This window comes from Ceratotherium simum, chromosome 8, assembly GCF_057802395.1.
Source record: "Ceratotherium simum simum isolate JZ-2026a chromosome 8, ASM5780239v1, whole genome shotgun sequence".
Taxonomy (NCBI): Eukaryota; Metazoa; Chordata; class Mammalia; order Perissodactyla; family Rhinocerotidae; genus Ceratotherium; species Ceratotherium simum.
Genome location: NC_141907.1, coordinates 24,378,849 through 24,523,027, shown reverse-complemented (window position 1 = coordinate 24,523,027; position 144,179 = coordinate 24,378,849).

The following is a 144,179-nucleotide window of genomic DNA, read 5'->3' as shown; positions in this document are numbered from 1 at the left end:
AATGCTTGATGATCATGTGCTGATTGCATTCATTCCCAGCTTTGTGTCCATTCACATCACATTAGCAGCTTAAAATCAGCCTGTGATGTGAGTATTTACACCATAGAAATCAGGAAACGCTAAAATAGGGCTTGACATTTTATTTTTAATTATCTAGACTTCAGAAAGTGACAGCGAAAGTGTTAATAATGCAGGTTCAACTCAAAAGTGTGACATATTTGTAGAAAATACATAGTGAATAGTATCCAAAAAAACTCTCAGAGAATATTCTTCCAGCAATTGAAAAGCATGATGTTGGTTTTTGCTCACATTTATGCCTAATCCTGTTAAAGGAGGAGCCTCAATTCGTAGTTTATAAAGCATATTTTATGAAGAATGATAATCAAAATGCATCACTCCTGTTTTATTTATCATGTTAGTTATCAGTGCTTTTTAAATTCTTTGTATATATTATATAGTTGGTCTATATTTTACTCTGATTTTTAAGAAATTATAGTATCAACTTAAGCATCTATCTATGTTTCCAAAATTTGACTATCCTGTCACTTTTATTTTGGCTTTCTAATTCCATTTCGTGATACGTAAAACATGTTCCAGACAACCTGGCTTAAAACACATAGATAATATTTCTCTAATTTATTTCCTTGTATATGGTTTTTTTTCAAGTAAATATTTAATGGGATATTAAAACTCTCAATAAGTAAAAACTTGTGGCATGCATTTGCCTCTATTTAATAATCAGGTAAGCAGCTAGATAGTTCCTTTTATAATTTAGTAGAATAGGGTTTATTTCCAACTCCTGAGGGGATTTAGAAAAGATGAAGTGCTTATGTTTCACTCTTTGAAAGCCCTTAAATGTGCTATTTTAGGTTTTGCAGGACAGAAGGTGATAATTCTTGGGACTGATTGTCCTTTGAGAAGTGATTTTTCTTTGGTTTTTCTCAAAACTAATATGTGGTTTAAATTGCTATGTATTTCAAGATTAGAAATCCATACCTTAGATCTTTTCATAATTAAAAGTATTCATTCATTCACTAATCATGTTGATCAGGCATCCTGTGCAGGGTTCTGCTCAGTGTTAAGGATATACACCTGACAGAGAGGGCCTCTCTCCAGGTTTGTACACTCCTGTGGAAGCAAATAATTAAATGCAATTGAATGTGACTAAAATTATATTAGGGTGAGTGATAGTTGCAATAGGAACACAGAAAAGGGAGTCTCAGTGTTTACCTGAGAGAGTTACAAGAGAGTTCACAACATATTTGACATTTTCTTCCTCAGTGGTATCCAATAAGCATAGCTAGTGAAATCTCAGGAATCTCATCTGTGAGAACTCAGGGGAAAAACATCAGTGAGGATAAGTAATTTTTCTTAAAGTATGCCGTTTCATGGCTTACTGCTCCCCTCACACCACAGCAGCTCAAAGGATACTCATTGCACAGAGAACTGTTTCCTGGAGGGAGAATGCAGTTGGTAAAAAACAAAACAAACAAACAAAAACTAGACAAAGAATGTCCAGGTCAGTGAGAAAGAAACAGAGTTTTGCCCAGTTCGTGAGTGTAGGTTGGGGAGATTAGTAGAATAATAACAGTGTCCAGTATATCTTAGGAAGCTACATTTAAGAGCTCAATCTATGCTGAAACAAAAACCGCATCTCTCAGATTCCTGGGAATCACGAAGACTCAATGCAGTAAGGAAAGCCTGTTAAGAAAATTGTTTACTTCAGTGGAGTTTCCCTCTTTAAAAAAAAAATCCATCACATATAAGAAACTGAAAGTTGGAGGTTATTTTTTGGACATACATCTTAGAATCTAAAACTCTTCAAATTTTGTAAATTGTTTATATATAACACATAGTCCTTGACAGTAGTGTAAACAATGTAAAGGGTAACGGTAACCAAATTATCTAAGATGGATGTCAGTATGGAGAATCAAGATTCAAATTGAATCTGTATTCCATTTCTCCATAAAGTTTTTACTGAGTAAACGATATAATGAAAGTGATGTTGTGATACGTATGTTCTAATGGGAAGGCTTAATTGTGGACTTGGACAAAATTGGATTGAATTCTAATTCTGCCACTTCTAAGTGTAGGACTCAGCACATGCATTCTCATCTGTAAAAGAGATATAGTAATTACTAATCACAATTGTTTTGAAGATTAAATTAGAATTATATATAAAGTATTAGCACAATGAACTAGTACTACAACATAAAACCTAACTAAACAGAGACTCTTATTTTGTTATCTGTATTATTATCAGGACATCTAATTTATGTTACAACACTCTTGCATTTTGTTTGGGGTGGATTTTTCATTTCCCACCAGATTTAACTTGAGGAAAAAAACAACTGAATATTCAATATAAAGTGTACATATAGTTGATGATTTGATATTCTTTTGAATAGTTAAACCTAAATTAAGACCAAAGCTTATTGTTATTTAACCCCATCCCTTCTTGAATAACTATACTAGTCCTCACAATAACACTTACACGTCCACACAAAACACTAATATTTTGTCTGTAAAAATAGAAATATTCATTAAACATCATAACCACTAGCTTATGCATCATAAGCATTCATTATTTAATAATATTGTATGGAGGCCTTACTCTGTGCCAGACACTATGATGAGCGATTAGGATTGAAAATAATGAAGACACAATCTACGTCTGACTTCTAATTGCTGACATGGGCCCCAGAGACTTTTACAGACGTCATTGCTAGAGTGTTATAAGGGTTATAATAAATTTAAAGTATAGTTCTAATGTAAAACTAGAGCAGATCACTAAAGAGTGTGGGTAGATAGGTAAAAGAATACATCCAAGAATAAAGATACTAGAATGTTATTTTCCGTGACTAGATGGAATTAAGTGTGGAAATCTGAAAGATGTCTTGGTATCCTAACAAGAAAAGGAAGATACATGTACAGCAATCTAAGAACCTGCATTGAAGATATCCCTAAAGTAAAATTTATAGGTTTTGAAATCAGAATAAAAAATATTGTTTCTTTAAAAAAGAAATGCCCCACTTATGTTTCTAACCTCTCTCTGGGTTAAATTTGGTAAACTTTTGCCTATATTCAGCAAAATATTTTATCAGTACTGATTCAATTCACTCACTACTGATTCTATCATTACTAATTCAATATTATTTTGTTTCTTTCATGGGTCTATTTATCCGCTGGTTGTATATACCTCTTTTTTTTTTTCAGAAATTTTCCTTGTTTTATTCTGCTCCTCTCCTCCTATAGCTTTTGTTTTATTACATTCATTTTCACTCAAATGTATAGTTTTATCCTCTGTCAAAGAACAACCTGGCAGATCATTTGATTTTCTTTTCTGTCATATGGCACATTTGAAAATTGGATTGGTAAAAAAACAGGAGTTCTGGAGAAATTCCAAAGGACATAATTGCATTTTTTTTTTATCATTTGTACTCCCTTGAGCAATTCAGTGGAGTGGAATACCCCCACCTTCATCATATCTAAAATTCTTTTTCTTTTTGAATCTTAAAATGATCTCTTGTGTACCTGTGGATTTTTTATTTTTCCAGGTGGAATATGGTTTTACATACTTAGACCTTTTTTTTTGTAATTTGATCTCCTTATGCATGATATAAACCTGGGTTTTCTCAGTAAATCTTTTCCCTATAAACAATACTATAAACATTTTATTTTTCCGTTTTTCTACACAGGTAGATCATAACAAATACTATATTTTTAATAGTTTGGCAAAATTATGAGAAGCTTGGCTCTGTCATTTTTTCCATTAGAGTTCAAAGTCATTAAAACTTTCTCTGCATTCAACAAAATTAGGAACTTGGGTAATTTCAATCTTTCTTTCTTACTTTCTCTCTATTTGTATTGCTGCTGTTAATTTTTATTGTAGGCAGAATATTTCGCCACCATCCCTGAATGTCTGTGTCCCAAATCCTAGAAACTATAAACACATTCCTTACATGGCAAAAGGGGCTTTGTTGATGTGATTGAGGATCTCGACATGAGGAGATTATCTAGATGGGACCAGTGTAATCACAAGGGTCTTGTGTAATGTAGGCAAGGTCAAAGGCAAATGAAATTCCACCTATGGAAGCAGCTCTATCCCCTTACCTACGAGTTCCAGCCTGATTTTCCTGATGGACAAACCTATGGATTTTTAGACTCTCCTAGAAAGCCCCCACTATTGGGAAAGCTAATTACTTGCAATTAATCTCTTAATATATATTTCCTATTGGTTCTATTTCTCTAGTTGAACTCTGACAGCCACAGTTCCTAATGTAATTGCTGTGGAATTACTTGCTAATGGCAAACTCTCTGATGAGATCAGCATGGTCCAGAATCAAGTATTTTGAGTTAAATAAGAAAAATTGCAAGAAAATGGTAAATAAACATGGTTTCTTTCAAGAGTAGGATCTGTTTCTTATTTAAGTGATCAAAGAAAGTAGTAGCCTCTGTTCCAACAGCCTGGGGTGAGTTGAGATGAAAGACAAACTACTCCACTCTCAAGGAAAGGGAGTTGTCTCTTTCTACAGCATAAATTTGAAAATTTGATACTTTGAAAATTTTGTACTTTGGAGTTTTCAAAAGGATAAAGTTAGACGGCATCATGAATACAGCATGTCACTATTATCAATTTTCTCCCCTGAAATACACAGGACTATTTCAATTTTTGCATTCTCAGTCTCAATGCCCTTTATGATGTTCTTGAGAGTACTCTACATACTTTCTTCTGGAATTTGGGGAGATAAAAGTCTTCCCAATTTGCTCTTAAATCCAAATCTTACCTGCTGCCAAATGTACAATCATAGAGCTTAAAGAGGAGGTGTAATTTGTTTTCCTATTTTGAAGTTACCATACGTTTCTTTTATATACACTTTGAAATGTATTCTATTTTCCTTTTATCAAAATATCAAAAGTTATTTTTTAGTTTAGCTTAAAGGTTTACTTTACTTGTAAGTTGAATTAAATGATAATATGTTTTATTGCTGCAACAAATGGGGAATTGGTTTCAGGTGAGTCATGGTCTAGCTGCCCAAATGACTATACCAATTACCTAAACTGCCTATTTGTCTTTTCTATGTCTTTCACAAGATGAATTTTAACTTCAGTCTTCACATGGTGGCTCGAGGGGGATTCAGTGTCTTCCCCCACAATAGCAAAATGACTATAGTAGGTTTCAATTTTGAAAGCTCTCACTGTGTAATCCAGAGATCTCTATGATCTTCTCTGTCACTGGCCTGAATTGGGACAAGTGCCCAACTGTGAATCAAACATTCTTCCCAACAGAATGGGGTGTTCTCTTTGGCTTAAGCCATTCAGGGTAGGCCCATCCCTGGAGCTGTGGAGTGGATTTAATCTCATCCAAAATACATGAATGACTGTGGGGATATATGAAATCCAGAAGGGGGGAAATAAATATGGAAAGCTAACTATCAACTCTGTAGTTCAGGAAATTGTTTTACTGAAATATGCCTGATGGTGGAGTATTCATTTTACCGGAATACATAAGATATATAGACGAAGAAACCAAACATAATAATATATAACTAATGCTTATTAAACTCTAAAAAAGTATTCTGTTTTAAATGCTTATCTATTCACTTAATGTTTACAAATAATATAGCAGGAAAGCAATAACATTATTCCCCTTTTATTAATGAGGAAATTAGGCATTGAAAGGGTATTTTGACCAAGGCCTTTCAACCAAGAAGTGATTGTAGAGAATAAGATCCCAGAGCCTGAAATCTTGAAAGTATGTACCATGTTGTTATTCAGGAAAGACTAAATAGCTTACCTAAATTCAAACAGCAACTATGTGTCAGAGTTGTGATCTGAACCCAGGCTCCCTATATATTAATTTCCATGTCACATTTTAAGTCTTCTTTCTGAAGTAAATTTTGTGTACTTGTGGTTCAATTATAAACACACAACAATTTATTCATTACTGCAGTCGTCTACTCAGTTAATATTAAATGAGATATCTCCTGTGAATAGTGATTAGCTCAAACCTGACAGAATACATTTTGTAACTGTGTGGTTAATGGAAAGACAAATTAACTACTTAACTGATGTTTTTTAAATTACGATAGCTTTTTCTCTTTGGTTGGTATTCTTTAGTATTAATTCTTTATTGGTGTATTTAATATCACAAATATCCCTTAAATCAATGTTTGACAATATGCACCCTATAATAGCTAATAAATTACTATAGTTTTATGAGAATACATTTATCCAAATATCCAGAAAGTATATCACTCTCCCAAATTCAATGTAAATAAATTCCATGATTGCCAAACACCAAGCCATTAGCCTAAAGACCATTTGTCTTTAATTGCTTTCAGGTGTCTTTGAGGCAGAACTATTCTAGAATATATTTTTTGCAAAGTAACTAGAAATCATCTTAGTCAAATAAATTAAACAACTAACACAATCCTAAAATTATGATTCCATATTCTTAAGAAAATATACGCCATAAAGTATTTGCCTTATGCAAGTATGAATGTCAATAAGACTTTGGTCTTACTTTTTACCATTATATTCTCTACTAAGGAATGCTACTTTTGTGACATTAAAAAACATACCAAATGCTAGAAATATATTCTTATGGATTTTAAACAAATCAAAACTATGTAAGTAAAATCTTAGCTGGTTATTCGCATGTGTGTATGTCATCAGGGCCATGTTCAAACCTTAGTAATTTTATATACATACACCTATGAATAAAAGATTAGTATTTGCTTTTATTAAACCCTAGAATGGCATAAACAGATGCTTTTTTCTTTGTTAAGTCTTTAATAACCATAGAAATAGCCCTGGTTCTATCCAAAGTAATACTCAGATATGACTTTAGCAAAAGCTAAAGAACAGGTTTTTCTTTTTTCTCCTCGCCCTTTGGTTTTCATTATTTTGTCTTGTATTTTATTTCTGCTTATGGTCCCAATTAATAGTATAATAGTAGCAACGAATCTCAGACTTTCCTGATGACTGATAGCAATACAAAATCCGTTTACAATTTTATTACGTATTTTTACTAACCAATGAATATGTGGCCTGGTATTTTAAATGTCAGTCCTCCAATTCCGCAGCTACTATCAAACTGGAGCAAAATGAGGTGCAGCTTCATCAGAAGAGTACAGAGCTGCTTGCCACCCTATGATCAGAGCACAAGCCTGTGTAGCTGTAGGAGGTACTGTTTGTGCTCCACCAAGACTTCTTCTTGCAGGCGGCTACACCCTTCTCCACCTACTTTGAGTGTCGGCTACTAATGCGCACAGCTGCACCTTCTGAGAACCACTGTCCACAGACAGGAGCTGCCTAGCCTGCTACAGCACACTAGGAGGGTGATTTAGCAGGAGTGAGCCTGTCACCCACCAGCCCACCCATCCAGGTTCCTAATGCCTTAACAGTGTAAACTTGCCCTTCGGGGTTGCAGCTACTTCCCAGGAAAACAAAAAGAAAAACATTACAGTACATCTGGGCCAAAATCTATCAGGCAGTAAAATATTTTTGCAAACACTTCTTCTCATGCACATAAGAAGCCCCATCCAAAGGAGATGCTGTTTTATCAGATCTCTGTGTACACACTTCTTTATTAAATCTGGATATGGTTTCATGGCCTGAAAATGTATGAATTAAAAATAATTTGGCTATATAAGTTAATATACAACAGCGGGTAACTGCAACTGAAACTCTCCTGTGAAAAAGGAAAATATGGGAGGCACGTAGGAGTCACTGGTTCATATCAATGATTAAATCACACCAGCCAAACATTGTGAGGTCCCTTGTCAAGAATCGTGATGTATCTTAGATGTTACTTGCAATCTAACATATTAGCTTGTCCAGTTTTGTAGATGCTGGTAGAATATACAAGATTTCTAGCTCACAGATGAAAGACAGTTTAGTATTCACAACAATAGCCAGGATATCAGCAATTTCTTATACCAGTTCTCTGAGACCCTGTTCTCACCGGGAAACATGAAGACCCTGAGTATCACCTGTACAAACAATGAATTGTGTTACAGTAGTTGAAACATGAGCTTAGGGAATCTGGATCTTTTGTAATGGGCAGTAAGTGAACCTGTCCTTCACTCTCTTTTTCAAGGCTGTCTGATAGAGAAATGTTTGGTATACATAAAGTTTCCTATACAAACAGCATTAAAAAGGTAGTCTGGAACAAGGGGCAATTACTGTCTGACTCACAAAATGTGCAAAACCGTAACAGACCCATAGAGAACTGTCTGCCAAAATATCTTTACCTAATGATGGGGTAGACATACTAATTACATGCCTATTCTGTTTTCTGCGATAAATTCTCTTGTCAAGCATTCTTTGTGATCTATAACTGCCCTCTGGATGGTTATTCCATAATTATTACTACTTTTAATACATTTTTTATTTTAGAATAGTTTTTGATTTACAAAATATTTGTGAAGATAATACAGAGAGTTCCTATATCCCACGACAAGTTTCCCCTATTTTTAACATCTTATGTTATTATGGTATAATTGTCACAACCAGTGAGTTGATTTCGATACATTGTTCTGAAATCTGAATGAATTATGGAGCTTATTTAATTAGCTTTTACCTAGTGTCCTTTTTCTGTTCCAAGATTCCATCCAAATACCACATTACATTTAGTTGTCATGTCTCATCTTGTCATATCATGTCTCCTGTTTACGATAGTTTCTTAAACTTTTCTTGTTTTTGATGACCTTGACAGTTTTGAGTCGTACTAGTTAAGCATTTTGTAGAACAGTCCTCAACTGGCATTTGTGTGATGTTTTTCTCATGATTAAACTGGGGTTATGGGTTTTAGGAGGAAGATCACTGAGATAAATTACTATTTATCACATCAAAGGTATATATTATCAACCTGACTTGTAACTGTTGATATTAGTCTTAATCTTCTGGCTGAAATAGTGTTTGGCAGTTTTCTCCACCATAAAGTTACTCCTTGTTCTGCCTTGTCATACTGTAGTGTTTGGAAGAAATCACCAGGCACAGCCCGCAGGTACAAAGTGGGAAATTATGCTCCACTTCTTTGAGGGTGGAGTATCTACATACATTTTTTTTTTAATTCTTCTGCATGAGAAATGTTTTTCTTCTATTTAGATATTTATTTAATCATTTATTTATATTAATAGGGGCTCATGGATATTTAATTTGTACTTTGAGTTATAATCCAATCCTTTTTTATTTGTTTTGTTTCTCAAATTATTAGTCCATTGAAACTTAGTCCATTGGGAAATCTTTCAGTTGACTTCTGTGTTCCTTTGATATACTCCCTGTGTTTGTGTGTGTGTGTGTGTGTGTGCGCGTGTGTGTGTGTTTCTGACACTATGAGATGCTCCAGGCTCATCTTGGATCTATTCTGCTCCAAGGAGCCCTAGTTCCTATAAATAGATAGTGGAATGGAATGTTTCTTGCCTGATGCATGAACATTAAAATAATGAAACCTATTTAAATTTTTGTATGTGGTAGCGACTGTAATAGATAGGGTAAGGCTAGTTGTAATTGTTAAAATTCCAAGCCTTAGAGGCTCAATGGCATAACACTTCACTCCTTGTTCAGATTTTCCAGGGGTGCCCTTGCATGTGGTAATTTAGGAAACTGGGCTCCTTCCATCTTTTATCTCTTTCATCTCTAGGACTTCAAGTTCTTTTGCTTTCAATTAGTAGACAGGGAAAAAATATTGGAGAAGGTAAATTTGCTTCTTACTCACTTGTCCTGACAATTGCACATGTTACTTCTGCTTACATGCTGTGAGCTATCAGCAGACATTTAGCTATACCTTATTGCAGTGGGGGTTATAAACTATAGTCCCTCATACAGCAACTAGAAGGATGTGCAACTATGACGTACAACTATCTACTGGGGGGCTTTGGGGGAAAAAAAGGAGGAGGATTAGGCAATGGATGTTAGCTCAGAGCTGGTCTTCCTCAGCAAAAAGCAAAAAGAGGAGGATTAGCATGGATGTTAGCTCAGGGCTGATCTTCTTCACAAAAAAAAAAAAAACAAAACTATAGTCCCTGGCTGGATGCTGCTTCTTAGAAAAACTTTAAGCTATGGAAGGTGAACACAAATATTTTGTGGACAGCAGGTTTTCATTTCCAATTGCCATTTTAATTCAAGTCCCAGTGTGTCTGTTTCCCAGGCCATTACATTTCTCTACCCCTACCCCATACATTAATCTTATAGCCCTTTTGTTAACTCTTTTAATTCCTTCTAGTAAATTTGTCCTCGAAGTCATTCTATACATAGTTTTTAACATAGTTTCCAGATTAATAATCCTAAATCAAAAAAATTTTCATCAAATTTCTTTACTCAGAAACCCTTAACAACTACCTATTATGGCCAATGTTTTAAAACTTGATCTGATTATTCGAATCTCTTCATGAGCTATATATTCCAATCTATTCTCACACTGTTTCTCAATATATGTTAAATGATGCAGCCAATCTGACTTGTTCATCATTCCTGGAACACACCATGTGGTTTCCCTCCTTCATGTTTTAATATCCTCTCCCATCCTTCTCATTGTGCTGAATTTTTACTTGCCTTTAAAACCCGACTTAAATGCCACCTTCCTTCGAGATGATGGAAGTGAATTTTCTTTCTTTGAATTTTGATAGAATCTTTTAGCTTTTGAAGCCACTTTCCAAAATTTTTATTTGTGTTATAGGGTTATTATGAGGACTACACTGTATTGACCTGAATAACAGTTATTAAAATGTATTCATCTTTATATCACTTGCAATAAGTGATAAATTATCTTCCATGAATTTTTTACTCAGTAAACATTTGTTAACTATACACAAATAATTTTAAATTAAAAAAACAACTTACAATGCATATCTGCACAGACAAAATGTTCTTTCATGTTAAATTAAAACCAGTTCCAAAGAGTCTAATGTAAGCATTTGAAATACAACATTAATATTTTCTCTGTTATGCTTTTGAAAATTTTTATATCATCATAATAAAAATTAGTAAAGACAAATTAAGAGTAGGCAATTTAAAATATTTAAATAGCCAATTATAATAAATGTAAACTAATATATTAAATTTTTGGAATTTAAACATGTACATTTTTCACACATTGTATAAAGATATAAAAATATGAATACACGAGGGCATTCAGAAATAGTCATGTATTCAACAAAAATAAATTGGGAAAGCATGCATATTTAACCATGTATTTTTGCTACCCTATTGCAGTGTCCTTTTATACAAGGACTTCACTTTTTTTATTACTATATCAAATATCTTTCGATATAGTAAGACATACAGAAGAAAAATAATTGTCATATTTATTTCTGCAACCTGATATTTTAGAAGTTTAAGTTAGTACTTTCTAATCTGATTAAAATTCAGAAAAACAGCACATATTAGAAAGGTCAACAATTAAATATCTAATCAGTTAAGAGTCTGTAAATCATAAGTTATTTACAAAATGCATTCGCTGAAAATATAATTGGAGAATTAAAATGGGAAAGAGAGCTAAAGTTACTCTACTTAAGGAACTAGACATTATTATCTTCCTCAGGGGTGAGGTAAAATGAAATAAATTTCAAAACAGTAAATTCATTTAACAGACTCCACACCCATCACTTAAACATGATTTCCAAATCACATTAATAATCATGTTATGGGCCGGCCTTGTGGCTTACCGGTTAAGAGCCTGCACTCCGCTGCTGGCGACCTGGGTTCGAATCCTGGGCGCGCACCAACGCACCGCTTCTCCGGCCATGCTGGGGCCGTGTCCTACATGCAGCAGCTAGAATGCTGTGCAACTATGACATACAACTATCTGCTTGTGCTTTGGGGGGAAAAAATAAATAAGTAAAAATTTAACAAAAAAAATCATGTTATGATCACTGTATCTATATTCAAATTAATATGGTTCTTAATATTGAAATAGAAAATAGTCATTTTAAATTCGCATCCTCAATAAACATCTGATGAAAAGAAAAGCATTTTAAGTGGTTTTCATTTATTCAATTAAACCATGATTATATAACCTAAGTCACTGGTCAGCATTGAAAGGAAAGTGTTGACAGCTGGTGCTATAGCTTTTCCTCTAGTTACAGGGGTGTCTGAATATTTGTCTTGGTCAATTCTCCTGTAACATATAATCCAAGACATTGTTGTTTACCTAACACCTGAAAATCTGGCTGAGGCACATATGTGCCAGACCAAGCACCAGGACTTCATGCTCGGGAACATGTTTATTAAGTAAAGAGCAACCGGCATGAATGGGCTTCAGGAGAACAGGGAGAACGGGACTTGTCATGCACTTATGAAGGGCCTACATGTAACACGTGATGGCTTCTCTGAATTGAGGTTTTTCTCATACACTCAGCCTAGTTCTTTATCTCTATGCAGGTGCCAAGAACAGAATTACTCAAACATAAGATACTACACCTAAGATGTTTTGAACACTGTATAGTTTTTATTCTGTATTTTTTGAGCTTTTTTTTTAAAGCTAAGTGACTTTTATTACTTATAGACTGAAGATGCCTATTGAAAGCGATAAGCTTCTCCTTCTAAGCCAAGACCATGGATCACTGATACTACCTATAGCAAAGTGGGCATTGTAGGACTTTATCAATCCCCCAAATTTTCCAAGCATCATATATATACATTATATATATATAATGTATGTATTATATATATATACACACACACTACAGTGGCATTGTATCAGGTTTTAATTGAAGTTTGTTGCCTTTCACTGTTCTTTTTAAGTCTCAGCATTCAAAGTAGAGCAATAGAAGTTGAAACATATAGAGATTTACTTATACATTGTAAATCTGTTAATGCACTGAAAAAAATGATTCACTAATTCTTGTATTCCACTTGGCTTGAAGGTAATTCCAGCAGACATTCTAAAATCTTTGAAAATTGGTATATTGGAATTTGTGATACAGCAAATTGAGTTGAGAAGCCTAGAAGGAAGATGTTTCAAGGCAGAAAATCTATATGGGGTTATTAATTCTGTCTTATTTAATTCCTATAGTTTTGTTGTCAGGAAGTCTCGACTTATTTCTAATAGCTTTGAAATAATAAAGTAAAAGTCTTGAGTCACTGTCAAATACTGCAGTTACCAAATATACCCAACAGCCCAAAGAAGGTGGCTGAATGTTGATATGCTTGGCTTTATCATGAAATTTTGTAAATGGTCACTTGATGATGCAGTAATAAGCTTAGCTAGAGTAATTTCCTTTCATAAATTTGTGATCACTAAATGCATAACATATCCATAAATTTTTGATAAAAGTCTGGAAGTCAACTCAAATCAATTAAAATAATGATCCATAATCATAATTATCTAAAATTTTCAGTTGAGTCATCTAAATTTTTACTACTAAGAATTACCTTTATATCTCCTACATTTTATTTCTGGGGAGACATTTCATACACAAGACAGCAAGCATCCATGATGGATACCTATCTGAAAATGCATTTCCTAAAAGAGTCACTTTTTGATCATCATATCAATTCTCAAACTTGCAACCATTTTATGTAACAAATAAATCCAAAGTTAACTAGTTTTGTATCTACTATATGCCAAGCCCTCTTCTTTGAGGTGATTTTTAAAGTGGCTGGGGCATTCATAGATTCTTATTGCATCTCCGACACAATCCTGTGTCTTAATTCTATGCAGTGCATAACTGGCCCCAACATAACCACATCAATGTAACATAACCGCTTTCCCATTGACCATATCACTATTAAAATGAAATTCTTTCTCTAATTTTTCTCTGAGTATTGCTTGCTTTTTCTGAAAAAAAGGTTTTAGCTCAGTGATTACTGTAATATAAAAATGAAAACACATTGCCTGTATTTTAGTGTAGAAGCAAAATGTCTTAACAGTAGTTGGTGTGTTACTTGATTGAATTAATTTTAATAAAATATTTTAAGACAACTTTCTGTCTGATGCTGTGCTAGGAATCGACGATGTGCAGATAAATACCATACAGAAGAAATCACAGGATACATATCATATAAACTATCGGATGCTTAACCTTACACTGACAATTTTTATTAGCTATATTCTAACTCATTTATTTTAACAAATGTATTTTTTGTGTTGTGTCAGATTGTGGGTTATGAATATAAGTGGTAACAATAGTCGTTTCAGATTTTGTTCTTGTTTTTCTCCATAAATTTCAGCAAGAAAAATTGTCTTCAAAACTGAAGGCTCATGTTAACTATTGTTAAGTTTTCAAAAACATTTTTAAAGCATATGTATTTTTAGCAGAGTAAGACATGAATTATGTTGGTTGGTCTGATTGGATTATCTGTAGCTTGTGCGGTAAAAGCACTAAAAATATGACAGTAACATTTGGTCTGAAACATAGATATTTCCAACAAAGTCAAGGAAAAGAAATATATTGCAGGGATTTATTCTCCAATCAGTGCACAGTAGAATAAGTTTCATAAATCCCCAGATATCAATTGAATGATAGATATAATATCTGAAAGATACAACTAAGGAAAAGGAGTTTGCACAGGTGGAGTGCTGCTTTCTTATTATTTATCTAGTACTATGTAATGGTAGTATATATTGTGTAAGACAGGAAAAACAAAACACAAATATTGGCCTAAAAATTTGATTTGAATGCTCAAAAGAATACGTGGCTCTCTACCCACATTAGTACAGCTAGAACTGGTAAAAACTAAAACATTTGGAAGTTCTTTTGAATCAGGAAGACAAACATGCTGAAGAATATATGATCTGCTAGATTGTGTAATCTTTTAAAGAATACATTTAAATAATTTCTTGTGAAAAACTGTAGTTTTTCATATAAAGGTGTTATTTATTGAGGAAAATTTGTACTGCAAATGCCTAGGCAACTTTGGTCTAATAATTCTTACATGGATTTCACATTATATATCTTATAAGAATGCTGTCTTCTACTTCAATTTTTATTTAGGTTTCTAGGTATAAGTATAAGTTTCTTGGTGTGATTATGAATTTGAAACTCTAAGCTCTTTTGTGTTGTTGTTGTTTTTTTAGTGAGGAAGATGAGTCCTGAGCTAACATCCATTGTCAATCCTCCACTTTTTGCTGAGGAAGATTGGCCTTGGGCTAACATCCGTGCCCATCTTCCTCTGCTTTATATGGGAGGCTGCCACAGCATGGCTTGACAAGCTGTGCGTCGGTCGGTGCCTGGAATCCAAACCTGTGAACCCTTGGCAGCCAAAGTGGAGCATGCGAACTTAACCACTACACCACCGGGCTGGCCCCTTTAAGCTCTTCTAAGGAAAAAGTGTGTTTTATATTTCACTGAATCCTTGGCTATGAAGCCTCTACTGTGTACAGAGAATATATTTAAGAAATGTCTTAATGAATTAATGTTTCACCAAGAAATTCAAAAGCTTTCAATTGATAAGGAGATTAAAAAACAAGCAATGTTTATTGAGTACCAGGCATTGTTTTGAATTTTGTACACATGTTAACTCACCTATCAGATAGCTATTATGAGATTAGAAGAGTTAATTTGAAAAGAAATATTAAAAAAGATAAACAAGTTAGATGGGAAATAGAAAAAATTGTGCAACGTCTCATTAATGAGCAGTCATTTTTCCTAGAACTTATTCTATATTTTTTAAGTAGAATTGTGAGAAAACGATTTATTTTCATAACATGGAATTTTTAGTAATTTTGAGTTACTAAAATGTCACTTAGGTGTGGATATTAGAAGAAAGCGAGGGATTTGGTTACAGATTGAGAACAGAATTCTCACAGGAGAACTTAAAGGACTTTGGCTGTAAAGGAAAGCATACACGCACCCACACACACACATGCAGGCAGGAAGGGGAAATAATGTGATGGAGAGAAAAGTAAACCTAAAATGGAATTGAGAAAAGAAAAACATTTATCCAATGTGAGTAGTAAATTTTAAATATTTTAGTTAACCAGGGACCGTCCATAGACAAAATAGTTATTTATTGTATGTTGAAAGTCTCAAAACCATGGCCCACCACAAAGTCATGGGATGTTGGTGGCAGGAGAACTTAATCTTAAATATTGACTGATCTTTTTTTAGTGTTACTTTACTGATAAATATTAATTACATTTATTTATATATTTCTGTGATAAGAATGCCTTTCTCCATGCCTTATGCTTCTAGAAATAGTGGGATAGAATATAGCACCATAGCCAGCCCTGGTAGTCTAGTGGTTAAGATTCCGCATTCTCACTGCCATGGCCTGGGTTCCTTTCCTGGTCAGGGAACCACACCACCTGTCTGTCAGTTGTCATACTGTGGTGGCTGCGTGATGCTGTGATGGTGAAAGCTATGCCACTGGTATTTCAAATGCTAGTAGGGTCACCTATGGTGGTCAGGTTACAGTTGGGCTTACAGGCTAAGACAGACTAGGAAGAAGGACCTAGCCATCCACTTCTCAGAAAATTGGCCGTAAAAACCCTGAATAGCAGCAGAGCACTGTCTGAAATAGCACCAGAAGGTGAGAGGATGGTGCGAAAAGACCAGGTAGGGTTCTGGTCTTCCATACATAGGGTCACCAGGAGTCAGAATCAACTCGGCAGCACTAACAAAAGTAGAGCACCATAAACTATATTCCAGAAAATTTATCAATTTGAAAATATCTATAAATTTGCTTTGAGGTGTTGGCTATTTGGTTAAAAATATCATTCAGCCTCTTCAAGTTACATAAAACAATGGCAGTCTTTATACTTGTTCATCTCTTTTCCAGTGGAATTGGGTCTATTATTAATCAGAGTAATATGATATAAACACTCTAGGCTCTTATTGAAGAACATACCTCAAGCTGTTGTTTTACTCTCATCAGAACTGCCAACTAAGAAAATTATTATTTATGGAAAAGCATATAAGCACGTGCTATCCTCTCACTTCCTTAAGTAGTTTAGGTTCTATCATTGGACCAAGTCCGACTAATGCAACCCTTAAATATTTTAACCTGAAAGAAGAGGGTCTAAAAGTTATATTGTAGGATTATACAGGCCTCTTCAGGCTTGGATCAGGTCAGGCAGATTCTATTCGTTATAAAGACCCATGGTTCATTGTGGCAAAACAACGGCTAGAAATGTTGGGCCTGAAAGCCAGAATTTAAGGACAAAAACCATTCTTAATGGCAAACAAAATCACCAAGGAGAGCCAAAGATCCCATGAGAGAGACAAATAATATCCAGATGGAGGGATGGGATGAAGTTGGAAGGAGAGAAAGTTCTGATTAGAGTGTCTTATCTCATAGAGACTTGCTCCAAATGGACGTTGAATAATAAAAAATAGGTTTACTGACATCTTATATTTATTTACTTGGTATGTTTTTATTACATTATCATTTGTTTTATATACGTATTTGTCTTATATTTGCCTTGATCTTGGACTTCAAGTTAATGTTCAAAGATCTATAATTACTTAGATATATTTTTATAACTTCAATTGTTTTATTACTAGTTTACAATAAGTAGACTAATGCCTGCCTGTTTATAAATATTTTAAGCTACTAAAAGTATCAAACATATTTTTAGTGAATTAACTTTATAGCATCTGTCACAGATAAGTAAGTAATTAATAATGTTTAAAGTATGTATAGTATAAATTATATTAAAATGAAGGCTTCCTAATTCTGCATTTGTTTTGAAATTGGAATAAGGACTGTTATAATTCAACATATCTAAACGCCGATCTTACAAAGGGGCTGGTCTGCCTGGATTAGAATCACATAAGAAGTGTGTTAAACACTTAGATCCCAAGGATACATACCTAATTATCAGACTTATTACGTTGAAATCAAAGCCTGTGAATCGCTAATTTTAGAGTGGACAGCCACTCTTTTAGGCTACACATTGTTTTTTGTTTTTTGATTTTCTCCCAACATCCACCATGTCTATATGCACCCTGAAGATCTTTCAGCTTCATCTTTTTTTTAAGAAGCAAGAACTAGAGGGCATAATACTCTTGGCCTTTGGGGAGTAGCTAATATATCCTGTAGCAATCACTAAAACTAGTAAAATTGTTGCAGTAGACTTAACAGAAATCTCTAAATAATATTAGATTCCTTTTACATGCATAGTTCCAATCTGTATATTCTTTACTTTGCATTGCAATATATGGATTATTGATTTTAACAGAGTGCAAAATTATGAAGTTGTTAATATCTTAACTTTCACTTATCCGAAGCTCTATTGTTCACTCCGTTATCACTCCAGCAAAATAGTACTTTCACTGAAATAATAAAACATTAATCAACAAATAATTGTATTATATTGAGGAAGATGGGGCATAATAAAAAATATATTTTGTATTTTATTAACTGGCTGTTCCCCAATTATGTTAGATGATAAAATGTGTGCAATAAATTCATCAAAATATTATAAGAATGAATCTAGACACAGAGGACTTAAGTTTGAGTCTGTAGCAATGCTGTAGCGATGTGCTAGCTACATCAACTTTGAAAGCTTCTTATCTCCCAGGCTTTCATTTTCTCATCTGTACAATGCTACAGTTCTTTCCTGAGACCTCTTATCAATTATTTTGGGAATGAAATAGTTCATAAAATATTTTATTGTATACAAATGCTAAGTATCGATATTATTGTAGATAAAATACATACAATAAATATAATAAATATAAATATAAATACATAAATAAATGATACATACAGCATAAGCCTAAGTTCTAATTGCAGAATAGTCAGAAAAAATGAATTCCAATTAGCAAATAAAAGAATCCTACAGATTTAATAAAAAATAGCTGTTAATTATTTGTTAATCATATAAAAGCTTTATATGAGGATAAGCTCTTTTAGAACTGAACAGATTATAAACTAGCATGTATTTTATTTAAAAAATTTAAAATTACTTTCCCATGAGAAAATATATTTTATCTCAGTACATTATTTTTCAAATCAATCCATTATATATCTTCAAAATGGTCATAATATATTGAATTGTAGAAGCAACAGAAAAAAAAAAATCCATATATGTTCCACTGTTGCATATGAGAAGCATGCAATTAGTATCCACTTTCAGTTTGGTAGTTTGTATCTTGTATTTTTTTTTGACTATGGCTAAATTCATCATGGTTTTTTTTGGGGGGTTATTTTCCCTTGCATTACCTACTTCTGGAACTCTATTTAAATATAACTTGCACCTTTTCAATCAATCCTCCATGTTTCCTAATTTTCACTCAGTTTTTTCCAAACTTTTTATTATTTATTTATACAGCAAATAGTCCCTAAGTACCTTATATAGAGTTTGGAGTACAACAAAGAAAGAAATATGGAAATCCCTTTCCTCATGGAATTTAAATGCTACCAGAGGGAGACAGGTAATAAACATAAGAAAATTAAATCACCTATGTAGCAATTCAACCGTAGTATGGAAAAAAATAAGAGAGAATAGAAGATCAGGAGACTGTGAAGCTGTGTCAATGGTTGACATTATAAATAGGGTGGTCACGGAAGACTAGTTAAGAAAGTGTCCGTTAAGTAAGGTCTTGAAAGATCTGAGGAAGTTAGCCATATGGATATCTAAATGTGATAAACAATCAATTTCCTAATGGAGTATCTGGAAGTCACATAAGAAAGGGAACAAACAAAGATGAAGTCAACGTTTTGAGCAGGTCAACTTGAAGGATGGAGATGTCATCCACTGAGATGAAAAAACTGTACATGCAGTAAGTTTGAAAGGAAAGGTGAAAACATTCCAAAGAGGAGAGTCAGTGGAAAGACCCTGAGAGGGTAGCATTCAAAGAATAACAATGAGGGCAGTGTACCTGGAATAGCTCCAGCAATGGGGAGAGTAGTAGACATAAAGTTAGAAGGCTAGAATCTTAGAAGGCCATGTGGGCCATTGTAAAGACTTTGTCTTTTATTTGGCATTAAAAAGGAGTCATTGAAAGATTTTGTGTGGAGGGCTGGTATGGCCTGACATATATTTAAAAAGGAACACTCTGTCTGCTTTGTTGAGAGTAATTATAAGTGGCCAACACTGGAACCATACACAGATTGGGAAGCTATTGCAGTGATCCAAGTAAGAGAAAATGATGGATCTATTTGGATAATGAGAGAGGAAGTAAGAGATGATGTGGTTCAATCCAGAGTTAGAGCAGTTGAGTAAAGAGAAGTAATTGCACACTGGAGATATTTGGAGAGAAAAAAATCAAATTTCCTAATGGAGTATCTGGGGGGGGTCGTATAAGAAAGGAAGCAATCAAAGATGAAATCAAGATTTTGGGAGGCCACCTTGAAGAATGGAGATGCCATTCACTAAAATGGAAAAACTAAAAATGCAGTAAGTTTGAGAGGAAAGACTAGATTAGTTTTGGACATGGTAAGTTTGTTTCTTAGACATTCAAATAGAGATTTGGAGTAGATGTTTAGACATATGAGTCTGGAGTTGCATAAGAGGTCTTGGATGGAGATGTGAATTTAAGAGTTATTGCATACATATGGGTATTATTAAAAGACACCAAGCTACATTATATCAATAAGTGAGTGGGTATAGTTAATGAAGAAAGCAATCCCTCCAAATGAGCCTGAGACACTCCAATATTAACAGACTTACAAAAGTGGAGTAAAAAGCAAAAAAAATTGAGAAGTAACACAACCAGTAAGAATGGAAAATAAACATGGGACTATTATCCTCGAAGCCAAATAAAAAATGTATACCTAAGAAGAGAGAGAGAGAACTTACAACAAACACAACTGATAGGTCAAATAAGACGAAGAAAGATAATAGACCACTATTTTAGCTCTGTGGCCATTATTTGTGAATTGGACAAGAAGGCTTTTGTGAAATAGTTAAGGTTGAAAGCTTGAATAAAATGGGTTTAAGAAAGAAATTGAGAAATAAAACTGAAAGTGGAAAATATAGGCTATTATTTTGAAAAGTGTACCACAAAATGGAACAGGGAATTGCAGAGGAAGCTGGTGGGAGAAAGTAGGGTTTTGCAGTGTGCCGAATTGTAAATGACTGTGATGAAGCTCCCTGCAAACTCAGTAATGAAATTAATTATCAAATTTATAAAAATCATCTGAGGTTTGTTCTTTTGTTTATATTTCGTCACTGCCAACTTCTCCAGTTTTATTCAATTGAGGTTATTTCTAAGTGTACTACATATACTTTATCTGGTCTACTTTCTATATTTGATTAAATTCTCATAGTATCTGGATTTATGGTGGCATTTTTTTGTTATTTCGTAGCCCTGTTGCTAATATAATCTCTTATGCAAGAAAGGAAAAATTCCTCAGTTAACCATGCTATCGGCTTCTCTCAAGTAACCTGCTTTATTCTGTCTCTGAGATTTGATGCCTGTTACTTCATTTTAATCTCAAATTATTGCTCATTATCATGACTAAATTAAGGTATGAACTCAGAAATATGGATCCAATAGTATCTAGTTTATAAATTATTCACCCCTGTCCGGCGAGCAGCCGAGGATATGGTGGAAGATACTTTGTGGCCAGATTTCATCTTTTTTATTCTTTTCATTATGAGATTTTATTTAATTAATATTTAATTGAGGTAACATTGGCTTATAACACTATATAAATTTCAGTTTTACATCATTATACATCGACTTCTGTGTAGACTACATTGTGTTCACCACCAAAAGTCTAGTCACCAGCTAGATTTCTCTAACTAGTTTTTGATAGACATTTCGGCCTCTACAAATACATATATTAAAATATTTAGGGACTGACCCAGTGGCACAAGCTGTTAAGTGCGGGCGCTCCGCTGCGTCGGCCCAGGGTTTGCCCGTTTGGATCCCGGGTGCTCACCGACTCACTGCTTGGCAGGCCATGCTGTGGCGGCATCCCATATAGAAAGTGGAGGAAGATGGGCAAGGATGTTAGCTCAGGGCCAATCTTCCCCATCAAAAAAAAGAGGAGGATTGGCATCAAATGTTAGCTCAGTGCTGATCTTTCTCACACACACATAAAAAATTTAATAAACGTATATTGAATAAATGTATTAATAAGTGTGATAAGTGACTGTGCAAGTGGATACAACTTGAAAGCTTCTATGGCAAGGGAGTTAAAAATGAACTGTTTCAATAAAAACCATCTATTTACAGCATTGTTTTGGTTATTTTAAGCCAGATGTTGCACACTGCCAGGCCAAGATACAGATTGTGGCCATAGCTAAAATTTACTTTGCTTACCACTCTTCAATGAAAAATTAAATTATTAAACAATAGTTTTTAAAAAGGTACAATGTGTGTGAAATCCAGATATCTGACTTCTCTTGAACAGTTAGAATATTTGTCAACATGGAGCCCACATTCCACATGGCCACGTCGTCTTGAGGATCTCCTACCTAGAAGATCCTGAGCCCTTTGCTGCAGTTCCCTTATTCTCTAACTGGTGTTAACTTCTGGTGTCTACACTAAGTGACTTTGTGATAAAAAGTATAGTTTAAGAACAGAGTGAGGAGACATTAACCAACTCCCAATTAGTTATCTTAAAATCACAGATGTTTAAAATGATAGCTGCCAGTGACATTGCATAGGGTTTGTGTCAACTGCCAGGTGAATACACATAATCATGACACTATGACTTAGACTACAAAAAGTTGACTTATGTATTTTCTTTTGTCTATGTGAAGCAGGATTTATTTTAGTAAATTTAGGTTAGTAGTTAGTGAGAAATGAGTAGGAAACAGGATCTGGTCTGATATCAGCTGAGAAAAGTTGAGAAGTGAGCCCAATGAGATGGGAAGTTGTCCAAGGGGATACAAAACAGCATCCACAGTATATGGCAAACCCATTCCTGTTTTAGGTTGCAAGTTGTTCAATGCAAGGGAACCAGAGAGACTCTAGATGAGATAGTAAACGTTCATCATCATGGTCTAAGTCTCTTATCCAGAGTTTGAGGCAACAAACTTGAAACTTTTCCAAGTTTGAAGCCGTGGAAAAGAGGCTTGTAATTTCTCAGTAAATCAAAAACAAATCAGATTCTCATTCCGGCAAAATACACAGGGAATCATGATGAACTTCAATGGAATGAGACTATAGTACAGGATACTGGATTGAATCTCGGATTGGGGAACAAGGAGAGCCAGGGATCAACACAGAAACCTTCCGGGCAGCAGAAGGAACCAGAGTCAATAGCTTGGACAGGGCCTGATAGAACTACTTGGGAAAATGGCTTAATACAGCAATACATAGCAAAAGTCCTTTGAAACTGAAAAATTAAATACTTGCCATATAAAAGTACATATAATTACAATCAAACAAAATGACATGATAAATAAAAACATACACTTTATATATACCCAAAAACATATACTGGGTTCAATTACACAGGATATGCTCATAATAAACTCAGTTATCAGAATTATAGAAAATATTCAAGAATTTTATATGAACATGTTCTGTGCTATAAAACCAAGACAATGTAAATATCAAATCATACAATGCAAAAGAGGCTGCTATGTTTAGTTGCTAAATGCCAGACCATGACTTAGATACTGTCCTTTTCTCATAGTTTTTAGTACTCTAATTAGAGAGCCAGGTGTGCGTCTTTTTGAAACTAGATCTGTATATAGGTTTCCTTATATATTATACTTGTTTTCATTCTAAGCGTATAAAATATCAAGTTAAAATGGCCAAAGCAGTTTTCAGTGGACTGGAACATATTGATTGAAAAATTCTTTAATTTGAAGTGTTTCTGTCAGGTTAATGAATTAGAGTAATAAAATTATATTGAAAATACCTGCTTGTGAAAAGGAGGCTCTACAAAAATCAATGGGGAGGAAAACATGTCAGTGACAAACTGTAAATTCTCCAAATGAAAATTAGTTTGTTTGATATAAGCAATATTTGATTATTAAGGTTCTTTTATTACAAAATATGTTGATGCAGTCTTGCTTATCTATGCATTTATCTTGTTTACATGCTGTTAAGAGGAAAATGTAAATTATTTATGGAAAGAAAAAGCTGTCCAATATCATTTTATAAATTCTCAAAATACCAAAAATTAATACATTTTAGATTAGACGTATTCCAATTTAGGGTAATATAAGATTCAGTGTCTGGTGTCATGGACCTAGCAGAGGTTCAACAATGGCAAAAATAAAATTTATTCAGTTTTCTAATAATTTCAAGTAGCAATGGGATTTGAAGTATGTAAAATGATAGAATAATTTCACATCCCTTGATAGCATAGAAAATGGATTGATTTATTAAAATTTATAATGAAATGAAATTGTATTAGATTTCAAATTCCTGAAAGGTAGAGAACATCTCTTAGTGATTTCTATTTAATTTTTTGTTAAATAGAGTTTAACATAGACTTCTCTGGGTCATAAACTAACTTAGAACCTTAATACTGTTACAGCAATAAAATATAAACTTTAATGGTATACTGGTAAGGTAGCCATGTAATTGTTTCAAGTTGAAATTATAATCCTTACTTAGCACCTTAAAAAAGAGAAAGAGAGAGAAAGTTCTAAAGATCGAGCTTTAGATCTCTCTTAATACATTTCTAAAAATAAGAAATTTATTATTTCTAAGCTTCTGCTCTTGTCAAATAAATGCAGTTGTAACAATATTCTTCCATAGAATAGCATTAAACTAATATTGATAACAGCCTGCAGATGGGTTTATTAGGTTCTGGGTAAGGATTTTTTGTTTGTTTGTTTGTTTGTTTGTTTGTTGTTCAGTCGTCTTTATTTCTCCACATCTACTCCTTTATGTAGTGACTTAATGGTAAAAAAAAAAACAAAACTTTCTGTGAAATTTAACTGTGGAAGCAAATATTCTGATATTCTTTATGTGGTCATCTCCCTATTGATAGTATGTTGACAAAAAGATTGTTTCTATTTTTGTTGCTGTTGTTGTTTTAATCCATCTGTATAAACATTTATTCCCCAAATCCCGGCTCACTATTTCCAAGATTTATATAGGATATTCTTACTAAGAAATCTTTTTGTTCCCAATTTGTTATAGAATTAAGTAGGCCTTTGAGGGGACAAAGATCACAGTCTATGTTCTTGATTGCACCCAAAACTAACAAAAACAATGATTTTGAAGATTTTAATAAATTTTCAGAAATAAAAATTGAGAAATCATGAAGAGATTTGTACTAAAACTTGTAACATATATTAGCAACGTTTAAATATCGAAAAAAATTATTTCTACCTAGTTCATAACTTAATGCATAATAAACACATAGTCACTGTTTGAAAATCTCAGCTATGTGGCAAGGACAATGCTAAGAACTAAGATAGAGCTTATTAAACGTCACCTACTACTGAAGAACCAAGTTGTTCCTACCTGAAGTAGCCATTTGTGAAAAAAACTGAATCCATCTCAGTGTCAGGAGCAATGTTGTGAAGAAATGAACAGATTCTGGAGTCCGATTCATAGGGTTCAAGTTCTGGTCCCACCGCTGACATAGTATAAGATGGTACTTAACTGTTATTAATCTGAGTTACTTCATCTGTTAAATGGTGATAAGAATAACCTCTGTTGTGTAGCATGTTGTAAAGATTCAATAGAATGATGAGATGACAGTTCCTGGCACAGAGTTTACCAATCTATGTTAGCTCTTATTATCTTTTAGAAATGCCTTCATATGTATTACTTTATTCAGAAAGATGCTTCTGTTAAGCCTTGACTATCTGGAGAAATTCTGAATTCTACTTAACTGAAGTTGAAGAATGACTGACTTTTGGTATAGAATACTGGACATAGTAACAGTGTTTGCTGTAATAGCAACAGCAGCAGTAGCAGTATACTATGGATTCTTATAGCGAATTAGGATCCTGATTCTGAACATCAGTGAATATGTTGAAGAGTCGTGATATAAGGCATATGCAATTGAGCAAAATGAAAATTAAGAACTTTTGAAATGTCAAGTTAACTTTAGAACTTGTATGATAAAAGCTATAAAACAATTTGCCTGAACAGCCAAAATGGAAAACTTGATGACATTAAGGGATATTCTTCAATAGGAAGATTAAATGTTGTTAACAATTCCATGCTCCACACATTAATTTATAAATGTAAAACATTGTCAAAGTGATCCCAAAATATATTTGCAAGCAAAAGTCAGCAAAACTAACCCAAAATATGTGGGAAAAGTAGATTAATATTCAACTAGTGTTTTCTATTAGCTATTAAAGTATAGGCATAACTCGGAGATGTTGAGGTTCAGTTCCAGAACCACCGCAATAAAGCAAATACTGCAATAAAGCAAGTCAGACAACTATTTTGGTTTCCTAGTGCATGTAAAAGTTATGTTTACACGATACTGTTGTCTATTAAGTGTGCAATAGTATTATGCCTAAAATATGTACATACCTTAATTAAAAATACTTTATTGCTAAAAAAATGCTAACAATCACCCGAGTCTTCAGCAAGTTGTGATTTTTTGCTGGTGGAGGGTCTTGCCTCCATGTTGGTGGCAGCTGACTGATCAGACTAGTGGTTGCTGAAGGTTGAGGTGGCTGTGGCAATTTCTTAAAATAAGACAACGATGGAGTTTGCCACATTGATTGACTCTTCCTTTCAGGAATGATTTCTGTGTAACATGCCATGCTGTTTGACAGCATTTTACGCACAGTAGAACTTCTTTCAAAATTGGAGTCAATCCTCTCAAACCCTGCCCCTGCCTTATCAACTAAGTTTATGTAATATTCTAAATTGTTTGTTGTCATTTCAACAGTCTTCACAGCATCTTCCTGAGGAATAGTTTCCTTCTCAAGAAACCACTTTCTTTGCTCCTCCATAAGAAGCAACTTCTCATCCGTTAACAGTTTAATCATGAGATTGTAGCAATTCAGTCACATCTTTAGGCTCCACTTCTAATTCCAGTTCTCTTTCTAGTTCCACCACATCTGCAGTTACTTCCTCCACTGAAGTCTTGAACCCCTCAAAGTCATCCATGAGGGTTGGAATCAACTTCTTCCAAAATTCTGTTACTGTTGATATTTTGACCTTTTCCTACAAATGAAAAAATTCTTAAAGGTGTCTAAAATGGTGAATCCTTACCAGAAGGTTTTCAATTTACTTGGCCCAAATCCATCAGAGGAATCACTATCCATGGCAGCTATAGCCTTGCAAAATGCATTTCTTAAATAATAAGAATTGAAAGTCACAATTATTCCTTGAACCATGAGTTGCAGAATGGAAGTTGTGTTAGCAGGCATGAAAACAACATTAATTTCCTTATACATCTGCATTAGAGCTCTGGGTGACCAGGTGCAGTGTCAATGAGTAGTCATATTCAGAATAAAATCTTTTTTTCTGAGCAGTAGTTCTCCACAGTGTACTTAAAATACTCAGTCAACCATGTTGTAAACAGATGTGCTGTCATCCAGGCCTTGTTATTCCGTTTATAGAGCATAGGTAGAGTCGATTTAACCTAATTCTTGGGTTCTAGTATTTTCAGAATGGTAAATGAGCATTGGCTTCAACTTAAAGTCACCCACTGCATTAGACCCTAATGAGAGTTAGCCTGTCCTTTAAAGCTTTGAAGCCAGGCATTGACTTTTCCTATCTAGCTATAGAAGTCTCAGATGGCATCTTCTTCCAATAGAAGGCTGTTTTGCCTACGTTGAAGATCTGTTGTTTAGTGTAGCCACCTTCATTAATTATCTTAGCTAGATCTTCTGGATAACTTGCTGCAGCTTCTACATCAGCACTTGCTGCTTCACCTTGCACTTTGATGTTATGAGGATGCCTTCTTTCCTTAAACCTCATGAACCAACCTCTGCTGCAGAGGTTTTTCTTTTCTTCTGCAGCTTCCTCACCTTCCTTAGCCTTCATAGAATTGAAGAGAGTTAAGGTCTTACTCTGGATTAAGCTTTGGTTTAAGGGAATGTTGTGGCTGGTTTATCTTCTATCCAGACCACTAAAATGTTCTCTATATCAGCAATAAAACTGTTCTGGTTTCTTATGATTAGTGTATCTCCTGGAGTAGCATTTTTTATTTCCTTCAAGAACTTTTCCTTTGCATTCTCAACTTGGCTAACTTTTTGGTGCAAGAGACCTATTTTTCAGCTTATCTTGGTTTTCATCATGCCTTCCTCACTAAGCTTAATCATTTCTAGCTTTTGATTTAAAACGAGAGACATACAACTCTTCCTTTCACTTGAACACTTAGAAGCCATTGTAGCGTTATTAATTGGCCTAATTTCAATATTGGTGTGTCTCAGGGAATAGGAGGTCTGAGAAGAGGGAGAGAAATGGGGAATGGCCTCTCGGTGGAGCAGTCAGAACACACACATTTATTGATTAAATTCCCGGTCTTATATGGCGTAGTTTACGGTGCCCCAAAACAATTACAATAGTAATAGTAATTACAATAGTAATTAAATAGTATTCACAGATTATGGATCACCATAAAAAAAAATAACAACAATGAGAAAGTTTGGAATATTGTGAGAATTATCAAAATGTGACACAGAGACAAGAAGTGAGCAAATGCTGTTGGAAAAATGGCACTGATAGACTTGCTTGACTCAGAGTTGCCATAAACTTTCAATTTGTAAAAAACACAATATCTGAGAAGTGCAATAAAGTGAAACGCAATAAAATGAGGTATGCCTGTAATTGAAATAATATTATTTCAACAAGAAATCATTGTGTTCATATATTAGATGCTTATTCCAAATTACACATTTGGAATATGATCAACAAAGGCCAAACTGATTAACTATTTGAAGAAATAAGAAAATTGATAAAGTCTTTGAAAAAGTATACATTTACATATTTACTTCATACAATTCAATAAAAGAGATTTCAGATACATCAAATTGCTAAATGGAAAAAAAAAAAGGAAGTGAAGGGGCCGCCCAGTGGTGTAGAGGTTAAGCTCACGCACTCCACTTCAGCAGCTGGGGGGGCCTACACACCACTCGTCAAGTGGCAGCATCCCACAAACAAAATAGAGGAAGATGGCACAGATGTTAGCTCAGGGACAATCTTCCTCACCAAAAAGAAAAAAAATGTTAAGGGAAAAACAATTTGAAAAAAAATATATATTATGAGAAAGTCTTTCTAAGAATAAAAAAAAAATGCCACAAAGGGAATTTTTGATAAGTTTGATCATGAATAATTTGAACTTTTGAGCCTCATATAACATTATAAACAAGACTAAAATGCAGACAAACATAAACTGGTGGAATGATTTTTGAAAACACGGTGGATAAGAAGTTGCTGTTATTAAAGTATTAAGTACTTGATTTCTGAAACGGGTTATTTCAAACTTAAAACGGTAAAGGTATGTTATAAAGAATAAATCATAAAATATTACAAAAACATTCTACCTCACTACTAAGAAAATTAGTGAACATCAAAAAATAAGACAGATACCACTTATGGTTTTGATGAGAAAGCAACATAGTACAACTTTCATATGTTCACATACCATTGATCAGGAATTACACTTTAAAACATTGTTTTCTGAGGAAATAATCAGAGTTGAGCACAAATATACATGTAAAATACATACATTCCAAACATTATTGGTATTATAAGTGAGTTTTGGTACAATCTTTTAAACTATGTTTTAATAGAATATTTAATTCTATAGGAATTATTATTCACAATATTATATTAAATGATAATTTAGGAAGAAAGCAAATGATAAATATGTAATATATTCTATATTATAGAATATATTTATTAAGGTATTTATCTCTAGATATCTGGGTGGTAAGATTGTAGGCAAACGTGAAAATTTCTAGTTTTCTAATTATACACTATAATTATACATTTTATAAAATGAATAGTTAGATAAGTATAGACGTAAATCTGAAAGACACAGCCACATTAGCAAATTTCTGATATGAGGTTGTCATACACCTAAAAGTCAAGGACAACAAATGTGTAATTAGCTAGCTGGGTTTCAAGCAATTAAAATATCTTTTTTTTTTCCTACATTCACTGAACTACTTTAGGCAATGAATTGAGACAACAAAGACTTGCAAGGCCTTTCCTTTTGTTGAAAAGACAAACTAAACAAAGACAACTAAAATGATTACAGTATAAGGCTGAAAAATGCATAGAAATAATGAGTTCTGAAAATGAAAGTTTAAAAGGTGCTAGAGCAGTCTGAGGAAAGGTCTAACAAAGGCCTCCTGGAACATTCCTCTGTGCCAAACAGAGGAAGAAAGACAAACACAAGCTAAGTTGAGAGTAAGGGCATTAGGAAAAAAAATGTAGATGCGTATGTTTTTCTCCTTTAGATTAGATTTTCGGTTAATTAGTTCTCATTTTCTATGCTGTGTTTTATTTTACCAAGAAGTCAAAGGAAATTAAAATTCTAATTTTAATGAATGGTGGGCACTGTGCCGGCCATCGGCCTTCCTGAAAAGGAAGGTCTTTCCTGGGAGAGTAGGAGAGAGAGACACAGTTTTATCAAAACATGTCAGAGAGAGAAGAGCGAGAGTCAGAGATATCTATTCAGGGCTTGTGGAATGAGCTGTCCAGGCACGAGGTTACCAGGAAAAGAATTGTACTATTAGGCATGGTTATGGAGGATAGAATATGAAAAAATAACTCTGTATCAGAATCATTAAGAACTACCCATTAATTAAATGGATGGACTAAAATAAATGCAAGGGCAGAGACCACAGTTCTTAAGACATAGAAAATTTAGTGCCCTGCAAATATATAGGGAAATTAAAAAGTAATGCAGATTCCTAAGGTAAATTTTGGTCAGAATTAGTCAAAAGCAATGCAGAACTCTGAAGTAGAATGAACATGTGGGTACTTCAGGCTCAGGAAGAGCTTAATGAAAGGCTGCAAAAACTCTGACAGTATGTTCTCTCTCTCCTGCTTCTGACCATTCAGAAGTGACTTCTGGAAACAACTATTCTCTGGAAGACAACAAGCTCTTGGCTCATTACTGAGCCATGAGAGCAGTGTCACATAGGTCTCAGTGGAAAAAAAAGAAATCCATTAGGAACAAGTCAGAAGACAGTTGTACATAGTCATGCTGTGTAGTTATGGCCCTGTTGTTAAAAACATTCCAAAAATAATTGCATCTTAAAAGTCACCAAGGAATAAATAATTTTGAATGTTTTTCCTGTTAAAAACTAATTTTTTGTACTCTCTAATAATGTTTATTGCTGACATCTGCGGAGACTTACAAAAAAATAAGATGTTTAATGTCGACTTGTCAAATATAATATTCTCTCTGTCCTTTAATAGTTTTTTGAGAACATGCTTGCTTTCATTTAGTTTTTGAAATTATTATTTTTTGTGGCAGTTATTCTAAACAGATGAAAAAAAAGCCAACACAAATCATATTTTGAAGTATTTTCTGGCCCACTAGAGAAAAGAAAATTCTAGTAACATTTTCAGAGCCAATATCTGTTAAAATATAATTAACTGGTAGTGTTTGAAGCACTCTCCACAGACACTCAGTAGCTAAGGGAAGACACGACCCTGGCTGAGGTGCAGTGTTCTGCAGGCCTTGACAGGTGTGAGGCTTCTTTTTATTTATTTGCATTTAAACTTTTTCTTTTGGAATAATTTTAGATTCATAGGAAAGTTGCAAAGAAAATGCAAGTAGTTTCCATAAAACTCTTACCCAGTTTCTCCCATTGTTAACATCTTATATTTCTCTAGTATGTTTGTAAAAACTAAGAGATGGATATCTGTATATTACTATTAATTAAACTCCAGACTTTATTTAGATTTCACCATTTTTTCCATTGGTGATTTTTTTCCTGTTCTTTGATATAACCCAGGTGTTTTAGTCCATTTGGGCTGCTATGACAAAAATACCATAGACTGGGCGGCTTAAACAACAAACATTTATTTTTCACAGTTTTGGATGTTGGGGAGTCCAAGATAAAAGTGCCAGCAGATTCTGTGTCTGGTGAGGGTCTGATACCTGGTTCATAGATGGCTGTCTTCTGGTTGTGTCTTCACATAGCAGAAGGGGGCAAGGGAGCTTTCTTGGGGTGTCTTTTATAAGGGCACTAATCCCATTCATGGGCAGAGCCCTCATGATCTAATCACCTCCCGAAGGGCGCATATCCAAATATCATCATATTGGGGATTATTTAACATATGCATTTTGGTGGGGGGCACAAATATTCAGTCTATAGCACCAGGGTACTATATTTCATTTAGTCCTCTTCTCTCCCCAGGCTCCTCTGGTCTATGACGGTTTCTCACTCTTTCCCTGTTTTTCATGACCTTGACAGTCTTGGGGAGTACTGGCTAGGTATCCTCTAGAATACCCCCCAAACTGATTTGTCTAATCTATATTTTTTCTCATGATTATACTCAGCTTATGGGTTTTGAAAAGAATACCACAGAGTTGAAGTGCCCTTGTTATCACCTCATATCGAGAGGTAGATAATATCTACATGACAACACTGATGATCTTCTTCTTTGTCACTTATTTGGGGTAGTATTTGCCAGGTTTCTCCACTGTAAGGTTATTAATTTTCCCTTTTTCTATTCTACATTTTGAAACCTAGTCATTAAGTCTAGTGCATCCTTAGGTGTATGAGTGTGTAGTGGGAAGATAAACCCCAATTCTTGGAGAGAGTATCTACATGTATAATTTTTTGGAATTTTTCTGTAAGAAAATTTGTCTTTTCTACATTGGTTTATTTGATCACTTATTTATATCAGTATGGACTCATGTAATATTATTTTTCATGTAGGAATATAATCCAATATTAATTTTTTTTTTTGCTCAAATTGTCTAAATTTTGGTCATTGGGAGCTCTTTCAATTTGGCTCCTATGTCCCTTTGACAGACCCTTAATTTTTCTTTTTAGAACATTCTTCATGGTGCTATAAGATGCTCCAGGCTTATTTTGCATTTTCCCTGCCTCAACTCTAAAATTAGCCATTAATCCAAAGTATCCTGGGTTTTTTTTTTTTTTTATTAGAGAATGTCATTCAGAAACCAAGATCTGGGTGCTGTGTATGTTCCCTGCTACTGAAGTATTCTTGTTTCTAGGCCCTCCCAGCAGACAGAACTAGAGAATATATTCATACTAACCTATGTATACACAGACATCTAGAATTGTTTCTATATCTATCTGTGTATATGTGTGTGTGTGTATATATATATATGTATATATATATATATATATTGCATATCAAACTAATCATGAGCTCATGAGTTCATACTGATGTCTCAGGCTCTAATCCAGTATCATAGCATACATTCTATCCTCCATTTCTTGTTTATCTGAATTTCCTTCTCTGACAATGAGAAACCTGCCTCTTACCATCCACTCTCCATATATTTAATTCTTCACCCCCAGTGTACGTGTAAAGCAGATGCAGATTTGCTACCTGTACCTAGGGCTGCATTTTTTTTAGAGAGCCTGCAACTCTATGTATGCTTAGAATTTTTCTGTGACCTCCCATTATTTTTAAGAAAAGTCTGAATTCCTTGACACAGCTTGAAAAATAGCTCTGGCTAATCTACCCACATCTATCTCTGCAGCTTCATCTGCACCTTTTCCTCCTATTTTGTTTTTTAACTCAAGCCACACATGTACTTTTGAGCTCCATGACCACACGATGTCCTTTCCTAACTTGGAACCTCACACTTGGTGTAACTCTCTCTCTCATTCTGTGACAGCAGACATATTTTTTCCTTTTTCCTTTTTATTATGTATTCACAGTGTCTAGGAAAATGCCTGAAATACAATACAGTGGAATAAATATTTGTTAAATTAATGTCTGTGCCTGATAGTCTTCTGCCTTCTCCATACCACTGTTATTTTACCTGGCTAAATCTTACTCATTACAAAATTCAATGCTTAAACTTCACTTCCTAAAAAACTTTGCTTCCTAAACCATCCCTGACCACAGGACATTTCCTTTTCTTAATATACGTTCTTTTGGACACCAGCCTGTGTTTTCCTTCAGATCACCCATGATCATTACAATGTTAACTGTTCATTGTCTTTCTTTCCCAATCAGATGGAAATGAACCTTCCGAACTGTGTTTTCCTCTTTCTTGTCTTGGTCTCCAGTGCCTGCTATACTGTATTACTGTATATACTGCTATACTGCTATACTGTATGTGTATACACATACTATGACCCAGTAGTTATTTGTTGAATGAATGAAAGAACGAATTGAAGAGAGAAAAGATTAGATACAGAATATGTGCAGGCAATGGAGCAGCTACTGAGATTAAGAGAAAATTTCTCTGTGGACTCTTTATCTGGTACCTTCAGCTGAAGTCAAAGGCACCCTGGGGTACTTGAAGGAACAAGGTGTAAATTGTCTGTGAAAATGTCATTAACTCTTTGAGGCAGTGAGAATGCCATTGAAGAAGTAATCTTGAGGTTCCAGAGCACAAATTTTCAAGCAATTCAGTAGAAGATTGCAATAGACCTGGGAAAACTTTTGAAAAGTTATATTTGAACTGATTTTGTAGAGGAAAATAAAACCCCTTATATATTTGAAGTTTGGAAGAATATATAATTTCTGCTTTTATTTTATTCACTCATGTCTCTTACATGTGAATCCTCTGAAAACCAAAACATCTAAACCTGTACAGTATACTGTCTTCATTAATGTGACTTTACTATTCACTCTCTTCATTATCATGACATATTACTCCGGGAGACCCTTGCCTGGAAAATAAATGTGGCAAATAACTTGACCATTTATTTTAGGAGCTACCTGAAAGACCCATCAACTCTTCAGTAGAAAGTATCGAAGGATAGTTAAACTCCAAAACTCTGACCCCCTTGCCTCAAATTCCTCACCTTATTGTATCCACCAATTCTAAACTATTACTTTATGATTCTACAGAATCCTAAACAAGCCCTTTCATTAAAGTGTCATCTTAAAGCAGATTTCAAAATCTCATAAATATCCTGAATTTTCCCTCACTAAAACTTTATGAAGGTGGTGGTTTCCCATACTACAGTAAGCAATAACTGAAGTTGTTTTGGTGATATTTTAGGGGAACTCATATTCAATACGTCTCATATTAATATATTCATGTCCAATTTTTTTAACCAACACATTTAAAAGTATTTAACAACATTTCATTTTTGTGGGCCAAAAATCCCATAGGGCTGGCCCGTGGTGTAGCAGTTAAGTGCACGTGCACCGCTGCTGGTGGCCTGGGTTTGGATCCTGGGTGCACACAGATGCACCACTTGTCAGACCATGCTGTGGCCGCGTCCCACATAAAGTAGAGGAAGATTGGCACGGATGTTAGCTCAGGGCCAGTCTTCCTCAGCAAAAAGAGGAGGATTGGCATGGATGTTAGCTCAGGGCTGATCTTCTTCACAAAACAAACAAACAAACAAAAAACCCCATAAATAGTGAAGATTATTTTTTACCACCTTTCAGCTACCAACTTGTCAATTATTAAATCATTTACTTTTGAAAATAGTTTTAAAAATTTAATAGTAAATATGTGTCATGCTAACTGAATAGTATTTCCATTTGCCTTAAATGGTTAATAAATGCTTTGTCACTTTATTACAATGCCAAAACATGTTTTTAATGTCAACATATTATTACTGAAAATCATTTGAAAATATTGTTTACTGCATTGTTTTCAAAGGAGAATATGTTTTAAATCATATTCATACGGGCTAAGAGGTTTAGCAAAGTGCATTTCATAATTTTGGTTCTGTGACATGGCCATTTAGAATGCTGATTTATGAAATTTTTAATTTTCACTTACTCTGCAGAGTATTTTAATAATAATTCAACATATGAATTAAATTTTTATTTCACAAAATAAAACCAAATGACTCAGTCGATAAATTTCAGCTGTGAAAGAAGTGAATGGAGCAGCAAACTGTGTATTAACTGCCCAATGCACTTGGAACAGCAAAATAAATGCCACTGTCCCTGCCTCCCAGGAACTTGCAATACAAATCATACACCACGATGTCACTGTCAAGCCCAGCATCATGCTCATGCTTTATACTCAGGAAAAGCATAGACCACAGGTCTAGGATCTTGGATTTTATTCCTTTCCTGTCTTGAACATCCTCTGCAGCTTTGATGAAATAAATTTACTTTTCAGCTTCTCTGTGTGAAATGAGAGGGTTGGATTAGATCATTGGTTTTCCAATTGTTTTACACAGAGACATTTAAGGGCACTTTGACCGGAGGGGTCCATCAGGGGGTCCCATAAGAGGAACCTCTCACTCCCCACTGCTTCAAACAGAGCAGCTCTGCTTTTTCCTCTTTTTCATTTTGGACTTCTAAACTAGCTTTCATTTGAACAAACAAATCAGTGCACTAAACAAAAACAAACAGAAAAAAAAATAAGCAAACAACCAAAATACGACATCCTATTTTTCTTAAATACATAGTTTGGGAGGTGGCAAACACAGTAAACTTCAAGTTGTGCAGTTAAAATATTTCTCATTTATAATATAATAGTCATGTAATTTGTTTAGTCCTTACAATATTCCAGGTAGTTAAATGGATAATCTGATTTCATTTTGGCAAGAACACTGAAAGGCAGGTATTATTATCACGCTTTTCACAGAAAAGGAAATTGAATATCAGAGAGATTGATTTCCAATTATCCAATTCCCTAACATTTTTGAGAGCTTACTCATGCCAGGTGCTTTGTCAGGTGTGGTTAGGTTTCATACCTACAATACTTTATTTATCTACGTATACAGTAAAGCTCAGAACTGGAATTGGATTCCAGAGTGGCTGACAGCAAGGCCAATGCTTCATCAAAGCTAATGATGATAATAAAACGGCTGCCACTGAAAATAATCATATAGCTCACCTTGACTTGAGAGACACCCTTACAAAACACTGCATATCAACAATTTTATTTAATTTCATAATGCAATAAAATATACTCTTCAATTATTCCCATTTTAAGAATGAGGAAGCTGAATTTTAAACAAGTTAAGTGGTTTGCCTATGTCTAAGATCAGAGAACCAGTAAAGAGTAGAGCTGAGACTCAATCCTAAAATGTCTGAGACCAGAGCCTTCATTTAACCTATAAACTCTCCTGCTTAATTTATCGCCACACTGCCTCCCAATAATTAAAAGGGAGTTAAAAGTAAGAGAACCTGAAGACTGACACTCCTCAACTCAAAGCTATCGTTATCAAAACAATGAGATATTGGTGAAAACACACACAAATAGATCAACGGAACAGAATAGAGTCCAGAAAGAGAGTCACATAAATATAATCAACTCATCTTGACAAAGAAGGAAAGGCACTACAATGGAGCACAGTAGTCTTTCCAATAAATGGTGCTGGAACCATGGGACATCTACATGCAAAACAATGAATCTAGACACAAACCTTACAGCCTTCACAAAAATTAATTCAAAACGGATCACAGATCTAAATGTAAAATGCAAAACCATAAAACACCTCGAAAATCACATAGGAGAAAATACAGGTTACTTTGGGTTTGGAAATGACTTTTTAGATACAACAGCAAGGCAAGATCCATGAAAGAAAGAATTGATAAGTGGACCTCATTAAAATAAAAAACTTCTGTCAAAGACACAGTTAAAAAATGAAAAGACAACTCATAAACTGTGAGAAAATTTTGCAAAATACATGTCTGATAAAAATTGTTATTTAAAATATATGAAGGACACTTAAAACTCAAGAATAAAAAAAAAAATCTCAGTTAAAAAATGGGCCGAAGACCTTAACAGACACCTCAAAAAAGAAGATATACAGATGACAAATAAGCATATCGAAAGATGCTCCACATCATATGTCATGAGGGAAATGCAAATTAAAACAACAATGAATAATATATTACATATATTTATATAATTTATATAAATGTAGAATATGTGCTTTTGAACTTAGCTAGAAATATTTGTACAATTACTGCTTAAGTATGTTAACTAAATAACTTAGGGATTTTCAGTGTTTCTCATTGAGATATCCACCAATAAAGATTAAATATTCTTTTTGACCACAATGCTCTTTACTGTGAGATACAGAAAAACATTATGAAAATTTAAATAAACAAATTACTGTACAGTTTTAGAATAACAACAACAACAATGAATTACTGCTATGCCCCTATTAGAATAGCCAAAATCCACAACACTAACACCACCAAATGCTGGCAAGAATACGGAGCAGCAGAAACTCTCATTCACTGCTGGAGAGAATGCAAAATGGTACAGTCACTTTGGAAGAAAGTTTGACAATTTCTTACAAAACTAAACATTATCTTACTATAGGATCCAACAATTATGCTTCTTGGTGTTTACTCAAAGGAGTTGAAAATTTATGTCCTCACAAAAACCTGCACGTGGGTGTGTATAGCAGCCTTATTCATAACTGCCAAAACTTGGGAGCAACCAAGATGTCCTTCAGTAGGTGAAAGAGTAAAGAAATTATGATACATCCAGACAGTGGAATATTATCCAGCACCGAAAAGAAATGAGCTATCAAGCTATAAAAAGACATGGAGAAACCTTAAAGACATTTTACTAAGCTAAAGAAGCCAATCTGAAAATGCAACATACTGTGTGATTCCAATTTATGGCACTCTGGAAAAGGCAAAACTATGGAGACAGTAAGAAATCAGTAGTTGCTAGGGGGTAGTGGAAAGGGATGAATAGGTGGAACTCAGGATTTTCCTGGCAGTGAAACTACTTTGTATGATATTAACATGTCATTATACATTTGTCCAAACCCATAGAATGCACAACAACAAGAGTAAACTCGGATATAAACTATGGACTTGGGGTGATCTGGTGCCAACATAGGTTCATTGGTTGTAACAAATGTACCACTCTGGTGAGGAATATTGATATTGGGGGAGTCTATACATTTGTGTGGGGAGAGGGGGTATATGGGAAATCTCTGTAATTTTGCTCAATATTTCTGTGAATCTATAACTGTTCTAAAAAAATAAAATCTACAAATAAAAAAGTGAATATGCAAATCACTCACTAATCATCAGGGAAATGCCAATCAAAACTGGAATGAGATAATCATCTCACACCTATTGGAATGGCTATCACGAAAAAGACAAGAGAAAACAAGTTTTCGGAGGATGCAGAGTAAAGAGAACCCTTGTGCACTGCTGGCAGGAATGTACATTGATTCAGCCACTGTGGAAGAAAGAGCAAGTTTCCTGGAAAATAATTTAAAAAAGAACTATGAAAGGATCCAGCAATTCCACTTCTGGGTATATATCCTAAGGAAACAAAATCACTATGTTGAAGAGATATTTGCACCATGTTCATTGCAGCATTATTCACGATAGCCAAGATATGGAAAAAAACCTGTGTCCATTGACAGATGAATGGATAAAAAATGTAATATATATACAAATAATTATATATCTATAATGAAATATTATTCAGCCTTAAAAAGAAGGAAATCCCGCCATTTGTGACAACACGGATGGACCTTGAGAGCATTATGTTAAGTGAAATAAGTCAGAGAAGAACAAATACTGTATATGATCTCACTTATATGTGGAATCTAAAGCTACCAAACTCATAGAAACAGAGAACAGATTGGTGGTTGCCAGAGGCAGGGGAATGGGGGAGATGGGTGAAGGTGGTCAGAGTTATTTTATAAACTTCCAGTTATAAAATAAGTAAGTTTTGAGGATTATATATATATTTCTTACTAAAATACTTGTGGTGGAAATAAGGGTAGTTGGGAGAAAGGAATTTAAAAAAAACAAAGTAAGGGAGCCAGTGGTAGATACGAGGGCACACCCTAGAAAGACAACCTCCACCTTTAGCCTTTAATTTTGTGTCTCAGGGCCTGTTTCTGCCTTACTCAAAGGAGCAAGAAGCCACTGCCAGGCATTGCTTGCTCTCCATAGCAGGTTCTTACAACCAAGCCAAGTCTGAACAGCTCGTGGCCTGGAGCAATAGTCATAAACTCATTGCACACACAACCTTTCCCCTTCACTAGGTTTGAAAACAATTCCCATTGCCCACAGTCAGAATTCTTGCCTCTTGATTTTCTTACCAATTTTATATACAATGATCTTTACCCTGATAACTACTAATGAGGCTTAAAAATAAAACAAAATCATGACTGCAGCCTAACAAACTATCACTATAGCCTAAACTAAGACTGTTTCCATAAAATCTACAGTAGGAGGGCATAGTTTCCCATGTCAAATACTTATCTGTACTTTAACATTTGGCTACACTGTCTTCTGGAATGTGAATTTTTCTCAATTCCCAGGGTAGAAATACATTCACCTTCTCCTCTTTCTTATCATGTCTATCATACAACTCACTCACTTTTCATGTGTAGCTTGGGTTGTTATTGTATAAACAGTTTTTGCTCATGAAAGTGTGCTTTATAAGATATAATGAGTTTGGAGACCAAAAATGACTAGAATAATTAGTTGAATGAGAAACATTAAAAACCCCAATTGCATTTTGCACAAAAAATACGTTTTGTTCTTGATTGCTTTTCTACATTTATCAAACCACATTTGCTTAGAAATCTATTCATAAAACCATGGTACATTTTGTTTTTATCCTCTCAAATTGAGAGCCAAAACTAAAACTTGCAGAAAAGTGTAAAAAGTAAATTGTTGAAAAAATTCAAGTTAGCAAATGTCTTCATTACAACAAATACATACATTTTCTCTCTATGGGTAACACATGGTTTGCACAGGTGTTAGTATTAATAACAACAAGAGATTTGCATATTGTATAAACAAGTTTGCATATGTACCATAATACCTAACACTCTGTACATAAATTTCCACAGATGCATCTCTCTTGTCTAAAATATGTGTAAAGCTTTCTAGCATGTACCGAAAACACTCCAGCAATAATGCTTACTGTAGCAAGACCCAGGCATATCTATTCACAAGACCTAAAATGCAATATTTATGCCATCAGTTAAATCACTTGCAAATTAAATTCCACCACAAAATCCAAAAGGTAACTCTTTTAAAAGTACTCTTGGAAATGAGAATTAAATAAAATCTTTAAAGTTAAGATATTGAAAGCAGTAATGGCATGTTTTATAGATTAAATAAAAGCTGTAGGAATTAAAACTCTTTTTCTATCTGATGTTGTGTTGAGGAGGCATGAATGCAGAGACTTACTTGTTTTTCGCTTTGTTTATTTTTGGCCAACAGCCAGTCAAGGCTGTAACTCTAGCCTGTAGAAATTGGTTGAGTAAATGGAGACAATGAACCAGGTGCAGTGGATGAAGATTAGGGAGGCTAAAATTATAGAGTTTACTGAGGTGTGATTCTATTGTTTCAGCAGGGGTATCAACTCCTTCTGCAGGGAGGTGGGATGTGGAAAGATACATCACATTAATCAAAATAGTTTTCCCATATATGTTCATGTTGGTTTGTATCTCAAATGCCTATCCACATATTAGGTATACCTGCATGAACAGCTATTTAAAGATTTTTTTCTATGTTTTTATCAGAGATGTTAAATTTGTCTTTTTTTTTCCTCTCTTGCCACATCTGCTTGCCCACTGATGTATAGATTTGACAAAATATTTTTGGGGCTCCTAAAAAAAGGAAGATCAGGAAGACATATGCATACATTTAACCTCAGGGTAACTTTTAAAAAGTTCTATCAGTGGAGTCTTACACTTTTACTACATCGTTAACTACTCTTCTTGTGCATAATTTAAAAATCATCTCAGGATGATTTGATTGATTAAGGATGACATGTATTTTGTTCTCTGAATTTATAACATGCATCAAAAATGGTAGATTATATGACCCTTGCAAGCAGGTTGTTGGGATTAACATGATCTCAATGCTCTGCAGAAAGAGAGGCTGTTACTTTTGGTTTCTGATCTCCTTTTCTCAGTCTCTCAGATCATATAAAATTTCTGACACTGGTCAAGCAACTTCACACATGTTTCCCTGGCAAAAAGTGTGGCTTGGTATTCTTCCTTCCTTATGCGTGACAGTAAGTCACACCTTTGCACAATTTACAAGGAAAATCTTACACTTTATTTATAAACCAATGAAAGAAAAGCACAAGGACAAGTGACCTAGAAATTCTTAATAAATTCAAGAATAATTCTTCTTCATGTGGGTATTGAAGTTACTGAATCATTGCTAAAGAACTCTTAGCAATTATCAAACCTGACATGTTCTATGAAACCTTCCATTTTGAAAGGTTCCTCAACACTGCTATCATTTAAACCAGGTTGAAATATTTAATCAATCCAAGGTGTCTTTACTAGGAGACACCAACTTACTCTATCTTGTTTAAATAGAACACAAATTAAGTAAAGTAGGGGCTGGCCCCGTGGCTTGGCGGTTAAGTGCACGCGCTCCGCTACTGGTGGCCCGGGTTCAGATCCTGGGCACACACCGACGCACCGCTTCTCCGGCCATGCTGAGGCCACGTCCCACATACAGCAACTAGAAGGATGTGCAACTATGACATACAACTATCTACTGGGGCTTTGGGGAAAAAAAGGAGGATTGGCAATAGATGTTAGCTCAGAGCCGGTCTTCCTCAGCAAAAAAAAAGAGGAGGATTAGCATGGATGTTAGCTCAGGGCTGATCTTCCTCACACACACACACAAAATTAAGTAAAGTATATGAAATAGCTCACAGAATATCAATGAAGCCTAGAAAATCAGGCTTAGAAAAGTCTACGAGGCCAGGAAATATAACTAAATTACATTTCTACCTAGAAGCAATATCATCATCTTTGGACAAGTTAATGCAAATCCTGAGTACAAGATTCTATCACTAAGAGCTTTACCAATGATGTCTCTTATAATCCAAAAAATTGCCCATCACACTCTACTGCTCTCATCAGAATGGATAAGAAATGTACTCTTACTTCTATTTTTAAATTATTTCTGATGGGTGATTCCACCTGGCAGAGGCTAAGTTGTTTGCATATATTGCATATTTCAAATGTAAGGTTTTCTGAGAAATTGAGAAGTGATTGTGCTCAGAGTGACCACAAACTTGCCAAATGCCTGATGCATATATTAAACTTTCCTGAAATACCACCAGCTTACGTGTTTAATTTTACATTTCAACAAACCACTTGGTAACTTGTGAGACTGGTGATTTTAGTATTCTAACTAAAAACCTGAACTGGAATAGATTGTGAATCTGTGACTATATACAACTTATACCTAAATTTTAAAATTTAATAAAATTAAAGGGAAAAGGAAAAGAGGAAAAAAGGTAAAAAGCATCCTACAATTGTGAAATATGGTAAGTAGGAACTCATCTGCCTGTCTCAAAGCTACAGTGTTTGATGTACTCTGTAGGCCACAAATGTCCATATATTAAGCGCTCAGAATCAAAGTCCAGGATGTTACATGATAATGGAGCTCTATGTCTCCATTGTTTCTCTATCCTGCCAGCCATCTCCTCTCCCCAATTCCGGGATTTATTATTAGTCTTCAACTCCAAGCAGGAGGCTCCTGCACTCCATCTTTAAGTCAGTTCAAGCCTTCCCTTTTCCCTTTTCCAACCCCACAATAAGGATCCTGTAAGGCCCCGAAAAAGAGTACATTTTCCAATTCCCATTTGGAAATGAGCTCTCTGAACTTCTGAGAGTACAGTGTGGGTGAGGTGTATAGGAAATGTAACATCTCATTCTTTTGAGATTCCCATGTTGGGAAACCTGGAAAAAAACTAACATCTCAAAAAATCATCCTGTCAAGGCATATATATATTCCACCAGAGTCTAGAAATAATATATGTAACATTTTATTTTTAATAAAATATTAATTGTTATCACTTCTCTATTCCTGGGATATTCATTTAGGATATGGAAATTATGACATACTTCTTGATTTTTGTTGCTGTCTTTCAAATATTTCCTTTTTATTTACTGCTTCAAAATCAAACGATAACTGCATCCAGTGTAAGCATAACTTTATACAGAGATTGAATGTATACCTTGAATATCAGTACAGCAAATATATTTAGAGATATTAGAAGAAATATTTGTAATCATTTGTTTTCATAGAATGCAACTTCTTATCATCGAAAACAAAAATAACCTCCTTGAAGTTTTTACTGAAGTTTGATACTAAAGCTAAGAATATTTCTCATGTCTCCAGTGTTATTAAAATAAAATATATTCTAAAATGACATCAAATAACTGAATACTGTAATAATGTTTAAGTAATATGGGATGGGACATAAATAGCTACTAAAGCATAAAATTATTTTACTGAAATTCTTACCTGGTTTAAGGTAAGACATTTCCAGTGGTGATTCCGGCCCAAGACAAGGTTGACATAAGGGAAGCCATATTGTAGAAAAGAAAAACTCTATTGTAACTTTGAATGACCTCTGACAAACTAACCGAGCTGGATATGCACCCTCCAGGAAATCTAACTGCTCTGTGGATTTTACGACCCCTGTTTGTGCATGTAGCTCCCAACTGCGATAAGAAGGTAACTTTGCTTTTTTGAGTTCCCTAGGAATGTGATGACCCCCGAACAGAGAATCTATGCTGATAGCCATCATCAGTGAAAACTGAAAGATCTGGTGTGGCACTCCAAGTCTGTAACACCAGAAGGTCAACATTTCTAACCCCCTCCCCAATAACCCACCGGCCTATATAACTGCTGTAACATTCGTGCCTCCTTAAGATGGTTATTTTGGACATGATTCGGCCATCTTCCCTCTTGCTAGCAAGCTGTAATAAAAAAGTCCTTTTTCTCCTACCACCTTGCCTCTTGACTAATGGCATGTCTTGTAGCGAGCAGAAGGCCTCACATTGGGCAGTAACAGGGGCATGGTATCAATTTTCACATAAGCAATATAATATTGTACATCATTAAAATATACTCTTTAACTTTTATTATCATATAATTTTATTTATTTATGTTTTTGTGAGGGCGATTGGCCATGAGCTAACATCAGTTGCCAATCTTCCTCTTTTTGCTGAGGAAGATTGGCCCTGAGCTAACATCTGTGCCCATCTTCCTCCATTTTATATATGGGATGCTGCCAGAGCATGGCTTGATGAGCAGTGCATAGGTCTGCGCCTGGGTTCCAAACCTGTGAACCCCAGACCACCGAAGCGCAGTGCGTGATCTTAACCACTATGGCCCCGGGCCAGGCCCTAGTTTTATTTTTATAAGTTCAATAAAGGTAGGAACACTATGTTTAAAATCTTAGAAGTATATTAACAATGTTTTACAATCGTCATATTTATGATAGCAATCTATAGAACCTGCCTATTATTTGAATCCTATCAAGATTCACAGGAGAAACTTCATCTGTATAATATACACCATTGATTAACAACCTGGAAAGTACCATTTTTTCAATAGAATCAAGAAAAAAAGGGGAAAAAAATGATTGACTGCTTCCCCAGGAAAGTGTGCATGCATACACACAGGTACATACACACACACATACAATAGCAATAGCAATATTAAATACTTCATGGTTGAATGACAAAGCTATGTTATGACAATTTTTTGGCTTGATTAAAACTTTTTCCATCACCCTTACTGTATTCAACAGAATAATTCCCGGTGTAAAAATAAAAATATATGGATTTGCAAAAAAGTGGACAATTTTATTCAAGGGCATATTTCAGGTTGATAGCATTTTTATACTTAATAGCAACATTTGTAATTTCTAGGATCTTTCATATCTTTAATTTTATCATGTTATTTAAATACACTGTAATACCTTAAATCATAGAGAAAACTAAAAATCCACACATGTAAAAGATTTATGTTAAACATATGTAAAAACAAAAAAAGTCTCAATAACAGCTTACCTGGGAAAACCTTACTGTTCCAGATCCCAATAATGGAATTATCAACTTGCTAACATGTCCCCATTTGATTAAAACTGAAGCTACTGACAAAATGGTATACAAGTCAAGAGACATACTATGATATGTTGAAATTTTCATCAACTTTGGATATGCTAGAAAACAAAATGAGACTTTTTTTTCCCTCTTTTTTAAGAAGAGGTAAATCATTGTCTTCTCATCAAACTGCACTTTGTTTCAGGTAAACACCACAACATTATATCCAAATTGGGCTAAATTCAATGTAGCAATGTGTGAAAGTTTAATTGTTATTGTAACCCTAATAGGACATCTACAAGGTTGCATACACTGGGACCAGTCTCAGTGTAGCGAAAACACCCAATTTGACCATGATAAGTAGGCAGACTTCAGGTGCGTTCTTGAGCTTCAAGCCTCTTCTTTAATCTGGTGTGTGTTTTCTTATTGTTGAGTTTTAAGAATTCTTTGCATACTTTGGATAATGGCCCTTTGTCAGATGCGACTTTTGCAAGTATTTTCTCCTATTCTGTGGCTTGTCTTCTCATTTTCTAAATATTTTCTTTCACAGAGTAGAAGTTTTTAATTTAAATGAAGTCATGCTTGTCTGTTATTTCTTTCATGGATCATGTCTTTGGTGATGTATCTAAAAGTCATCTCCATACCCAAGGTCATCAAAGTTTTCTCCTACCTATATTATCTTCTAGGAGTTTTATTGTTTTGTGCTTTACACTTAGATCCCAGTTCCGTTTTGAGTTAATTTTTGTGAAAGGTGTAAGGTCTGTGTCTAGATTCTTTTTTTATTTTTGCATGTGGATGTCCAATTGTTCCAGCATCATTTGCTGAAGAAACCACCTTTGCTCCATTGTATTGTTTTTGCTCCTTCGTCAAAGATTAGTTGACTATATTTATGTGGGTCTATTTCTGAACTCTCTATTCTGTATTCAGTCCCATTGATCTATTTGTCTGTTCTTCCATCAATACCACACTATCTTGATTACTATAGCTTTATAGTAAGTCTTGAAGTCAGATAGTGTTAGTCCTCCAACTTTCTTCTACTCTTTTAATATTGTGTTAACTATTCTAGATCTTTTGCCTCTCTGGATTAACTTTAGAAACAGTTTGTCATTTACTTCAAAATAACTTGCTGAGATTTTGATTGAGGTTGCATTGAATCTATAGATTAATTTGGTAAGAACTGACACTTTGACAATATCGACTCTTCCTATCCATGAACATGGGATATCTGTCCATTTATTTAGTTCTTTGACTTTGTTCATCAAAGTTTTGTACTTTTCCTCATATAGATCTTGTCCATATTTTGTTAGATTTGTCCCTAAGTATTTCATTTTAGGGGATACTAACATAAATGTCATTAGGTTTTTAATTTCAAGTTCCACCTGTTCATTCCAGTATATAAGAAAGTAATTGACTTTTCTATGTTAATATTTTATACTAAAATCTTGCTATAATCACTTACTAATTGCAGAAAGGTTTCTTTTGTTGATTCTTTTGGATTTTCTACATAGATAATCATGTCATCTGTGAACAAAGACCATTTAATATCTTCCTTCCCAATCAGTATATCTTCTACTTCTCTTTCTTGTCTTATTGCTTTAGCTAAAACTTCCAGCACACTGTTGAAAAGTGGTGGTGAGAGAGTACATCCTTGCCATGTGCCACTTCTTAGCAAGAAAAATTCATGTCTCACTATTAAGTATGATGTTAACTCTAGCTTTTTTGAAGATAGTCTTTATCAAGCTGAAGAAATTCCCCTCTATTCCTATGTTACTGAGAATTCTTATCATGAATGGACGTTGGATTTTGTCAAATGCATTTTCTGCCTCTATTGCTTAGATCATGTGATTTTTCTACTTTATCCTGTTGATGTTATGGATTATGTTTATTGACTTTTGATTGTTGAACCAGGCTATTTTCCTAAGATAATTTTCACTTAGTCATGGTATATAATTCCTTTTATGCATTGTTGGATTTGATTTGATAATATTTTGCTGAGGCTTTTTGAATCTATGTTCATGAGAGAGATCAGTCTGTAGTTTCGGTTTCCTGTAATGTCTTTGTCTGGTTTTCATATTAAGTTAATGTTGGCCACATAGAATGAGTTAGTAAATATTCCATCTACTTTTATCCCCTGAAAGAGATTCTAGAGAATTGGTATATTTTCCTCCTTAAATGTCAGCTAAGTCGTGTAATTCTTTCAGTACATAGCTTATTTCTTTCCAGGGCAGGGGCTATACTTTATAACTTAGGCCATGATAAGATATGGCCCTTATTTTTTACACAGAGGCAATTATGATTGTAGTTGAATATTTTGAAACCAGCAAGAAAAATTCTCAAAAACACTTGTCCTGCCTGAGTTCTTTGTGCAATCTTGAGGAAAAGATGTGCTTCTTTCTTCAGGAAAGCAGAAGGGAATTACTTTTCCCACCATAGAGGCTTAAGGAGAATCTGAGGGTGCAAAATTCTCAGGCTCATTTATCTAGATGCCCTCATTCCCAGGTCTTGCTCTCCCAGTCTTTTCCCATCCTTTGACATAGGCTGGTCATACCAAGGCTGGACATAGAGTGTGCAGTGAAGCATTGCTATCATTGCTCAAGGTGTTAAGCTTGATTTACAGCAGCTGCAGGAGACATGAATCTCCTTAAAAGCTGCTTTAGAAGCCCTGTGGCTTTCACAGCTTGCCCTAAACTAACAGTTGTATTCCCTGGGACTGTAATTTTCTTTTTACAAATCTTCAAATGCAGTATAAGGAAGCTAGGCCATCCAGCAATTGTTATAACGATTATTACCTCCATACTGTTCAAGTAACAAAGTCAAAGCATATCCTGGTCCTTTATGATCCACTGTTCCATGTACCAATTAATCACAGGTAGGAACCTTAGCATTTATGATGTATTACGTACAGGAGAAATAGGAATCCTAATTACCGTCAGTAATGTGGTCTTTCTGGCTGTCAGACTGAGGAGTAATCTAGGTGCGAAAATCCATCCTGAACATCTATTTAGGACCCTTCCTGGTAGCCACTGTCATATTCTGGTTCTTCTGAGGGAGATTCTGAGGGAACATAATCTCAAAGATGGGAGGTGAAGTACAAGAGCAGAAACCAGCAAGAATCAATATAAGGATTCATTTATCAAGATGGCCACAACTAATTTGAATGGATTGTTTGCTAGTTTTGGACTGTCCACAAAAAAGCCATAAAATCTGTGTCTCAGAACTGGTCTCCTGGAAGAATTTATTCAGTTCATCTTATCTCATTAGTTTGAGAAAGGGAATGAAAGAGACAGCCCTAACATCTGGTAGCTGTTTTCTACCAATTAAGCCATGGTGTTCTCTCGTGGAACATAAAATTTTTTTTGTAATATCAACATCAGACAAGGACTCTTCCTGACCATAATAGAACAAAAGAAAAACAAGACCGCTACAAAATATGCCTAAAGAGTGGTAAATATATTTTGCAAGCATAAAAACACGACCAAGCATGTCTTTCTCCTCGTAGCTTTTTCTCCAATGATAAACCTAACCCTGCTCTGTTCCTCCTGTATTCAACATAAAAAAATACCAAAATCCTAAATCTCCAAATTGTCTCTGACTTCTTAGAGTTCTCAATCCAGAACAGCCCATGCTCCCTTGAAACCCCCGCCAAATCTCCTAACAGACGCCCAAAATTCTGTAGGTAAATCTGTATTAGTCAGGGTTCTCCAGAGAAATAAAGTCAATAGGATAGATTAGACATAGACACACAGATATAGATATAGATATAGACACACAGATATAGATATAGATATAGATACATATATAAGTGGAGATTTTTTATAGCAATTGGCTCATATGATTATGGATCCTGAGAAGTTTCACAGTCTGCAAGCTATAGAACCAAGAAAACCAGTGGTAGAATTCAGTCTGAGTCTGAATGCCAGAGAATCGGGGGACTGATGGTGTAAGCACCATCTGAGTCTGAAGGTCCAAGAACCAGGAGCATCAATGTCCGAGGGCAGGAGGAGATGGATGTCCCAGCTCAAGTAAGAAGAGAAAATTCACCCTTCCTCCACCTTTTTGTTCTATTCAGGTCCTCAATGGATTGGTGATATCCACTCAAATTGGTGAGAGTGATCTTTCCTCAGTCTACCAACTTAAAAGCTAATCTCTTCTGGAACACCATCACAGACACGTCTACAAATAATGTCTTACCAGCTATCCGGGCATTACTTAAGCCCAGTCAAGTGGACACATAAAATTAATCATTTCACCCTCCTAACAATTCTTTTTGGTAAGTTACCACATTTTTCATTGTTTTCAGTCTTTTCTGCTACCAGAACTGAATAAATCTAACTTTGACCATACATATGCTTCCTATGGTCTTTGCCTGGAGGGCATCAACAGGGGAATCATCCACACTTTTGAACTGCATATAGTTGGGTACCAGTTTGATTCCTAGGGGCCCTGAATAATACAGCTGCAGGGCAGGGAGCATCAAGGACACAAAGTAAGGTGCTGTCAGGTATGCCTGTATGAATCTTTCCAGAGCCTATAAAAACATGTGACCACAGTACTAGAGATGTACTAGAGATGGGAGGCCAAATGGATTTTAAGTAAGATGTATGATGTCTCTGCTAGGATAAGTATCCAAAAAAAGTAGGGCAATACTTCATTTGTAGCACAATGTGAAACGTGCTCTTTAAGCCTGTCAACATTTACATTTCTGAAACATACTGAGAAAAGTATATCAAGATAATGGGGACTTGTTAAAATTATTGCACAATGAACATTTCAAAATTATGAATGTTATGTTTTAAGTATCTTGTGAACAGGTTAAATGCACATGTCAAAATACCATTTATGCACTGATTTTTGGATTGAAAATTTGCTTATAAGACTAGGTAAATATACATCTAGAACTGACTGATCTCTTCTATGAAATTATCTCTACATATTGGAAAAAAAATTGAATTTGAACTGTAAAGAATGGTCTCTAATTCACTACAACAGCCAGGATGGTCCTCAGGAGAAGAGGTGAACATTGAAGTAGCCATTTAGGGCTTTTGTAGATAATAGTAAATAACTGAAATTGCTCTGCAATGAGATTGGTTGCTAAAATAGACTATTAGGTTTGTGTAGCCCTATTGTCCTGTGAGCTCCAGATCCTTCACATTTTCCTTCCATATGTTTCCCTTGAGATCTCTGCTGATATTTAAACAAAATAGCTGTCCAGGAATGTTTTTATTTTCTGGAAAAACAACAACACTCTTTCATCCAGGATCCTTATGCCTAGGTGGCCATTTATAGAATTCTTCTCCTAGGAAAATATGAGCAAAATTGTTTCCTTTTCCTATTTCAATAAATATAACGTTTTCCTCTTTAATTTTAGTTTTTATCTTCCATAAAATATTGAAAGACCAGGCATAACAATTTTAGGTGTGCATTGTTTCTCATTACTATAATATGCTTTTCATTAATTTCAGAAGGAGACAAATTTTCTTCAGATTACACAATATAATTGAAGTAAAAATTGGATGTAATAATCTCAGACTTAAGTCAGATGTTTTACCGTCTTTATTCATTCATTCACATATTCCTTTATTCACTCAGTAAATATTTATTGAATATTTCTGTACCAGGCACCATGCCAGGTACTTGAAAACAGTTGTAAACATGATACACTCAAGCCCTGTTCTCATGAGGTTTATAATTTAATACCATTATGCTTAAGAATCTCATGGTAAATATGAAAAAGGCTTTCAGTATTGGGGCTGACCTTTAAAAGATACTGAAAGGCAATTTCAATATTGTCTGTAAGCACTTAGGTATTTTCTTATGCAGATTTTGAGAGGAAGGTTTCCTTATTGAGCAAAGTGAGTATTCTCTTTAGATGAAAACAGTAATTTGGTAATAGATATTCCAAAACGATGTTTCCCTACCATTGGCACTTTGGTTTTTCACTTGGCAAACACTGAAAAGGAATGAATACAAACAGTTGGACTGCAACTGAAAATAGCATGGGTGTTTCTCTTTTTTACAAATCTCGGTCACTTAATAGTTCATCAAATCCAGAAAATCTCTATTTAAGCATTAACCTCACTGTCACTATGACGAAATTCCAAGAGCTGTGTTCGATGGAAGCTGCAAAATCAGATGATGAAAAAAACACCCTCAATATGTTTAACACCAAGAACTACAAATAGGCTACTTTTCCTTTCTTACATTTATGCAAATCCTGATATTGTTAATAAGTGCAAGCAATAATGTCAACAGCATTTTCTCATTTATAATTATTTTGAAACAAAATTTTCCAATCGATTAGTACAGTGATTCTATAAATCAAGACTGTACTTTAAGAAGGAAAGGGATAAATACACAAAGTGTGGAAGCTTATTCACTGGAGAAATTAAAAGAGTATTTACACAATGAAAGGGTAGTAATAAACTACCTTAAATCTATTAACAAATGAACCTCCAAATTTGGATGGTTTAAAACCACGTGACTATGAAAGACACAATAAGATAATTCAATAATCACCATGTACTTCTCATATCTAGTTTGGGTCATAGTAAACTTTCTGTGAAAATTTGCTTCCTGTTGTTTGCTGTCATTGGGAGATCAGAATTCACTACCCCAAAATGTGTCTCTTTGGCTTGATTATTTTTAAGGACAAAGACTCTGAAAGAAACCTCTGAAACTTCTAAAAGGCTTGTCCCAGGAAGGAAATATCACCATAGATAACTCTGGGTATAGTAGACTGCAGGATCCTTGCTAAGCCCATTTTTATCAAAGTTTTCTCTCTCTCTCTGTCACATTGTCTATAAATGGCCCACAAACATTTGTTTACCAAACATTTGTTTTTCCATCTCCACGTGAATTGCCTTCCTCCTCTTTGAAGTCACAAACCACCACCCCCAACATTCTCCTTTGTCCTTGGATGATGAGGGTATTTAAGGTAGTGGCTTCCTCAATTTTGGCAAGTTACTCTGTTTTCCTGGGTTTCTTCCATGTATACATGTTATTAAGCTTTGTTTGATTTTCTCCTGTTATTGTGTCTCATATTAACTTAATTCTTATACCAGCCAGAAGGACCTAGAAGATAGAGGAATAGTTCTTCCTCCCCTACACCATCCTAGTTCTAAAAATAAGTGAAGAAACAAATGTAAAAGCTGTTTTTGACTGTATATGTTTGAAAATTATTGCTTTAGAGACAGTGGCCTGGTTCAAAAACTTTTTTACAACTAATTGTAGGGATGTATTTCTGCATATTTGCAAGCATCACTAAAGTCATTTTACAGCGGTAATTTTATTACAAATGTGAGGTAGAGAGAATGAAAGCATGTGAGATCTCAAATTTATGTTACAATAACTCACTCACAAATCTTTCCTCCACTCTTTAATAGTTGAAAAGGAACTATACATTTCCTTTTGAAAATGCTGAATAGTAATACATACTGATTATACTAATACTTACTATCCAATGCATATGTATAATAATATTAGTGCATGTGATGGCATATCTCTAATAGAAAATAGATCAGCGATTGCCAGGCATAAGGAGCATCGGGATGTTTTGACTACAAAGCGGCATGAGGGAAACTTTTGAGTGAAGGTATAGTTCTGTATCCTAACCGTGGTGGTGATGACATGCTGACTTTTATTTGTTATATTGTTCTTTTGCCTCCTGATACTTTGCTCAGTCTTTGTATATTTCAGTCTATGAGAATGCATTATACCATCTTTGGGCTTATGTTACAACTTTGCTCGAAAATTGCAAAGGCCTGAGATAAAGCATCCATTAAAATAATATCTTGTATTTTTTTCTTAATATTGTATTGCCTAGGACTTGGAGAAAAAAAATAAAATGATGAGGTTAATTAATCACCAACGTAGATGATATGTGAAATTAATTAGGCCTCTTTAGTAGCATGTAAAGAAACTCTCATCTCCTGCAGCCAGTGGGCAAAAAAATGGAAGACTTAATCATTAGGATAGGCAAGCTCCAAAAAAAGTTTAAATTCAAAACTGAAGCAAGTACGCTATATCTAGGTTGGGACCCTTTTGAAGAAGGAGTAGAACAGTGGGAATGGGAATTGGGATGTCTGGATAAATGCACTTGAGTACATTGAAATATCACTTTCCTTTGAACCCTGTGACTTCACTTCTTCCTGTCAAAGTTCAGCACCTCTCCCTTCCCTGAAGATGATGGAGAAGCCCCTGACTTGTCAGACAACATGCTTACACTGCAAACTATGCCCGTCTACCTCCCAGAAACCAAATCAACACCAGAGTCAAATCACTAATCTACCCAGCTATTGATATGCTGGACTATTTCTAAAAGTTGCTTCAGGATCTAGCAAATACAAGAAATGAGGAGCTGGAAAAATATGGATGGTCCTTGATTCTGAGTGTGAATTAAGGGTGGGTTGTGGAACAGAAAGTTGGATAAAGAAGGGTTTAGCAATATGGGAACACTCTTCCTTCTATAGGATTTAACAGCTTGACAAAGAATCTGGGAGACCTTGTTAAAATCTTGCTAATATGGTTCTTGGATATTCAGAAAAAGCAATGAACACATGAGCGAAGTAAAAATGCAAGAATTGCTATCACAGAATGTGAAGAAGGGAACAAAAGCCTCAGAGACCTGGTGATACACTATGTAAAACAGGAATTTTCATCAGCTGTCTGTGTTCCATGAAAGGGGCCAGATTAAAAACAAAAATAAAATGCACTGCTTGAGAGAGATGTCAGCATTAATGAAACAGTGGTGGCTGTCCTCTGTTCACCAGGGCTCATGGTAGAGAACACTATTACAAAACTGGGCCCCTGAAAGCAATGGAGATAATAGGTTCCCAAAGTAATAAAGGTCAGATGGTGGCAATTAACCACAATTACATAACTTTTGTAGTAAGCGGAAAGACTGAATTTGCAGCTGCGAGGTCCTAACCTGTATAAAGATATGGAGATGGTTAATAGAACATAATGTACCTAGATACAAGGTCAATGGATAGCCAACTAAGGCTGACTCTATAGAATTACCATATATCAAGGATGAATTATAAGGATGCTGAGAAAAAATGCCCTAATGCAAGTCATGATCTCTTGTTCAGTTCCCAGACTTGATCCAGTTATCAGACTCAGAACCTACTGACTGAAGGAGAAGCCAGGTCTCTAAGAGGATGGGTCCTGAATTCCCCAAGATTGTGTGTACTTGAATGATTTCCCAGTTTTCTAAAGGAAGCTATGGCCATTAATTAAGGTAAAAAAACACAGAGCAGCGAGCAATGCCAAGATATTTTGAGGACACAGGGTCTGAGATATTGATACCAGGATACTTGAAGTGTGAATCCCATGTTAGACTAGGGAGTGGGTGGTGGCAGAGGAAGATTCATGGGGAAGATAATGAATGATGTCCTAGCCAAAATCTGGCTGACAGTGGATACACTAGATCAATGGACAAGACAGTGGCAATTTCCTTCATCTCTGAATGTATATTTGAATGGATATATTTGATAGTTGCCAGAAAATTTTTCATTAATTCCTTGGTCTGTGATGTAAAAAGTATTACAGTAAGAAAGGCACCAGAAGTGTCCTCTCCTACTCCCAGCCACGGTAGCAAATAAAAAATTATAGTGTATCTCACAAAGAATGGACTATAGTCCATGCTCTGGAAGGATGCTCAAATCTGTCCTTCACCCTCATTCCTCCTATTGCTGGGACTGTTTGGATGCTGGTGGATGGTAGATTATATATATATGTGTACATATAGTATATGTGTATATATGACACACATCCCAAAATATAATCATAGTGTATATTCTGCTTTATAGCATTAATTTTTCTTAATAATATATATTTAATAATATTTTTTAAATTATTCCGTTTTTATCCCTACATACCTCCATTGTCATCATCATAATCGTTGGCATCATCAGCATCATACTGTTTAATGGTCACACAATGTATCTTTTATAGATAAAGTAGAATTTTTGTGCCCCATCTCCTATTTTAGACCACGAATATTATCAATTTTTAATGTTATAAATAATATTAAATCATTAAACATATATTTTATTCAACAAAATCATACATGTAAAAACATTGGAAATCTGCAGAAGTCATGAGGATAGGTTAAAATATCAGCAAAGAAAGAACCTGATTCAAGTCCAGTTGAGATTTTTTTCTTTTACGGCTATTTGCCAAGACATGTCCTGGGTCAAATGTCAGTTTTGTTGTAAGCAGAAAGATTTTACTATGAAAAAGAAGAATCAGAATAGCTTTGTGTGTGTGTGTGTGAGGAAGATTGGCCCTGAGCTAACATCTGTGCCCATCTTCCTCTATTTTGTATGTGGGACGCCACCACAGCATGGCTTGATGAGCAGTGTGTAGGTCTGCGCCTGGGATCTGAACCCACAAACCTCAGGCCATTGAAGTGGAGAGCATGAACTTAACCACTATGCCACCAGGCCAACCCCAGAATCAGCACGGTTTTTGAAGCCTACATGAGTTGGCATGACATAATGATTTCTAGGATATTTTCTAATTTTCTGCCATTTTGCCTTCCCTCAGTATTTGCTCACTACTTAAATAACATAGAAGACTATAGGACTGAGACGAAAATGTAAAGTAAAATCCTTTACCAATCTTGCAGTACTTGGGAGACAAGTCATGCTAAGGCAAAGTCTTTCCCTCAGGACCTTTGTCAGATTTTGAACTTATTTGAGGTTAGACATGAAAGAGTTAAGGCAAAAGTCTTTGAAAAGCAGAACTTTCAGAGTAGAGGAGGTGGGTATCTTCCAGGAACTCAATCAAAAACTCAAACAAACCAAACTCGAGGGAGAATTGCATCTGAAAGGCAGTAAAATTTCTGTCTTATGGTGCTCAGGGGTAAAGTCCTTCTAAGAGGTACCTGCAACATCTATATATGGCGTACAATCATATTTTACAAGACATAAGAACATATATTAAAAGATAAATGATAATCAAGAGAAAAATTGAAGTAGGTACACTGATAATTCAGATGTTGGAGTTAGTATAAAAGGACTTTAAAATGACCACAAAAATGATAAACAAAATATAGAGATAATAATATGATAAGAGGTGGAAACATAAAGACATTCAAGAGATTGTAATTTGTTAATATGAAAGAATAAAATGAACATTCTAGAACAGAAAAAACTATAATTTTTAAAATTAATAATTCCTTTGTTAGATGTAACCACAGACCAGACATAGTAAAGTACAGGATTTTGAACTCAAATTGAGATTACCCAACCAGAAGCACAGATTCTGGAGCTGGCCTGGTGGCATAGTGGTTAAGTTCATGCTCTTCACTTCAATGGCCTGAGGTTTGTGGGTTCAGATCCCAGGCGCAGACCTACACACTGCTCATCAAGCCATGCTGTGGTGGCGTCCCACATACAAAATAGAGGAAGATGGGCACAGATGTTAGCTCAGGGCCAATCTTCCTCACACACACACACACAAAGCTATTCTGATTCTTCTTTTTCATAGTAAAATCTTTCTGCTTACAACAAAACTGACATTTGACCCAGGACATGTCTTGGCAAATAGCCGTAAAAGAAAAAAATCTCAACTGGACTTGAATCAGGTTCTTTCTTTGCTGATATTTTAACCTATCCTCATGACTTCTGCAGATTTCCAATGTTTTTACATGTATGATTTTTAAGTGAATCCCTTTATTTGTAGTTGTAGCAGAATTGACAGTGTATTGCTGCCTACTAGAAAATGGATTCTACCAATTGTGCTATGTATTGTTTTTGTACTTGATTATAACTTTGCTACTTGGGCATAGGTTGTTAGGATCTAAGTACAGATGGATTGAAGCAGGTTAAGATGGCTTTGTCACAAGTCAATAGGTTGTACATTTCTATGAAAGTAGAGCTGTATACAGTATTTTCAACTTCACTGAGAGTCTTACTAAAGGTGGAGGCTATAGTAAAAGCAGGCAATTCTCAAAAACCAATCCAGCCTTAATAACTTTACAGTCTACAGTTAGCTTGACATTGAAATAGGCAAGCATAAGTTATCTAACCAGACATAGTTGATACAATGATATTTTTACTGATAAATATTTTATATAAAGCAAAATATGCTTTTATGAATAAAATAGACATTAATGAAAAGACTTATTTTATAATAAAGTTAATGTAATATGCCTAAAAATGTATCTCAAGGATAACCTTAGAAGTCTAAAAGATCTTAAAAATAGAAACTTTTTATACTTTGATAAGATAAATATCAACCATAGAATCACAAAACTATAAAACAATATAATAAAGTAAGAAGTAAAAAAAATAAAAATTTAAGTTGGACTTAAAACTAATAAAATAGAGAGTGAAAAATTGTGGAAAACTTGGATAACACTAAAACTGATAATTTTATGATGGTATTGAAAGAAACAAGACCTTGAAAATCTGATGAAGGAAAATTAAAATTAGAAAGCAAAATTATGCAGTGTTGGGAAAGAGGAAGTGGAAAACAAAAATATGCAAAAGATTAAAGGAACATATTTGCAAATTAATTTAAATAATGATGAAAATTTAATGACTCTATAAGTTTCTCAGCAAATTTCTAGTGCTAAAATTTATCAGAAGGCAGTTACAAACCTAACAGAACATCCACGCAGAGAAAAGTACTTAAATGAAAAAGGTACTATATCCAGATCATTTTCTATCTAAAGTCTAACAAGTCTTTACATGGTATATGATTCCTACATTATTTCTTCTATTACAAACTGAAGAAAGAGACTAAAACTCCTCCCCCAAATATTGTATGAGTTTTAATTTCAAAAGCTGTTAAACAAATTAATGAGTCCCATACTCAACTATATCAATATTTGGTAAAAAAGATTTATGAAGAAATTTGACACAAATTATCAACAATTCTTTGAAGAATTTAAAATGAGGAAATGGCTTTAACATAATGAATTCTATTTTTCAATAGTTCCATAAGTATTAAACCAAAGAAGTAAATAATATGAAATATTGTTTTCATAAGACATCCATGATGTCCCAACTACCAAAAATATTTTTTTGCATCCTTTACATAATAAAATTAGTAAAAAACGTAACACTTTGCTATATACTATATATATTGCATATAAAGATATACACATACATTTGAGAAGAAAGATTATTTGAGAATTATATATGTCATAGTCCCTAAATATAAGAAATTCAACATGAAATGATTGTAATTTATAAAAGATTTGATAATTAGCAATATCCAATTAAAATAAAATTGGAAAAATAAACATATCTAGGAATAAATATAACAGATAGTAACAGGACCAATGTGAATGAAATTGTATTTTTTATTGAAATATATAAAACTTTATGAATTATCATTGTAAAATAAGATCTGAGTTAATGTATAGACATAATCTGGAGATAACTCAAAGTCATAAAAATGTCACTTCTTCCTAAATTAATTATGAATGTAATAAGATTCCAATCACATATCCATGCTATGTGATTTGCTTTTGTTAACAAGTAAATTTAGTTTAAAGTTCATATGAAAGAAAAAAATGGCTGAAAATTACCAGGAAAAATTACCAAAAAAAAACTGCAAAAGAATAGTGACGAGTTCCTTTTCTTTTTCCTATATCATAACGTATTTAAGAGAATATTAAAATTATATGCTTTGAGAAATTTCTAATGCCAAAATTTACCTGAGGAGAGTTAGAAAACTTTAACAGAACATTGACTCAGAGATGAACACTTAAAGAAACACTATATCCAGATAATTTTATATCTAAAGTTTAATGAAACTTTATATGCAATATGACTGCTCTGTTATTTCTCATATTATGGACCAAAGAACAGACTAAACCCTTTCCTCTGAAAGTTGTCTGAATCTTAATTCCAAAAGCTGTTGAACAAGTTAATAAATACCGTATTCCATTATATCAATATTTGATAAAAAATATAGAGTTGATGAAGAAATTTGACATAAATTATCAGCAATTTTTTGCAAAATTTAACATGAGAAATTTTTAACATTTTAATAAGATTTTAACATTATGTAAGAAGCAGAAGAAGAGAAAAGGACAAGCAGCCACAGAGAGAAATGTTCCATTGATCCCTGAGGAACATCCTAGTTCCCCCTCTCTCAGATTGAGCTCTGGATGTGGTCGATAGAAGTGATAAAACGTCCAGAGATGTGAAACTTGTACATCCCTTTCCCCTTTGGAGCCCTTAAAGGCAGCACATCTCTGTTCCCTGTGCCACCATAGAATGCCAGAAGTCGTCTAGAAGTGCTGGTGTTGCTACACACAGATCACCAGAGAGGGCCTGGAACAGATCTTCACATTTTCCAAAGACCCAGCACATTGGGAAGAGCACCTAATGTTTTCCTGATCCCCACCTCTTGCCTTAAGAAGAGTAGAAAATTCAGTGGAGAGAGGGACCATGGACCTGTAGTCATTGAAATGAGGAGGCTGCAGAGGATCTGTGTGGAACTCAGAGATCTATACTGACTCTGAGGACAAGATTTCACTCCTCAATGAATGTTTGCTATCGAGGAAACTCACAGCCACTTAAAACTCATTAAGGTTCCCTCCAGAAAACTGGATAGTTGCTTTGGTCTGAATGTTTGTATCTCCCGGCAATTCACATGCTGGAATCCTGATGCCCAATGTGGTGGTGTTAGGAGGTGATTAAGTCATGAAGGTGGAGTTCTCATGAATAGGATTAGTTTTCTTAGAAAAGAAACCCCATAGAGCTCCCCAACACCTTCCACCACGTGAGGACACAAAGAGAAGTCTGCAACCCGGAAGAGGGCTCTCCCCAGAATCCAGCCATGCTGGCGCCCTAATCCCAGACCTCCAGCCTCCAAAACTGTGAGAAATAAATTTTTGTTGTTTTTAAGTGACCCAGTCTGTGATATTTTGTTATTGCAGCCCTAATAAACTAAGATAGCATTCAAAGCAAATATTAAGTTCAGTATATGAAAACAGAGAAAGTTCCATGTTGATACATTTGATTTTATATTTATAGATACAATTTATGAAACTAGCCAAACTAGAAAGAAATAAATGGACACATCTCACCTCTTACAACTTATTTTCTAATTGGTCCTCTTCTGTATTTTCCACAAGGGCCTACATATAAGACCTTGTCCTATATATGTCTACAATATAATATTTATTTATTCACTCATGTCAAATGCTTATTCAAAAATCCATTTTTATTTAGCAAAATCCTTGTCACACTTTGTACTAAGAATTATATCCATTTAGCAAAAGTTTCATAAACTATGTAAATAAGACATAGCTATTTTCACAAATAATGTTCATTATCACACATTAGAAAATTAAACACTATTAACGATATAATTATTATATAACGAATTAATGATTAAACAATACTTCACAAACAAACTTCAATATCATTTGTAGATTGTAGTTTTGATCACAAAGAATAAATTCACAGAGTATGTATAGGGCAAGATTTTCAGTTTTAAAAAAGTTGGAGGTATGTATATTTATATACATATATATAAAACATTTTTTTTAACTGAGCTACATAAGATATGTATTCAAAAGCACGTTTATGTGTGTAGAGGGAAGGACTAAGTATCGTCAGTTCATTATTAGCCTCCCTTTTAATGGGGCCTGTTAAACTATCAGGACATTTGTTGAATGCTAAAAAACACATAATTGCATCACTCAGTAAGATAGCCAGCCCTCTCTTTTCAAACCCCATCCTCCAGAACTAAAAGGTATGTGCAGATTAGTAAAATGTATCTATTTCCCACTATCTTCCAGACACTAAAGCTTCTTACATGTTGGTGGGAGAACATCCCATACCACAGTGCTATATTTGGGTAGCTAGATATGATTTAAAATATGTGCATATAGATAAAGCCTTTATTTTTTTCATTTAACTCAAAAATATTTCTAGTTCTATTATTTATTATAAAATGTATGCATTTTCACTGAATAAACCAAACAGTAAAGAAAACTGCATACCAACAACAGAGAGAGTTACTTTGAATACTTTGATTAATATCTTTGCAGATATAGGCTAAAATCAGATCAGTACAGAGAATTAGACATGTACTTAAATATGTATTCCAAAATGTAATCATCTGTATGTATGTCTTCATATATGTAGATTATATATATATGTGTACATATAGTATATGTGTATATATTACACACATCCCAAAATATAATCATAGTGAATATTCTGCTTTATAGCATTAATTTTTCTTAATAATATATATTTAATAATATTTTTTAAATTATTCCGTTTTTATCCCTACATACCTCCATTGTCATCATCATAATCGTTGGCATCATCAGCATCATACTGTTTAATGGTCACACAATGTATCTTTTATAGATAAAGTATAATTTTTGTGCACAATCTCCTATTTTAGAGCACGATTATCAATTTTTAATGTTATAAATAATATTAAATCATTAAACATATATTTTATTCAACAAAATGTACATCAAAAACTGTTCTAGCAAATGGCCACAGGAGGGAAAAATATAAAAAATATCTGTTTGTGTGGTGCTCACACAGATATTTGTTTCCAATTATTTTCTTGGTGAATAATATTAGAAGTACCATTATTTGCTCAAAGAAAATAATATTTACAGGATCTTTCCATATACTGCTAAATTGTACTCCAAAAAGTCTGAGCCCAATTGGAAATCCATTTTTTCTTTAGTTTTTTATTTTGTCTTTTTTGGGGGGAAGATTGGCCCTGAACTAACATCTGCTGCCAATCTTCCTTTTTCTCCTTTTTTCTCCCCAAAGCCCCAGTAGACAGTTGTATGTCATAGTTGTACATCCTCCTAGTTAGTCTGTGTGGGACGCTGCCTCATCGTGGCTTGGTGAGTGGTGTTTAGGTCTACACCCAGGACCCAAACCGGTGAACCCTGGGCCACCAAAGCAGAGTGTGCAAGCAACCACTACGGCACCAGGCCAGCCCCTAGAAATCCATTTTAATGTATGAAAATCAACTATGTTCCTATATATTTTCAATCATTGGATATTGTCATTTAGAAATATAAATTTGTCAGTCATATAATCATTTTAATCTGAATAATTTAATTTTAACTATCATTTAGTTCAAATTTTTTTAACATACCTACTGAAATTTGGTATTTCTTCTGAAAGGCACTGTGGCATAGTGGTTAAAAGCCTGAACAATGGTGCCAGACTGCATTGGTTTAAATCCTAAGTCAGGCACCTCCCAGCCATATGACCTGGGCCTAGTTACTTAGCTACCACATGCCTCATTTTCCTATCTATAGAAAAGTGAGGATTAAATGTAGTTATATATATGTATATGTATAAAATAATATATCCTACATATATAATTTAGAATAACACCTGGTATACAGAAATCAGTATATAAATGTTATTATTGTGTGCTCATGTGCACTTCCCCTATTTATTTGGGAATTAATCTTTTGATATTCTATTATAAGAATTCCTTAGAAATAAATAATATTGATTCTCTTTCAGCCCTATACAGTCAAACCTCCCTTAATCTCCCCAAGTGAGAACCAGTCTTTTACTTGGATGCCCTAAACACAATGTGTTTTCACTTAAAAAGCTACAACTTCAAGGCTTAATGCTCTAAACGAACCAGTGCCCTATTTTATCAGCCTATAGATGAGCTCTTTAGCAAACCTGTTTGGTTAAAGGGAAGTTTTACTTGTGCTGATGAGTAATTGTTCTGATTAAATAAAACACTAGATTGTTTTTGTTTGTATCTAGAGGGGTCCACATTTTCTTGGGAGGCCTAGAAATAAATACATGGAGGTTAATGAAAACACAGGCTTACTTTGCCAGTGTTTTAGATAGATGATTAACTACAAGGAAATGTACAATAGTGGCATTAGAGGAGACTTCCAGCTGATACCTTTCACTGTATTGCTTTCTTGTAAATAATGACAATACTTCAGAGGAGAATTGCTACAGTTTCATACTCAATAAAGGGGAAAAAAGTCACCTCTCGCTACTTGGCACTCCCAACTCTGACAACTAATTCTATTTCCCCATGAGAAAACAGAGACGGTGAAGAACAATGCCCCAAAGTTTCAAAATCGGTGAGACAGAAATTATAGCCAAGAGTTTGACATGAAAAGTAATTCAACAAAGTCAGAATTGCCTTGCATCCCTTGGCTCTTTAATGATGGGCCCAAATGCTCCATCTCCACTCTATCTCCTTTCGCAGCAAGCTTCTGCATTCAGAGACGTTATCCTAAAACTTTCTAAAAGACCTAGACCTGACCTAGTCCTCACCATCTGAGTAGGAAATCCTGCCAGCTTTGTGTCTTCTTGTTTCAGATCAGGCAGTGTAATTAAAAATGAGTCACACTTTGGGAAGCATAGAAAGACACCTTTTCTTGAAATTCAGGTATAGTGCTATTTCTGGTAAATTCCAGTGGTCTAATTTATTCAAATGTCCAATAATAACCCAGCAGGGAGAGTGCCTGGGGTCCTATCGTGAAGTTTCTGTCTCTCAAACCCCTTGCTTGAAATAAAAGAAACTACAGAAATTATTTTCCCGTGGCATTTTTAGTCCTTCAACACGATGGAGAAAAACAAGTTTCTCCCAGCAGTCTAAGCATCATGTCATTGCCACCCACCCACTCTAACTATTCTTCCTCCTTTTCTTGAGCGAGACTATGCTCATTTTAGACAGGAAGGTCAGCATAAGAAGGTAAAAGAAGTAGATAATCAAAACTATAGAAAAAGACACTATAATCTCTTTCAGAATCAGTGTATTGCATAAACAAGCGTCTTCCATTTGTCCATATATATATAACATATAACTAATAATATAAAAACAAATATAAATACATAATTATAATACGTTAGAGGCACATATTTTAGCTTTTGCAAACGCATCTTCCAAAATGTCTACTATTGATTCTTCTTTGAAGGGACTCAACAAATAACAATACTGAGACTAATGGGCGCTCCTTAAAATATAACACTGCTGACAAAACAAAACCCCCAAATAAAGAGATTCTCAAGAACACAAAGAAAGCAAGTGTGTTGATGCCTGCATTCAATTACTGCACTCTAAAGCATTCATTCCTCTGGAAGAACCTATTATTTTTCAAAATAATGCAAAGTCTCAGCAGGTGCCATCGTAGTGGGCTGTGCAAACTGTATCTCCGCCAAACTCCAGTAATTATTTAGATCAGTGAGACTCTGTGTGTGCTCGACAACAGAGTCAGCATTCACTACATCACTTCAAATTGTGTGTTGGATCTTATTGTTAGGATCATGACATTCATTACTGGGGACTAAACCCTTCATTACACAGTTTGTCAAAGTCCTCAAGCAATGCAGTACTTGCAAAAGAACAAGCAGAATTAGTTTCCTATTGGGAGCTCTTAGAAGCAAAAAAATAATAATAATAAAGAAAGAAAGAAAAGAACAAAAGGATTTCCAAAATACACGTTACTTTGTCACCAAATAGTGACAGCTCTTCTTTCACCCACACGTCAATCAGATTAGCAAAAGTACACAATAGTTAAGAATACTCAAGAAACTTCTTTTTAATAATACTATAGCTTTGAAAGTTCACTTTTTCAAAATACCATCTTTTCTACAACAAAATAATACCTATTGCTTGTAGTGGTATTTTGTTTGTTTGTACCAGTCATACGATTTGAGGAAATATGTAGTGATGTTGGAAAGGGATAATAGCCGTATAAGGCTCCTGTAACAACTATTTTATTTCATTGTGTTTTTTAGTAAATATAATTTTGTCATAACCCCAATCATGTTAAGAGAGTAGAACAAATCCATTATAAACACTAGATTTAACTATTGGCTATTTGAACTTTCTTATTTTTAAGAGGAATTCGAAGATCACTTCCTATTTGTTAGTCATGTCCACTATGCCCTCTAATCTAAAACTTGTACAGCATACTACATAGGACTTTGTTATAATTTTTTTAATAATAAATACAAGTTTCTCTTCAATGGAGAATAAATCCAAAGAAACTTGGCAGTCTCTGAGACACAGAATATTTAATGCATGTCACATGCCTTCACAGCCAAGAAAATCAACCTACGTTACAGACAATGGACTTTCAAATTTGGGACGTTACCTTCCTCAGATGACCACTTATCAAATTATCCAGGCCTATCAAAAGACACTGCGGCTTGTCCACTTAGCTTGAAGTTTCTCTCTCTTTGAATGGATTTGCTGATTGTTCTGTTTCTTCTCCTTTAGTTAAAATTTATTCTTCACTTCACATAGTAAGCTGGATCCAATGCAGCTAAATGCCTTCTTCAGCTTTTCTTTTGTTAGCATTTCCCGGATTCTGTTTCTTCTTCATATGGATAGTCTTCATTATCTACCTGTATTTCCAACTGTTGTTCTTCCTGTGCGAATGTTCTGCAGGAGTTCCTATCTCTCCAATTCAGTTTCTGTAGCCATCTTGGCTTTTTCCCATCTATCTTCCTAGAATTTTTAGGAAGCAGTCTATTTGTAAATTATATATCATTAGTTATTCCCAGAAGGAAGGTGGAGAATGTAAAAGTCAAGTTACCTGTAAAAGATAACAAAACTGAGACCTAACTGTGATTTGAATCTATAAGGTCAGATGGGTGGTGTGGCTTGGTGTGCATGCGCACACATGTGTGTGTGTGTGTGTGTGTGTGATTGCTTTATAAACAGGGGCCAAAATCTTCCTTTTTCTTTCTTTTTTCTTTTTTTTTGGTGAGGAAGATCAGCCCTGAGCTAACATCCATGCTAATCCTCTTCTTTTTGCTGAGGAAGACCGACTCTGAGCTAACAGCTATTGCCAATCCTCCTCCTTTTTTTTTCCCCCCAAAGCCCCAATAGATACTTGTATGTCATAGTTGCACATCTTTCTAGTTGCTGTATGTGGGACGTGGCCTCAGCATGGCCGGAGAAGTGGTGCGTCGGTGCAGGCCCAGGATCCGAACCCGGGCCGCCAGTAGTGGAACGCGGGCACTTAACCGCTAAGCCACGGGGCTGGCCCCCTTTTTCTAATTTTTCTAGTCATTGAAATACTTGAGTTTCTCAATAACAGGTATGTTTTTCCTGGCCTGTTGTTATTGATTTCTGAGAATTCATTTCAAACACTGTAAAATAAACTATCCTTGCTTGAGACTTGACTTTCACAATTCAGCCATTTCTGCTTCATAGGTATGCAGAGTTAACAAATTGTCTTGGCCCCCTGCGGTTTTCAATTATTACAGTTTACATTATTTAAATTAAACTGTGGGCCCCAGCCTGCTGTAGGGACAGAGGGAGCATAGGATTTCTTCTTTGACATTCTGAGACAAGGAAAGAATGGCTCCCAAGCCCCGCACAGGTTCACAGAGGGAACAAATCATCAGAACTGAGGTAAGTTGCTTCAGCCCCAGGAGAAAAACTGCTTGTAATTGAGCCAGTATTCCAATAGTAAGAATAAGTTTGAGAAAGAGTTACTCTGTTTTATACCTTGAGTGGACAGACTATAGACGAAGATGTCAGCACTCATGATGCAAAGCATTTCTTAGGGCAGGAAACAAAGAACTGCTGAAGAGAAGACTCTCAAGCTGCTTGGCATTGAAAATCTACTCTTTTTTTTTTTTTTTGGTGAGGAAGATCAGCCCTGAGCTAACATCCATGCTAATCCTCTTCTTTTTGCTGAGGAAGACCGGCTCTGAGCTAACAGCTATTGCCAATGCTCCTCCTTTTTTTTCCCCAAAGCCCCGGTAGATAGCTGTATGTCATAGTTGCACACCCTTCTAGTTGCTGTATGTGGGACGCTGCCTCAGCATGGCTGGACAAGCGGTGCATTGGTGCGCGCCCGGGATCTGAACCCGGGCCACCAGTAGCGGAGTGTGCGCACTTAACCGCTAAGACACGGGGCCGGCCCAAAAATCTACTCTTTGTAATAAGATATAAATGCATCTGGATGTTTCAGTATAATATTTCCTATCGAAGTGTATTCATTATAGAATTTAACACCTCTTCCCAATTTCATTTTTGCTAATCAGATATCAAAAAGCAGGATGCCTCTTCTGCCCACTAATGGGCAAATTAAATGTTTGAATTATAATACCTCTAATTTGGAGTGATATTAAAGATCGTGGACTACAACACCCTCTTCCTCTGTCCCTATTCCAATCCTTGGAGCCTGCCCACAACAGTCCCAACATGGAGTTGTCCAGCTGCAACATAAACACTTCCAATGACACACAGTGCCTTTCACCCAGTGACATATAGTAACACCAAGTGGCCAGTCATTTCAAGAGAAGAGTAAGATGAAACGTGAAGAAGGTCTGATTGGTAAATAGCAGTCTGTATGATTCATATGGATTATCTTACCACACACACACACAAAAGTAATGACTATGGGCAATCAGCTCTTTCATCTAAAGATGGCCACCATTCAAACTCAATTAATACTTGAAATTCTTTTTGGCCCCCTTCCCACAATCACTCCCTCTTCCTGGCCTATCTCACTACCAGGACAGGACAAGAGGCTATTCCTGCTAGAGTCCATGTTGTTTTCTCACAGAATTCCTATATTTTCTTTTATGAGATGCTTTAAGGCGAAATTAGTGCAGAGTTGTATTTTTCAGCAACAAAATTATTTCCTTTTCTCATTCAGTTTAACATCTAAGATCGCCCATGTTATGCCAACTAACTTTGCTTTCTAAATATAGTAGTTCCCTGTTCTTCACGGGAGGATATATTCTAAGAGCCCAGGATGCCTGAAACCGTGGATAGTACCGAACCCTATATATACTATGTTTTTCCTATACATACATACCTATGATAAAGTTTAATTTATAAATTAGGCACAGTAAGAGATTAACAACAATAACTAATAATAAAATAGAACAATTATAACAATATACTGTAACAAAAGTTACGATAGGTCTTAGCAACCTCAGCATACGACACTTTTTCTTTCCTTATTAAGTTGAGAATTTTCATGTTTTCACTTAAAGAAAGCACTTTATGGCTTCTTTTTGGCATATCTGAATTGTCAGCATTGCTATTGCATTTTGAGGCCATTACTAAGTTAAATAAGGGTTGCTTGAATACAAGAACCATGACAGTTGATCTGATAACCAAGGTGACTACTAAGTGACTAACGGGTAGATAGCATATGTGCTGGACAAAGGGATGATTCATGTCCCCAGTGGGACAGTGCAAGATTGCATCATGCTACTCAGAACAGTGGGCGATTAAAACTTCTGAATGTTTATTTCTAGAATTTTTCATTTAATATCTTCAGACCTCAGTTGACCACAGGTAACTGAAACAGCAGAAAGTGAAACCGTGGATGAGGGGGAACTTACTGTAACTCTTTTACGGATAAATATGTGGGAATGTCTTCACTGTTGTTTTCATAGATTATCACTTATAAGACTGCAAAGAGAATAAAGTTTCTACTTAATGGTATAGAGTAGATGCTCCACATTTTTATTGAAAACCAGCATGACTGGATCTGAGATTGTCCAAGAGAAATGACTTTACATAATGAGTGAAAAAGAAAACATCTCCCTCCAAATAGGGAAGGATTCTCAGGAAAGTGAGAAAAGATCAGAGGGATTACAAAAGATATTGGCACCAATTGATGACACATTAGGCAGATACATTTTTTTTTCTTTTTTTTAATTTTTTATTTATTGCAGTAACATTGGTTTATAACATTGTATAAATTTCAGGTGTACATCATTATACTTCTATTTCTGCATAGATTACATCATGTTCACCACCCAAATACTAATTACAACCCATCACCACACACATGTGCCGAATTATCCCTTTCGCCCTCCCCCCTCCCCCTTTCCCCTCTGGTAACCACCAATCCAATCTCTGTCTCTATGTGTTTATTTATTGTTGTTGTTATCTGCTACTTAATGAAGGAAATCATACGGTATTTGACCTTCTCCCTCTGACTTATTTCGCTTTGCGTAATACCCGAAATGTCCATCCATGTTGTCACAAATGGCTGGAGTTCATCGTTTCTTATGGCTGAGTAGTATTCCATTGTGTATATATACCACATCTTCTTTATCCATTCGTCCCTTGATGGGCACTTAGGTTGTTTCCAAGTCTTGCTTGTGAATAATCCTGCAATGAACACAGGGGTGCATGTATCTTTACGCATTGGTGTTTTCAAGTTCTTTGGATAAATACCCAGCAGTGGAATAGCTGGATCGTATGGTAGTTCTATCCTTGATTTTTTGAGGAATCTCCATACTGTTTTCCATAGTGGCTGCACCAGTTTGCACTCCCACCAGCAGTGTATAAGAGTTCCCTTCTCTCCACATCCTCTCCAACATATGTTGTTTCCTGTCTTGTTAATTATAGCCATTCTGACGGGCATGAGGTGATATCTCATTGTAGTTTTGATTTCCATTTCCCTGATAGTTAATGATTTTGAACATCTTTTCATGTGTCTGTTGGCCATCTGTATATCTTCTTTGGAGAAATGTCTGTTCAGGTCTTTTGCCCATTTTTTAATTGGGTTGTTAGTTTTTTTGTTGTTGAGATGCATGAGTTCTTTATATATTTTGGAGATTAAGCCCTTATCAGATGTATGGTTTGCAAATATCTTCTCCCAATTGTTAGGTTGCCTTTTCGTTTTGTTGATGGTTTCCTTTGCTGTGCAGAAGCTTTTTAGTTTGATGTAGTCCCATTTGTTTATTTTTCTATTGTTTCTCTTGCCCAGTCAGACACGGTGCTTGAAAATATGTTGCTAAGACCGATGTCAAAGAGCATACTGCCTATGTTTTCTTCTAGAAGTTTCATAGTTTCAGGTCTTACATTCAAGTCTTTAATCCATTTGGAGTTAATTTTTGTGTATGGTGTAAGGTAAGGGTCTACTTTCATTTTTTTGCATGTGGCTATCCAGTTTCTCCAACACCATTTGTTGAAGAGACTTTCTTTTCCCCATTGTATGTTCTTGGCTCCTTTGTCAAAGATTAGCTGTCCATAGATGTGTGGGTTATGTCTGGGCTTTCGATTCTATTCCATTGGTCTGTGTGTCTGTTTTTGTGCCAGTACCATGCTGTTTTGGTTACTATAGCTTTGTAGTATATTTTGAAATCAGGGAGTGTGATACCTCCAGCTTTGTTCTTTTTTCTCAGGATTCCTTTAGCTATTCAGGGTCTTTTGTTGTTCCATATTAATTTTAGGATTCTTTGTTCTATTTCTGTGAAAAATGTTGTTGGAACTTTGATAGGCATTGCATTGAATCTATAGATTGCTTTAGGAAGTATGGACATCTTAACTATGTTAATTCTTCCAATCCAAGAGCACGGAATATCTTTCCATTTCTTTGTGTCTTCTTCAATTTCTTTCAGCAATGTTTTATGGTTTTCGGTGTACAGCTCTTTCACCTCTTTGGTTAAGTTTATTCCTAGGTATTTTATTCTTTTTGTTGCAATTGTAAATGGGATGGTATTCTTAATTTCTCTTTCTGCTACTTCGTTGTTAGTGTACAGAAATGCAACTGATTTTTGTATGTTGATTTTGTATCCTGCAACTTTACCATATTCGTTTATTACTTCTAAAAGTTTTCTGGTGGGTTCTTTAGGGTTTTCTATATATAATATCATGTCATCTGCAAATAGTGACAGTTTCACTTCTTCCTTTCCAATTTGAATCCCTTTTATTTCTTTCTCTTGCCTGATTGCTCTGGCTAGGACTTCCAGTACTATGTTAAATAGGAGTGGTGACAGTGGGCATCCTTGTCTGGTTCCTGTTCTTAGAGGGATAGCTTTCAGTTTTTCACCATTGAGGATGATATTAGCTGTGGGTTTCTCATATATGGTCTTTATTATGTTGAGATACTTTCCTTCTATACCCATTTTATTCAGAGTTTTTATCATAAATGGATGCTGTATCTTGTCAAATGCTTTCTCTGCACCTATTGAGATGATCATGTGATTTTTATTCTTCATTCTGTTAATGTGGTGTATCACGTTGATTGATTTGCGAATGTTAAACCATCCCTGCATACCTGGAATAAATCCCACTTGAACATGGTGTATAATCTTTTTAATGTGTTGTTGTATCCGATTTGCCAGTATTTTGTGGAGGATTTTTGCATCAATGTTCATCAGTGATATTGGCCTGTAGTTTTCTTTTTTGGTGTTGTCCTTGTCTGGTTTTGGTATCAGGGTAATGTTGGCTTCGTAGAATGAGTTAGGGAGCTTCCCCCCCTCCTCAATTTTTTGGAAGAGTTTGAGAAGGATAGGTATTAAGTCTTCTTTGAATGTTTGGTAGAATTCACCAGGGAAGCCGTCTGGTCCTGGACTTTTATTTTTGGGGAGGTGTGTGATGACTGTTTCGATCTCCTGACTGGTGATTGGTCTATTCAAATTCTCTACTTCTTCTTGATCCAGTTTTGGAAGGTTGTATGATTCTAAGAATTTATCCATTTCCTCCAGATTGTCAAATTGGTTGGCACATAGCTTTTCATAGTATTCTCTTATAATCTTTTGTATTTCTGAGGTGTCTGTTGTAATTTCTCCTCTTTCATTTCTGATTTTACTTATTTGTGCCTTCTCTCTTTTTTTCTTGGTGAGTCTAGCTAAAGGTTTGTCAATTTTATTGATCTTTTCAAAGAACCAGCTCTTGGTTTTATTAATTTTTTCTTTTGTTATTTTGGTCTCTATTTCATTTATTTCTGCTCTGTGTTTTATGATTTCCCTTCTTCTACTGATTTTGGGCTTTGGTTGTTCTTCTTTTTCCAGTTCCTTTAGGTGCATTGTTAGATTGTTTATTTGAGATTTTTCTTGTTTGTTGAGATAGGCCTTTATTGCTATAAACTTCCCTCTTAGAACCGCTTTTGCCGTATCCCATAGATTCTGGCATGTCTTATTTTCATTTTCGTTTGTCTCCAGGTATTTTTTGATTTCTTCTTTGATTTCTTCATTGACCCAGTCATTGTTCAGTAGCATTTTTTTTTATCTCCATGTATTTGTGGCTTTTCTGATTTTCTTCCTATAGTTGATTTCTAGTTTCATACCGTTGTGGTCAGAAAAGATGCTTGGTATTATTTCAATCTTCTTAAATTTATGGAGACTTGTTTTGTGGCCTAATATGTGATCAATCCTGGAGAATGTTCCATGTGCCTTTGAAAAGAACGTGTATTCTTCGGTTTTTGGATGGAATGCTCTGTATATATCTACTAGGTCCATCTGTTCTAGTGTGTCATTTAAGGCCAATGTTTCCTTATTGATCTTCTGTTTGGATGATCTATCCGTTGGTGTAAGTGGAGTGTTAAAGTCCCCTACTATTATTGTGTTACTGTCTGTTTCTGTTTTTATGTCTGTTAATAACTGCTTCATATATTTAGGTGCACCTACATTGGGTGCGTAGATATTTACAAGTGTTATATCCTCTTGTTGGATTATTCCCTTGATCATTATGTAATGCCCTTCTTTGTCTCTTTTTACAGTTTTTGTTTCAAAGTCTATTTTTTCTGATATGAGTACTGCTACCCCAGCTTTCTTTTCATTGCCATTTGCATGGAATATCTTTTTCCATCCCTTCACTTTCAGTTTGTGAGTGTCTTTAGGTCTGAAGTGTGTCTCTTGCATGCAGCATATATATGGCTCTTGTTTTTTTATCCATTCAACCACCCTGTGCATTTTAATTGGAGCATTTAGTCCATTGACGTTTAAAGTCGCTATTGATAAGTATGTACTTACAGGCAGATACATTTCTGATAGAAGTCTTTCTGCCTGCAGAACTGGAGGAAAGGCTCAGGGCAACAAATAAGGGTGCAAAGTCTAAAGGGACAATTGTGAAAAGAAGAGATCCAGAGACTAGGAATATAAAAATCTGTGTGTAAATGCTGCCCAAATCCCCGGCTGACGCCTAAATCCAGTAAGCACCAAGGAAAACTACATGCATCCTAGTTAAGATTACAAGAACAGAAGTGAGATTTGAGCTGCTACCTTATAGTGAGTCCAATCAAGTTAATTACCTGTTAAAACCAAAAAGCAAACAAAGCATAACACTCTTCAAAAGAATAGAATTTAAAATCTCCACAAAATTACGATCACAATGCCTAGTAAATGATAAAAAAAAATTAGTGAACACACAACAAAATAGTTACAGTTTCCAAGAGAAAAGACATTCAAGGAGCCCAACCTTAGGATGATCCAGATGATAATATTATCAGATAAAGATTTTACACAGCTATTATAATAATGCACAGTGATGTAAAGGGGAATGAGTATAGTGAATGAAAAATATATCTGAGTTATTCAGCTGAGAGTCAGAACTAGGGAAACAATTTCAAACAGACCATCAAAGTAAGGAGAATGTGAAGCTAATGTGGAAATTTGAGGGATTGGATAATGGGGGAGAATTTAAATATGTATATATGTTTATAATATACAGATTGTATGAAATTGAAACATGACTTGAATAGGGGAAATAAAGTAAGCTTTGGAGAGGAGAGATTATATATTTCCTGGAAGAACAACTTAAAATTGGCCTGCCAAACAAATTACATTAATACCCCAGTGTTTAATTAAGATGTACATGCAGGGCCGGCCAGGTGGCGCAAGCGGTTAAGTGCACGCGCTCCGCTGCAGCAGCCCAGGGCTGGCAGGTTCAGATTCGGGCACGCACCAACGCACTGCTTGGCAAGCCATGCTGTGGTGGCACCCCATATAAAGTAGAGGAAGATGGGCATGGATGTTAGCCCAGGGCCAGTCTTCCTCAGCAAAAAAAGAGGAGGATTGGCAGATGTTAGCTCAGGGCTGATGTTCCTCACAAAAAAAAAAAAAAGTGTACATGCAAAGAGAAGACCATAGCCAAGTCCCCAGGAAATTGTATGTTTCAAAGTGAAGTAAACTAAAAGAAGGATGTATGTAATTTTCTCTTAGTTTTTGTAACTCGGATCTACCTGATGTTTTATTATTAGTTGGGTAACTGCTATAAAGTATCAGAAAAATAGGATAGCTATCTCAGGTACCATCTAAGACTTAAATCCCTTGACTTGCTGTGATATTTCTTATACTGAGGGAATAGCTTTTATTAGAATTGTTGCCTACTTCTTCAAGAGAGGAAAGAGAGGCACCATGACTGGCTTCCCAGAAACATAATGATTATTAAGATCAAAATTAATTCATAAATAATCCTTAGACAGTGTGTAAGTGTTGACTTACAAAGCAAAGACCACAAAAAAAGGTATCCCTCTGACGGGTTGTCTAGTGTATAGATTGTCTTAGCCCATGTTCCACCAAAGCAGAGCCCAATACAAAAACTTATAGTTATGACTTTATTAGGGAAGTAACTCTAGAAGCAAGAGTAAGGCCAAAATGCAGGGAGGTAGGAATGACAGTGAGCAAACACAAATGTATGTTATTGAGGTAGCCACCCTATGATATCAAGCCAAAGTAACTGCTCAATGTTACAGTCCCACCTTTCAAATGAACTTCATCAACTTTTCTGTAAATAGGGGACTGTTTCAAAATAATAATAAAGGTGATTAACAAATTTCTGGGTCTACCTATTTCCCCAATATATAGTTTTTCTAGTTAATGTCCACAGGTCCTTAGGGAAGGATAGGGTAATGATTGTGACATATAATCGGTGGTGTTACAGAGTCCTACCCCAAGATGACCAAACTATTCTTGAAACAGTTCTGTGCCTATCAACTGTCCTAAAACTAGAAACTTGGTTAAAGACAATAGTCTTCTATTGTAGAATTTCTTTTCCTCTTAATTATTCAAGTTGAACTACCTCCTAATGTACTCTCTGTCCATTTCACTCTTAGGAATACTATAATTTATTAGCCATATATCCTTTCGATCAATGTACTTTGATTGAATTTCCAGGTTTTCCTTCCCTGATCGTTAAATGCTGCCATCTGGTCTCTTCCATTCTGGAACTCGACAGTCGCAGATGCTGTCCACAGGACCATCTCCCAATATCAACTTACAAAGACAAAGACCACCAAGCATCTCACAGCTGCCAGTGCCATCACCAGAACATTGCTTATTGCTTTAGTGAAGTGATGGCTTTTAGACCACCCCAGAAATATCTGTCAAGTGTTGAGCTCTCAAGTTTACATGATAAGATCGTTCAAACATTCTCACATCCTTGTGCTGTTTGACCACTGTCTCAATACTATGCCAATAAAGCTCTGGCATCTCGAATTTGTTTACTATAAGCCACTTAAAGTCTAAGCTGCAAAGATCCATTCCCAGAAATCATTAGAAGACTTTTCCCACCTGCATCCTCATGGGCTCCTTCTGAAAAAAAGCAGTAAAGGGAAAGGGAATTGAGACAGGGAAGAAGGGAGAGCAAACACAAGGGAACATTACAGAGCTAGTCACCCTTTGGTGTCAGGCGTAAATGATCACTTAGTCTTGTGGACTTCTCTTCCAAGAGGCTATATAATATACTGTATCCTGGGAGGTCCAATAGGAGGAAGAAGGAAGAATTTGTTCCCTATTTCCCATTAACTATTGGCTAAATTTCCTTCCCATTAAGTCTTCATTCCCCACATTTCCTGGTTGCTTATGTATTGTTCCCAAGTAGGTCCCGTGGCGAATCATGCTTAGTAGCATCAGGGGTGCCCGAAAGAGGGGAGTGGGATGCACATGGAACAGGCGTGAAGTGAGTGAGGTACATTAGTGAGTGCACTTTTGAAGTAAGGCCAGAGCCCATACATAGTAGGTGATAAATACTAACTGAGTTGGTATAAGTGAATAAGGTAATAAGGTGAAGAAGTGGCCAAGAACCATGAAGTGAGATGGAGAGAATGTGCGGTGGCGCATCAGATGGGTCCTGTCTAACTGTACCCATGTTGACACCAGAATGCACATAAAAACTCAGAAAACGATGCCCTTTCTACAGCACTGGGAATGTTCAGTTCTTAGCCTCCAAGTGACGTGAGATATCTAAATCAACAAACGTCCAGAAAAGTAGTTCTATCTCTAGAATGTTAATGAAAAAGACAAGCTTTACCTTGGGAAAGCTACTTTCATATGTCCCAAGAGCAACCCTCGCTCCCATTAGTGTTGTAAAAGTCAAACTGGCAAAAAGCAGCCTGAATAAAGAGAAAAAGAAAAAAAAATAATATGGTATCAGAACAATAGCCAAAGATACAACTTTCACTGAGCTAAGCTCCAAAATTGAAAAGGGTCTCTAAATTGTAAACTAATTAGATGAAAATACTCACATTCGCACATGTGTTTAAAAAGTAAGGCTAATTTTTTTTTTTAGCCTTCCCCAAGTGTCTGCACACATTCTTTATTGCAGTAACATTGGTTTATAACATTGCAAAAATTTCAGGTGTACATCATTGTACTTCTATTTCTGCATGGACTACATCATGTTCACCACCAAAATACTAACTACAACCCATCACCACACACATGTACCGAATTATCCCTTTCACCCTCCACCCTCCCCCCTTCCCCTCTGGTAACCACCAATCCAATCTCTGTCCCTATGTGTTTGTTTATTGTTGTTATTATCTACTACTTAATGAAGGAAATCATACGGTATTTGACCTTCTCCCTCTGACTTATTTCACTTTGCATTATACCCTCAATGTCCATCCATGTTGTCACAAATGGCTGGATTTCGTCGTTTCTTATGGCTGAGTAGTATTCCATTGTGTATATATACCACAGCTTCTTTATCCATGCGTCCCTTGATGGGCACTTAGGTTGCTTCCAAGTCTTGGCTATTGTGAATAAGGCTGCAATGAACACAGGGGTGCATGTACCTTTGCAAATTGGTGTTTTCAAGTTCTTTGGATAAATACCCAACAGTGGAATAGCTGGATCATATGGTAGTTCTATCGTTGATTCTTTGAGGAATCTCCATACTGTTTTCCATAGTGGCTGCACCAGTTTGCACTCCCACCAGCAGTGTATGAGAGTTCCCTTCTCTCCACATCCTCTCCAACACATGTTGCTTCCTGTCTTGTTAATTATAGCCATTCTGACGGGCGTGAGGTGATATCTCATTGTAGTTTTGATTTGCATTTCCCTGATAGTTAGTGATTTTGAACATCTTTTCATGTGTCTGTTGGCCATCTGTATATCTTCTTTGGAGAAATGTCTGTTCAGGTCTTTTGCCCATTTTTTAATTGGGTTGGTAGTTTTTTTGTTGTTGAGATGCATGAGTTCTTTATATATTTTGGAGATTAAGCCCTTATCAGATGTATGGTTTGCAAATATCTTCTCCCAATTGTTAGGTTGTCTTTTCGTTTTGTTGATGGTTTCCTTTGCTGTGCAGAAGCTTTTTAGTTTGATGTAGTCCCATTTGTTTATTTTTTCTATTGTTTCTCTTGCCCGGTCAGATGTGGTGTTTGAAAAGATGTTGCTAAGACCGATGTCGAAGAGCGTACTGCCTATGTTTTCTTCTAGAACTTTCACAGTTTCAGGTCTTACATTCAAGTCTTTAATCCATTTGGAGTTAATTTTTGTGTATGGTGTAAGGTAAGGATCTACTTTCATTTTTTTGCATATGGCTATCCAGTTTTCCCAACACCATTTGTTGAAGAGACTTTCTTTTCCCCATTGTATGTTCTTGGCTCCTTTGTCAAAGATTAGCTGTCCATAGATGTGTGGGTTTATTTCTGGGCTTTCGATTCTATTCCATTGATCTGTGTGTCTGTTTTTGTGCCAGTACCATGCTGTTTTGGTTACTATAGCTTTGTAGTATATTTTGATATCAGGGAGTGTGATACCTCCAGCTTTGTTCTTTTTCTCAGGATTCCTTTAGCTATTCGGGTCTTTTGTTGTTCCATATGAATTTTAGGATTCTTTGTTCTATTTCTGTGAAAAATGTTGTTGGAACTTTGATAGGGATTGCATTGAATCTATAGATGGCTTTAGGAAGTATGGACATCTTAACTATGTTAATTCTTCCAATCCAAGAGCACGGAATATCTTTCCATTTCTTTGTGTCTTCTTCAATTTCTTTCAGAAATGTTTTATAGTTTTCGTGTACAGATCTTTCACCTCTTTGGTTAAATTTATTCCTAGGTATTTTATTCTTTTTGTTGCAATTGTAAATGGGATGGTATTCTTAATTTCTCTTTCTGCTACTTCGTTGTTAGTGTACAGAAATGCAACTGATTTTTGTATGTTGATTTTGTATCCTGCAACTTTACCATATTCATTTATTACTTCTAAAAAGTTTTCTGGTGGATTCTTTAGGGTTTTCTATATATAAAATCATGTCATCTGCAAATAGTGACAGTTTCACTTCTTCCTTTCCAATTTGGATCCCTTTTATTTCTTTCTCTTGCCTGATTGCTCTGGCTAGGACTTCCAATACTATGTTAAATAGGAGTGGTGACAGTGGGCATCCTTGTCTGGTTCCTGTTCTTAGAGGGATAGCTTTCAGTTTTTCACCATTGAGGATGATATTAGCTGTGGGTTTCTCATATATGGTCTTTATTATGTTGAGGTACTTTCCTTCTATACCCATTTTATTCAGAGTTTTTATCATAAATGGATGCTGGATCTTGTCAAATGCTTTCTCTGCATCTATTGAGATGATCATGTGATTTTTGTTCTTCATTTTATTAATGTGGTGTATTACGTTGATTGATTTGCGAATGTTAAACCATCCCTGCATCCCTGGAATAAATCCCACTTGATCATGGTGTATAATCTTTTTAACGTATTGTTGTATGCGATTTGCTAGTATTTTGTTGAGGATTTTCACATCGATGTTCATCAGTGATATTGGCCTGTAATTTTCTTTTTTTGTGTTGTCCTTGTCTGGTTTTGGTATCAGGGTAATGTCAGCTTCGTAGAATGAGTTAGGGAGCTTCCCTCCCTCCTCAATTTTTTGGAAGAGTTTGAGAAGGATAGGTATTAAGTCTTCTTTGAATGTTTGGTAGAATTCCCCAGGGAAGCCGTCTGGTCCTGGACTTTTATTTTTGGGGAGGTTTTTGATTACTGTTTCGATCTCCTTACTGGTGATTGGTCTATTCAAATTCTCCACTTCTTCTTGATCCAGTTTTGGAAGGTTGTATGATTCTATGAATTTATCCATTTCTTCCAGATTGTCGAATTGGTTGGCATATAGTTTTTCATAGTATTCTCTTATAATCTTTTGTATTTCTGAGGTGTCTGTTGTAACCTCTCCTCTGTCATTTCTGATTTTACTTATTTGTGCCTTCTCTCTTTTTTTCTTGGTGAGTCTAGCTAAAGGTTTGTCAATTTTGTTGATCTTTTCAAAGAACCAGCTCTTGGTTTTATTAATTTTTTCTATTGATTTTTGGTCTCTATTTCATTTATTTCCGCTCTGATTTTTATGATTTCCCTTCTTCTACTGATTTTGGGCTTTGTTTGTTCTTCTTTTTCCAGTTCCTTTAGGTGCATTTTTAGATTGTTTATTTGAGATTTTTCTTGTTTGTTGAGATAGGCCTGTATCGCTATAAACTTCCCTCTTAGAACCGCTTTTGCTGTATCCCATAAATTCTGGCATGTCGTATTTTCATTTTCATTTGTCTCCAGGTATTTTTTGATTTCTTCTTTGATTTCTTCGTTAACCCAGTCGTTGTTCAGTAGCATTTTGTTTAATCTCCATGTATTTGTGGCTTTTCTGATTTTCTTCCTATAGTTGATTTCTAGTTTCATACAGTTGTGGTCAGAAAAGATGCTTGGTATTATTTCAATCTTCTTAAATTTATGGAGACTTGTTTTGTGGCCTAATATGTGATCAATCTTGGAGAATGTTCCATGTGCATTTGAAAAGAACGTTTATTCTTCGGTTTTTGAATGGAATGCTCTGTATATATCTACTAGGTCCATCTGTTCTAAGGTGTCGTTTAAGGCCAATGTTTCCTTATTGATCTTCTGTTTGGATGATCTATCTGTTGGTGTAAGTGGAGTGTTAAAGTCCCCTACTATTATTGTGTTACTGTCTATTTCTGTTTTTATGTCTGTTAATAATTGCTTTATATATTTAGGTGTACCTACATTGGGTGCGTAGATATTTACAAGTGTTATATCCTCTTGTTGGATTGTTCCCTTGATCATTATGTAATGCCCTTCTTTGTCTCTTTTTGCAGTTTTTGTTTTAAAGTCTATTTTGTCTGATATGAGTACTGCTACCCCAGCTTTCTTTTCATTGCCATTTGCGTGGAGTATCTTTTTCCATCCCTTCACTTTCAGTTTGTGAGTGTCTTTAGGTCTGAAGTGTGTCTCTTGTATGCAGCATATATATGGGTCTTGTTTTTTTATCCAGTCAGCCACCCTATGCCTTTTAATTGGGGCATTTATTCCATTGACGTTTAAAGTAGCTATTGATAAGTATGTACTTACTGCCATTTTTTAACTTTTTTATTTTTTTCCTCAGTGTTTAAGTAGTCCTTCTCTGTTCCTTACTTCTTCTATACAGAATTGATGGTCACTTTAGTTTGACCTCTGTCTGAAAGCTGTACTCTTTAACTACCCTCCTCCCTCCTTTTATGTTTTTGATATCATATCTAACCTCTTTTTGTGCCTTTGTATCCATTATGTTCTAATCGTGGAAATAGATAATTTTTCCTATTTGTGGTCTTCTCTTTTCCCCTTAAATCAGTCCCTTTAACATTTCTTGTAACACTGGTTTCTTGGTGACAAACTCCTTTAATTTTTGCTTATCTGGGAAAATTTTGATCTCTCCTTCCATTTTGAACGATAACCTTGCCGGGTAGAGTATTCTTGGCTGTAAGTTTTTTCCTTTTAGCACTTTAAATATATATCGTGCCATTCTCTTCTAGCCTGTAAGGTTTCTGCAGAGAAGTCAGCTGATAGCCTTATGGGGTTTCCTTTGTATGTAACTTGACATTCTCTTGCGGCTTTTAGGATTCTCTCTTTATCTTTAATTCTGGACATTTTGATTATGATGTGTCTTGGTGTGGGCCTCTTTGGGTTTATCTTGTTTGGGGCTCTCTGTGCCTCCTGTACCTGGATGTCTGTTTCCTTCCTTAGGTTAGGGAAGTTTTCATCTATTATTTCTTGAAATAGATTCTCTGCCCCCTTGTCTCGCTCTTCTCCTTCCGGGACACCTATAACACGGATGTTAGTGCGCTTGATGTTGTCCCAGAGGTCCCTTAGACTGTCCTCACTCTTTTTAATTCTTTTCTCTTTTACCTGTTCACCTTGGGTAATTTCTTCTAGTCTTTCTTCCAGCTCACTGATCCGTTCTTCTGTATCCTCTACTCTGCTTTTGAGTCCCTCTAATGAGTTTTTCATTTCCAGTATTGTATTCTTCATTTCTGATTGGTTCTTTTTATATCTTCCATTTCTTTGTTGACATTCTCACTGAGTTCATCTATTCTTCTCCCCAGATCAGTGAGCATCCTTAACACTCTTAGTTTGAACTCTCTGTCAGGTAGGTTGCTCATTTCTGTTTCACTTAGTTCCTTTTCTGGGGTTTTGTCCTGTTCCCTTACTTGGAATGTATTCTTTTGCCTCCTCATTTTGCCTCTTTCCCTGTGCTTGTGTCTACGTATTAGGTAGGTCAGCTACGCCTCCTGCTCTTGGATAGGTGACCTTATGTAAGTGATGGCTTAGGAGGCTTCCAGTGTGCTTCCCTCAGTTCTCAATGTTCCAGGGGTGGCCCCTATGTGGGCTACGTGTGTCCTTCTATTGTGGCCTGTTTGCTCTCCCTATAGGCGCCCAGGGAGGCTGAGTTATGCTCCTGGCCAGCTGTTGTAATGCTCAGCTGCTTGTAGTTGTTGTGGGCCCTTCAGTCTCTTTATCAGGTGTGGGGAGCCCCAGCACAGTTGGCTGTAAGTTCTAATACCACATTTGTGTTGCAGTATTTCTTTTAAGTGAGTAGGCCCCCAGTGTGGCAGGTTGTTAGGCTCAGGGCCTTAGAATTGCTGTAAACCTCTAGCCTATTAGGTCTCTTGTCAGCTCTCTGAGGATTGCAGCTGGGTGGGGTTGGCCTCAGGCACAGGAGCACCCAATTGTTTCAGGCTTTGGAAGGTGGGGCAAACCTCCTATGTGGGTCTTTGAGAAGCACAAGTCTTCTGCAGCTGACAAGCCCTGCCGCCCAGAGGTCCACACACACAGTCAACACAGTCCTGCCCGTGTGAGTGCCCCGACCTCCCCAAGCGGACCCAGTCTCTCCACGGCGGGAGCCCCACACACTCCGCCACCACCCCACACTCTCCACCCGCTCCTTGTGCACACCCTGCCCCGCTCAAGTCAGCTCAGTTGCCAGGCTGCAGAAAATCCAGTCACCAATCTATGCAGGCCCACACGTTGCCTGAGGGCTTGTTGTTAGGTGGGGCCAGTCTCTAGGGTGGGCTGCCTGCCTTGGCTGAGCTGGATTAAATCGGTGCTCTAGCGGGTGGAGCAGACCCTGGGCTAGCAGGTCTCAGGGAAAACTCCAATGGCGTCTGTGTCAGCACACTCACACCAGGCCACAACAATGGCCGCCGCCAATGTCCCAGTCCCTGGAGAGGTCTCACCCCTCACCAAGATGCACTCAGGGCCTATTAGGTGAGTCTCTTATCACCAAAGCAGTGTGCACCTTTCTTTCTGGTGATTTTAGGATGCTTTCTGGAACGGGTGAGTTTGTGCGTGGGTCCTTTAAGAGCCAGTTTTAGTTTCTTTGTGAACAGGGTTTTCTGGGGGTGCTCCCCAATGCTTTAGTAGCAGGCACAGTCAGATATTATGCCACTGGTGTCGATTGTGCTGGGTCCACAAAATGCCCACAGCGGGGGCGCTCCCCGGCTCAGGGCCCCGCGCCTCCAGGGAGGCTGCGTACCTGTGAGCTGCTCCCGGCGGCCGTGACGCTGGCGGCTTGTGAAGGCGACGTTTTTCCTCTCCGGAAGGGAGTCTCTGCCTCCTCCACCCCAGTTAGGATTGTCCGTTGTTGCAGGAGTTCCTCTCATCCAGTTTTCAGTTCTGTCTCAGGGGTAATTTTTCCACGAGTAGTTGTAAATTGGCTGTGTCCACGGGAGGAGGTGAGTTCAGAGTCTGCCTACGCCGCCATCTTGACTCCGCCCCCAGTAAGGCTAATTTTAAAAATTCCATAAGTATTCAGACTCATAGAAGCAACATACTATCTAGAAATGAAAAAAATTACGTTTGCCTAAATCTCATAAATAGTATAACCAAGACCATGGATTAAGCTACACAGAAACTGGAGGACGCAGGCAGCAATCTCGGTCACATATCTCAAGTACCTAGAACAATGACTGATGCATATCAGATGCTCATGTATTCTTTTCAAAGAATACATGAATTTGTGTTAAAGGAGAAAACCAATGACAAAATTACTGAATAAATATATGATTATGGTTTTAAAAATGACCCTGGTATTTCTAGCACATTGGATATATATTTTGAAAGTAATATATTGATTTTAGTTTAAAATGTCAATATTTATAATACAACAGAAGTTATATTCTATGCAATTTTTTAAACTTATGACAACTAATTACACATACTACAAAAAATGTTCCCCAATGTTACACAGTTTGAGCATTATTTTAAAAAGTATATGATCAAAAACATTTAGACTACTAATTTAGAAAATGTTGATCTTCGAAATGCAGTGGAGTCTAACAAATTAGTATTCATGTGATCTTTTGTTCATCCAGCTCTGAGCCTCCCTTTTGTAGCAGGCAGTGTGACAGGCATTGGTTTTGTGGTGATGAACATGTTAGGCTTGGCCTCTCTTTGACAGAGCTTCTGGTTTAGTAATTCACTGTTAGTGGTACTTAAGAAATAGTACAAGTGTCAGATATTAAAAGCTACTGTCTTGAAATATTCTGTTAACCTCAAATGAAAACTTATTAAATTGGATGGAAAAGATATCAATCCTTATGCATCCTTATGTAGCATTCCCATTTCTTTTTCATAAAACACAGCTCTGTGAAATAATCCCTTACAAAATCTCTTAATTTAGTTTACATAAATCCCAATCAAATTGATCTAGATTCTTTCATAGACAAGTTCACTTTGTGTGATAAAGAAAATAGAATTTATTCAAAAGGTGTATAACAGTTAAAGAAAAAATACAATTTTTAAATATTGAATCAAGCTTCCATCAAAACTCAGTGCTTTCCTTAATTATTTACAATAAGCGGAATTTGTCTATCATTAAACCAATATATTAAGGAAATATTCCAGTCAAATTACACTTTACATTCCTTCATGTCATTCCTAGATGTGTTCAAGCCATTTGGGGCACCTGAAGTTTCTGTTTATTAAAATGTAGCCCTTTATTTAAGAACCAGCTTAAAAGTCAGCACCTCCATTAAGCCTTTCCTACCTATAAGTATAAAAGTACCTAAGTCTTTGGTAGTTTAAAGAATTTAGTGCCATTTATTTTAAAAGACATCATCATCATCATCTTCATCACCATCATCATTACCATCAACTTCATTTTCCGTAATTATATTTTACATTGCAGGTAATTGTGAGTTTCTCATCTATATTATTTATTAGGGACTTGCCTATACAGTGGTTTATGTTGCTAAAGTTTTAACCACTGTGATCAAAATATGTCTGATATGATTAGCACTCAAACATGTGCAGATTTTCATTCATATACTATCCTAACATTTCATTTGATAATTTGAGCATGGTTCATAGACTCTATTCTCCTTATCACTGTCATGTTTGCTTGTCTTTATTCTGAAGGCCAAAATGATCAGATGAACTTTATATGGCATATTTTTAAAAGAAATTTCCCCTATCTAGTATAGAATCACAATCATCATGCAAAACTGAATAGCATAAATACATCTAACAATCTTCCTATTAGGAATCATTTATGTTACTTCATGAAATAAGTATGACTTTCGAACTTGAATATGAAGAGTTTATATTTTAAAAATATTTTCTTTAGGTATAATGTGAGGGAAATATCTAAGAACAAAGAACAAAGCAACATGCTAATTCTACTCAAAATGTATTATAATTTAAATGTAATTATTGATTTACATTGTATTCTAATGAAACTATTCTTTGTTTTAAGATTTCTGGCTTTCAAATTAAAGTGATATTTTTCTTCTAATTATTGTTATTTAAGATTTACAAACCCATAGTATTCCTGGAAAGACAAATGCAATAATAGACACAATCTTTGTGCCTAAAATGCTTACAATATATGGAGAAAAATGCCACAGAGAACAGGCACAGAGTAACACCAGGCACATATAGTTTGATATTTGTCTCCATGGAGATTTCTAAGACTTATATTCAATGGCAAGTAATGAATTCTGTTGATTTCGTACATTGTAGATTTATAGTTGTGCTGATGCTAGCTGAAGGATAACCTATTACCTAATAACTTTGTTCCCTCAAGATGGAGTAAAAATCATTTCACAAGAATACCTTCTTTATTTCATACACAAACAAACAGTTAAGTTCGTAGACTGTAATACTACTTTGGTTTTCATTTCGTTTTGTTTTGTATACTAGCAAATGCATTTCACCCGCTCTCCCACTATATTTTACATTGCATCATGTGTTGATGCATGAAGCAGGAAACATTATAGTTCTATATGCTAAAGCGTCTCCGTGGGAGGGATAAAAAGGGGGGAAAAAAGATTGCCTTTTATGAGATTTCAGTGTTTTCTTGTATTGTGCTTTTTGTTCTTGAAATGTAATTGAGTTCCATGAGGGATTTGGCACACTTTTAGGAAGTAATAAAAATCATTAATGAGCTAGACTATTAAGGAATCGTATTTATTGAAAAACCTGTTTCCTGCCAAGCTGCTGAAGTGCACAAACCCTTGTTTGGAAGATGTGTCTGCCATGTGGTACTTCAGCATACAAAGAAGCTCGTCATATTTCTGATTTGAAAGTATACAGAGGAATACAATAGGGTACACTTAAACATGCAAAGTGGAACAAAATGAGATCACATTGTTTCTAGTGAGTATTAATGCTCTACATATTGTCAACTTATAATGGTTTCTACATTTATTTTAAATGAACTGTTGCTATTAGATCAATCACTCATGAACTTCACATTTATTGAGTGATATTGGTCAAAGAAAATAATCTGGTTTTCATTTTTTCAAAAGACAGCTCTAAGAAGTGAAGGTCATAAGATGCTGAATATTTAAGATGTATAATATTTAAGTCCATAGAGTCATTCAGTGACTTGCCATCTGATGCGTCTTTGAGAAAGATAATCCATTGATAGTTTGGAATGTCTCTAGATTCCTTTGCTGAATTCCTGCCCAAACTAACTGATGAGTTGAGCAGACAAAAGAAGTAAGGAAACCTGGAGTCAATAATGGTGCAAGTGTTTGACTTTGAATAGTGTGGACCAACGTTTTAATGCTTGCTTTCAGGCAAACCAGTGCTACCTTGGGCAAAGTTTCAACTCTGTACATCTTTCTTCCCTTTGAGTCTCGGCTGCCCCCTTGTGGTTATGATGTCTCTGTTGGTTTCCACTTGAATCTCTGAGAAAGTACCCTTACAAGGCAATGTGCTTTGTTTTTTATTACCTATTGTGTTCCTAGTTCCTATTTGCTGTGTAAGACTAAAGACAGAAAGTAAGAGAAAGAGAAAGAGACAGAGAGAAAGGGAGGGAGGGAGGAAGGAAAAGAAGGAGGAAAGGAAGGAAGGAAGGGAGAACAAAGAGAGAGAGAGAGAGAGGGATATGAAAGGGAAAAGGAAAAGAAAGGAGAAGAAAAAGAAAGGGTATAATCTGGGACCTTCCCCAGTACTACACCTCTGTACCTATAGATGGCTGTCCCTTCAAAAGAAACACATTGGCAAGCCATGTGACATTTCTGTGTTGGAAGGAGCAATCACTGACTAGCTGCTGACTGCATTAAAATGAATCCTGCTGCCTCTACTGAAAGCAAGAAGAGTTAGTCTCACCATGTAGGTCAACTTCACAATTACTACAGAGCTGATATTAGTCCATATAGGAAAATATTGAAAACCATGTATTAGGTAAGCAAGTAGAAATATAATCACTTTAAGTCCCATGAGAATAGTTCTAGAAGGTTTATATCATCTCCCTGTTCACTCCTTAGTCATATACATTGCATACATTTACATTCTTAGAAACCAAAACAAATTTTTCTTTGGAACTCTCTAACAGCCACTGAACCAGAAAATGTAATTTTAGCAACTGAGTTAAACCAAGTATTTCGTTTAGGAACTGACACCAACCTGTTACTTATCACAGGGGAAATATTTTCATCTTTCCACACTTGTTTCTTTACGAACTATTTTATTTGTTAAAGAAAAAAAAACACAAATCTCTTAAAGATATCAGCTTATTTTTGTAGTGCTTGAAAAATATTAAATTCCTTAAAGAGTTATTGTAGAAAACAATGGTACATTAAAATTCATAACACAAAGTATTTTCTCTTTGTCCAAAAATTTGTTGTTCCAAACAAGTTCTTGACCTTAAAGCATACAAAGGTATGCATGCCTCCCTCCATCCCCAACACACACACGCATGCATGCACACCTGTGCTCATGTCTGTAGAAATCATGGATCAGGAAACCAAGTAGCCACGGATTCTAATATGTTGAATCTGACGCTATTTTATTGTATAATCTTAACGATGTATATTCTAATTCTTTGCTCTGTTGACTCTAGAATAAAGAATTTAGTCTACAGGTTCTCTGACATTCCGTAATTTAGCCTTAATACTCTCTGGTTTAGTTTCCATATACTTGTCCGTCTGATTTACAAAGTATTCCTATATCTCCCTTGTTCCATTTTGGGCTTTTGTTCAGGCCATTTTCTTCTCTCTTTGCATTCTCTCAACCTTCACTGCTTATGTTGCCTAAGTATAAAGGCACTTATTTATTTGTAAGACCTTCTAGGCATTAATAAAATTTCACTTACCCTTTCATGCTTGTTCAATGGTTTTGTGTAAACTACAATAAAAGGACTCCAACACGTTTACCTGGGAATTGAGACTAATTTAACGGAAGTTAATATAGATATCAGAATATAGTTGATGCTATCAAACCCTGACTCCTCAAATTCTCAATTGGACCTCATCTCACTACATCCTTTACCCCAGTTTAGGCTTTGTGATGGTCACAGGTCCAATGAATGGCATCAGTTGCTGATGGTATCAACTATTTTAAGACCCCAGATGCTACTAACACCCCTTCCTGCCGATGTGAAGATGAAACTTAAATTAACATTTCAGCCAAAATGCTGGGACTAATAAATCCCACTGTGTTTCTATTCTGTGTGCTCCTTTCCTACCTACCACCTAACATCCAAAATGCTCTGTTACCTGTTCTCTCCTTCACTTCTATATTGGTACTTTTCCTTTTAAGTATCATGTCCAACTTCCTTTTCTACTGTTCTTCCTGGACTTGTGACTCTGTTGTAAAGAAAATGTACCCTCCAACTTTTAACTCAACAAGCTTTACTCTCAGTCTTAAATGATAATGAGCTCATTCTGTATGAAATAAGTTAGCCAAGTTAAATGCTATCTTTTATTATCATAAGGAGAAGTCAATATGCAGTGGCTTAAATAGAATTGAAGCACGTTTCTCCGGCAAGAAATAGCCCAGAACTAAGTAGAAGAGAGATATTAGGGTTGCTATGACTCCTTAGCACAGGGTTTATATTTCTGGGTCCAAAGTCACTCCACGTCTCGTCACATCCTTGCTATCAAGAAGGAGGGAATTTGAAGTAGAGGGCAATCTGCAAAACGCAGGTTTCATTTCTGTTCACATTGCTTAAGCCAAAATATGGTTATACCAGGTTGCAAAAGAATATGGGATATGTTTTTCAGCCGAGTAGCCATACGGCCAACTATATCTCAGGAGGGATCTATAACTAAATGAAAGAATGAGGTAATGGATATCTGTGTACATTTTTTTTTTCTGCTACATAGTATGTTTGCCCTGGACACTTTTCATTTTTCACTCACTACAAATCATAGAAACACTCTCCACTTACTTCTAAACAGTACTTTTGGTTAAAGTCTCAAATAAGTTTTATTAGACTTCAAAATTTTCCGTATAGGATATGTGGAATATGCTGCCAAAGGTGATAGTCATTTGCATGTTTTCTCCTTTTTAACTTAAATATTTGACACTGAGATACACACTTTTAACTCTTAAATCACTTCTTTTTTCCTAAATTTATGTAATAATCTTCCATCTATGGAGGAAAAGCTCCATTACCTGTCCTCAATCTGTACCTTTGAACGTTATGAGCTTCAGACTGCAATCAATCTCTCAGTATTCTCCATAAACAACTTTTCATAAATAGTGATGTTGGTAGGGATATCGCCTCAATATGAACAACTTATAATAATAACATGAAAACATTGAATACATAAGCTTGTGTCAGTTATAGACTTCTTTATTTGAAAGTCAAAGACCCTGAAACCTAATTACTGCAGCTGATTATTCAAATGTCTAACGCAAGGGCAGCTGGGATGTACAAATCCTGATTATAAGAGCTCAAGTCGAGAGAAGCACATATCACATGTAGTGAGTATCTTTTGAACTGGTTGCAGAGCTCAGTCAGTTCTTCTAGATCCTTCTTTTTGCGCCCCCCCCATCAATAGTAATAGCCCCTCACAACCATTATGAACAAAATAATACTGCCCACTTCTTCCTTCACAATTGACGGAGCTACAGATGGTGACCTAATCCAAATTGGGACAATCAGCACTTGATACCCAGGTATTTAGAATGAAGCCTGGTGAGAAAAGAGTCAAAAAGAGACAGGGGGAGATAGAGGGCTAGAGAGCACACAGGGGCCAGTGCCACTGTGCAGCAATGCCAGGGAGACAGTTCACAGCAAGAGAGAATGAGCATATGACAAGAGAAGCAGAGACAGAGAGAAAGTAACGTGTCCTGGTTCCCTGTCAGCCGTCTAGATCCCTGTTCTAGTCTTCCCTGGTCCTGGCTGGACTTTGAGAGCTTTGTGAAAGATTTCTGCCTTTTTTTAGTAAACTGCTATCTTTATGTATTTTGTTCAAGTTAATTTCCGCCACCTCCAAGTAGAGATTCATATAAACCATCAAAATTCTGTGTTTAAAATTGTAGCTACACATCTCTACAGATGAGGAAAACACAAAATATACACTTAAATGGTAACTTTTGTGTATTGTTCTGAGTTGGCTTCAGCACAAAAGATAAAGAAAATTTTCAAACTTTTCTGAGAAATGAAAGCAACTTATAAGAAATATGAGATAATTTATAGCAACTGAAGATGTTAGCAATGAAGGAAATTTAATGAGTTATTCAGAGTGGATATTTTTGATGATGTAATTGGAGATTAGCTATCTACTAGAATGATTAAAATGAGTCAAGAACTACATTTTATAACATTTTACATAGATTTGTTCAATTCTGGTTAAGAAGGAATAAAGTGACAAACGTTCTTTTCTCCTTTTTTTACCACTTACTTTGGGAACAGAAAACCTGGATTCTGTCTTTTCACTTTCTTGTTATAATATCTCTTCACCTGTGGTTTTACCCTGTTTAGCCTTATTTTCTCCTACTGATCACCTCAGCTTTCATCATATACAGCCACAATTATGGTCACATAATTATTAGGTCTATCGATAATTATAAGGGACTTTTTGCGTCAAAGCCATTAGAGAAAATCAAATTATGATGTAATAACATGACTCTTTTTCTTCTACTATTGCCTTTCAACAATAGATCTTTGTGATGTCAGATAAATGGTAAAATATGCAAGCTAGAAACAAATGACAAAGAAAAGGTGACAGTAGTAAATTGTGTGTGTAAGCATGTGTGTGTAAGTGCAAGTGTGTGTATGTGTCAGAGAGACAGAAAGAGAGAGAGTGTGAAAGAAAGATAGATATCAATTAGAACTAAGAAAGGATGCCAACCAAGAGGAAACATAAGACCATAATGACACAATGGAGAATATAAATATTCAATGACTCCGTGAGTAAAGATTATAAAGGCAGGCAACTGGCCTTGAATAACAGAGTATTCAGATAAGTCTGTGCCACTGAGAATGTAAGTTTTCTGAAAACAAGTTTGAGATTTAGTTAATTTTAACCAGGCCACACAGTTAAGACATTAGCATAATTTCAAATGGTTAATGAAATCATTGATTTAAAATTATGGGGCCGGCCCTGTGGCTTGGTGGTTAAGTGCGCGCGCTGCGATGCTGGTGGCCCGGGTTCGGATCCCGGGTGCGCGTCGAGGCACCACTTCTCCGTTCATCCTGAGGCCGAGTCCCACATACAGCAACTAGAAGGATGTGCAGCTACGACACACAACTATCCACTGGGGCTTTGGGGGGAAAAATAAAATAAATAAAATCTTTAAAAAAAAAAATAAATAAAATTATGGATATAGATTAATTATAAAAATTGAAGTATATATTGTTTAAAGCTTTTCACTGAATATGAACCCTTTGAAATAAAAGAGGTCATTTTTCTCCCCACTTACTAGGCTAAATAAAATGTAAATCACATCTCTTTTGCTCCTTGTAATTACGTAATAGAAACTTTATTGGTCATGTCAATTTTATCCTTTTATGCTGATATTGTCTAGTCATAAATTCATCGTAGTGCCACCCTCAGCCTGTGACATTGATTTAAACATTGGATAGTATATACACTAAGTGTATATAGAAGAGTCTGTTTGTAGTGATGCAATGCTAATGGGTATAATACTGTTATTAAACCATAAGTCTAGTCTAGAAATTTGTCTGGATTGAATACAAATTTAGTCCAAAGTTTATAAAGTTCAAATGCACAGAATCCAAGAATTAAATATAATAGTGTCTTTCAACTGAAGGCAAAATGGTAGAAGCATATTACCTAAGAATAACAAATGACATGAAATAAATTACTTTGTACTGCCTAGCATGCTAAGCAAGTCGCAAAATGCCAATTGTCTAACCACTGGTGTAGCAGAATATGGTCTTCCTTCCAGTAGGTGTGCTGATTGCACTTGCTAGAAAATTTAAAGGCACTCTGGATCCCATATTCCTACAAATTACTCCCTTGAGGACACTGTGGTAGAGTAAAAGCTTGGAAAATGAGTATCTTCCCTCCTCAGATAAGAATGATGAATCTAGTGGGAAAAAGTAGGGAAGTTAAAAATGTGTGGGAAGTGATCTCACTCTCTTGAAACTCTTTACTGTTTCTACAAGGAGCTCTGGGGAATACATTGGTGGAAGCTCCAAACCACTTTACTGTTGTAAATCTACGGGGACATGCCAGATGATTCCGAAGACTCCAAATAAAGAGAAATTTTTCTCTCTTTGTCACATTTAAGAAAAGTTTGGAATCTCATCTTCCATTTTTTGGTGCAGACTATTACTGTGGTTGCTACCTGAGTCTTCAGGAACATGGATGGTTTAATAACCGTGAGAATCTGTCAACAGTATCTCAGACAGGTAGGCAATAAAGAGGGTCTATTAGAAGAGAGAAATTGAAAAATGTTAGAAGAAGAAAATATATAAACTTAATCTTTAGAAAAACAGTTGCTGAAAAAAAATGTAGAACAAATAAGTCAAGATACCAGTGAGAGACATGGAAAATGGAAGTCGGAGGGAAAAGAGGAGGAAAGCTTTTTAAATGGTAGTGATACAGCCTGTTAATTTTCTTCCTAAAATATCTCCAAAAAAAACCTGTATATTGCTAGTGAATTTGTTTAATTTGTAACCTGTCAGATTTACAGATGTGTTCATGTAGTCATTTTTATTTTAAAAAATAGATTGAAAAAAGTCAAGTATTTTCCAGTGTTCAACAATAAGCTTAGATCAAAAACAAAAATAATCATAATAATTTGAAACATCTGAGAATGGAAAGTTTGAAAGTGAAGAAACTGGTTAGTGGGCTTACAGGCAAGTTATAATAGAGTCACATACTCACAGCCATGGCCAATAGACACACCGACACATGATCCAGAAGGCAACAAAAGTGACTATTTCAACAATAGTCCACTAGCTTGTAACCCAAATTTTCTTCCATTTATTTCAATGTAGTTAAGTTTAAACTCTTAAAAAGTAGAAGAGATAGGACCAAATAATGGAATATGCATTCTTTTATTCCTGTTTATTCATTCATTCATTTATTCACTATCACTGACAACCTACCATGTACCAGGTACTCTGGTAGATTCTGAGATCGGGGTAAATTGAATAGGCAGAGTTCCTGCCTTTAGGAGCTTACAGTCCAATGAGAAAGGCACTCTTCTACTAATTACAAGTGTGATAATTATTTAAAGTGATAAAAAATAGTGATGTACTCTAATGTAAGACTTTCTCGTTGAATTTTGCAATTTTAGAATAACATCTTTATTTTTTTACAACTGACCAATTATCCAACATTTCCAACATGTCTTCCACATTAGCATATCACATCACCATTGCATCAGGTAAGGAGACCTTACAATCCCCATTATATAGACAAGGCAAGCACAAGAGACCTATCTGAAATAACATAACAAGAGTCAGCTAGTTACAGTCCACAGGGCAAATCTAGCCTGCTGTCTACGTTTATACAGTCCATAATTTAGGAATGGATTTTCTATTTTTAAATGGTTGAAATATATCACTAGAGGAATAATGTTTTGTGACACAGGAAACTATATAAAATTCAAATTTCAGTGTTCATAAATAAAGTTTTCTTATAAAACAGCCACCCTTCACTTACATATTTTCTATGGCTGTTTTCACTCTGCAGTGGCAGATTTGAGTAGTTGGGACAGAAAGCATATGGCTTGCAAGATCTAAAATATTGATAATCTGGTCATTCACAGAAAAATTTTGTCATTCCTGGCAATAAAGGAAATAATCCTTATAATTTTCATAATACCGAAGTTTTATTGAGTGTTTCGTATATGTGAGTCACTGTGGCTTACTCTTTGCATGTGTTAAATTAAGCAATAAAACACATTTATTTGGAAGGGACTTCCTCCATCTTACAAATGTAAAAGTGAAAAATGAGGTGTTTTTTTAAGGTCAGGAAGTAAGAATTTGAGCAGGGATTTCAAGCTATGCAGGTTGGCTCCGAAACCTAAGCTCTTTTCCACTACTCTGTACTTATACTGGGTGTAGGCTGGGCCCTCATGTTTTTCAAGATCCACTCAAACTGAAAATTGCTATAATTCTTTAATCTGAACCCTAAACAATTTTATATAAATGATTCACACATTTCTGACACCTGTTTGTTTAGTATTTTAGATGCTAATGGTGAAATCCACTAGTTTAAATTGCTGACCCATTGTTTGAAACTGAAAATTAATATAGTATCATGAAATAGTCTTCTTTTTGTATCACTTATTTTTTATCTTCCTTTTGTATCACTTATTTTTACATCATAGTGACTGTCTACAATGACTATGGCCCTTCATTCTTCACTGACTGTGGAACTGATTAAATTTAAGGATATGCGGTAAACTTTTAACTGCTAATAAAGGCAGACGTCTTATTCATCTTTTTGCTCTTGGTAATCTATGAAAGAGTTTGGTACAAAGAAGGAACTTAATCCACGTTTGTTATTGCGACACTATTCTGTGGCACTATTCAATGAACTGGTTCTCATGTTTAAGACCCACACTCAAATAAAAGGTAAATGGTTAAATACTACTAAGCTGGATTCATTGTGATGTATACTATGTACTCTATATCAGAACCATTGTCAGGAAAACAAACTCCAAATAATCCCACTAACTTTTACCTTGAATGAGTTTAAGAGAGGAGAGCAAGACAGAGGATCAAGGTAGCTCACTTTCAAGCTTAATTATCAAGTGCAAATGGAGGCTCAACACTGCCCTCTGTGACTTTTCAATAAAATGGACCAAAACTAATAAAAGAGCGCTTCATCTAATCCCCACACGAACTAATACAGATACTTCAAAATTTTTGACCCTGTGTCCAATAATAAGGGACACTAAACTGACAAAGTTACCAACTCTCTGTTGAAAATATGCTTTAGGTCATTTCTAAATGTTTCTCTCTATTTGAGTAGAACCTTGGAGTAAGCATATAGTCTCTAGTTGAGAGCAGTATTGAGATGCACTTCTCCAAAAAGACTCTTCCTTCAATTAATTCCTCATTACACAGTGTCTTTTTTGTTGTTGCTTTCAACAATTAATGCTATGTACTTGCTTTTATGTCTAATAGTATTTGTTGTGTGTGTATGTGTGGTTATTTCCATAGTCCATGATGGCAATAATACCCGGGGAAGGAAACAGATGATCAAAAGAAGGTACTGAAACACACAGGAATTTGGAACTGACTCATCTCTCTCCTTTCATTAACCCCTGGTGTTGTCCCTTTCCTCATTCAGTGTCAGAATCTGAGTACTTGTTATAATCATTGTACCAAAGTGTTATGATAACTTACAAGTTATCTATATTAAAACAGGGAACTAGAACACGTTTTAAATAAATTGATAAGAAGATTTAAGTGCTAAACGTGTTCTCGTTGCTGGCTCTAAGAGTGAGTTTAAGTCTCCTATTGAGTAATTTTTAACATATTATACATAATTTGGCAAAAGAGAGAATACTAGTATTAGTATAATTTAATTTATTTTCTATTTTTATTTGAAATTTTATAAACATTTCTAGGCATAGCAAAATAATTTTTAAACGATGTGGAACGGGTTAAGTTCTGTTACTGTGACAGTAAACAAAATATGAATCAGTGTAAGGTGAAAGATGTGACTCTTTAAACTTCGGCTCCAGAGGCAAGTGTGATTCCAAGTGACAAAGGGGATTAAAAGTATTAGCTGAGCTCCTCAGAACTCTAATTAGCTCACAGATTGTTCGGTTGTTACTTCCTATTATATTACGCAGGGCTAAGACACAATAGGCCATGCATGTCGAGGTGATTGCAGCATGCCTCTGGTGATGTTGTAAGGCAGAAGTCAGAAGAAAAGTTTACTATTTCCTAACAGAATTGCAATCATGACTCCAGAATTCACTATCTAGAGTACTTTCTTGTTATCATTATACGAATAACAAAAATAAATCAATGGATTTATTTGGCTTTCCAGTGTAATGCATGACATGACTGACAACAAATTATAAAGTTCGAATTGTTTATCTTGAGTTGTAATCTCAGTTCTTATTTAGTAACATTTCTTCCTGTGTTCACTACAGTTAAAAAGTGTATGCAGGATACAGAATTTCTGAGAGAGCACGTTGTGTCATTGCCTTAGCCATCAAAGGTTCTTTTTCTTTTCTCCTCTGCTTGCTCTTTTAGTGTGTAATACCTGAGGCTATAAGAGAAAAATTGCAGAATACTGTTACTGAATATAACCTCCCTCTGACCAGATAAATCCCTGGCTATACAGAAGAAAGCTAAGATGAACTAAAGGTTAACAGAGTCTTCTTAAATTTGATCACGAGATGAATAGAAAATAGAAAAAAAAAAAAACAGGACAAGTGGATTAGACGTAATATTATTCAAATAAAATCACTATAGGGACATAAGGAGAAAGAATATAATGATCTCATCTGGATCCTATTCAGGAAACTTGGTTTAGCTTCACTAATCTCAATGCAAATTGTCACTAGTATTTTTGAAATCATACAATTTGCCTTTAGTGAAGGACAGATGTTAACATTAGCACATTAGCCTTAATAGTACACCCGATCTGCCTTCCTGACTCTACTTAATGGTTCTAAATAACTTCATTGCAGTTAAGAAAATGCAAAGTAAAGTAATTCTTCTATAGTAAAGTAACTATTTTAAACGGAAGAGTCTTTGGAAGTGTCTTTGAAATGTGTTTAAAAATTCTACAGTAAACAGGTAGTTTGACTTCAACTCACAGCATCATAATAACATAAGAATTATTATTTGTCTATATAAGGAAGTTAAAATGTTTCAAAATTTAAGTATAATATATTATAATCACATTTTTAAAGTAAAAAACATAGTTTTATTCTGTAAGTTTTTCTGTTAAAATTAGACCTTAACTAGTATCATATTCTCATTTAATTATTATGATAATATAAATATTTTTAGGCTGCAGGACATTCTTTTGGGTAATTAAAACATGATTTTGTTGAAACAAACCATGAAAAATAATATAACAATTTGGAGTTCTAAACTTAGTCAAAATGATTGATGTTGACGGAACTGAGCAGACTTATCAAAATCCACGACCCACATTGCTTATGTTCTCAGAACTCCGATTCTTGCTGCATCATCTTTCCTTTTCCCTTATCACCGAAACAGAAAATTTTTTGACAAAAAAGTATGCCTCTCTCCTTAATCTGTCTTAATAGCCTATTTGGTACAATAAATAATATTGGCAGGAATGATTATGAATTGCATTAAAAATTAGAAGATCTAATACTTCCAACACCTTGGAGATACAGGTGAGATTTGGGCAAAACTAAACGGGTGGTGATTTTGAATAACATTTCTGAGATCCATAGTTACTCTCATTAAGAAAATAAATAAACAAAAATTCAGATGAGGATTTTAATGACATTGGGCAAAGAAGGTATCCCAGAATATGAGAAAATTTTGATGTGGAATCCAGTCAATTCTATGCTGAGTAGGGGCAGATTGAGCATTTCTTGCAAAGAGATGATGTATTACAGAGTGCCTTGATCCTCAGGGAAGCTCAGAAACCAGACAAGTTGCCTGGGAATTCGGTCCTTTATGCTATGACACCTGTGTTGGCTCTCATGGAAGCCTGAAGCTGTTCTTGACTTGTGCTCCTTTGGAGCCACACCTCTGAGACTTGGACAAAAATGAGTTCTCTGTAGTTTCAGTTGAGAGAAGAAAAATCCCTAGCTATTAAAATGAAGCAGTGCTTTTTTATGACAACTTGAAGGGAGCAGATTCAGTAACAAGCATAGGCAAGAAGCAAATTTGGTTGCTCAATAAGAGTGTCCAAAATTACCAGTTTTTGTACTTTATTTAACAAACACACATAGACAACTTACTATAATAGGGACTCTCATAAGTACTTTACAAATATTAACTCATTTAATAAGGACAAGGAATAAAGAGATTAAATAAAGTAGCCAAGGGCACATCTCCAATGAGTGGCAAACTTGGGAAACAGACAACCCAACTTTAGAATGAGTCTGTAATTTATCACTATGCTATGCTGTCTCCATATTGAACAAAGAACTGCAACTAATAATTTTTTCTAACTTTTCATTTCCTTATAAGTAAATCAAGGATAAAAAACCATGCCCACCTTATCCCTCTCAGTTGATATAGTGCGTGTAAAAGCACTTCACAAAGTACACGCTGTTGTTCATAAGAGCAATTAGTTATAATGGTAAATATTTATTAATCTCTCATGGTATACCAGGTACGTTGAAAAGCATTACACATTAATTATTTAACTTAGTAAAACAACTCTATGAGATTGAAAGGGTTTATCACCTTTTTATAGGTAGTGAAACTTTGCTCTGATTATGATTAGTGTTTATAATATGTATAGTTCTCCCAATATTAAACAGAAAGTACTCTAAAAGTAAATATTTTCAAGAATGGTGTTATTATATACTTGTGTGTCACCATTAGTTTTACAGTATTGTAATTAATTTGTTACTACTAATAATTAAATTCCCAAATTTCTCCTGGCCAGCCCAGTGGCATAGTGGTTAAGTTCACACACTCCACTTCAGCAGCCTGAGGTTCACAGGTTTGGATCCCAGGCACGGACTTAACGCACCATTTATCAAGCCATGCTGTGGCAGGCGTCCCACATATAAAATAGAGGCACATGGGCATGGATGTTAACCCAAGGCCAATCTTCCTCTTTTTTGAGGAAGATTGGCAATGGATGTCAGCTCAGGGCTAATCTTCCACACCAAAAAAAAAAAAAAATTCTCAAATTTCTTTAGTGATTTACTGTTAACGATATACATTAGATCAGAGATGGCATTATTCCAATAATGACTTCAAACTTCATCATTTGAATTTTGATATGCTTTTTTGAATGGAATAAAAATAATCGAGTAACAGCTAGAATGCTGCAAACTGCATATACTAATATACCACGTCAGAGGAATTATTCTGTAAAACATGCCGATGGACAAAAAATTGCATAAAAATATATAGACATCTTTCCTACCCCTAGATGCTAATACCTGTAGAGGGCAATGTATTGTTACTTCAGTCCTGGTACTCTGGTATTTATGTTCCTATCACCTATCTGGTATTTTTAATCAATTCTTAGTAAGTTTCAATGTATTTAATCAGATTAAATGTCAGATAGCTTGTAATCAAACAAGAACTATAATAATAGCCAGAAGACCTAGTATATCCCAATAGATTTTATTTAAATATTCTTAATGATAAATTATAGATATTATAAATAATATAATTTATAAATTAAATATTTATACTTATAATTTTCAACCAACATTTTAAGGGTCAACTTATTTTTTTTTTATATACCATGATAAGTTCTAAGAATGTGCTCACATTATTCATATAATAATTGGAAAGACATGTTTGTATTTCAATTCAGTGTGATAAGTACTAGAATAGAAGGAAGTCTATATACAGAGTTAGCTCAGCAAAGAGAATGATTAATTCTATTTGGAGAGATCATGGCCTGTTTCCCTAAGGCAGTGACATTGGGATGAATTTCAGTGAGTAAACAGTAATTTCACATATAGTTCAAACTACAATAACAGTGATAGAAAACAGGTTTTATGGTTTGTTCTATTTTAGAATGAAAGTAATATTATATAATATTTTTCACTAACCTTCTTTTTGGCCACAGAATCCTTGGATAATCTTATTAAAGCTAAGAATCTTTCCCTTGAAAATTACACAAGCATACATTTATTCAAAGCTGCGCACTCATGTTTAAAGGATTTATGGACAGGCTGATGCCCACCCAAGACACCCTCCCCAGCTCTGAAGTTCTTGGCATTTAGAAAGGGGTTGTAGGAGAAGAGTAAATGAGATAGAAAAGAGTAGGGTTTTCTTGAGCTCCATACCCTCATACATTTCTTGATCTTGATCCCTCCTTCTCCCTAAAGAATCAAATAAATTTTTTTTTAAAACCTCGTGGTCAGATTACTCTGTTTTTTACCACAGTCCAACTGCCTCCAAAGTTGATTTCAAAAAAAGTCAAATCAATTCATGTTGCTCCTCTGCATAAAGACCTTTACTAGCTCCACAATGCCCCCAGATTTAAGTCTAAACTTAAGAGTATGGCATATGGAACTATTTACAACCTAATTCTTAGCATCACTTTCTGCTCTTCCCACATATTCTATGTTATAGTCACTGTAAACTTTAAATTCTTCCACATATGTGCCATGTCTTCTCCTAATTCCCTGCATGTATGCTGACCACTGCCTGAAATGCTCTGACTACTTCTTTTCCTGATAACTTTACTAATTTTTTTAAGGAAAAAACTCAAAGGTTACATTTTACACCTTTTCATATTGTCCCACAGTTGTTGCATACTCTGCTTTGTGTTTTCTTTCTTTCCTTTTTTTTTTTTTTTTAATTTCAATTTTGGATATTTCTGTTGACCTATCTTCAAGTTCACTGATTCTTATCCCTGGTCTTTTTGCATCTACTGTGATGAGTCCTTCAAAGGCACTTCTCACTCTTCTTATAGTAGTTTTGATTCTTTCTTAGATTTTCCACCTCTGCTTACATTGTTCAAATCTTTTGTATGTTGTTTATTTTTTCCATTAGACCCTGTAACATGTTAATCATAGTTGTTCTCCATTCCCCATTTGATCATCTCAACATCTGAGATAAAGTTCTCTTGTCCTTTTGTTCTCTGGCAAAGCCCTTTCCCCTGGAGAGTGGGCATTTGCTATGGAGAAGACTCTGGGCCTGTTTTAAAATGGTCATTTTCCACCTCCTCCTCCTAGGATCACACGAAGATGTTTCTCAAATCCCTTCATGGTGGAACTCTAAGACTACGGGTCCTCAAGTGTTTTTATCTTTCAAGTTAGTCTACACACAACCTCCAGCAATTTGTCAAAATTACCATTCAAGTGTTTCTACTACATAAGGCATCTGGTGGCTTCTGTTCCTGGTAAGCAAATCCTGGGTATTGCATCTCTCTGCATGCACCAGACTCTCCAGATTTTGAGATGGTAGTTTTCCTGCAACATCAGTTCTCTGATGGGTCCAAGAAAAAATATTAATTTTCAGTTTGTCCAAATTTTTTCTTATTGTAAGGATAAGAGTGATGACTTTTAAGCTCTTTATGTGTTGGAGTTGAAACTGGAAGTCCATGGTTGCCTTTCCAACTTCTTCATTTCGCTAGTAAAGGTCATTATCAACTATGGTTTCCCTTACTATTCATACAACAAATTTACCCTTAACAGAATGTATTACTTCTCACTTATTGATATAAGATGTGCCTTTTTATGTAAAGTGGAAAATAAACAAAGACCACCCATATGAGAACAAGCAGAGGCTGTTTATTCAGGGCTTGCAAGAAAGTTAGCTCCCATCACTTCCATATGGCACCAACTCAGAGGCAGGCAGGGGAGTGTAGAATCTTCATAGTGAAAAAGAGAGGCCTTCAGCTGGGCTCTGACTGGAGGTTGCTGGCCTGCGGAAGCTGGAGGCAGGCTAATAAGCGAGGCATCCTATGTGATTGCTTTGGGGAGCATATCTGTCTTTCCTTGGTTAGTCCTGGATTGGAATTGGGCCAAAAATTAGGGAAGCTGGAAATTATTGAGCACCTCCTGACCATTTGTGGCCAATTGATGCGGAGGTTTTGGTTTGGCTTCCTGAACTGTGGATCAGAGTTCCATTTTTATATAGGTTCTGGTCATTGCTCATTTGTATATTTGGTCTTTCAGTAAACATCACCCATCTCTTTAAGGATAGGGTATTATTACCTTCCTAATGATTAGTCCATAGCTAAAACAAAGTTCATGCATTTCTGATACAAATTAGCTGAAGACATGCATTTATTCATAAATTAATACTTAATTTTATAGTCCAAATACTTTGCAAGGTTACCAAGGCTAATACTAATATATCAACTTCTTTTAGATTGAGAAACTGGGACTCAGAAAATTATATGCTCTGTATTACATTATTTGGGTTATAAATGCTAAAATAGAACCATAATCAATTTTTTTTTCTAGTTCATATTGAACATAGCTTTCTTTTTCATACATTATATGCAATTTTTATCTATAATACATTCACTTTACAATGATGGCATAGCTACTATGTACCAGTCCAGTGTTACATGTATTCACTTTCATTATTTAACTTAATCTCATAAAATCTTAATGATGTTTATATTTAAATATTATTTACATATATCAAACTTTTAATTTCACCAGATGTTATATCCATTGTTAATTACAAAAATATTTGATTATTTGCATTAAACATTTTTAAGCATTAACACAAAGCCATGTTATATATTATTCTTGACCTCAATTTTTTTCTGTCAACTGCTGTATATTATACAGTAAACTTCCATAAAGTTATCTACTCCTTATCTTAAGAGTATTTTTCTCTTAGTATATGTATCATGCTTTTTTCCTCCTCTATTTTCCTTTCCTTTTCTATACCCCCAAATATAATATATCCTCCCAGATTCCATTAATGCAAAGATTGAGAAAATTTTTTTACCATGATAAACTTAAGAACAACATTAATAACAATCACAAAAACAACACACTATTTAAGGCTATGTGGGCTCTCCTATCAGCTCTTTAGTCTGCAGACACTGTTTATTCCCATGCTTTATTAAAATAAGACTGATTTAAGATTGGTGGGTATATTTATTTATCTGTAGTATAACCATGACTTAAAAGTTGCAAGACTTCTCTTTTATTAGCTGAGTTTGTAGACAATGTCCCAGGAGAGAACAGATTGTGATACTAACAGCAAATAGGAACCAACAAATTCTCATATCGATTGATTTATTTTTCAGATCTGTAAAAATCACCCATTCTGTGGAGCCCCTGCGGCAAGCAAGTGATATAAAAATGCAAACATTTTGAGCCAAAACAAATAAAAACCAACCTTGCAGCTCCATTTCCTTCAAAAAGCTTCCTCTATAAATAAGAGAAATCTGGTCTAGAAGGAAGGTTGTGCTCCACTCCCAGAGGTTAAACGACATTAAATTTCAACAAATAGAAGAAACTATATGGCCTGAGGACTGTCCTTGATCAAATACTCAATATCCATTCCATTTATTGTAAACAGGTAAATTTTGGTTAATCCTAGACGGATTGAAAGCTGCAGGAAACTAGAATACGCAATTCATGCTGAAAAGATGGTTCCCGCAGGCACACTCAGAAAAACAAATAGTATTTATTTACTGTAGGCTCAATATTGGTTATAAGAAAACAGAAATATACATGTGATGAAGCACAGATAGAATATGTAAGAATACTTGTTTTCTTTTCAGAAAGGTTGGAATTTTAAGAGCAACATTTTGAAAAATGTAGAATATTTGTTCCCAGATAATCGCAAAACCCAAGAGTGATTGAGTCCACTACCCCAGACAGAAGAATCTGATTGCCTTTTCCCCAGCCTGTCATCCTTTCAGATTGAGCCGTGCAGAAGATGAGACACTTGACATCTTACAGTAAATCTTCTGGGCTGTGGAAAAGAATTTTTGTTCATAAGATCAAAGAACAGAAACCAAAGATGTATGGGGGATTTCAAAGTCAAACTAACAAGTCTGAAACTCCACATAATAACAACAATAATATAAACTATTTAAAAAATATCAGTAGGTGCCAAGCATTATTCTAAGACCTTTAGGTTACGTATCATTACTCTCCCCATTTTATAGATGAATACATAGAGGCTTAAATTGCTGAAGAGCCCACATGCAGTGTGTAATGATTAGAGGGACTGAGAATGGGCCATATTAAAGAGAAGAGGTTCTAAAACTATGAAATTATATAATAACAGGAGAGGAAAGTTGATAATCCTGCAACAATTCTGGAAATAGAATGTAGGAACTGAGAAGACTATTAGCAACTAGACAAGCAGAAAAAGATAATAAAAAAATGATGTTCAGTAACATAGTTTTTACACTGACATCATTTTGTATGCATCACCATTTGAAAATATTGTATCTATATAGGGTGAATCAGGGTCATGGATGAAGCAGTCTATTTCATTTGTATGAGTTTCTTAAAAGTGTAAAAATAATTGAACTGACATGTGGGAGCCAGAATATCTGTCCTTTTTATGTTCATGGGCAACAAAAAAAAGACATTTTGGCTACTTTATTCTAGTAGTAGAATAGTCCCAAGATCAGCAGACATTCTAAACTTATTTTAATCCAATGTGAAATGATTCCAAGTACTTCTTATATAGCCTACTTGAATTTATTGATACTGGAATCCAAGTAGATTAGAAAAATATTTCATTAAATTTTCAAGTAATCATTTCTAAAAAAATTTGAAAAGATAGTGTTTTATGATTTTTTGTGCCAGCTCCAGTTTAGATATTTATTAGTTGTTTGAATTTGAAAAAGATATGTGATCTATTGGAGACTTATTTTCTTTATTAGTATACAGGAGATGAGGATACTCTATAATATATGGGGATGCTGTTAGAATTAAGTGATATAAAGCAAGTCAAAAACGTTTGTACGTTTTAAAGAAAGATATACAGTATTATCACTTTGAAAATCTTCAGTGATTTTATTAACCAGACTTCAATAGTTTCTGGAAGATTCTAAAAACAGTGCCACCATTTAAAGAAAGAAGAGAGAATGGAAAAAGAAGGCACATAAGAGAAAGACATATTGAATATTCTTATATAGCCACAGATTCTATACATAAAATACCTCAGTCGTCTGCTTTTTCTGAACTGAAATGCAATTGGTCACTTGCAGATTCTTAAAGATCTTACAGATATGAAGTCTTCTTGACGACGTGCCACACTACAATTGAAAAATTCCGTCAGGAGAACAAAACTGAGTAAATAAAAAAATATGAATTTACATAGAGAAAAGTGTGAAGTGAGAAATAGGTAAGCAGTGGGTAAATACTGACTCAATATTTATACAGAAAAGAAAAGAGAGAGATGCAGAAAGTCCATCCTAAGTCTCCTGGTTGCTATGAGTATTGCTTTAATTCGAAAGACATTTTATTCTATTAAAGTCCATAGGTAGAATGAGTTTGAAATATTAGACAGGCAGCTGATTCTCGGGAGATGAAGCCAGATTTTTGCTCAAGGTCTAGTCCTCTATTCAGTCATTAGTGAATAGTTGAGCAGAATTTTTTGTTTCAGTTACAAAGAAGCAAACATTTTTCTCAACCTCATAGTTTTTTTAGATACGTTTGATGCTCAAAGATTATGCTTTGTTGAAGAGTCAGCTTCAAGCTGAAAAAGTTATTGAAAAACTTACCTTTTTTTCCTCTGGAAACTATAGTCAGCCAGGAATAATTAAAATTTTCACTTAGAACTAGAGTGAAGGTGGAAGTTGATATTAAATTAGTGTTTTCAAGATGAGTGAATATTTTTTGGCTAAAACTTGAACAGTGAAATTATGTTGACCTTCATTGAGAAGAAATATTGAGTCCAAACTCTCCAAATGTTAACTTTTGAACCAAATTAGTGTTTAGAATGATTAAAATAATTTGATGTTTCTGCTAATAGTTTTTGTATAACAGCAGCATATTTGACCTTTTTAAAATGTCAGAAATAATATTTAATGTTAATATGCTCCTCAGCCACTTTAAACACTCAGGTAATATTTAATTTTAAAAATAATAATCTTGATATTTGTGCTCAAAATGTCATCATATATTGCTTGAAGGATGATTCAATGTCTCTCTAAAATTGATGAATTCAAATATTTGTTCCACAAAGTAGTTTAGGAATTGGAATGGATAAAAGTAATTTATTTTGTAGAAATCAACTAGACTCTACTCAACATAACGTGAAATGCAATGAAACTCAGTTACATTAAGGCCATTTTTATTGTGGAACTAGCAATAGTTTAGAGAATGAATGGTTGGGAAGAAAAATCTATATCTTAATGTTGGCATCAGAGCCTGTAAGTGAAAATTTCAGGGGGACGTTGTAACAATGAAACTTAGGAGAACACTATTAAGCTGGTAAGTCAAGAGATTTTTGTCTTTATATAAACAATATATTGTCTGAGCACATACCGTAGGTTAGAATCTGTTCCTTTTCATGAGTTATTACCATAAACTGAAGTTGTACATCTACTTCTGGAATGGATTGAAATGTTTCTTACAATATAGGTCATTTGAACATTCAGTTCGATCTTATTTTAATATACTTTGAGTGGCAGGCCCTTACATGAGCAGATATACAGTATTTTTATGCAATTCATATAAGGTAGTTAGAAATATTTCTCTCATATACCAGACATAAAGAAGTATGTTTTTAAAGAAAACAGCTATGCAGTGTTCCTTCTATTACTATAAATGTTACATCAGGAGACATCTATGTGGCATTTATATATCTCTTTCAAGTGCTTGTAGGGTAAGAACATTAGCCACTCTCTTTCAGAGTGTTGGTGAGGATTAAACAAAAACAGTCATGGCCAGCACTAAATATAGGATTTGGTCCATAGTAGATGCTCCATAATGAAGAAGCAAAGATTTTGAGAGGTAGTATTGACTACTTCAAAGAGTTCAAGCTTGAAATGACACAAAGCCTGTGTTTGTAACCTGTCTTTACAAATTAGTGATTGGATGGTCTAAGCAACATAGTAAATTTGTATTTTAGAAAAAATCGTTTGAATTATACTGTGGAAAACTGTATTGAAGAGGGTTTTGTGATCATTAGTGTTGTTTGCTATTATTTTGGGTTCTCCTTCTGGACATACCGTAAGACTGCACTTCCCTGACGATGCTACATGAGTGGTATGATGCCAGCCCCTTCCTTGTAGAAGTCTTTAAGAGCCAAAGCACAGGTGACCACTTTCCATTACCCTGCCACTGGCTGCGACACTTCTGATTTTAGGGACTCTGTGAGCATGAATTCCTGTGTAAAGAATATGTGGGGCAGAAGTTAGTTTTTACAAGTGTGCTGGTGCAAATATTGTAGGATTGTCTTAAGACCTGGGCAGTGGGCAGTAAGAAAACTGATGTTGAAGATTGGAAAAATAGCAAGCCATCCTCTTAGTAGAAACAGTTCTATAATTCTTATCTGCAGAAATTTGTGGTTGTGAAGATTATTTTAAGAATAAATTTGGAGCTTTATGAGAATTCAGAAATCAAAGTTTAAAAATGTGGGAGCTTCTGTTAGCTGCAATTGGCAAGTAATTCAAGTAAAAATGTAGGTACCAAAAATAATTAGCCAGTTAGCAAATAGGAATGTAAAGGAATAGAGAGATACTATGTATTCAAAGACCTACTGGGTTCAAAGAGGCAACTAATTCTTAACCCTAATAGTAAAAGATAAAATAAAGTTTCATAGTTGGAAATAATAATTTAAATTTAGCCTTCAGGGCTAAATTAAGGCTATTGGATACACAAGCCACCTTTAGGGAGCAGAATCATTGCCAAAAAAGTAATATTCACCACTCCAGCTGTATTTCAGAATTCCTATAATCCTATCTCTATTCTGGGTGATCCATTCTTCTCATTTATGAATCAGGAAAGGTTTGGGGCTTGTTTTAATTATTATATATTTTGTTCCACCATAGTAGTTTGGATGTGCAAATATCCTCACTCTTTAGTTTATGGATTTCTTCTATCTCCTAGAGATCTCAGACTGTGACAGAGTGGGTCTTTGGGTTGCTGGTTGTGTTTGGTGAGACTTTACGTTGGTGTATAAAGAAACTAAACCTACTTAATTGTTGAAAAAAAAAAAGTGCACATGGGAGGATTGAACTTCACCACTCACTAGATGTTAGTTTTGGCCAAGTGAGTTACTTGAGCTAAGAAATATGAGCAGAAGTGTTATGTGCTGTTCCAGAGTAGCAGCCTGCAAGTCAGTGCCTGATCAAAGATATTCATTCCTTCCTTCTACAGAGTAGTGATATGACAGGATGCGGACCTTCTATCATCTTCTGTTCTGAAGTAAGGATTACAGCGATCAGAGTGTTGTGCAAATACAAGATAGAAAGCGTAAATGAGAAATAAAGCTTTATTGATTTACATCAGTGAGATACCAGTGTTTGTTACCATGGCACAACACATTTTCTCCTGACTAAAAATGAGGTAAGAAAGGAGGCAAAGAAAAAAACAAATTTAGAACAATGTTACAGTAAACAAGCAAGAGATGGAGTGGCCAGCTAGAACAATGGCTACGTGGAAAGCAGCAGAGCTATCTAAGATGTAAAATTAAATGAAATGAAGTAATTTGGTAGATGTTGGGGAAAAGAGGATGAAATCAAATGCAACATCTAAATTTATGGCTAACAGGGGTGAATATTGAAACTGTCCATAGAATAAAGTAACACAGGAGATATCTGAAGCATCAGTTTGCGAGAAGGAGTAGAGGAAAATTTGTTTATGGGAATTTTAGCCATTCAAGGAGAAATATTTAGCAGACACTCAGATACAAAGTCTAAATCTCAAGAGAGACAACTGTGATAGAAATATATATCATCAGTTTAACCATGATAATTAAGCTATAACAGTTTTTATACCTCATCTTGAGTCTGCGAAGGAAATTGTGTAGGATGAGATAAGAAGCCAACGACAGGCTTTGAAAAGCACCTATATTTAAATGATAGCCAGAATGAAAAGGTACTCACAAGAGGGCTGAAGAGCAGACCTAGTGGTAGAAAAAAAAGCCTAACGCTACACTACAGAACTAAAGAAAAAAAGTATTTCAGAAAAACGAGGTAGGTCAACAGAGTCAGATGCTCCTAGAGGTTAAACAACATTAAGATTATACAGACTTTGTTTGGATTTATCTACAGGGAGATCATAAGTGTCCCTCATGAGAGCTGCTTTAATAAAGGGATGTTGGTGGAAGCCATATTGAAATGGTTGAAGGGTAGTAGGGAGATGAGAAAGTGGAAACGATTAGTGGTGGGCAACCCTCCCAAGCAATGTGAGTATTAAAAAAAGCCAGGAATAGTGTTAGGTGGAAGGAGATACAGGTCAGGAGTAAAATTTTTTTTTGTATTTATTTTTATCTTGTATAAGAAGAGAGGCTTAAACATGTTTAAATGATGAGATGAAGAAACCAGTAGTGAAGAATAGAAGACAGAGCAAATGAGTACAGACAATTTCTGGAAGGAGAACATTCAGTTCTGATAAAATGATTTATCTTAGATAGAAGGAAGATTATATCTTTCTTCCAAATAAAAGGGGAAGAAATATGGTAAGTGTGCATATGTTTATGTTTCTGGGTAGGGTGAAAAGAAGTTGAGGGATTATTTTTAGATAGTTTCTGTTTTCTCAGTGAAGTAAAAGGCTGGCTCAGATTGAGTGAGAAGGGTCAGGTCAAATGTTTGGATAGAAGTGCAATTGGTTTAGTGGTCGCCCCGTTGGCGCAAGTGGTTAAGTGCACGCGCTCCGCTGCAGCAGCCCAGGGTTCGCTGGTTTAGATCCCAGGCGCGCACCAACGCAATGCTTGGCAAGCCATGCTGTGGCGGCGTCCCATATAAAGTAGAGGAAGATGGGCACGGATGTCAGTCCAGGGCCAGTCTTCCTAAGCAAAAAGAGGAGGATTGATAGATATTAGCTCAGGGCTGATCTCCTCACACACACACAAAAAGAAGTGCAATTGGTTTAAAATAATGAGTGGGAAATATAGAATAATATCCAGGCTGTACTGAGGGCTCAGGTAAGGAGGGGACATGTATTTACATTAGTCCAAGTCTGTGTTATTTGAGATTTTCTCTAGCAGTATGCAGACTCCTGAGTATTCATACAAAGAATGCAGACAATCTAGTTGTGCTAGAGCTGTGGCCATACTAGACTGATAGGACAGGAGGCCATCATGACAAGGGACTCAATTATGTTGGAAATTGAGCTTTAGACTGATGAACCGAGGAGTCTAAACTTGTTAAGGAAAAATGGAGAAAGTGATAGGAAGTAAAAATATGGAAAGAGTAAAGGACTTAAGTCTAGTTATAGTCTAATTACAGCTATAATTAGGCTTAATGAGGGAGATATTTAAAAATACAGGGAGTGTGGGTGGGTAGAGTAAGTTATTTTTGTTTGAGATATTTAGAGATACACAGAGGTGTTACAATTATATGTAGATTCAGAATGTTTCATTTAAAATTTTATCTGAAATGCAATGGAACCAAAGATGATTAGAAATAGAAATTCAAGGGGACCAGCCCATGGCTTAGTGGTTAAGTGCGCGTGCTCCGCTACTGGCGGCCCGGATTCAGATCTCTGACGTGCACCCACACACTGCTTGTCAGGCCATGCTGAGGCAGCATCCCACATACAGCAACTAGAAGGATGTGCAACTATGACATACAAATATCTAGTGGGGCTGTGGGGAGAAAAAGGGAAAAAAAAAGGAGGAGGATTGGCAATAGATGCTAGCTCAGGGCCAGTCTTTCTCAGTGAAAAGAGGAGGATTGTCATGGATATTAGCTCAGTGCTGATCTTCCTCAAAAAAAAAAAAAAAGAAATAGAAATTCAAGAAATTTGCAAAAGATGTTTGTGTTCTGCCAATAGTGAAATTGAATTTAGAGTAGAAACTTGATTTTAAACCAATATCTGCCGCTTTCTACCTATAATTTTATAGATGTTAGCACTGTCACTAATAAGATATTTATAAAATCATAGCAAGGTGTTCAGGAAAAGAAACAAGTGGAGTTTAAAAATATAAAGAAACATAGGAAATAAACTAGAATTTTGAAGGATGAGTCTAACCTCATAAAGAAGACAGTAGTAACACAAGTGTTTATTTAGGGAATTGTAGTAAATTAAAACAGTTTGAAAAGCTATCTTCCTCGTTACTTTAATTTTTGTATATTTTTGTTAAATCTTCCTATGGTTTTTTCCCTGAACTTTCTTTGCTTCACTTATCTCTTTTCCCTCAAATTATGGATACTATTTCTCTTTGTTCCCTGGGGAAGATGCCAGATTCCATACACAGATAGAATTGAAAGATTGGCATTTTTTTTTTGAGACATTATTTTTTTAGAGCAGTTTTAGGTTCACAGTAAAACTGAGGGGAAGGTACGGAGATTTCCCACATACCCCCGTCCCCATACATGCATAGTCTCCCCCATTATCAACATCTTCCACGAGAACGATTCATTTGATGAACCTACATTGTCACATCATAATCACCCAAAGTCTATAGTTTACCCTGGAATTCACTGTCCGTGTTGTACATTTTTTGAGTTTGGACAAATGTATAATGACATGTATTTATCGTTGGCATTTTAAGTAAATTTGAGCTTTGATAAGTTTCAAAAATCACTCAAAATATTACCTAATTTTGAAGAACAGATGCATTAACAGCAGCCACTTTCATCGGAAAACATAAATGATGTACCTTGTCTATACAAATTAAAATGTTAGAGTTTAAAGAAATGGAGACTAGTTCAAACCTAAAGTGTTTTACAACATCGTTCTATCAATATTAGACTAGCAATGGTCTAACACTGAAGGGTCATTCTAATTTAGGAATGGCCAAGATTGAAAGAAACAAAGCCTTTTTTATTTACAGAAAATAAATTTTTATTTACTCACGAAAAGTAGAGGAAATCAAATACTTTTCACAGCAGTTTGCATTCTCTCGACAATTATAAATAAAGTTAAAAGTTTTCACTCAAGATTAATAATGCAATGAGAAATGCACATAATCCTCCTAAAATGTATTGTATTATCTGTATAGCTAATATGGTACAAAAATAGCCCATCATAGATACCATTCTAGGTTTCATTTTGAAAACCATTAGAAATATCTTCATGTTGCCTTGGCATCCTTTTGGAACATTTTTAGCTTAGCTGTGGGATATGTTTTTCACCTCATAAATGCAAAGTGATTATCAACAATGTGCAAACACAATCCCAGTACATTTTAGATTACAAGTCTTACTAATTTTTATTACATGAATACATAAGAATCATAGGTTTTCAATTATAATTATTACTAATGAAAAGGAATTTATTCTCCTGTCACACAACTAGAGATTTCATTCAATTTATTTTCATCAAAAAGATTAAAAAAGAGAGATGACAGTGAACAGTAGGGGGCAAATTGCATAAAATTATTAGATGTGAAATGTGGAAAAAAGTAGAGTGCAAATATAGAAAGACCTATGTATTTAGCCTATCAAGCCTGGGACAAAAAGACTTATGTCCAAACTTGAAAAGGCATACTGGGAAGATAATAGTTACAATCAAAATTACTGACAACAAAGGTTGTACATAAACTTTATAATGCAAATAACTTGCAAAAAAGGTAAAATTCATTATAGTTTACTATTTGAGAACTTAGAAGATGGAACCCAAATCATGGCCAAATATAAATTCACTTTATTCTCTCAATAAACACATAGTCATTAGCATATTATAGAATGTATTTATTTATTGTTTACTGTATGTTGTTTGTTCTTGAGACTATCAGCTCCATGTGAGTAGAGATGTTTCTTCTTCTAAGGTTTATTTCATATCTTGTTTGCCTCATTGTGTCCAAGTTTCTTGCAACTTGATCCAGTGCCGGGTGCACTGGAACCTATTCTGGACCAACTTCACTTGTACACCACTCAGTAGTGATTCACTTTGATCATGCTAAACTCCTTTCATGACCTGCTCCAGAGCTTCCCTATTGCTAGGTTTCCATGAAGGGTTGCCTGAAATTGGGGGATTACATTCAGTGATGGGTGGTTAGGTGGAATGATGGGGAAGTGAAGAAAAGAGAATCTGGTACTAGCAGTAGTAGAGATCCTGTATATTAGTTCTTCCTTTCTAATCCAGCAAGGAAGTACTGAGAAACAGTTGTTTCAATGGTTTTCAGAAGCTTGATACGACGTGGGAGTCATCCTCATATTGGGTCTCTTTTCTTCCCCCTCCTTGCTTCTGTTTTCTGAAATTACATTCTCTAAAACTTTTGACATTTCTTCAGGTTCTGCCCTCTGGAAAACTAGGCTAAGATATTTAATAATTTCTATAGCCTAGAAAAGTGCAAAGAGAATACTAGGCACTCAGTAAATACTTGTTGAGTAACAAAATAAGATCGTAAATGATACTGCAGTGGACTTGACTATTGTTGCTTACCCAACATCCATTACAATATCTTCTGGTAAATATATTCCAGAGGCTCCAAGGAGAAACATTTCTTCCAATCTTTCAGGAAAGAGACTTTGAGCGAGGCTATCCTCATATATAGTCAATGAAGAATGAATGACTTAGCCCATACCAATCAATGAATATGCCTCTTGATATCCAAGAACAGATATTTTCTGTTAGCATTTATAATTCCCTGATATAACATGTAGATTCTATCTATCATTTATCTATCATGTATGCTTTCACTAGAATATAAACTCAGTGAGGCCATAATATTTGATGTTTTGTTCATTGCTCTATCTCAAATACCTAGAATACAGTACAAAGTAGATAATAATAAATTCATTCATTCCTTGAGCAGATGCCATTTGCCAGGCACTCTTTTGGGTTCTGGAAAAAAAGCAGTGAGTAAACGAAACAGACAAAATACATTTCCCTCATCAAGTTTATATTCTCGTTGGGTGAAATGGGCAATAAACAAACAAATAAATAAATTTACATATATAAAATGTACAAGTATATAAATATCATGTGTATGATGGTGAGACTGTGATTGAAAAATAAAGCAGGGAAGGGGATAAGGAGTTTCTGAGAAAGGAGAAGTAGATTTACAAAAGTAAATTTAGATGAATATATAAATAAATAAATCATTGGCTCAGTGATGGTCAAGGGAACTAAGTCTGTTCAAATTAAGCTGCGTACTCTCTTTCCATTGGTCTTGAATTTGAGTAGATAGGATGTAATCCTGGAATTGCTGGCAGTCAACCTGATTCCTCAGAGGGGAATCTACCTGAGGGTCCATCCAACATAGAGAAAAATGGAGATGGAGAAAGCAAGCACAAGTCCTAATGACGTAATGTGAATCCCTGAACCGAGAATCTATATTATTTCACATGGTACTACAGTCAGCCCTCCGTATCCATGGGTTCTGCATCTGGGGATTCAACTAACCGTGGATTGAAAAGACTGGGATGGCTGTGTCTGTACTGAATTTGTACAGACTTTTTTTTTATCCTCATTGTTCCCTAAACAATACAGTATAACAACTATTTAAAAGGAATTTGCAATGTATTAGGTACAGCATACCTCGGATATATTGTGGGTTCAGTTGCAGACCAGAATATCACAATAAAGTGAGTTGCTCGAATTTTTTGGTTTCCCAGTGCTTATAAAAGTTATGTTTACACTATACTGTAGTCTATTAAGTGTGCAACAGCATTATGTCTAAAAAAACAATGTACATATCTTAATTAAAAAATACTTTATTGCTAAAAATGTTAACCATCACCTGAACCTTCAATGAGTTGTAATATTTTTGCTGGTGGAGGGTCTTGTAAAAAAGGCAATATCTGTGAAGCACAATAAAGCAAAGTACAGTAAAATGAGGTGTAAGGTATGCCTGTATTTTAAGTAATCTAGAGATGATTTAAAGTATAGGAGAGGATGTGCATAGGTTATATGCAAACACTATGCCATTTTAGATAAGAGACTGGAACATTCACTGATTTTGGTATCCTCAGGGATCCTGGAACCAATCCACCCATGAATATTGAGGAGCGACTGCACTTAGTTATATGACCAATAAATATCAATTTGTTCTTAAACAGATTGGAGTTGGATTGTCTATCATTCATAACTAAAAGAGTTCAATTATGACAGAAACATAGAAAAAAGTCATAAATTTGAACGTTGATATTTTCAATAATAGAAGTGCACAATTTTGAAGAGGCAGACAAACCTAAAATGGTATCACAGATACAAAATATTATTTTTTTAAATGCAGTTAAATCCTACTACATCTTTGGATCATTTAAATTCTTTTTTTTTTAATAATATCCCCACTCTCTTTTTCTTAGTATTTCTATCTCACTAGCTCAATTATTAGTTTTCTATATCTATTCATCTAGCTATCTGTCTAATTAATCATATATCTAATGTTTCTTAGAAACAGAATACATAAAGTCTTTTTTAATATTTTGAGGTCATTTACCAAAAATTTTAAAAAGTAAAGATACATTTAAAATAGAAATTTAAAATCAATAGCAAATAGAAATTATGTATCAATAAACACAATGCTTGGAAATTTTATTAAAAAGTCTCTAAGTAAAAAACTGGTTCAGAAAATAGGACTTGTGAAGTGTGATAAAATAAATTACAATCTAAAATAAACAATTAAACATTGGTTTTGAAATCAGACAAAAGGGCTTGAAATCTATCTTTGCAGCTGTGTGCTCTGTCAGGTTACACCTATTTCAAAGGGTAGTTAGGCAGTTAAGTTAGTAAATATAAACTAGTGTCTTGTTAACATATTTTTGTTTCTTAGTCTTAAACTACAGTTAAATTGTTGAAATTATGCTTTGGTACTGTTTGGTTACCATTAAACGATATCTCCATCTATCACACTTTGATGTGTATTTTTTCCTTAATTTCTTACCCATAGCTATGAAAATCCAACTATTCTAAAAATTATTCTAGAATTTTAGAACCACTCTCTTTCCCTACTGCAGTATATCATGATTCAGGGATATTGCTCATGTTACAATATATGAAGCTGATGGTACTGGTAATACTTATTTTAATAACATGAAAAATTCCTCACACTAGTCTAATCAAGTTGTTTGTTTGTTTGCTCAATAGCCAAGGAAGGAACTGGTAATTGCCTCCGTGAAGTGAACTGTGTGTGGGATACTTAAAAGATATTTTGTTCTACTTTCTCTATTCTGTTTCTCAGTAAGTAGGTAAGTAGTTATTTCTCCTGCTACTTTTCTATGTGTTTCTGTAATGATCTCTGATTTGGAAATTGTATTTTCTGCAGAAAAAGCAGCTTGTGAATGGTGTTTAAGACAACAGCCATTTGTCAGCTTAATCAGGAAATATTAAAAATCATTAGAAAGATGTTAGTATTCGATAAATGGGCTTTTAGAGACAGGAAATTAGCAACTTCTAGAATTAGGGTAAAAGAAATATGTTAGATGCTGAAAGTGCTTGAATCAAAATTTGTGAAAGCTAAATGTGTACAATACAATAGATGTTTGGCAATAGTTTGAGCATAAGAGAAGATTAAAATTGTATAGAGAAAACAGACTAAAGAATGTTACATATAAATGTATTGAATCCTTATTTTGAATTTTTGGAACATTGTTTTTCTTTATAACATTACTCTCTCATATTTGTAAGATCATAGTTTGAAAAGCTTTAGTTTGACTATAATCTAGGGAGGGTTTTTTTATGCTGCTGAAAATAAAGGTTGAAAGAGTCAAACTTTACATGTTCTCTGCATTACATTTAGAAAAATTATTTGCATTTTAACTGCAGGTAAAAGATTTCAGTTTGTATGTAATGGCCCCATGAGCAGCAGTCTTTACCCAAAGCACTTTATGGAAACAGAAGCATAAATTGGAGACACCAAAACAATGGCACTAGAAAGAAAGAAAGAATGAAGGAAAGAAAGAAAGAAAGGAATGAAAGGAAGAGGGGAAAGAAAGAAAGAGGGGAAGGAAGGAAGGAACGAAGGAGAAAGTGGGAGAGGGAGGAAGGAAGGAGGGAAGGAAAGGACTAGAGATATGGCAAGGAATTAGTAATCAAAGAGCCCAAATTAAAGGCTGAATATTAGAAAGTATTTTACATAAATCTAGTAAAAATAATATACAATCATGGTTGATTTAATATAAATAACATAAGCAGAATTTTTAGTGGAAGACTATGTCTTACTGATTTATTCATTTTCTTCAAAGATACCAATATCTTCCCAAGGCAACTACTCACATCATAAACTAAAAAGATAAATTCCCAATTAAATGTCAAAAAGAGACAATTACTATATTTCAAATGACTACTTCCTCTCATAAATTCATTTTTAAGGTGGAAAGACACTTAACCGAACATAATGTAGTTCATTATGGGGAAATGCTATTTAATTATAGTGATTCAGTATCTAGAAAAAAGAAAGATTTTCCTTAGAGAAAAGGCATGTATAACGAGTTATCTGAACAATCACTTTGGGTCTATCAGGATCAGGATTTCAAATGGTCCACAGGATTAATAAAACTTTGAACAAATTGAATAATTTGGTGAAAATGAATACATTAGTGTATTTTCTGCACTGCCAAAGCATTTGTAATAACTCTATTATTCAACATAACACATTGCACTATCATTGCTCTATTCACAGCTTTATCTCCTATTAGAGTGTATTCTCCTCCAGGGCAGGGACAATAACTTTTGGCCTATCCTAATTTCATACCAGTTGTGATTCTGAAATCTTTCTATGTACAGCTCTTTTCTGAGGCCCCTGTCTAGTAATAACCATATCTGGCAGCTTTTTCTTCACTGGTCAATTGAAACTTAAAATCAGTTCCTTTGTTACCCCAAATCAGGTAAGTCTGGCAGTGAACAGGACCATGAGTTTCCACATGAATTAAAATCCCTCCTTACCTTCTTTTCTGCTCAGATTGCTTATTCAAATTAGTCTCTAATCCTCACCCTATTACCTTCTGGCTTTTTATTGTCTAGAAGAGGATCCTGCTTCAAGAATCCTTGCCTGTGAGATATAGTCTCTTAGCAACTTTGAAGCATATAATACAGTATTCTCACCACACATACACACCCACACAAAATGATACTTATGTGACTTGATGGAGATGTTAGCTGATGTTATGGTGGTAATCACATTGCAATATATAAATGTATCAGATCAGTTTAAACTTAATTTTTTATGTCAATTATATCTCAATAAAAAATAGACAAAAAAGGGGCTGGCCCAGTGGCTGGTGGTTAATTTCACCTGCTCCACTTTGGTGGCCCAGGGTTCACAGGTTCAGATCCTAGGTGCGGACCTACACACCGCTCATCAAGCCATTCTGTGGCAGGCGTCCCACATATAAAGTAGAGGAAGATGGGCTCGGATGTTAGCCCAGGGCCAATCTTCCTGAGCAAAAAGAGGAGGGTTGGCAATGGATGTTAGCTCAGGGTTAATCTTCCTCACACAAAAAAAATCAACAGGAAAAAAAAAAAAGAATCCTTGCCTTACTTCTGATGATCTTTTCTGATTTAAAAAACAGTGCCACCACCACAACCCTCTCATCATATTCATTAACTGGAAAGCACTACATTAGTGCTATTCTTTGAACATATTAATTTAGTCTACTGGCCTTTCCTTTTGGGGAGGACAAGCCAGTTATTTCTCTGATCATCTCTCCAAAATGTTCCTGACTTAGTTTACTTCCCTAAAGATCTTGGTATGCTCTGAGTAATACCAGTCTTTGTGAATTAATGAGCTAGAACAGTAAATGAATGGATCATCTTTACTAATATGTTTCAAAGATTTACAGCTTATCTCTACTCTTGATCTCCCAAAAAGCCTTTTTCTAAGAAATCAATATAATTTATATCCTCAATTCCTCCACCTGAATGTAAAATTAATTTCCACTACGTAAATGAAGATTAGTTATAGTAAAAAGACACAAAGCATGCCAAATATGGGATTTTGTTAATTCTGACTTGCACATCTACAAGTGAGAAAAAGAGTATACAATTATAAAAGTTGTAAAGTTTAATTAAAAGTTTTATAAGGGCAAAATACTCTCTGAAATCACTTAATATGATGTGGTCGACAACAGTTTAAAAAATAACATTTAAGTTACAAAGTGTTACATGTTATGATGGTAAAATGCTGTAGATGAAGGAGGGTATCAGGGAGAAGCATGTCATCAGACTTAGATATATAGCATATAATAGAAGTTCCTAATGGGTGTTCTTACCTACTTGAGCTCCTCTTAATTCTCCTCAGCAGCCACCATTGCACCATCATAGGTCCCTAGAACGACTGCTTCTCTAAGTGTCTGGTAAACTACTGAAGGAATGTCATATTTGAGTGACAAAGATCACATAGATCACTGGAAGTAAGGCAATTTGGTAGTGAGTAAACATGGAAGCCACAGTATGAGTTGAATAACTACTATAATGATCTAAGCAATGGATGTTGAAGGCCAAACGATAGCAGTAGATATAGAAACTATATGGGAGATATTAGAAGGCATATTTGATGCGAGGCGGTGGTGAACTAAATGTTCTTATTAACTCAAGTTCATACTTTATACTATACTCCTTACTTTTCACTAAATGTCCTTCTTCTATTCTAGGATCCCATCCAGGATACCACATTACATTTAATCATCTTGTCTACCTAGCCTACTCTTACTTTTGGTTGGGATCATTTCCTAGATTTTCCTTATTTTTGACTACCTTGACAGCTCTGAAGAGTGCCGGTCAGATAATTTTTTTGTAAATGTCCCACAGTTAGGGCTTGCCTGATTTTTTTCTCAGGGTTAGTCTATACTTAGAGGTTTTTGATGGGAAGATCACAGAGGTAAAGTACCATTTCCATCACATATCACAGATACATACTATCAACATGACTTACCTCTCTTGATGTTTACCTTAATTACCAGACTGAAAGAGTGTTTGTCAAATTTCTCCAAGCAAAGTTACTATTTTTCCCCTTTCCAGCCTGTCCTCTTTGAAAGTCTCAACCCACAGTTCATACTCAAGGCATGGAGACATGCTTCACCTCCTTAATGGTGGTGTATCTACATACATTATTTGAAATTCTTTTGCACAGGAGATTTATCTTTTCCCTCTTATTTACTTATTTATTTACTTATTTAATCAATCATTTATTTACATTCCTATGGATTCATGGACATTTATGTTATGTATGGAGTTATAATACAATACTCTTTTCTTTATTTAGTTGCTCAAATTGTTCCAGCTTTGGCTGTTGGGAATTCTTTCAGGTGGCTACTGTGTCTCTTTGGCATATATACATTACTGTAGGATTTTCTTTTTGGGGGCACTTTCTTATTTTCTGGCTATAAGAGGTTCCAGACTCATACATTTTCTGCCGCAGTACTAGACTTAGTTATTTCTCTAAGGATTCCTAGTTTCTTTTATTGGTAAATGGAATAGAAACCAAGATCTGGGCACTGGGGAAGTTCATTGCTACTGGGATGTCATTGCTACTGCTCTCAGGTGACAGAGCAAGGAAATATATGTGTGTATACTAACCTGTTTATATACACATGCTTATAAATATTTCTATGTGTAACCATCTATATCTATATTAATATAAATGTGACTTCATACTGATGCCTCCAACTCTAACGTATTATCACATGGTTCATTGTAGCCTTCTCTCTTGCTTATCTCTAACCTCCGACTTCAACACAAGAAGCCTGGTTCTCACCATTTGCCATCCACTTACTTAATTGTTCAATTCTAATAATGTTCTAATATGATTTCAGAACTGTTAACCTGTACCCACATGGGAACGAACTTTATCGACAATTACAGTGGTTAGGCACAATTCCCTTTGTCTTTAGTTTTAGAGACTCCACTCCTTTCTAAATTTTCTTAGGTCAGCATTTTTTCCTTCAACCCTTTCAATAAGATTGTTTCATACATTTATAATAAAGTTAGCTATTTTTGACATAGTCTACATCCATCCTGGGGTTCCCCAACCGCCAATTTTTCAATTTGCATATATTGTTTCACTCGTTGTGCTTTAAAATCTACAGATTTTGATAAATGCATAGTATCATGCATCCACCATTACAGTATTACACAGAACAGATACACTGATCTTCAAAGTCCTCTGTTATTCACCTTTTCAAGCTACTCTCCTTGAAATCTCTAGAAAGCACTAATCTTTTTACTGTCACAATAGTTTTTTTTTCCTGCTAGAATGTCATATATATGAAATCATACACTTTGTAACCTTTTTAGAACAGCATCTTTCATATGCATTTAAGATTCTTCCATTGATTTGTATGGCTTTATACCTCATTCTTTTTGGTAGCGAACTAGTATTCCATTATATGAAAGTAACGCCACTGATTTAACCATTCACTTATTGAAGGATATCCTATTTGCTTCCAATTTTGGGCAATTATAAACAAGCTACTACAAACATTCTTGTAAGAACATCAATCCTATTGGATTAGGGCACCACCTCTATGACCTCATTTCACCTTAATTACCTCTTTAAAGATCCTGTCTCCAAATCTCCAAGCACAGACACATTCTAAGGTATTGGGGATTTGGCTTCAACATATGAATTTTAAGGGAACACAATTCAGTCCATAAGAAGTACAGCATTTTCTGAGCTGGTACCAAACTTCTTGAAGATATTTCAGAATGCAAAAAGATCTTCCTAATACATTTCTTTTATTTTCTTTGGTTTTCTTCCTAGATTGTTAAAAAACCTTGGTGCAGGGAATAGCATTTTCTGTTCAAGATAGTTCTCTTATTGCTAGGGATTTTATTCAGAGATTTCTGTTTGCTTCTCAGATTATGAGTCATGAAACCCAACCCAAGGGAAAATATGAAGAGAAACCGGGGAGAGCAGCTCTGTCTGCCGTTACTATTGTCCAACCTGATTCATCCTGTGGGTCTATTATACACTCCAGACAACAAAGGCATTTGATTTTATTATTTTGCTCCCCTTATTTTTCTGTATATTAACTACCATGAGTTACTCTGTGGTTTACCCATTTAGCTTCTCTGGTGGCCTAAAAATATTTGCTTGAGCTTAAAGAAAAAACTAACGACAAAAACAAGAATTTATCCTCATTTCAAAACAAATTATCTGGCAGTGTAATTGAGTTATTATTAACAGACAATAAAAATCCACTTTCACATGCTGTTGTTGAGTAGTGGAATAGAATATTTGCTAAACTGAGTACATTTTGATATCACTTACAAAAAAGGATATCGGTTAAGTTTATTTCTTGGAGGCAAGCATGGAGTGCTCTCATTCTTATTGTAATACCACATAATAAAGAACTTTGAAGAGAATTATGATATATTGCTAGTCAATAATGAGGTCTAAAACTTTTCCATGATAACATCACTCAATACCAATATTTCACCCAATATTAAATTGGGTAATTGGGTAAATTGGGTAAATTTACTAAGAGATATATTTATTTGTGGAATTCTTAAAATGCTTTTATTGCCAGAAGGACAATATATTTTTTGTTTGTTTTTCTATTGTGGTAACATTGGTTTATAACATTATATAAATTTATGGTTACATCATTATATTTCAGTTTCTGTGTAAATTGCATCATGTTCACCACCCAAAGACTAATTACCATCCATCACCATACACAGGTGCCTAATCACCCTTTTCACCCTCCTCCCTCCCCCCTTCCCCTCTAGTAACCACTAATCCAATCTCTGTCTCTATGTGATTGTTTGCTGTTGCTTTATCCTCTATATATGAATGAGATCATGTGGTATTTGACTTTCTCCCTCTGACTTATTTCACTTAGCACAATATCCTTAAGGTCCATCCATGTTGTCACAAATAGCCAGATTTCATCATTTTTTTTTATGGCTGATATCTACCACATCTTCTTTGCCCATTCATCCCTTGATGGGCACCTAGGTTGCTTTCAAGTCCTGGCTATTGTGAACAATGCTACCATGAACAAAGGAGTGCATGTATCTTTACACATTTGTGTTTTCATGTTCTTTGGATAAATATCCAGCTGGATCCTATGGTAGTTCTATTCTTAATTTTTTGAGGAATCTCCATATTGTTTTCCATAGTGGCTGCACCAGTTTGCACTCCCACCAGCAGTGTATGAGAGTTCCCTTTTATCCACATCCTCTCCAACACTTATTACTTCCTGTCTTGTTAATTATAGCCGTTCTGATGGGAGTGAGGTGATATCTCATTGTAGTGTTGATTTGCATTTCCCTGATATTTAGCGATGTCGAACATCTTTTCATGTGCCTGTTGGTCATCTGTATATCTTCTTTGAAGAAATGTCTGTTCAGATCTTTTGCCCCTTTTTTAATTGAGTTAGTTACTTTGTTGTTGAGATGTATGAGTTCTTTATATGTTTTGGATATTAACGCCTTATCAGACACATGGTTTGCAAATATCTTCTCCCAATTGTTAGGTTGTCTGTTCGTTTTGTTAATGGTTTCTTTTGCTGTGCAGGAGCTTTTTAGTTTGATGTAGCCCCATTTATTTAATTTACTATTGTTTCCCTTGCGCAGTCAGACATGGTACTGGAGAATATGCTGCTAAGACTGATGTCAAAGAGTGTACTGCCTATGTTTTCTTCTAGGAATTTCATGGTTTCAGGTCTTACATTCAAGTCTCTAACCCATTTTCAGTTAATTTTTGTGTCTGGTGTAATATAATGGTCTACTTTCATTCTTTTGCATGTGGCTGTCCAATTTCCCCAATACCATTTATTGAAGAGATTTTCCTTTCTCCATTGTATGTTCTTGGCTCCCCAGTTGAAAATTAGCTGTCCATAGATGTGTAGGTTTATTTCTGGGATCTCGATTCTGTTTCATTGATCTGTGTGTCTGTTTTTGTGCCAGTACCATGCTGTTTTGGTTACTATAGCTTTGTAGCATATTTTGAAATCAGGGAGTGTGATAGCTCCAGCTTTATTCTTTTTTCTCAAGATTCCCTTGGCTATTCAGAGTCTTTTGTTGTTCCATATAAATTTTAGGATTCTTTGTTCTATCTCTGGGAAAAATGTTGTGGGAACTTTGATAGGGATTGTATTGAATCTGTAGATTGCTTTTGGAAGTATGGACATTTTAATTGTGTTAATTCTTCCAATCCAAGAGCACAGAATATCTTTCCATTTTTTTGTAACTTCTTCAATTTATTTCAACAATGTTTTATAGTCAACTCAATCTATGAAGCCAACATTACCCTGATACCAAAACCAGACAAGGACAACACAAAAAAAGAAAATGACAGGCCAATATCACTTATGAACATTGATGCAAAAATCCTCAATAAAATACTACCAAACAGAATACAACAATACATTAAAAAGATCATAACCATGATCAAGTGGGATTTATTCCAGGGATGCAGGGATGGTTCAACATCTGCAAATGAATCAACGTGATACACCACATTAACAAAATGAAGAATAAAAATCACATGATCATCTCAATAGATGCAGAGAAAGCATCTGACAAGATACAGCATCCATTTGTGACAAAAATTCTGAATAAATGGGTATAGAAGGAAAATACCTCAACATAATAAAGGCCATTTATAGCAAACCCACAGCTAATACCATTCTCAATGGATAAAAACTAAAGGCTATCCCTCTAAGAACAGGAACAAGAGAAGCATGCCCACTTTCACCACTCTTATTTAACATAATATTGAAAGTCCTAGCCAGAGCAATCAGTCAAGAAAAAGAAATAAAAGGGATCCAAATTGGAAAGGAAAAAGTGAAATTGTCACTATTTGCAGATGACATGATTTTACATATCAAGAACCCTAAAGAATTCACCAAAAAACTTTTAGAAATAATAAATGAATACGGTAAAATTGAAGGATACAAAATCAACATACAAAAATCAGTTGCATTTCTATACACTAACAGAAAAGTAGCAGAAAGAGAAATTAAGAATACAATCCCATTTACAACTGCAACGAAAAGAATAAAATACCTAGGAATAAACTTAACAAAAGAGGTGAAAGATCTGTACAATATTGGTTTTTTTGTTTGTTTTGTAAGTTTCATAACTAGAATCATTTTCTTGGCGAGAGGAAAAGGGCTTATACTGTAGAGCTAATTCTTCTACTTTGGGTCCTGAGTAGGAAAGGGAATTGCCCCATTGTCTGTGATACTTATTTATGTTAGATTTTCTAGGGAAGTCTGACAATCATTCACACCAACTGTCGGAGTGGGTTCTGATTTGGGGCTAAGAAAATATATTTAGTGTGGCTTCTTAAGACATAGCCTGAATATTTGAGACTTAAAAGGAAATGTAGGGATGGACATGAATCCTAAAGTTACATCCGCATGAAGAGCAAGGAAAAAGCCCAGGTCGAAAAGCCCTACCTTGTGGGTATAAAATGTGTTAATATTATGAGATCCACTGTTAAAAAAACACATATTTTCAGAGAGAAGTGAAAATTGTGACTTCAGAGAGAAGTCAGAAATCAAAACACAGTCAGTCTTCAAAAATTCAAGCAAACAGATTGTTAATACGAATCAGGTAAGTAGGCCAACAGATGTTACGTCCTGTGACCTGACTGTAGTTTGGCAATAGGACCTAAGTATCTAGGAGAATGACTAGGCCAAATTAGGCAAATCCTAAGATTTAAAGCAACATTGTTTTAATGCAAAGTTCCTAGAGTAGGCCTTATCCATCAAAAAAAAGTGAGAAAAAGTATACTTTCATAATTTAGCAATATAATCAGATCCATATCAGCAGCAGGAAGAGGAATGACATTAAATCATAGACTAGCTGGTTGCACACTTTACCAGCCTAAGACTGAGGGTCAAACCTGCTGGAGTATGAATGGAGAAATGAGGAGGGTAGCCTTTGGGAGATATGAAGCTGAAAGAAGAAAAGATCAGAAATCTAAGAATTTTCCAAATTTTAACATGGCATATGCCACTTTGGGGAGTTTTCCAAGTTATATCATAATATTTTCTTGTAGAGTGTCCCCCAAATGGTGTCTCTTGAGCAAAGCAAATATTACAGTCATAAGAGTTCAGTTCAGCTAGAAGCCCTTTGATATGATAACATCTACCTTTCGTCAGAGAAGTAAAAGATATGCTTCTAATGGGAATGCTGTTCATACTGTGTTGGCGGAGAGGTTTTTTCAATGGAGCCAGCAGAACACAGAAAACAGCAGCTAAAGATTGCTGCAGAATTTTTCGTTCACAGAACTTCTGCTCCCAGCGCGACGTTTACACCAGTGCTCTGAATACAGAGACATGGGGGGCAAATTCTTCAAAGGGAAATGTGGCCTTGGGAGAACACACTGTTCAAAAGACTTCAATGAGTGGCTCAGAGATGCTCATAACAGTTCACACAAAGGGACTTGAGATTATGAAGATTACAAAAATCCCAGTGAAGTTAAACTGTAGTATCCAGAAGCTGGGAGCAAGGCATGCCAGAGGGAGTTTGAATGTACAACAGATCCTCTCCATCTTGGTGAGCCTAAGATGAAATTCAAGTTTGATTATGGCAAATCAACATTGTCACAAATAGCTTTCTTCATACCTTGTTCCAATGTGACTGCAACCTGCAGAGCTTGGGGATTCCTGTATCTTCCCAGAGCTATTTAGGCTTTTTCCAGGTGCTGTCCTCTTATTCTCGACCCTTGACAGTTCATTTTCCACAGGATACCTAAAATGACTATTAAAAAGGAAAATTAGACTGTGGAATTCTACAGTGAGAAACAGTTTAGTGCTTCTCATTGAGTTAAGAATAAAAGCCTACTTCATACAATGGCCTAGGCACCAGGCAGAGAGCCCTTGACTGCAGGGGGAGCATGGCCCCTACACCAGCCACAAAGGTTATTTCATGATTGGTCTTTACTACTCATGGTAATTTCTTTTCCTTGGACACATGAAAAGTCTGACCAGTACAATATACAGCAAGATGTTCTCAATAGAACTTTGTTTACACACAGACACACACACATCATCATTTTAAAAAGACAAAGTCCTTCACCTTTCTGCCATTAACAGTGACCAAAGTGAAGTAGCCATCTTCTAACCATGAGGAGAAAGGCCAACTTGCCAAAAATGATAGAACACAAAGATGGAAGAACATGGATTATTGACACTGTTGAGCTGCTGAGCCAATATTGGAAATCTTTTCTTTGGATACATATAAAAAAAATGTATACCTGTCGATGATACTCTTTATTGTGCTTTCTGCAACTTCCAGGTTAACTCCCTCCAAACTGACACTTATCTTCTGGCATTATTGTGAGGATGGAAGGAGTTATTTTACACTCACTGCTTCCCACATGGTAGCAAGATCAGCCACACATTATTACTTCAAATCTGTAGAATAGATGTAAATGAGTAATACCGAATTAATTACAAATGGTATACCACTTTATGGCTTTATATGATACTTATCAGGCATCACCTGTTGTGAATTATGAACTTTTCCATTTTTCCAGAGGTCATTCCAAAAAGAATGTCAAGAACTTCAGACTTTCTTGTGCTTACTTCATTTCCATGCCTGAAGAAGATTATTGGTCCTTGCATGCAATCATTACTTACTGACAAAAGAGATATTGTGAAGATAGTTCACCAGCAAGGTGACAAATTTTAACATATCAAATATTTATTAATTTCAATATTTATATTAACATATGACAAGAAGCATCAACCATTTTTTCTCACAGTTGATGATTAAATGCATTGCGTCAGTGTCATGTTTAGACAAATTGTGGCAAATGCCCCTTAGGCTTCAATTAAGTAATATTGGAGGATACTGTAATCCAGTGAACATAATTTTACAAAGATTGATAATGATACATTATTATCAAGTGCGAACTTGGACAACTACTTCTACAATCATGCTCTCATGCTTTCAACATCTGTCTTCTGTTTAGCGATTCATGACATTCTCATCTATAAGCTTGGGAAGCAACCTTATGTGCTTACTCCTTTAACTGCCTATCACTGCAATTTCCAGATATTGTTTTGCCATCTCTATCAATAGACTTACTAAATAATGATGCACGCATTTTATTTTCTTCACATGTATTGAGGATAATCATTATAGAAGAACTTGATTATGTGTGTGAACATTTTCCCAAATAGATTATTAAAAGGGGGGATGGTACAATGCTTATGGGAATTCTTAATACCTTCCTAAATCTATTTTACCATTTTTTTTTTTTTACACTACTCACACTTTGTACATCCTCGATGAAGGAGAATATTTTGTAATGGCAAGAATAAAGTAAAATAATGGACAGACAATAAGGTAAGTTAACTCTGTATGCAGAAGAGAATGTAAGCGTCACCGAAATTGACTTCTTTAGGATTAAGTTCAAATTCTGCCTTTTGTTTCTGAATTATTCCTGCCTACTCTGACTAATATTCAGAACTTTTTCCCTTGACTTACTATGTCATTATGCTTGTACCATTTTATCAGGCTTCCATTTCCATATGTACCTCATTTGGTCTTCCAAATACCATATTATTGAAATGAATAGTTAAGTCCTGCTTTCTCTACTATCTTTAATGCTTCATTCGCCATTAGCAATTAATAAATACTCAATAAAAAATAGCTGCATTGTTATGCATTTTGTAAATTAATAATGACTTCATTATTCTTTTCTTCCTAAACTTCTTACAATTTCTCCATTCCAATGTTGTAAAGCATTTTCTGTTTGTAAAGCATGTAGAGAGAGTTGCTTTTCCTATTAGCTATTTGGACAAGTGGATACTAACTGGTTTTTCATGTCCTTTCTGAAATTTGAGTCTAAATTCATTTCTGAAATCTTTTCGTTAATTTCACTGTATCACAAGAATGTTTTTATTTTCATGAGGTTCAGGTTCTTCTAGTGTAGAAAAAATAAAGATACCCTAAAAAATTGAAATGCTTTTAAAAATCTATAGATATAAGAAAGACATTGCAACAAAATATTTTATTTACTGGATGAAAAATTTGAAATTAACGAAGACCCAAGGATTTGAGACTGATTTATTGGGTTACTTAAAATCTACATAAAACAGTCATTTAATATGATGCTTCAGAAAAACACCCAATAGCCTAGAAAATTGTATTCCATTAACTATTAAGTAAAAAAAAAAATCAGTGACACAAATAGAATGTCATGTATAGCCTTATTTTTCTGGAAATATATGTGTGAATATTCATAAGAACAGAAAAAGAGATGAGAATTATACTCAACAAAATGTCAACATTGGTTACCTGAATGGGGGCTATTTGATTTTTTTCCTATTCATTTTCCTTTTTTACCATTTGCACTTTTAAAAATTTTTGCAATAAACATTAATTGCTTTTATAACAAGAAAATAGAAAAGAGCAACCTTTATTATCAAATATCTGAGAGGTCAAAATGAAATAATCCAGAAATAATTCCATTGAGATGCAATTCTCAAGACTACCTATACATGTTGACCATTAATTTTAATTCCTAAAATAGCAGATTTATATTGTAATTTAATTTATGCCCTCTGTCTTTGCAGGCCTATGTTTTTGTAATATCATATTATGTAACATAATTTTGAACTGTTCTACCAGGAACATATATTGAAGAAAGATAATTTTTTGTTTGTTTGTTTTTTTTTGTGAGGAGATCAGCCCTGTGCTAACATCCACCAATCCTCCTCTTTTTTTGCTGAGGAAGACGGCCCTGGGCTAACATCTGTCCCCATCTTCCTCCACTTTATATGGGACGCCGCCACAGCATGGCTTGCCAAGCAGTGCGTCGGTGCGCGCCCGGGATCCGAACCAGCGAACCCAGGGCCGCCGCAGCGGAGCGCGCGCACTTAACCACTTGCACCACCAGGCCGGCCCCGAAGAAAGATAATTTTTCAACACTGAGAAACATTTGGGAAATCCAAGGTTTTTCTCCTTTCATAGCAAATGGAAAACTTTCTTTAATATACCAACATTGCATTAGAATTCACCTGAGGCTGCTTCAGTCTATGGCTGCAATTTGATGCAGTTGTATGGAACTCTCCTTATTGATTTATCTTGCTTGAAGCTACCGAAAACTATAGCCTGCCAAATGTTTTGGCAGAGATCATATTGGAGAGGTGGAGTCTCAGTTCAGAGGGTAAAAAGCAGTTTTGGCCAGTGATTTTTGTTTTCTTCTCTTTGCTTAAAGCAAACGTTGTAAAATCTGCTAATGAATGTCATCTATTGATGGAAGTGATGAGAAGTAGTCGTTTGTGCTTTTTTGTAGTTTTTGGTACTGATTTTTTTTTTTTTAATCTATAGTTTGCTTTTTTTTATACTTTTTTTTTTATAATTTTATTTATTTATTTTTTTTCCCCCAAAGCCCCAGTAGATCGTTGTATGTCATAGCTGCACTTCCTTCTAGTCGCTGTATGTGGGATGCGGCCTCAGCATGGCCGGAGAAGCAGTGCGTTGGTGCGCGCCCGGGATCCGAACCCGGGCCACCAGTATCAGAGTGTGCACACTTAACTGTTAAGCCACGGGGCCTGCCCGGTACTGATTTTTTAAACTTTGATTTTCATCAGCTTCCTTTCAAAATATCAGCTATCAGGATCGACGTTTCCTGTTCAGTTCTTCCTAAAAAGCAGCAGAACAGAAGCGGTCCAACTGTGATTATGCTGGTTTCTAATAGGAAAAGATTATTGACCAAGATACTTGATCAGTTGAGTGTATCATTTTCGTGACCACACATGCTTTTGCATATCTTATTTTATTGTTTAAGTATCATTATTTTTTGGCTATTTATACATCTTATGGTTGCGGGAGTTTTCCTGTAATGAGAAAACTGTGTGCTCTTTATTTCGAAAATAAATAAATAAGAATTTTAGATAAAGTACATATCAGCCATAATCTGTGTTATATTACAATGTGTGTTAGTACAATATTTCATATAAATAATTGAAATTCTATTTATTGCACATTGACCATAGCAATGTGTAGTAGTACTGTGACAGGACTGTTGTGGTAAATAGCCTGCTTGTGTTAATTCTTACTATAATTCTAAGGCTAGGTTTTCATACTCACTTCTATGGGACTACTAAAGCCATGCAATATTGTTAACCACCATTGTATTCTGATCCGGTAAATAAAATTTATTTCTACAGTTATTTTTAGTTTAAAAATGACATTTATGGGGGCCTGCCCGGTGACGTAGTGGTTAAGCTCGTGCGCTACACGTCGGAGGCCAGGGGTTCCCAGGTTCGGATCTTCAGTTCGCATATCATATCAAGCCATGCTGCGGCAGGTGCCCCACATATGAAAAATAGAGGAAGATGGGCACAGATCGATGTTAGCCCAGGACCAATCATCCTTAGGCAAAAGAAGAGGATTGGCAATGGATGTTAGCTCAGGTCTAATCTTCCTCACCAAAAAAAAAAAAAAAAAAAGATATGTATTACTATATATAGTATATTACTGTGATTCTTCCAGTTATTTGAATAATTAAACATACATTTTACATCAGCAATTATTTTATTGTGACTCCTTGTGAAGTGAGTCTTGTGAAGGATTCTGTAATGGTCATATTTTAAGTAAAAAGAAAATAAATCAACAATTTCAAAGCAGACACAGAGTAAAAATATCCAGATTTTTTTCCAATCTGTCAGTTTCTCCTACACCTTTGACCCTTATCAAATTACAAAGCATTCCATGTACACAAAGTTAGTAACTAAATTATACACTATTCTAAAATGTGGAGTGGAGAGCGAATGAGTCCTTGAGAAAATACACTGAATACAAAGTGTTTATAACATTTTATTGTTTACTCTTCACCTCTGATATAATGGAAAGAGGAGTCAAAGATGATAAAAGTCTACTTTCCTCCTCGTAAAATGTGATATATGGATGCATTTATCACTAATATTTTAAGATCGGATGAGATACTATCTTGCTCAAAGGTTTAGCGACTGTGGAAATGTCAACACAGCTGCAATGCTGTAAGACAGATTTGTTATTAATTCTGATGTATTATTTTGTGGGCATATACTGAGGGGTAAGTCAGACTGGCTAATTAAAACTTTACTCTGTGTAAAAGTAAAAAAAAATGAGAATCACTCTTCAGTCTTTTATGTTATTTTCTGACAGTGTGCAGATAACTTCAGACAAAGCTTAAACTGCCAAAAGAATATATATATATTTTTTTCAATACAATTCAAGAAGAAGATAAAAATTTGCTTTGAATATGACATTTATATGCCAGCCCTTGATTTAGATATGCAGAGGTAGCCAGACATGTTAGCTGAAAGTAGCAATCCAGCATATTTCTAAACATGATGTCCCATTTATGTTCAAAATGATGTGGATGGAATCAATTAGAAGAAACAAGTGAGTTCCAAGACATACTTTTAGAAAGCTGCAGAGTTGCTTAGTAACCTGATGTTATACTTCACTTCCCAACAGAGCTATAAGGCTGTCAGCATTGTAGCAATTTGAAATGAATCATCTCATGTGCTCTATTAAGAATATACTCATACAAAATATGTTAGACCCCCACTGTCAGAAGTTGTACATACATGCTCAATAAAACATGTAGCAGGGCAGTGATCAAGGAATATGACTTCAAGTTTGCTTTGACATAAAAATATTGTTTATTTTCTTTACTTACATTGTGTTGCCATAAATGTACGTGCTGCGTTATCTACCATTACTACAGAGACACTTTTATTCAAGTGTTTCATCCTGTAGTATCGCTTGCCATTCACTTGGCTCCTCTCTGGCAGAATTTACTGCAATCTCCACCTTGTTTGCTTTGTATTTTAGAGTCTCACACATGAAGTCACAAGCAGTGTTGCTTTTCCTTGACATTGTCCAAGCAGCCATCTATCCACTCCTATAAATTATATCCTTATAGAAAACCTATACTTACTGAACACTTTTAGATAATTTTGGTATCTCCTATGCATATAAAACCAGACCTACATACATAAACTGTACTGTAAATATAATATAACTAAAAAAAGTTTTACTCACGCTAATAAAACATTTGGACCCAGGACTTGTTACAGCCTGTACATTTTTAACTTTCTAAAGTCTTAATTCTTTATTTTAATTTGCCAAGATAAGAAAAAAAAAATATTGAGAAAATACCAGAGCACCTTTCCTGAATTGCAATAATTGGGATTTGAGATTCATAAGCAATAGAAGAAAACAAAAGTAGAGATTCATTAACTGACCAGTGTCATCAGTAAGAACTCAAATGACAGGTCTTGATCTTCAAGTAACAGATCTAAAGAGAAGAAAATCCCCTATTATCTCCTACTCAGAGTTATTTGACACATAATCATTAAATTATTAATTCTTATATCATCTTTGTGAGATATATTGGGAACAATTATTATTCTCATCTTTATAAGTAGAAAATTTTATAAATTTCTGGTTAACAAGCTAGTAGGTGGCTGAAACTTAGGGAAATCATAAAGAATTAATTTTATAATTAATATTAGTAATTTTTTATTGGACTATTTTATAACTAGATATTATAATCAATTATCTGGTAATAACCATGAACACATTTAAAAAAATACTAAAAAGAACTTTATTTATATTCAACATCCCTGACTGTGCTTGGGCTCATTTCCAACAGTTCCCACACTTAGATTTTAGTGACTAAAAATGTAACTGTAATATACCTTTCATCCAGACACATGGAGTGAGCATATAAGACATTCCTCCTGAAAGTAATCCTTTAAAAAAGAGAAAAAAGTGAGAGATCAAGAGAAAATCCCAAATCATCAGTTTTCTCCAGGATTGTTGCCATATAATGCTTTTGTGATGAGAAAACAGCCATTTTTTGAGTTGCTGCTAGGCATTTTACAGTACGACAACCCTGCTAGGGCACCTTGTAAAAAGACCACTCAGAGTTGAGCTTCCATAAAATTAGTAACACCTGCCCCAACCACCTTATAAGAAATACGTGCTTGCTACCCTGCTCTCTATCTCCTGCTCCTGCTCGCTGGTGACCGGCTTATTGCGCCTGCGCACTCCCCCACCCCCAACCCCTGATTTGTAAGAAAGAAATCTGGCAACTTTATTTTCTTCGTGTGAGTGTTTTGAAACTGTTCCTTCAATCAAAATGGCCCAGGGATTTTACTTCCCTGAAGTGCGAGATCGTTTGGATGCCCAGGGACCTACCTGTTGACTCTCTGCTACCGTGTGGGTGACTTATGCTGCCTCATTTTTTGAAAAAAAATAAAAAGTATCCTTAAAAATCAAGAGATGTAGAATAACGCTTGACACTGATTTTATTTTTATTATTCTTTGAACATCAAAAAATGTAAAGAGTGCTATTAATTGCCACACAAAAATGATCAAGGTCATAGTGGTCCAAGAGGCTAGAAATTATTGTTTCTGATGTCATTAGAGTTCCACTCTAACTGTGATTAAAAAGCACGTTGTAGTGTTATACAGACTATCAATAAACTCTGCAATTAGCTAGTAATTCATGTATGATGGCTATCCCAAGTATTCAGTTTGACCCACTCTGGCCTCAGAGACTATATTCATGCAGTCTACAAGACTAGAATGAGGACAAATCTCTCCACTGGTGGCTCTTATAAACAAGCACGAAAAGAAACCCTTACCCATCTGTGAATACACAGCAAATGCCCTGTTGTGAAATGGGTACACATGATTTTCTGAATTATGAATTAAAGGATTGAACTATTTTGTTATAGTTAGACTTAAAAACATGAGTATGGAATTTTCTAGAATTAATTGTTAAATTTGAAGACTGGTCAGTTGTTAGTCACCTGCTGAAGGAAAAGAAACTATGATATCTGCTGTCCCCTCTGGTCTAGAGGTTGACTTAGTCTCAGCCCAGTCAAATAAGAGGCAAATATAGACTCTTTCAGATTTATTTCCTCAAGAAATCCAATCATACTAGCCTTTTATGATAATTTCCTCTAGAGATTAGAGTTTTTAATTCCCCATTTCATAGTGCATGAATTTCTATGTCTTTGGTGGATAATTCTTTTCCTTCAAATTTCTTCTTTGGGAATTTTCTCTCTCTTTCCTCCTCTGATTCTTCCACCAGGAGATGAAACATGTATAAGGGATTCCAGTAGAGCTGGAATTTCTTCTAGACTGTTTTGGCATGTAGACATCATGAGGAGTTTTCATAAAAATAATGTCTCTTGCATTTACAGTGCACCTTACACTGTAACCATTGCATAGATTATTTTCAGTTCCATATAAAGTATACAAAATTGACATGTTTTAGGCCATTTTATAAAGGCAGAGTCCATAGCTCAGTGAGTTTAGCTAACATTTCTAAGACCTCAGAGGTAGTAATTGTGGAGGCAGAATTGTAACTCTTATTTGTCTGACAGCAAATGTGCATGTTCTTTCCTTGGTATCAGGCTGCCCGTCTGGGGAAAAAAAAAATGGAAAGAAAAAGGCATTGCTAGTAAACGTATAATGAGACAGAGGGGGCCTTCCTCAATGTGTATCATTTCCAATGAAACAATAAAGCTAGGATATTTCCATCATAAGTGTCCATGTTACAGTACATCTGATATTCATGCCCAAACTAAACTCTGCTACCCATATGATATGAACTTAATTTTAATAAGCTACTATTTCCTCATCTGTAAATGACAATGGCTTCTAAATCACAGATCTGTGGTGAGAATTTGAAGAAATAACATATATAAATAATCAGCACAGTGCCTGGCAAAAAGTAAATGCTCATATAATTTTAAACATGAATGTGGCTATGTTTACCTCTAGAGTCAGCCACAGCTAATGTTTTGAGAAGCTCAGTGTGGTGCTGGTGACAAGATCCTCATCAGCTCGCAATAGTTACCTCTGTTTTGCCCCACTTATTTTTCCATCTGCCAGCAGAATCTATGAAGAAATTTGAGATTCAAGGAGATTTAGTGACCTCTATAAAGCTGTATAAATAGGGGATAAGACTTATCTAGAACCCTGATCTTTTGACTCACAAGTCAGGTTGCACAGAAAATGTCTTACAATTGCTACATTAATTCACTAATTATCCTAAAGTATGTGATATGTGTTAAGGAAAGCCTTGGATGGAACCACTAAATTTAAAAAAAAGATTATTTATAAGTTCAGAATATTTAGTGTATATATATATATATGTAGAGAGAGAGAGAATTAAAGTAGAAAGAAGTAAAGAGACATACAATACAGAGAATCACAACTTTATGTACCTCTTCTTAAATTTTTTTTTAAGCAAATGCAAAGTCTATGAAAAAGCACAATAGGCAAGAAAGAAAATTCATAAAACTTACATCCCATAAAAGTCAAATATCTGTGTATATTATAAGATTATAAAATAGAGACATGTTTATTCAATAAAGCAAAAGAGAGAGATATAGCTTGAGTAACTATTTTAACATAAATTTCTTATATCTGGACACATGAAAGAATAATATACCTAGGTAATTATATGACAACATATTAGAAAAAATTGCTGCTCAACTGACAAAGAGTTAGTTGAATTATTAATGTGAGGACAGACTAGAAGATGAGGTGAGAAAAAGAATAGTAGTTTTATACACCCTTGTATATTGGCAAATATTGCTTTATAGGTACATTATCCTAATATTTTGAGTTTGGGATTGTCTAGAGATCAGAGGAAAACTAAGTTGAGTTCAGGCTTGTGATGTGTTTTGTTCTATGCTGTATGTATATATAAAAAGCAAAATATGATAGATAGCTTTCTGCTAAAGTTCAAATTTTTGATTATAAGATCATTAATTATACTAAGCAAATGAGAGTCATACTTGAAATAATTAGCAATGATTTTATTCCTAATATGTAGTCTCCACGGTGTCATTCATCTCAAAAGTCATCAAGTATGGATATTAGATAGCGAAATTCAGGTTCTGTTAAGTCTGGCATTAATAGAACTAATTATATAATTCATATATATTAACTTTGATTTGAATAAAAGAATGTGACCATATATTTATTTTTAAAGTCTACAATATGCATTAAGGCCAGAGTGAGAGCATTGCCACTGGTTTCAAGCTTGTCTAAACTTTTAAGTACATATTTATTTTTACTCTTTTATATAAAAATTTGGTAAATTCAAAGCTTCATCCTGCCTTGATCTTCTAGAAAGAAATTCGTTTTTTTAATTCCTCCCCTAAAGTCTCATATTTAGAATCCTGAGAATGTTAATTCGTATAGATGTAATATTTCCAAGTGTGTATGTGAGAGAGAAAGAAAATGTTGGTTTGCTCCTTACTTGTTGTCTGTTCTCTCTCTCTCTATGTATTTACGTGTATTTGTGTGTAAGGACCCCATATATCTTCTTATTTTAAATAGGATTTTAATAACTATGAAAATTGCTACTTTTGTTCCTTATTCATTAATGATAAATATATTATAATTATAAGTGAATAATATAAATAAATGTAAATTGTGCTGTAAAAAGCACCAAACACAATTGGAAAAAATGCAGATGCTGCCGTTAGGATATTTACACTTTTATTAACTTTAAAACTACCAGTTAAGGGCTGGCCCTGTGGCTTAGTGGTTAAGTGCGTGCGCTCCGCTGCTGGCAGCCTGGGTTCAGATCCCGGGCGCGCACCGACGCATCACTTCTCCGGCCATGCTGAGGCTGTGTCCCACATGCAGCAACTAGAAGGATGTGCAGCTATGACATACAACTATCTACTGGGGCTTTGGGAGAAAAAATAAATAAATAAAATTATTAAAAAAAAAAAAAAAACTACCAGTTAAAAAGGAAAATAAAGAATGTTAAAGCCAGAGTTACAGAGTACCACCAGGTAGATATTGGCCTATGCAATGTTATTTAATTTAGTTGCATATTTGTGCTTTTAAACTGCATATTTATAATTTCTGCAAAACATATAACCATGAAATTATTGGTTTTATCCATTCTAATCATTCGTCATTGGTATGACTAACAGATTATAAATAAAACCTGAAATTTAAATTCAGTTATAGATAATATTATGTCTCTATAATGCTAATGAACTATGGGTTATAAAAATATCTGGTTACTATACTGTTTAATTAGTCTACACCATGCCATAGTAGGTTGACTTTATCATTTTTTATGAGTGAATTTTCTAGATGATTTTGATTTGATCCATTAGAACCTTTGGTATATCCATAGCAATTTATCTTCTTGGTTTCTAAAATAAATCTCCAAAGTTGTAGAATATTTATTGTTTTTTCTTATATTAGTTAAAGATTTATAGTTTAACCTATACATATTTACATTTCTGTGATTATAAGGTGTTTTTTTCTTTCTTTGCTTTTTTTTTTTTTTGTATTAGGCTCCTTAGTATTAGGAAACTGTTTCCTAATGTTTGATATTATACAACTAGTAAGATAAAAGGAGGAATTTACACTCAGGACCTCTGACATCTACTTTCAATTGGGTATATAGTCTATAGTCTATAGTCTATTTACTGTAGCTCGTCCAAGCTTACAACTTGTATTTGTTTATATGATGTCTTTTTTTATATACTGTCTTCTGTTGTACACTGTGATTTTCATACAGGCTACAAAATTTAAAATACTATTAAGACAAGATATCTATAAAATAGTATTTCCTAAAGGAATTGAGTGAATTCTAAAGTTGTTTGTTGTTCTTTTCCACAATATGTAGTATGTGTGTGTAAAACATATAGAACATATATGGTCCTAATATGAATTTTTCAAAAAGTTAGTATATTGATGAATTGTTGATCCAAATCTCTTAGAAGAGTTTCCCAGTAATAATTCAGAACATGAATTTAATCAGTGACGACTTAGTGGTCAGAAAGTTAAAGCTCATTGTGGTCGTTCACAGGTGTAAGAAAACCAAAAAGAGATAACTTAATATCAGGTCACCATGATGAAACATACCTCTGAAATTATCATTGACTTCCAACAATTGGAACACAATTAGAAAAACTTGTCATGCAATGTCAAAAATGGAAAGAACTCTGGCTCTACAACCAAGTATGTCAGGTGGATTTTCTTCCTCATAACTCTTTTTATTTCTGTCACAGCATGTCACCCAACCTGTACTCTCTCTCTCTCTCTCCCTTGCCCCTGTTTCTTCCTTGTATGTGTAAAGACCACGTATGTTTTATTCCTTCTGTTAACTAGAAGATAAATAAATATTTGTTGAACAAATAAACACAGACTGTGTGCTTTTTGTGAAATATTTTACCAACAAGAATATTATTATACCGCAGATGCGTTTACTGTTCAAGAATTGGTAATTTTGAATAAATTATTTACTCTCAGAATTATGTTGCCACAAAAATCTATATTAGATCTATTCCTAGCTGTTCTTTCTTAGCAAATATATTTATATACGAGAAAAGCAAACACTAAGAAGAAAGATTAATATAAATATTCGTAACTATTTGATTAAAAAAGAAAGAAAATTACAGGAAAACTATTTGTTAATTTTTTCATTAAAGCTAACTGAATAGAAAGAAAATTGTTTCAAACTGTAGTCTAACTTTTCAAATTTCAAACAAAATACAAAACGAGAATAATTTTTAAGAGCAATATGTTTACCCCATTATTCTTTTAATCATTGTATAATTTTGTTTATTATTATTTAGATTGGCCATTGCTGCAGTGTTTTCTACTTTTCAGAAATGTCGATGATAAATTCCGACCTTAATATCCAGAAAAAGTGACACTTGCAAAATCAACCAATAGATGGCGCTAACCATAGCATCAGCTAAAACACTCTGACAAGTCTGTTAATAGCTTGAGCTTTGTTGAAACGGATTTAGTTAGCTTTTAGTGAGTGTCGTAATAACCTCAGTGTAATGCATATCTTAAATGAGCAGTCGTAGAATGTGTTCTAAAACTCATCAAGTTTTATTGGGAACCTGATAGGTTTTATTTCCAGCTGTACAGGTACAGTGAATCATAGGGTGCAGCACAGGAAAAAAAAGCTCAATGAGGATTCAACCTTGAATCTTTCTGTTGGTTGGAAGTCCCAATTACGAATAAGACCCATATATAAGATTTATATTGTGTCTTTCTTCCGTAAGACCTCAGGTGACATATACAGTACCTATTAAAACAAACAATATCCTTTGAAAGTTTAACCATAACTCTGGACAAAAGGGTAAGTATCAAGGAACTTGTTTGCTTAAATTAGTCCCGTGGGAAAAGACCAATTGAGAGTATGAAATATTTTTATGGGGAAGAGGAACAAACTAATGTGGTTTAATGAAGAATCAGGAAAGAATGTGGAGTTGCAAATCAACAGAAACTGGGAAGGCGTTTCTAAATGCCACTGTTCTACTAGCTGTCATTCTATAATATACAGGTGAATGAAAGAGATTTTAAATGTCTTTCCAAGGAACACATTTAAAAATTGCATGATTTTGCACAAAATTTTACCCTTTTTTGTTACATGGGAACATGTACTGTGAAAGTTGAGGCGCCAACTTCAGAAATCATTGGCTCAATTTTGAAGAAAATGTTGGTTCAATTTATAATAAAGTAGACCAACTCAAAATGAGATTTTAATATTTGAGTATTTTAAGTGCCTTATCCCTAAGCATATCTAGGTATTTATTACCCAATTTATTACACACATACATTTCAATTGTATACATTCTCCTTTCTTTCCAGTCCAGGAATTTTAAGGCAAAGGAACAAATTATGAAAAAATAATCTTCATATATTGTTTCCTCAGAAATATTCATTTATCTCTAATATCACCAATCATATTAGTATTCCAGATTTTATTGATTCCTCTGTGTTTTTGAAAGAGATTTTTAGATAGCAAGTTAGTATTACTTTCCAAATCCTCAAAGTATGAGGATTAAGAAATTCACCATAATGGAGAATACAGCAAGTTTTAAGGTAGCACCAGTTCTTTTCAGTTATGATGATGATACCCAGCTATAAATGTAGAAATTAGTGGTGGTTGAGAAGAAAATAGGACTACTCTCTCTTCTGTCAGTGCAAACTGATGAAACGAGACAGCATTCCTGTGGTTTATCCTTTTTTTGCACTGTCAAGAACAAATTCTTTTTCTTCTTGATGCAGTTGCCCTGAAATATGTAAGTTTGGAACGAGGGAATTGGGGCACAGAAATGGAAAAGAGGAGCTATAACCTATGTCTTAAGAGTATATTCTCTGCAGGTACATTACCTATAGCACAAATCCTGCTTCTGCCAATGACTCCCTTGGCAAATTGCATGCATTCTCTGTGCTTTAGTTTCCTGTATTATTAAAAAGAAATAATAACAATACCTACCTATTAGAGCTGTAAAATATGTGTAATAATCTGTAACTTTAGATCCTAGCTAATTATTATCATGTTCTTGATTTTTTTCCCTTTCAAAATCTTTAATGTACAAAGAGTTAGCATAATTTTGTACTCTAGGGGATTTGGACTTGCCCTCTTTTTGTAAGGGACGCTGTAAATAACACAGGTTCTAGAAACTTATTGGAGCTTGCAAAGTATAGAAAGGATTGAGTTCTCTGAGTCTAGGGTAGTACTTTATTTTGATGTGCTGAAACTGATGTTGTTTTGTATTTAATTTTTTTAAATTGACCAAAGTCTACCTGTGAATTTTAAAATAATGTGGCCACTAATGGCTTGAACTAGCTAAACCAGTTTCAGTCATGTCCCTCCTTTGGCTGGGTAGAAATGGCCTGGGACTAAAATACTCACACATTTGGTACCTATCCAGGTACTACGGGATATATCATCCTTTCTATAGCTCTAATTGGTACTTGGATTAACTAATTACCCCACCTGGTTGAATGTTTACAAACTGGGTTGGTTTTATTCACCAAGTTTCTCCCTCAATTATAATAGTATTATCACTTTAAGCTACCATTCCATTATTGTCATGAGACAAATCCTGTAAACAAAACATTATCAAACCTCACTCAGGGGTGGGCCCTGTGGCTTAGCGGTTAAGTGCACGCGCTCTGCTGCTGGTGGCCAGGGTTCGGATCCCGGGCACGCACCCACGCACCGCTTCTCCGGCCATGCTGAGGCCGAGTCCCATGTACAGCAACTAGAAGGATGTGCATCTATGACATACCACTATCTACTGGGGCTTTGGGGGAAAAAAATAAATAAATAAAATTAAAAAAAAAAACCTCACTCATTGCTTAACTTACTTAATTCTCAGATGAGATTGGCACTGGTTCTTAAAGTTTGTTATAATGGAATTTGTCTCTTCCTGACATCATTGAGCATTTTACCAGGGGCTAGAGGGAAAAAAAAGGCAGATGGGACAAATTAGAAGACACCTCAACATGAGGTACATACTTCTGTCACTTGACGGCTAAATTACCAATAATTATGGAGGAAATAATGTTGGTCTTTTACGAGTTAATGAGTAATCATTGTATTTGCACAATAATATGCAAGAAGGTTGGCAAGATACTAAAATACATATGCATTGTCAATGATTGTGAGATGTACTAGAAGCTGTGTATTAGCATTTCATTTAATCTATGAGTTCAGAAATAAATCAACAGTGTTCTTGTTATAAAAGTTAATTCTATCTAGATCAATGTGTGCAACAAAGAGTTAAAAGCAAAATCACAGAGACAGCACTTAAGACAGACCACTTTATTGGGGTCAAAGGATGCTCTGTAGAGATGAAGGAGTACGCACCATGGAGAAAATTCTGCTTTATTTTCTGAGGTTAAGAGCGAGGGTTGTTGCCCTAAAGCCTGAACTTTCTTACCCTGCAAGAAGTGTTTCATATGGGATTTAAAAAAAAAAAAAAGGATTCTTCCACCAAAAGAAAGAATATGAACCAAAGAAGTCTGAAGAAACTCTTTATAATAAGAGCCACCTAGATTGAGATGCCAGGATGGCAAGGAGTTAATCAGGTTGAGGAAGTAGCATGTATCCCTCCAGAGAGAGAGAATCAAAGGTAATTTAAAATACCATGGCATATTCAGAGGATGGCAAACGTTTGTACATGGTTTGAATTATTCCCCAATATTACTCTTTTGTCTAAACTTTCAATTTAAGAACTCCAACTAACCAGATAGTGTTTGTAATGGTAGGAACAGCATCCTAGGCAAGAGGACCAGTCTCTGCACCGGTTAATTTAATCACAGCCATACTTAAAGCAGCAACAGAAGTAGGCAACAACGTATTATAGAATTGTTATCCAAATCCAGATGATTACTTCAGTATGTTTTCTAAACATACTTAAAAGATTTAAAAGGTGTTTTATGTTTTGAGTTAAGCAGAGTTTTGCTTATGATAATTGAAACAAACCTGAAAACATTCAGTTGAAGCTAACGTCTGTTCTTTTCTTAAAAGCTCATTTTACATGAAGTAGAAGGAACAGCAGAAGAGAGTGATAGAGTGAAAATATCTATAGGAGGTTTATGTAAAAGGAAAACAATAATGATGAAATGGGGAAAAAATATGTGTGGACCTAAGAGAGTCAAGCATCTGATTCAAAGACAAGGAAATAGTGTTCAGTTTTGAAAAGTACAAACTAATAGACCTGAAAAAAAAAAAAAAAAGATCGGAGGCACATCAACTGGAAATATAATCTGTAAAACAGTAATGTCAAATGAATGCTGCTGTGCCTTACCATAAAGGTACCTCCTGGCAGGTGTCTGCAGGAATTTCCTTTTTTAATTTGCCTACAGATAGGTTGTTAAAGTCATTGCAAATCACGACATATCTTTCCTGTGGCACAAATTAAACTACACAGGAGCAGAGGCAAAGGGAAGGACAAGAACACAGGTGCAGAGAGAAAGCTTTCTGAGAATCTGCTGGTAACACTGAGGTATGGTCCTAAATAGCTACATTTAATTTGAAACAAAATTTAATTTGTGAAAAAAAAAAATGCTTTGATGAATTACTTCTAAATAAAAGTGGCTGTGCGGTAATTTGAGTGTAAATTGACTAAAAACGGTGAATGATTTGGTTGAGTTACATAGTGCTATTAGTAGTTTGGAGAACTTGCTTATAATTTTTGTAGGGTGGT